This window comes from Rhipicephalus microplus, chromosome 5 (assembly GCF_043290135.1).
Source record: "Rhipicephalus microplus isolate Deutch F79 chromosome 5, USDA_Rmic, whole genome shotgun sequence".
Classification (NCBI taxonomy): Eukaryota; Metazoa; Arthropoda; class Arachnida; order Ixodida; family Ixodidae; genus Rhipicephalus; species Rhipicephalus microplus.
The window spans coordinates 161,734,212-161,878,390 of NC_134704.1; the positions used below are offsets into that span (position 1 = coordinate 161,734,212).

The window sequence follows — 144,179 nt, forward strand, 5'->3', positions numbered from 1 at the left end:
TTAGAGTAACCGTTCGCACACACGCGGTAGCATGTTTTGCTCGGCCTTCTGTCGATGAAGCACAGGTAAAGGGACAAGTCATTGCAGACAGAGAAATAAGTAGATAGACAGATAGATGAAAATACTAAAGAGAGAGTTTGACGCGGACGTGATTAGAACACGCAACCTTCTGATCTGGAGTCCGACGTGCTAAAGTTGCGCCACCGAGTCCGCTTAGTGTATCTGTTCGCCCGCACGTGGTAGAATGATTTGCACGGCCTTATGTCGATGAAGCACAGGTAAAGAGACAAGTCATTGTAGACAGACAAATAAGTAGATAGACAGATTAAAATAATAAGAAAGAGAATTTGACCCGGACGCGATACGAACACGCAATCTTCTGATCTGGAGTCGGACGCGCTACCGTGTCGCCACCGAGTCCACTTAGTGAAGCCGTTCGTACACAAGCGGTGGCATATTTCGCTCGGCCTTCTGTCGATGAAGCACAGGTAAAGAGACAAGTCATCGTAGACAGACAAATAAATAGTTAAACAGATGAAAATAATAAAAAAGAGAATTTGACCCGGACGTGATTCGAACACGCAACCTTCTGATCTGGAGTCAGACGTGCTATCGTGTCGCCATCGAATCCGCTTAGGGTAGCCGTTCGCACACACGCGGTAGCATGATTAGCTCGGCCTTCTGTCGATGAAGCACAGGTAAAGAGACAAGTCTTTGTAGAGGGACAAATAAGTAGATACAGAGATAGATAAAAATAATAAATAAGCGAGTTTGACCCGGACGTGATTCAAACTTGCAACCTTCTGATCTGGAGTCAGACGTGCTACCGTGTCGCCACCGCGTCCGTTTAGGGTAGCTGTTCGCACACACGTGGTAGCATGAATTGCTCGGCCTTCTGTCGATGAAGCACACATAAAGAGAAGAGTCATTGTAGACAGACAAATAAGTAGATATATAGATAGATGAAAATAATAAAGAGAGACTTTTACCCGGACGTGATTCGAACACGCAACCTTCTGATCTGGAGTCAGACGTGCTACCCTGTTGCCACCGAGTCCGTTAGGCAACCATTCGCACACACGTGGTAGCATGTTTTGCTCGGCGTTGTGTCGATGAAGCACAGGTGAAGAGACAAGTCATTGTAGACATACAGATAAGTAGATAGACAGATAGATGAAAATAATAAAAAAGAGGATTTGACCCGGACGTGATTCGAACACGCCACCTTGTGATCTGGAGTGAGACGTGCTACCGTATCGCCACCCAGTACACTTAGTGTAGCCGTTCCCACACACGCGGTAGCATGTTTTGCTCGGCCTTCTCTCGATGAAGCACAGGTAAAGAGACAAGTCATCGTAGACAGATAAATAAGTGAATAGACAGATGAAAATAATAATAAAAAAAGAATTTTACCAGGATTTGATTCGAACACGCAACCTTCTGATCTGGAGTCAGACGTGCTAAAGTTGCGCCACTGAGTCCGCTTAGAGTAACCGTTCGCACACACGCAGTAGCATGTTTTGCTCGGCCTTCTGTCGATGAAGCACAGGTAAAGGGACAAGTCATTGCAGACAGAGAAATAAGTAGATAGACAGATAGATGAAAATACTAAAGAGAGAGTTTGACGCGGACGGGATTAGAACACGCAACCTTCTGATCTGGAGTCAGACGTGCTAAAGTTGCGCCACCGAGTCCGCTTAGTGTATCTGTTCGCCCGCACGTGGTAGAATGATTTGCACGGCCTTATGTCGATGAAGCACAGGTAAAGGGACAAGTGATTTCAGACAGACAAATAAGTAGATAGACAGATAGATGAAAATAACAAAAGAGAGAACTTCACATCGACGTGATTCGAACACGCAACCTTCTGATCTGGAGTCAGACGTCCTACTGGGTCACCACCGAGTTGACTTAGTTTAGCCGTTCGCACACACGCAGTAGCATATATTGCTCGGCCTTCTGTCGATGAAGCATAAGAGAGAAGTCATTGTAGACAGACAAATAGGTAGACAGATAGTTGAAAACAATAAGAAAGAGAATTTGATCCCGACGTGATTAGAACACGCAACCTTCTGATCTGGAGTCAGACGCGCTACCATTGAGCCACCGAGTCCGCTTAGGGTAGCCATTCGCACACAAGTGGTAGCATGTTTTTTCGGCCTTCTGTCGATGAAGTACAGGTAAAGAGACAAGTCATTGTAGACAGACAAATAAGTAGATAGACAGAATGATGAAAATAAGAAAAAAGGAAATTTGATCCAGACGTGATTCAAGCTCGCAACCTTCTGATCTGTAGTCAGACATGCTAACATGTCGGTACCGAGTCCGTTTAGGGTGGCCGTTCGCACACACGTGGTAGCATGTTTTGCTCGGCCTTCTGTCGAGGAAGCACAGCTAAAGAGAAGAGTCATTGTAGACAGACAAATAAGTAGATATACAGATAGATGAAAATAATAAAGAGACTTTTACCCGGACGTGATTCTAACACGCAACCTTCTGATCTGGAGTCAGACGTGCTACCGTGTCGCCATCGAATCCGCTTAGGGTAGCCGTTCGCACAAACGCGGTAGCATGATTTGCTCGGTTTTTTGTCGATGAAGCACAGGCAAAGAGACATGTCATTGTAGACAGACAAATAGGTAGATAGACAGAAAAAATATTAAAAAGAGAGCTTGACCCGGACGTGATTCGAACACGCAACCTTTTGATCTGGAGTCAGACGTGCTACCGGGTTGCCACCGAGTCCACTTAGCGTAGCCGTACGCACACACGCGGTAGCATGTTTTGCTCGGCCTTCTGTCGATGCAGCACTGGTAAAGAGACAAGTCATTGTAGACAGACAAATAAGTAGATAGACAGATGAAAATAATAAAAAGAGAATTTAACCCGGACGCGATTCGAACACGCAACCTTCTGATCTGGAGTCGGACGTGCTAACAGTTCGCCACCGAGTCCATTTAGGGTAGCCGTTCACACACACGTGGTAGCATGTTTTGCTCAGCCCTCTATTGATGAAGCACAGGTAAAGAAACAAGTCGTTGTAGACAGACAAAGAGGTAGATAGACAGATGAAAATAACAAAAACAAGAACTTAACATGGACGTGATTCGAACACGCCACCCTCTGATCCGTAGTAAGACGCGCTACCGTGTCGCCACCGAATCCACTTAGCGTAGCCGTTCGCACACACGCGGTAGCTTGTTTTGCTCGGCCTTCTGTCGATGAAGCACAGGTAACGAGACAAGTCATTGTACACAGACAAATAAGTAGATACACAAATAGATGAAAATAAGAAAAAAGAGAATTTGACCCGGACGTGATTCGAACACGCAACCTTCTGATCTGGAGACAGACGTGCTATCGTGTCGCCACCGAGTCCACTTAGTGAAGCCGTTCGTACACACGCGGTAGCATGTTTCGCTCGGCCTTCTGTCGATGAAGCACAGGTAAAGAGACAAGTCATCGTAGACAGACAAATAAAAAATAAACAGATGAAAATAATAAAAAAGAGAATTTGACCCGGACGTGATTCAAGCTCGCAACCTTCTGATCTGGAGTCAGACGTCCTACCGGGTCGCCACTGAGTTGACTTAGTGTAGCCGTTCGCACACACGCAGTAGCATGTATTGCTCGGCCTTCTGTCGATGAAGCATACGTAAAGAAAGAAGTCATTGTAGACAGACAAATAAGCAGACAAATAGTTGAAAACAATAAGAAAGAGAATTTGACCCCGACGTGATTCGAACACGCAACCTTCTGATCTTGAATCAGACATGCTAACATGTCGCCACCGAGTCCGTTTAGGGTGGCCGTTCGCACACACGTGGTAGCATGTTTTGCTCGGCCTTCTGTCGATGAAGCACAGGTAAAGAGACAAGTCATTGTAGACATACAGATAAGTAGATAGACAGATAGATGAAAATAATAAAAAAGAGGATTTGACCCGGACGTGATTCGAACACGCAACCTTGTGATCTGGAGTGAGACGTGCTACCGTATTGCCACCCAGTACACTTAGTGTAGCCGTTCGCACACACGCGGTAGCATGTTTTGCTCGGCATTCTGTCGATGAAGCACAGGTAAAGGGACAAGTCATTGCAGATAGACAAATAAGTAGATAGAGAGATAGATGAAAATACTAAAAAGAGAATTTGACGCGGACGTGATTAGAACACGCAACCTTCTGATCTGGAGTCAGACGTGCTAAAGTTGCGCCACCGAGTCCGCTTAGGGTAGCCGTTCGCACACACGTGGTAGCATGTTTTGCACGGCCTTATGTCGATGAAGCTCAGGTAAAGGGACAAGCCATTTTAGAAAGACAAATAAGTAGATAGAAAGATAAATGAAAATAATAAAAAGAGAATTTGACCCGGACATGATTCGAACATTTAACCTACTGATCTTGAGTCAGACGCGCTACCGTTGCACCTCCGAGTCCGCTCAGGGCAGCCATTCGCACACACGTGGTAGCATGTTTTGCTCGGCCTTCTGTCGATGAAGCACAGGTAAAGAGACAAGTCATTGCAGACAGACAACTAAGTTGATAGACAGATAGATGAAAATAACAGAAGAGAGAACTTGACATCGACGTGATTCGAACACGCAACCTTCTGATCTGGAGTCAGACGTCCTACCGGGTCGCCACTGAGTTGACTTAGTGTAGCCGTTCGCACACACGCAGTAGCATGTATTGCTCGGCCTTCGATCGATGAAGCATACGTAAAGAAAGAAGTCATTGTAGACAGACAAATAAGCAGACAGATAGTTGAAAACAATAACAAAGAGAATTTGACCCCGACGTGATTCGAACACGCAACCTTCTGATCTGGAATTAGACGTGCTACCGTTGCGCCACCGAGTCCGCTTAGGGTAGCCGTTCGCACACACGTGGTAGCATGTTTTTTCGGCCTTCTGTCGATGAAGCACAGGTAAAGAGACAAGTCATTGTAGACAGACAAATAAGCAGATAGACAGAATGATTAAAATATGAAAAAAGGAAATTTGATCCAGATGTGATTCAAGCTCGCAACCTTCTGATCTGGAGTCAGACGTCCTACCGAATCGCCACTGAGTTGACTTAGTGTAGCCGTTCGCACACACGCAGTAGCATGTATTGCTCGGCCTTCTGTCGATGAAGCATACGTAAAGAAAGAAGTCTTGTAGACAGACAAATAAGCAGACAGATAGTTGAAAACAATAAGAAAGAGAATTTGACCCCGACGTGATTCGAACACGCAACCTTCTGATCTGGAATCAGACATGCTAACATGTCGCCACTGAGTCCGTTTAGGGTGGCCGTTCGCACACACGTGGTAGCATGTTTTGCTCGGCCTTCTGTCGAGGAAGCACAGCTAAAGAGAAGAGTCAATGTAGACAGACAAATAAGTAGATATACAGAAAGATGAAAATAATAAAGAGAGACTTCTACCCGGACGTGATTCGATCACGCAACCTTCTGATCTGGAGTCAGACGTGCTATCGTGTCGCCATCGAATCCGCTTAGGGTAGCCGTTCGCACACACGCGGTAGCATGATTTGCTCGGCCTTCTGTCGATGAAGCACACGTAAAGAGACAAGTCTTTGTAGACAGACAAATAAGTAGATACACAGATAAATGAAAATAATAAATGAGCGAATTTGACCCGGACGTGATTCAAACTCGCAACCTTCTGATCTGGAGTCAGACGTGCTACCGTGTCGCCACCGCGTCCGTTTAGGGTAGCCGTTCGCACATACGTGGTAGCATGATTTGCTCGGCCTTCTGTCGATGAAGCACACATAAAGAGAAGAGTCATTGTAGACAGACAAATAAGTAGATAGACAGATTGATGAAAATAGTAAAAAAGAGAACTTGACCCGAACGTGATTCGAACCCGCAACCTTCTGATCTGGAGTCAGACGTGCTACTGTGTCACCACCGAGTCCACTTTGTGTAGCCGTTCGCACACACGCGGTAGCATGTTTTGCTCGGCCTTCTGTCGATGCAGCACAGGTAAAGAGACAAGTCATTGTAGACAGACAAATAAGTAGATAGACAGATGAAAATAATAAGAAAGAGAATTTGACCCGGACGCGAATCGAACACGCAACCTTCTGATCTCGAGTCGGACGCGCTAACAGTTCGCCACCGAATCCACTTAGTGAAGCCGTTCGTAAACACGCGGTAGCATTTTTCGCTCGGCCTTCTGTCGATGAAGCACAGGTAAAGAGACAAGTCATCGTAGACAGACAAATAAAAAATAAACAGATGAAAATAATAAAAAAGAGAATTTGACTCGGACGTGATTCAAACACGCAACCTTCTGATCTGGAGTCAGACGTGCTAAAGTTGCGCCACTGAGTCCGCTTAGAGTAACCGTTCGCACACAGGCGGTAGCATGTTTTGCTCGGCCTTCTGTCGATGAAGCACAGGTAAAGGGACAAGTCATTGCAGACAGAGATATAAGTAGATAGACAGATAGATGAAAATACTAAAGAGAGAGTTTGACGCGGACGTGATTAGAACACGCAACGTTCTGATCTGGAGTCAGACGTGCTAAAGTTGCGCCACCGAGTCCGCTTAGTGTATCTGTTCGCCCGCACGTGGTAGAATGATTTGCACGGCCTTATGTCGATGAAGCACAGGTAAAGGGACAAGTGATTTTAGACAGACAAATAAGTAGATAGACAGATAGATGAAAATAACAAAAGAGAGAACTTCACATCGACGTGATTCGAACACGCAACCTTCTGATCTGGAGTCAGACGTCCTACTGGGTCGCCACCGAGTTGACTTAGTGTAGCCGTTCGCACACACGCAGTAGCATATATTGCTCGGCCTTCTGTCGATGAAGCATAAGAGAGAAGTCATTGTAGACAGACAAATAGGTAGACAGATAGTTGAAAACAATAAGAAAGAGAATTTGACCCCGACGTGATTCGAACACGCAACCTTCTGATCTGGAGTCAGACGCGCTACCATTGAGCCACCGAGTCCGCTTAGGGTAGCCATTCGCACACAAGTGGTAGCATGTTTTTTCGGCCTTCTGTCGATGAAGTACAGGTAAAGAGACAAGTCATTGTAGACAGACAAATAAGTAGATAGACAGAATAATGAAAATAAGAAAAAAGGAAATTTGATCCAGACGTGATTCAAGCTCGCAACCTTCTGATCTGTAGTCAGACATGCTAACATGTCGTTACCGAGTCCGTTTACGGTGGCCGTTCGCACACACGTGGTAGCATGTTTTGCTCGGCCTTCTGTCGAGGAAGCACAGCTAAAGAGAAGAGTCAATGTAGACAGACAAATAAGTAGACATACAGATAGATGAAAATAATAAAGAGACTTTTACCCGGACGTGATTCTAACACGCAACCTTCTGATCTGGAGTCAGACGTGCTACCGTGTCGCCATCGAATCCGCTTAGGGTAGCCGTTCGCACACACGCGGTAGCATGATTTGCTCGGTTTTCTGTCGATGAAGCACAGGTAAAGAGACATGTCATTGTAGACAGACAAGTAAGTAGATAGACAGAAAAAATATTAAAAAGAGAGCTTGACCCGGACGTGATTCGAACACGCAACCTTCCGATCTGGAGTCAGACGTGCTACCGGGTTGCCACCGAGTCCACTTAGTGTAGCCGTACGCACACACGCGGTAGCATGTTTTGCTCGGCCTTCTGTCGATGCAGCACTGGTAAAGAGACAAGTCATTGTAGACAGACAAATAAGTAGATAGACAGATGAAAATAATAAAAAGAGAATTTAACCCGGACGCGATTCGAACACGCAACCTTCTGATCTGGAGTCGGACGTGCTAACAGTTCGCCACCGAGTCCATTTAGGGTAGCCGTTCACACACACGTGGTAGCATGTTTTGCTCAGCCCTCTATTGATGAAGCACAGGTAAAGAAACAAGTCGTTGTAGACAGACAAAGAGGTAGATAGACGGATGAAAATAACAAAAACGAGAACTTAACATGGACGTGATTCGAACACGCCACCCTCCGATCCGTAGTAAGACGCGCTACCGTGTCGCCACCGAATCCACTTAGCGTAGCCGTTCGCACACACGCGGTAGCTTGTTTTGCTCGGCCTTCTGTCGATGAAGCACAGGTAACGAGACAAGTCATTGTGCACAGACAAATAAGTAGATACACAAATAGATGAAAATAAGAAAAAAGAGAATTTTACCCGGACGTGATTTGAACACGCAACCTTCTGATCTGGAGACAGACGTGCTACCGTGTCGCCACCGAGTCCACTTAGTGAAGCCGTTCGTACACACGCGGTAGCATGTTTCGCTCGGCCTTCTGTCGATGAAGCACAGGTAAAGAGACAAGTCATCGTAGACAGACAAATAAAAAATAAACAGATGAAAATAATAAAAAAGAGAATTTGACCCGGACGTGATTCGAACACGCAACCTTCTGATCTGGAGTCAGACGTGCTACCCTGTCGCCACCGAGTCCGTTAGGTAACCATTCGCACACACGTGGTAGCATGTTTTGCTCGGCCTTCTGTCGATGAAGCACAGGTAAAGAGACAAGTCATTGTAGACATACAGATAAGTAGATAGACAGATAGATGAAAATAATAAAAAAGAGGATTTGACCCGTACGTGATTCGAACACGCAACCTTGTGATCTGGAGTGAGACGTGCTACCGTATTGCCACCCAGTACACTTAGTGTAGCCGTTCGCACACACGCGGTAGCATGTTTTGCTCGGCCTTCTGTCGATGAACCACAGGTAAAGGGACAAGTCATTGCAGATAGACAAATAAGTAGATAGACAGATAGATGAAAATACTAAAAAGAGAATTTGACGCGGACGTGATTAGAACACGCAACCTTCTGATCTGGAGTCAGACGTGCTAAAGTTGCGCCACCGAGTCCGCTTAGGGTAGCCGTTCGCACACACGTGGTAGCATGTTTTGCACGGCCTTATGTCGATGAAGCTCAGGTAAAGGGACAAGCCATTTTAGAAAGACAAATAAGTAGATAGAAAGATAAATGAAAATAATAAAAAGAGAATTTGACCCGGACATGATTCGAACATTTAACCTACTGATCTTGAGTCAGACGCGCTACCGTTTCACCTCCGAGTTCGCTCAGGGCAGCCATTCGCACACACGTGGTAGCATGTTTTTCTCGGCCTTCTGTCGATGAAGCACAGGTAAAGAGACAAGTCATTGCAGACAGACAACTAAGTTGATAGACAGATAGATGAAAATAACAGAAGAGAGAACCTGACATCGACGTGATTCGAACACGCAACCTTCTGATCTGGAGTCAGACGTCCTACCGGGTCGCCACTGAGTTGACTTAGTGTAGCCGTTCGCACACACGCAGTAGCATGTATTGCTCGGCCTTCGGTCGATGAAGCATACGTAAAGAAAGAAGTCATTGTAGACAGACAAATAAGCAGACAGATAGTTGAAAACAATAAGAAAGAGAATTTGACCCCGACGTAATTCGAAAACGCAACCTTCTGATCTGGAATCAGACGTGCTACCGTTGCGCCACCGAGTCCGCTTAGGGTAGCCGTTCGCACACACGTGGTAGCATGTTTTTTCGGCCTTCTGTCGATGAAGCACAGGTAAAGAGACAAGTCATTGTAGACAGACAAATAAGCAGATAGACAGAATGATGAAAATATGAAAAAAGGAAATTTGATCCAGATGTGATTCAAGCTCGCAACCTTCTGATCTGGAGTCAGACGTCCTACCGGGTCGCCACTGAGTTGACTTAGTGTAGCCGTTCGCACACACGCAGTAGCATGTATTGCTCGGCCTTCTGTCGATGAAGCATACGTAAAGAAAGAAGTCATTGTAGACAGACAAATAAGCAGACAAATAGTTGAAAACAATAAGAAAGAGAATTTGACCCCGACGTGATTCGAACACGCAACCTTGTGACCTGGAGTCAGACGTGCTACCGTATCGCCACCGAGTACACTTAGTGTAGCCGTTCGCACACACGCGGTAGCATGTTTTGCTCGGCTTTCTGTCGATGAAGCACAGGTAAAGAGACAAGTCATTGTAGACAGACAAATAAGTGGATAGACAGATGAAAATAATAAAAGAAAGAATTTGATCCGGACTTGATCCGAACACGCAACCATCTGATCTGGAGTCAGACTTGCTAAAGTTGCGCCACTAAGTCCGTTTAGAGTAACCGTTCGCACACACGAGGTAGCATGTTTTGCTCTGCCTTCTGTCGATGAAGCACAGGTAAAAGGACAAGTCATTGCAGACAGACAAATAAGTAGATAGACAGATAGAAGAAAATACTAAAAAGAGAATTTGACGCGGACGTGATTAGAACACGCAATCTTCTGATCTTTAGTCAGACGTGCTAAAGTTGCGCCACCAAGTCCGCTTAGGGTAGCCGTTCGCACACACGTGGTAGCATGTTTTGCACGGCCTTATGTCGATGAAGCATAGGTAAAGGAACAAGTCATTTTAGACAGACAAATAAAGAGATAGACAGATAGATGAAAATAATAAAAAGAGAATTTGACCCGGACGTGATTTGAACATTTAACCTACTGATCTGGAGTCAGACGCGCTACCGTTGCACCTCCGAGTCCGCTCAGGGCAGCCGTTCGCACACATGTGGTAGCATGTTTTGCTCGGCCTTGTGTCAATGAAGCACAGGTAAAGAGACAAGTCATTGTAGACAGACAAATAAGTAGATAGACAGATAGATGAAAATAACAAAAGAGAGGACTTGACATCGACGTGATTCGAACACGCAATCTTCTGATCTGGAGTCAGACGTGCTAAAGTTGCGCCACTGAGTCCGCTTAGAGTAACCGTTCGCACACACGTGGTAGCATGTTTTGCTCGGCCTTCTGTCGATGAAGCACAGGTAAAGGGACAAGTCATTGCAGACAGACAAATAAGTAGATAGACAGATAGTTGAAAATACTAAAAAGAGAATTTGACGCGCACGTGATTAGAACACGCAACCTTCTGATCTGTAGTAAGACGCGCTACCGTGTCGCCACCGAATCCACTTAGCGTAGCCGTTCGCACACATGCGGTAGCTTGTTTTGCTCGGCCTTCTGTCGATGAAGCACAGGTAACGAGACAAGTCATTGTAGACAGACAAATAAGTAGATAGACAAATAGATGAAAATAATGAAAAAGAGAATTTGACCCGGACGTGATTAGAACACGCAACCTTCTGATCTGGAGTCAGACGTGCTACCGTGTCGCCACCGAGTACACTTATTGAAGCTGTTCGTACACACGCGGTAGCATGTTTCGCTCAGCCTTCTGTCGATGAAGACAGGTAAGGAGACAAGTCATCGTAGACAGACAAATAAAAAGATAAACAGATGAAAATAATAAAAAAGAGAATTTGACCCGGACGGGATTTGAACACGCAACCTTCTGATCTTGAGTCAGACGTGCTACTGTGTCGCCACCAAGTCCGTTAGGTAACCATTCGCACACACGTGGTAGCATGTTTTGCTCGGCCTTCTGTCGATGAAGCACAGGTAAAGAGACAAGTCAATGTAGACATACAGATAAGTAGATAGACAGATAGATGAAAATAATAAAAAAGAGGATTTGACCCGGACGTGACTCGAACACGCAACCTTGTGACCTGGAGTCAGACGTGCTACCGTATCGCCACCGAGTACACTTAGTGTAGCCGTTCGCACACACGCGGTAGCATGTTTTGCTCGGCCTTCTGTCGATGAAGCACAGGTAAAGAGACAAGTCATTGTAGACAGACAAATAAGTGGATAGACAGATGAAAATAATAAAAGAAAGAATTTGATCCGGACTTGATTCGAACACGCAACCTTCTGATCTGGAGTCAGACGTGCTAAAGTTGCGCCACTAAGTCCGCTTAGAGTAACCGTTCGCACACACGTGGTAGCATGTTTTGCTCTGCCTTATGTCGATGAAGCATAGGTAAAGGAACAAGTCATTTTAGACAGACAAATAAGTAGATAGACAGATAGATGAAAATAATAAAAAGAGAATTTGACCCGGACGTGATTTGAACATTTAACCTACTGATCTGGAGTCAGACGCGCTACCGTTGCACCTCCGAGTCCGCTCAGGGCAGCCGTTCGCACACATGTGGTAGCATGTTTTGCTCGGCCTTGTGTCAATGAAGCACAGGTAAAGAGACAAGTCATTGTAGACAGACAAATAAGTAGATAGACAGATAGATGAAAATAACAAAAGAGAGGACTTGACATCGACGTGATTCGAACACGCAACCTTCTGATCTGGAGTCAGATGTCCTACCGGGTCGCCACCGAGTTGACTTAGTGTAGCCGTTCGCACACACGCAGTAGCATGTATTTCGCGGCCTTCTGTCGATGAAGCATAGGTAAAGAGAGAAGTCATTGTAGACAGACAAATAAGTAGACAGATAGTTGAAAACAATAAAAAGAGAATTTGACCCGACGTGATTCGAACACGCAACCTTCTGATCTGGTGTCCGACGCGTTACCATTGCGCCATTGAGTCCGCTTAGGGTAGCCATTTGTACACATGTGGTAGCATATTTTCTCGGCCTTCTGTCGATGAAGCACAGGTAAAGAGACAAGTCATTGTAGACAGACAAATAGGTAGATAGACAGATTGATGAAAATAATAAAAAAGGAAATTTGATCCGGACGTGATTCAAACTCGCAACCATCTGATCTGGAGTCAGACGTGCTACCATGTCGCCACCGAGTCCTTTTAGGGTGGCCGTTCGCACACACGTGGTAGCATGTTTTTCTCGGCCTTCTGTTGAGGAAGCACAGCTAAAGAGAAGAGTCATTGTAGACAGACAAATAAGTAGATAGACAGATAGATGAAAATATTAAAAAGAGAATTTCACCCGGACGTGATTCGAACACGCAACCTTCTGATCTTGAGTCAGACGTGCTAAAGTTGCGCCACCGAGTCCGCTTAGGGTAGCCGTTCGCACACACGTGGTAGCATGTTTTGCACGGCCTTATGTCGATGAAGCACAGGTAAAGAGACAAGTCATTGTAGACAGACAAATAAGTAGATAGACAGATAGATGAAAATAACAAAAGAGAGAACTTGACCCGGACGTGATTCGAACACGCAACCTTCTGATCTGGAGTCAGACGTGCTACCGGGTCGCTAACGAGTCCACTTAGTGTAGCCGTACGCACACACGTGGTAGCATGGTTTGCTCGGCCTTCTGTCGATGTAGCACAGGTAAGGAGACATGTCATTGTAGACAGAAATAAATAGATAGACAGATGAAAATATTATAAAGAGAACTTGACCCGGACGTGATTCGAACACTCAACCTTCTGATCTGGAATCAGACGTGCTACTGTGTCGCCACCAAGTCCACTTTGTGTAGCCGTTCGCACACACGCGGTAGCATGTTTTGCTCGACCTTCTGTCGATGCAGCACAGGTAAAGAGACAAGTCATTGTAGACATACAGATAAGTAGATAGACAGATAGATGAAAATAACAACAGAGAAAACTTGACATCGACGTGATTCGAACACGCAACCTTCTGATCTGGAGTCAGACGTCCTACCGGGTCGCCACCGAGTTGACTTAGTGTAGCCGTTCGCACACACGCAGTAGCATGTATTGCTCGGCCTTCCGTCGATGAAGCACAGGTAAAGAGACATGTCATTGTAGACAGACAAATAAATAGATAGACAGATGAAAATAATAAAATGAGAACTTGACCCGGACGTGATTCGAACACGCAACCTTCTGATCTGGAGTCAGACGTGCTACTGTGTCGCCACCGAGTCCACTTTGTGTAGCCGTTCGCACACACGCAGTAGCATGTTTTGCTCGGCCTTCTGTCGATGCAGCACAGGTAAAGAGACAAGTCATTGTAGACAGACCAAATAAGTAGATTGACAGATGAAAATAATAAGAAAGAGAATTTGACCCGGACGCGATTCGAACACGCAACCTTGTGATCTGGAGTCAGACGTGCTACCGTATCGCCACCGAGTACACTTAGTGTAGCCGTTCGCACACACGCGGTAGCATGTTTTGCTCGGCCTTCTGTCGATGAAGCACAGATAAAGAGACAAGTCATTGCAGACAGACAAATAAGTGGATAGACAGGTGAAAATAATAAAAAAAAGAATTTGACCCGGACTTGATTCGAACACGCAACCTTCTGATCTGGAGTCAGACGTGCTAAAGTTGCGCCACTGAGTCCGCTTAGAGTAACCGTTCGCACACACGCGGTAGCATGTTTTGCTCGGCCTTCTGTCGATGAAGCACAGGTAAAGGGACAAGTCATTGCAGACAGACAAATAAGTAGATAGACAGATAGTTGAAAATACTAAAAAGAGAATTTGACGCGGACGTGATTAGAACACGCAACGTTCTGATCTGGAGTCAGACGTGCTAAAGTTGCGCCACCGAGTCCGCTTAGGGTAGCTTTTCGCACACACGTGGTAGCATGTTTTGCACGGCCTTATGTCGATGAAGCACAGGTAAAGAGACAAGTCATTGTAGACAGACAAATAAGTGGATAGACAGATGAAAATATTAAAAAAAGAATTTGACCCGGACTTGATTCGAACACGCAACCTTCTGATCTGGAGTCAGACGTGCTAAAGTTGCGCCACTGAGTCCGCTTAGAGTAACCGTTCGCACACACGTGGTAGCATGTTTTGCTCGGCCTTCTGTCGATGAGGCACAGGTAAAGGGACAAGTCATTGCAGACAGACAAATAAGTAGATAGACAGATAGTTGAAAATACTAAAAAGAGAATTTGACGCGGACGTGATTAGAACACGCAACCTTCTGATCTGTAGTAAGACGCGCTACCGTGTCGCCACCGAATCCACTTAGCGTAGCCGTTCGCACACATGCGGTAGCTTGTTTTGCTCGGCCTTCTGTCGATGAAGCACAGGTAACGAGACAAGTCATTGTAGACAGACAAATAAGTAGATAGACAAATAGATGAAAATAATAAAAAAGAGAATTTTACCCGGACGTGATTAGAACACGCAACCTTCTGATCTGGAGTCAGACGTGCTACCGTGTCGCCACCGAGTCCACTTAGTGAAGCCGTTCGTACACACGCGGTAGCATGTTTCGCTCGGCCTTCTGTCGATGAAGACAGGTAAGGAGACAAGTCATCGTAGACAGACAAATAAAAAGATAAACAGATGAAAATAATCAAAAAGAGAATTTGACCCGGACGGGATTCGAACACGCAACCTTCTGATCTGGAGTCAGACGTGCTACTGTGTCGCCACCGAGTCTGTTAGGTAACCATTCGCACACACGTGGTAGCATGTTTTGCTCGGCCTTCTGTCGATGAAGCACAGGTAAAGAGACAAGTCAATGTAGACATACAGATAAGTAGATAGACAGATAGATGAAAATAATAAAAAAAGAGGATTTGACCCGGACGTGACTCGAACACGCAACCGTGTAACCTGGAGTCAGACGTGCTACCGTATCGCCACCGAGTACACTTAGTGTAGCCGTTCGCACACACGCGGTAGCATGTTTTGCTCGGCCTTCTGTCGATGAAGCACAGGTAAAGAGACAAGTCATTGTAGACAGACAAATGAGTGGATAGACAGATGAAAATAATAAAAGAAAGAATTTGATCCGGACTTGATTCGAACACGCAACCTTCTGATCTGGAGTCAGACGTGCTAAAGTTGCGCCACTAAGTCCGTTTAGAGTAACCGTTCGCACACACGCGGTAGCATGTTTTGCTCTGCCTTCTGTCGATGAAGCACAGGTAAAGGGACAAGTCATTGCAGACAGACAAATAAGTAGATAGACAGATAGATCAAAATACTAAAAAGAGAATTTGACGCGGACGTGATTAGAACACGCAATCTTCTGATCTTTAGTCAGACGTGCTAAAGTTGCGCCACCAAGTCCGCTTAGGGTAGCCGTTCGCACACACGTGGTAGCATGTTTTGCACGGCCTTATGTCGATGAAGCATAGGTAAAGGAACAAGTCATTTTAGACAGACAAATAAAGAGATAGACAGATAGATGAAAATAATAAAAAGAGAATTTGACCCGGACGTGATTTGAACATTTAACCTACTGATCTGGAGTCAGACGCGCTACCGTTGCACCTCCGAGTCCGCTCAGGGCAGCCGTTCGCACACATGTGGTAGCATGTTTTGCTCGGCCTTGTGTCAATGAAGCACAGGTAAAGAGACAAGTCATTGTAGACAGACAAACAAGTAAATAGACAGATAGATGAAAATAACAAAAGAGAGGACTTGACATCGACGTGATTCGAACACGCAACCTTCTGATCTGGAGTCAGATGTCCTACCGGGTCGCCACCGAGTTGACTTAGTGTAGCCGTTCGCACACACGCAGTAGTATGTATTTCTCGGCCTTCTGTCGATGAAGCATAGGTAAAGAGGGAAGTCATTGTAGACAGACAAATAAGTAGACAGATAGTTGAAAACAATAAAAAGAGAATTTGACCCCGACGTGATTCGAACACGCAACCTTCTGATCTGGTGTCAGACGCGTTACCACTGCGCCACTGAGTCCGCTTAGGGTAGCCATTTGTACACATGTGGTAGCATGTTTTCTCGGCCTTCTGTCGATGAAGCACAGGTAAAGAGACAAGTCATTGTAGACAGACAAATAGGTAGATAGACAGATTGATGAAAATAATAAAAAAGGAAATTTGATCCGGACGTGATTCAAACTCGCAACCATCTGATCTGGAGTCAGACGTGCTGCCATGTCGCCACCGAGTCCTTTTAGGGTGGCCGTTCGCACACACGTGGTAGCATGTTTTTCTCGGCCTTCTGTTGAGGAAGCACAGCTAAAGAGAAGAGTCATTGTAGACAGACAAATAAGTAGATAGACAGATAGATGAAAATATTAAAAAGAGAATTTTACCCGGACGTGATTCGAACACGCAACCTTCTGATCTTGAGTCAGACGTGCTAAAGTTGCGCCACCGAGTCCGCTTAGGGTAGCCGTTCGCACACACGTGGTAGCATGTTTTGCACGGCCTTATGTCGATGAAGCACAGGTAAAGAGACAAGTCATTGTAGACAGACAAATAAGTAGATAGACAGATAGATGAAAATAACAAAGGAGAGAACTTGACATCGACGTGATTCGAACACGCAACCTTCTGATCTCGAGTCAGACGTCCTACCGGGTCGCCACCGAGTTGACTTAGTGTAGCCGTTCGCACACACGCAGTAGCATGTATTGCTCGGCCTTCTGTCGATGAAGCATAGGTAAAGAGAGAAGTCATTGTAGACAGACAAATAAGTAGATAGACAGATAGATGAAAATAAAAAAAAGGCGGATTTGACCCGGACGTGATTCAAACTCGCAACCTTCTGATCAGGAGTCAGACGTGCTACCGTGTCGCCACCGCGTCCATTTAGGGTAGCCGTTCGCACACACGTGGTAGCATGATTTGCTCGGCCTTCTGTCGATTAAGCATACCTAAACAGAAGAGTCATTGTAGACAGACAAATAGGTAGATAGACAGATAGATTAAAATAGTAAAAAAGAGAACTTGACCCGAACGTGATTCGAACCCGCAACCTTCTGATCTGGAGTCAGACGTGCTACTGTGTCGCCACCGAGTCCGTTAGGTAACCGTTCGCACACACGTGGTAGCATGTTTTGCTCGGCCTTCTGTCGATGAAGCACAGGTAAAGAGACAAGTCATTATAGACATACAGATAAGTAGATAGACAGATAGATGAAAATAATAAAAAAGAGGATTTGACCCGGACGTGATTCGAACACGCAACCTTCTGATGTGGAGTCAGACGTGCTAAAGTTGCGCCACTGAGTCCGCTTAGAGTAACCGTTCGCACACACGCGGTAGCATGTTTTGCTCGGCCTTCTGTCGATGAAGCACAGGTAAAGAAACAAGTCATTGCAGACAGACAAATAAGTAGATAGACAGATAGTTAAAAATAATAAAGAGAGAATTTGACCCGGACGTGATTCGAACATTTAACCTACTGATCTGGAGTCAGACGTGCTTTCGTTGCACCTCCGAGTCCGCACAGGGCAGCCGTTCGCACACACGTGGTAGCATGTTTTGCTCGGCCTTCTGTCGATGAAGCGCAGGTAAAAAGACAAGTTAATGTAGACAGAAAAATAAGTAGATAGACAGATGAAAATAATAAGAAAGAGAATTTGACCCGGACGCGATTTGAACACGCAACCTTCTGATCATGAGTCGGACGCGCTACCGTGTCGCCACCGAATCCACTTAGCGTAGCCGTTCGCACACACGCGGTAGCTTGTTTTGCTGGGCCTTCTGTCGATGTAGCACAGGTAACGAGACAAGTCATTGTAGACAGACAAATAAGTAGATAGACAAATAGATTAAAATAATAAAAAAGAGAATTTCACCCGGACGTGATTCGAACACGCAACCTTCTGATCTGGAGTCAGACGTGCTATCGTGTCGCCACCGAGTCCACTTAGTGAAGCCGTTCGTACACACGCGGTAGCATGTTTTGCTCGGCATTCTGTCGATGAAGACAGGTAAAGAGACAAGTCATCGTAGACAGACAAACAAAAAAATAAACAGATGAAAATAATAAAAAAGAGAATTTGACCCGGACGTGATTCGAACATGCAACCTTCAGATCTGGAGTCAGACGTGCTACTGTGTTGCCACAGAGTCCGTTAGGTAACCATTCGCACAAACGTGGTAGCATGTTTTGCTCGGCCTTCTGTCGATGAAACACAGGTAAAGAGACAAGTCATTGTAGACATACAGATAAGTAGATAGACAGATAGATGAAAATAATAAAAAATTGGATTTCACCCGGACGTGATTCGAACACGCAACCTTCTGATCTGGAGTCAGACGTGCTACTGTGTCGCCACCGAGTCCGTTAGTTAACCATTCGCACACACGTGGTAGCATGTTTTGCACGGCCTTATGTCGATGAAGCATAGGTAAAGGAACAAGTCATTTTAGACAGACAAATAAAGAGATAGACAGATAGATGAAAATAATAAAAAGAGAATTTGACCCGGACGTGATTTGAACATTTAACCTACTGATCTGGAGTCAGACGCGCTACCGTTGCACCTCCGAGTCCGCTCAGGGCAGCCGTTCGCACACATGTGGTAGCATGTTTTGCTCGGCCTTGTGTCAATGAAGCACAGGTAAAGAGACAAGTCATTGTAGACAGACAAATAAGTAAATAGACAGATAGATGAAAATAACAAAAGAGAGGACTTGACATCGACGTGATTCGAACACGCAACCTTCTGATCTGGAGTCAGATGTCCTACCGGGTCGCCACCGAGTTGACTTAGTGTAGCCGTTCGCACACACGCAGTAGTATGTATTTCTCGGCCTTCTGTCGATGAAGCATAGGTAAAGAGGGAAGTCATTGTAGACAGACAAATAAGTAGACAGATAGTTGAAAACAATAAAAAGAGAATTTGACCCCGACGTGATTCGAACACGCAACCTTCTGATCTGGTGTCAGACGCGTTACCACTGCGCCACTGAGTCCGCTTAGGGTAGCCATTTGTACACATGTGGTAGCATGTTTTCTCGGCCTTCTGTCGATGAAGCACAGGTAAAGAGACAAGTCATTGTAGACAGACAAATAGGTAGATAGACAGATTGATGAAAATAATAAAAAAGGAAATTTGATCCGGACGTGATTCAAACTCGCAACCATCTGATCTGGAGTCAGACGTGCTGCCATGTCGCCACCGAATCCTTTTAGGGTGGCCGTTCGCACACACGTGGTAGCATGTTTTTCTCGGCCTTCTGTTGAGGAAGCACAGCTAAAGAGAAGAGTCATTGTAGACAGACAAATAAGTAGATAGACAGATAGATGAAAATATTAAAAAGAGAATTTTACCCGGACGTGATTCGAACACGCAACCTTCTGATCTTGAGTCAGACGTGCTAAAGTTGCGCCACCGAGTCCGCTTAGGGTAGCCGTTCGCACACACGTGGTAGCATGTTTTGCACGGCCTTATGTCGATGAAGCACAGGTAAAGAGACAAGTCATTGTAGACAGACAAATAAGTAGATAGACAGATAGATGAAAATAACAAAGGAGAGAACTTGACATCGACGTGATTCGAACACGCAACCTTCTGATCTCGAGTCAGACGTCCTACCGGGTCGCCACCGAGTTGACTTAGTGTAGCCGTTCGCACACACGCAGTAGCATGTATTGCTCGGCCTTCTGTCGATGAAGCATAGGTAAAGAGAGAAGTCATTGTAGACAGACAAATAAGTAGATAGACAGATAGATGAAAATAAAAAAAAGGCGGATTTGACCCGGACGTGATTCAAACTCGCAACCTTCTGATCAGGAGTCAGACGTGCTACTGTGTCGCCACCGCGTCCATTTAGGGTAGCCGTTCGCACACACGTGGTAGCATGATTTGCTCGGCCTTCTGTCGATTAAGCATACCTAAACAGAAGAGTCATTGTAGACAGACAAATAGGTAGATAGACAGATAGATTAAAATAGTAAAAAAGAGAACTTGACCCGAACGTGATTCGAACCCGCAACCTTCTGATCTGGAGTCAGACGTGCTACTGTGTCGCCACCGAGTCCGTTAGGTAACCGTTCGCACACACGTGGTAGCATGTTTTGCTCGGCCTTCTGTCGATGAAGCACAGGTAAAGAGACAAGTCATTATAGACATACAGATAAGTAGATAGACAGATAGATGAAAATAATAAAAAAGAGGATTTGACCCGGACGTGATTCGAACACGCAACCTTCTGATGTGGAGTCAGACGTGCTAAAGTTGCGCCACTGAGTCCGCTTAGAGTAACCGTTCGCACACACGCGGTAGCATGTTTTGCTCGGCCTTCTGTCGATGAAGCACAGGTAAAGAAACAAGTCATTGCAGACAGACAAATAAGTAGATAGACAGATAGTTAAAAATAATAAAGAGAGAATTTGACCCGGACGTGATTCGAACATTTAACCTACTGATCTGGAGTCAGACGTGCTTTCGTTGCACCTCCGAGTCCGCACAGGGCAGCCGTTCGCACACACGTGGTAGCATGTTTTGCTCGGCCTTCTGTCGATGAAGCGCAGGTAAAAAGACAAGTTAATGTAGACAGAAAAATAAGTAGATAGACAGATGAAAATAATAAGAAAGAGAATTTGACCCGGACGCGATTTGAACACGCAACCTTCTGATCATGAGTCGGACGCGCTACCGTGACGCCACCGAATCCACTTAGCGTAGCCGTTCGGACACACGCGGTAGCTTGTTTTGCTGGGCCTTCTGTCGATGTAGCACAGGTAACGAGACAAGTCATTGTAGACAGACAAATAAGTAGATAGACAAATAGATTAAAATAATAAAAAAGAGAATTTCACCCGGACGTGATTCGAACACGCAACCTTCTGATCTGGAGTCAGACGTGCTATCGTGTCGCCACCGAGTCCACTTAGTGAAGCCGTTCGTACAGACGCGGTAGCATGTTTTGCTCGGCATTCTGTCGATGAAGACAGGTAAAGAGACAAGTCATCGTAGACAGACAAACAAAAAAATAAACAGATGAAAATAATAAAAAAGAGAATTTGACCCGGACGTGATTCGAACATGCAACCTTCAGATCTGGAGTCAGACGTGCTACTGTGTTGCCACAGAGTCCGTTAGGTAACCATTCGCACAAACGTGGTAGCATGTTTTGCTCGGCCTTCTGTCGATGAAACACAGGTAAAGAGACAAGTCATTGTAGACATACAGATAAGTAGATCGACAGATAGATGAAAATAATAAAAAATTGGATTTCACCCGGACGTGATTCGAACACGCAACCTTCTGATCTGGAGTCAGACGTGCTACTGTGTCGCCACCGAGTCCGTTAGTTAACTATTCGCACACACGTGGTAGCATGTTTTGCTCGGCCTTCTGTCGATGGAGCACAGGTAAAGATACAAGTCGTTGAAGACAGACAAAGAGGTAGATAGACGGATGAAAATAACAAAAACGAGAACTTAACATGGACGTGATTCGAACACGCAACCCTCTGATCTTTATTAAGACGCGCTACCGTTTCGCACCGAATCCACTTAGCGTAGTCGTTCGCACACACGCGGTAGCTTGTTTTGCTCGGCCTTCTGTCGATGAAGCACAGGTAACGAGACAAGTCATTGTACACCGACAAATAAGTAGATAGACAAATAGACGAAAATAATAAAGAAGAGAATTTGACCCGGACGTGATTCGAACACGCAACCTTCTGATCTGGAGTCAGACGTGCTACTGTGTCGCCACCGAGTCCGTTAGGTAACCGTTCGCACACACGTGGTAGCATGTTTTGCTCGGCCTTCTGTCGATGAAGCACAGGTAAAGAGACAAGTCATTGTAGACATACAGATAAGTAGATAGACAGATAGATGAAAATAATAAAAAAGAGGATTTGACCCGGACGTGATTCGAACACGCAACCTTGTGATCTGGAGTCAGACGTGCTACCGTATCGCCACCGAGTACACTTAGTGTAGCCGTTCGCACACACGCGGTAGCATGTTTTGCTCGGCCTTCTGTCGATGAAGCACAGGTAAAGAGACAAGTCATTGTAGGCACACAAATAAGTGGATAGACAGATGACAAGAATAAAAAAAAGAATTTGACCCGGACTTGATTCGAACACACAACCTTCTGATCTGGAGCCAGACGTGCTAAAGTTGCGCCACTGAGTCCGCTTAGAGTAACCGTTCGCACACACGTGGTAGCATGTTTTGCTCGGCCTTCTGTCGATAAAGCACAGGTAAAGGGACAAGTCATTGCAGACAGACAAATAAGTAGATAGACAGATAGATGAAAATACTAAAAAGAGAATTTGACGCGGACGTGATTAGAACACGCAACCTTCTGATCTGGAGTTAGACGTGCTAAAGTTGCGCCACCGAGTCCGCTTAGGGTGGCCGTTCGCATACACGTGGTAGCATGTTTTGCATGGCCTTATGTCGATGAAGCACAGGTAAAGGGACAAGTCATTTTAGACAGACAAATAAGTAAATAGACAGATAGATGAAAATAATAAAAAGAGAAACTGACCCGGACGTGATTCCAACATTGAACCTACTGATCTGGAGTCAGACGCGTACCGTTGCACCTCCGAGTCCGCTCAAGGCAGTCGTTCGCACACACGTGGTAGCATGTTTTGCTCGGCCTTGTGTCGATGAAGCACAAGTAAAGAGACAAGTCATTGTAGACAGACAAGTAAGTAGATAGAACGATAGATGAAAATAACAAAAGAGAAAACTTGACATCGACGTGATTCGAACACGCAACCTTCTGATCTGGAGTCAGACGTCCTACCGGGTCGCCACCGAGTTGACTTAGTGTAGCCGTTCGCACACACGCAGTAGCATGTATTGCTCGGCCTTCTGTCGATGAAGCACAGGTAAAGAGACATGTCATTGTAGACAGACAAATAAATAGATAGACAGATGAAAATAATAAAAAGAGAACTTGACCCGGACGTGATTCGAACACGCAACCTTCTGTTCTGGAGTCAGACGTGCTACCGGGTCGCTACCGAGTCCACTTAGTGTAGCCGTACGCACACACGTGGTAGCATGTTTTGCTCGGCCTTCCGTCGATGAATCACAGGTAATGAGACAAGTCTTTGTAGACAAATAAGTAGATAGACAGATACATGAAAATAATAGAAAAGCGAATTTGACCCGGACGTGATTCAAACTCGCAACCTTCTGATCTGGAGTCAGACGTGCTACCGTGTCGCCACTGCGTCCGTTTAGGGTAGCCGTTCGCACACACGTGGTAGCATGATTTGCTCGGCCTTCTGTTGATGAAGCACACCTAAAGAGAAGATTCATTGTAGACAGACAAATAAGTAGACAGATAGTTGATAACAATAAAAAAGAGAATTTGACCCCGACGTGATTCGAACACGCAACCTTCTGATCTGGAGTCAGACGCGCTACCATTGCGCCACCGAGTCCGCTTAGGGTAGCCGTTCGCACACACGTGGTAGCATGTTTTTTCGGCCTTCTGTCGATTAAGCACAGGTAAAGAGAAGGTCATCGTAGACAGACAAATAAGTGGATAGACAGATGAAAATAATAAAAAAAGAATTTGACCCGGAATTGATTCGAACACGCAACCTTCTGATCTGGAGTCAGACGTGCTAAAGTTGCGCCACTGAGTCCGCTTAGAGTAATTGTTCGCACACACGCGATAGCATGTTTTGCTCGGCCTTCAGTCAATGAAGCACAGGTAAAGGGACAAGTCATTGCAGATAGACAAATAAGTAGATAGACAGCTAGATGAAAATAATAAAAAAGAGAATTTGACCCGGACGTGTTTCGAACACGCAACCTTCTGATCTGGAGTCAGACGTGCTACCGTGTCACCACCGAGTCCGTTAGGTAACCATTCGCACACACGTGGTAGCATGTTTTGCTCGGCCTTCTGTCGATGAAGCACAAGTAAAGAGACAAGTCATTGTAGACATACAGATAAGTAGATAGACAGATAGATGAAAATAATAAAAAAGAGGGTTTGACCCGGACCTGATTCGAACACGCAACCTTGTGATCTGGAGTCAGACGTGCTACCGTATCGCCAACGAGTACACTTAGTGTAGCCGTTCGCACACACGTGTAGCATATTTTGCTCGGCCTTCTGTCGATGAAGCACAGGTAAAGAGAAGGTCATTGTAGACAGACAAATAAGTGGATAGACAGATTAAAATAATAAAAAAAATTTGACCCGGACTTGATTCGAACACGCAACCTTCTGATCTGGAGTCAGACGTGCTAAAGTTGCGCCACTGAGTCCGCTTAGAGTAATTGTTCGCACACACGCGGTAGCATGTTTTGCTCGGCCTTCTGTCGATGAAGCACAGGCAAAGGGACAAGTCATTGCAGATAGACAAATAAGTAGATAGACAGATAGATGAAAATACTAAAAAGAGAATTTGACGCGGAGGTGATTAGAACACGCAACTTCCTGATCTGGAGTCAGACGCGCTACCATTGCACCTCCGAGTCTGCTTAGGGTAGCCGTTCGCACACACGTGGTAGCATGTTTTTTCGGCCTTCTGTCGATGAAGCACAGGTAAAGAGACAAGTCATTGTAGACATACAGACAAGTATGTGGGCATGGAACTTCGGCAAAGATGTACACGCATCTGACACCCTTCTGTTATATTGTCCTGATCTGGACCGTCACTGCCTCATCTACCGGTCCTTTTCCCGGAGCCGCGTCTGCGCACCCGGTGGCGTTCCTGGACGCGCGCTTCAGCCAAGCCATGCGATCACCTGACTTTCCCGCTTGCCGGCCTTCCGGATTGCGCGTTCGTGAATGCCTGCCGGTGCTCGACCCCCCCCCCCCAGCTGTCAGCTTCGACGGACGCATCAACTGGCAGCTGTATAAGGAACTGGATCTTCGGCCGCCCCTTTGGTAGGCATGGGACTTCGGCAAAGATGTGCACGCATCTGGCACCCTTCTGTTATGTTGTGCTGATCTCGACCGTCATTGCCTCATCTACCATTCCTTTTCCCGGAGCCGCGTCTGCGCACCCGGTAGCGTTCCTGGACACGCGCTTCAATCAAACCATGCGATCACCTGACTTTCCCGCTTGCCAGCCTTCCGGTTTGCGCGTTCGTGAATGCCTGCTGGTGCTCGACCCCCCACAGTTATCAGCATCGACGGATGCATCAACTGGCAGCTATATGAGGAGCTGGATCTTCGGCCGCCCCTTTAGTGGGCATGGAACTTCGGCAAAGATGTACACGCATCTGACACCCTTCTGTTATATTGTGCAGGTTAGTTCACCGGTTTCCCTCTATGCTTAAAAAAGAAACAACGTTTGTTTGCTGATGCTTCCATGCCCACAAGTTTTGCTTATGTCCATTTGTGAGTGCGTTCATGTCGTTAGGCTTCTGGCTATGTCCGGCGATGTTGAGGAAAACCCGGGCCCGCCAAAAGAAGATACGGGGAAGCAATACAACGAGTTAATCTCGTTGATTAAGGGGCTGCACTCTAAGATAGACGCGAAACACGAAGAACTTATGGAATCCATTAACGAAGTTAGAGAAGCGCAAGTGTCTCTTGAACAAAAAGTGGCAGAATTAGACAACCGATTATGCGCAGTTGAGGAATGTGTCCGGGTCTCAGACAGCGAGCCGAATCGTCAACGGGTACCGGAGGTACTTTCGTTTAACAAGCGCCTTGACGAACTTGAAAATCGTTCTCGCCGAGAAAACTTGATTTTTTATGGAATAGAAGATTGCGATTCGGAAACGTGGGCGCAATCAGAAGAAAAAATTTGCCGAATCCTCAATGAAACTCTGAAGCTAAACTTGGGAAGTAGCGACGACCGCATATCCCGCGCGCACAGGCTAGGCAGATTCGTAGTTGGCAAATCTCGACCAGTGATCGTAAAATTTGCTTCTTTTAAGTTCCGAGAAAGCATACTGCAGTCTAGAAGTTTTTTCGCGAGTCTCATGTGTCAATCAGCGAGGATTTCTGCCGCGCAACAAGAAGCGCGCGCAAGAAGCTTTTTGAATTCGGCAGGGCAAGTGGCGAGAAGTATACCGTCAAGTATAATAAGCTTTACATCAACAAAAAGTGCTTTTTGTACTCTCCGGTGACCGACAGCGTTTGTGAGCCGCATACAAATGCGCAGAACTCATCAGAAACTTCGTCCTCCGCTACGCATGCCGACGAAGATACGCTCTTATCCTAACAAAGTTCACCCCTCGGCTACTTATCGTAACTACTCCGTTTTATATTCTAACGTACGAAGTGTTCTTAACAAACGGGATGCATTATCTTCAATTTTTGATGACTGCGCCGCCGATGTTGTAGTGTTAACGGAAACCTGGCTTACCCCTAACATTGCAAGTGTAGAGCTGTTCGATTGTGAAAATAATTATACCATTTACAGATGTGATAGAGAAGAATCGCCAGGAGGTGGTGTACTTATAGCCGTAGCTGATTATATAGTTTCTAGCCATATAGTAATAGCATCACCTTTAGAATTTGTCTGTGTTTCCCTCCATGTCAACTATCAAAATGTCATATTTTGTGGCTGTTACCGCCCTCCGAGTGCGACGCCAGTGTTTTGCGAGCAACTGCATGATGCTTTGAATGATATTGTCAAAAGGCACCCGCATACACCTGTTTTTATTCTAGGCGATTTTAACTACCCGAAAATAAACTGGTCACTTCCTTCCTGTTCATTAGGCTCACTTTCAGCCGACAGTTTACAATTCGTGGAACTGTGCGAAGACTTTAACCTTACCCAACTCGTAACGCAACCAACAAGAATGGGCCCCAATTCATCAAATGTTCTTGATCTGATTCTCACCACTGTACCTGACCTTGTCCATTCTATTTCATATATTCCAGGCATAAGTGACCAATGTTTCGTGCACTTCAATCTAACAGGTTCTTTAAGGCGTCGGTCAAACAATTGGAAAACAATAAGAGACTACTCACGTGGCGATTATGAATCAATCAACAGTGAACTCGAATCGAATTTTGAGAGCTTTGCTAATGGCTTCTTTGATCGCAGCGTTCAACAAAACTAGAACTTGTTCAAAATGAAAGTTGAATCTTTAATCACGCGATACATTCCCACATACGTTATCAAGGGTCACCAACGCCCCCCTTGGCTCTCAACTGACTTAAAAAAATTGCGGAATAAAAAGAAACGGTTGTTCCGTCAGGCAAAGCAGACTAATTCGTTAGCCCGTTGGCACGTGTACAAATCTGTCCTTTCCGAATACAGAGCAGCTATCAAGGAAGCCGAACGCGTTTTTCTTAATAATACCCTTCCCTCCATTCTTGTAACCAACCCTTCTAAGTTTTGGAAAACTGTTAAACCTAGGGAAAAGAAAAACATTTCGCTTACGAACTCAGACGGGCAGCCAGTTCGCTGTGAAGAGTGTTGCATTGCATTAAATGATTTTTTTGTTACTTCTTTTTCAAGTTGTTCTGTTTCTGCGTTGCCGCAAATGCCTAGTCGTGATTTTTTACCCATGTATCCTGTTACCGTTGATGCCGTTGGAGTTCAAAATTTAATTCACAAGCTTAAGTTATCCTCTTCTTGTGGCGTAGATGAAATCAACTCAAAGTTTCTAAAAACACTGCATTGTATTCATCAATTTACTTGTCCTTAATCTTTTCGCAATCTATTCAGACCTCCACTTTGCCGCTTGACTGGAAAGTGGGGAAGGTGGTCCCTCTGCACAAATCTGGTAACACACAGTCTCCTCTCAATTACAGACCAATTTCCCTAACCAGTGTTCCTTGTAAAATGTTAGAACATATAATTTACTCCAACCTTGTCTCATTCCTAGAATCAAATTCTTTTTTCACTCCCTACCAGCACGGATTCCTAAAAAGTTACTCATGTGAAACCCAACTTCTTTATTTTACTAATGACATAGCATCGGCTTTAGATCGCGGCTCACTTGTGCATTGCATTTTTCTTGACTTTCAAAAAGCTTTCGATAAAGTACCTCACCAAAACTCCTCCAGAAAATTAGTGCCTTAAACATTGACCCGAACATTCTTAAATGGATTGAATGCTTTCTGACTAATCGCACTCAGTTTGTAACAACTAATGGCTATAACTCACCTCTTTCTAAAGTAACATCCGGCGTACCCCAAGGTTCCGTATTAGGCCCTTTACTTTTTCTTATATATATTAATGATCTCCCAGACAGCATTAACTCCGCTATAAGGTTATTTGCAGATGATTGTGTAATTTACCGCGAAATAAACAATGAATATGATAACCAATTTCTACAGTCAGACCTTGACACTGTCTCAACCTGGTGCAATAAATGGCTTATGACTCTCAACTCTAACAAATCTAAATGCATGTCAATAACCCGGCGATCTATTTCTCCCCCCTGTACCTACAGAATCAACGCCGTTCCCCTCCAGCATGTCTCTTCATATAAGTACCTCGGCGTTTACATTACCAACAATCTATCTTGGCACACGCATGTTTCCTACATCTGTAATAACGCTAACCGAACGCTAGGATACTTACGCCGCAACTTTTCTCGCGCTCCGCTGTCCCTCAAAATTCTATTATACCGATCACTAATTCGCCCAAAGCTTGAGTACGCGTCCGCTATATGGGATCCCGTGCAGCAAAATTTAATTAACGCGTTAGAATCTGTTCAGAACCGCTCAGTTTGGTTCATTTGTTCTAATTATTCCCGTACTGCTAGCATATCAGAAATGAAATCTAACCTTGACCTACCCAATTTAACTGTCCGGAGGAAACTGGCGCGACTGGATTTTTTTCATAAGATATTTTTTCACAATCCATCAATGAAGCGAGACCTGATTTCACAACCGTCTTACCACTCATCGCGCATTGATCATCAGCATAAGGTTGCCATTCCGTTTTGCCGCACCAAATTCTTTTCAGCAGCCTTCTTACCGAAAACAGCCGCCGATTGGAACAACCTTCCCTCTTCCGTTGTATCAATAACAGACCCTTTGTTATTCAAGACTGCAATTTCTGAGCAATGCTTGTAACTATACGCAGTTTCCATTATCTATCTTTGTGTTGTATGTGCTTGAATTCTTATACATTTTTAGTTGACTTATGTTGCCTTCCTGATTTGCGCATCTGAAACTTGTTTCTTTATTTTGTCTTTTTTTCTTGTGTGTTATATATGTTGTACCCACCCCCTCTGTAATGCCCTTCGGGCCCTGAGGGTATTCTAATAAATAAATAAATAAATAAATAGGTAGACAGACAGATAGATGGAAATAATAAAAAAGAGGATTTGACCCGGACCTGATTCGAACACGCAACCTTGTGATCTGGAGTCAGACGTGCTACCGTATTGCCACCGAGTACACTTAGTGTAGCCGTTCGCACACACGCGGTAGCATGTTTTGCTCGGCCTTCTGTCGATGAAGCGCAGGTAAAGAGACAAGTCTTTGTAGACAGACAAATAAGTAGATGTACAGATAGATGAAAATACTAAAAAGAGAATTTGACGCGAACGTGATTAGAACACGCAACCTTCTGATCTGGAGTCAGACGTGCTAAAGTTGCGCCACCGAGTCCGCTTAGGGTAGCCGTTCGCACACACGTGGTAGCATGTTTTGCACGGCCTTATGTCAATGAAGCGCAGGTAAAGGGACAAGTCATTTTAGACAGACAAATAAGTAGATAGACAGATAAATGAAAATAATAAAAAGAGAATTAGACCCGGACGTGACTCGAACATTTAACCTACTGATCTGGAGTCAGACGCGCTACCGTTGCACCTCCGAGTCCGCTCAGGGCAGCCGTTCGCACACACGTGGTAGCATGTTTTGCTCGGCCTTCTGTCGATGAAGCACAGGTAAAGAGACAAGTCATTGTAGACAGACAAATAAGTAGATAGACAGATAGATGAAAATAACAGAAGAGAGAACTTGACATCGACGTGATTCGAACACGCAACCTTCTGATCTGGAGTCAGACGTCCTACCGGGTCGCCACTGAGTTGACATAGTGTAGCCGTTCGCACACACGCAGTAGCATGTATTGCTCGGCCTTCTGTCGATGAAGCATACGTAAAGAGAGAAGTAATTGTAGACAGACAAATAAGTAGACAGATAGTTGAAAACAATAAGAAAGAGAACTTGACCCGAACGTGATTCGAACCCGCAACCTTCTGATCTGGAGTCAGACATGCTACCGTTGCGCCACGAGTCCGCTTAGGGTAGCCGTTCGCACACACGTGGTAGCATGTTTTTCGGCCTTCTGTCGATGAAGCACAGGTAAAGAGACAAGTCATTGTAGACAGACAAATAAGTAGATAGACAGAATGATGAAAATAAGAAAAAAGGAAATTTGATCCAGACGTGATTCAAGCTCGCAACTTTCTGATCTGTAGTCAGACATGCTATCATGTCGCCACCGAGTCCGTTTAGGGTGGCCGTTCGCACACACGTGGTAGCATGTTTTGCTCGGCCTTCTGTCGAGGAAGCACAGCTAAAGAGAAGAGTCATTGTAGACAGACAAATAAGAATATATACAGATAGATGAAAATAATAAAGAGAGACTTTTACCCGGACGTGATTCGAACATGCAACCTTCTGATCTGGACTCAGACGTGCTACCGTGTCGCCATCGAATCCGCTTAGGGTAGCCGTTCGCACACACGCGGTAGCATGATTAGCTCGGCCTTCTGTCGATGAAGCACAGGTAAAGAGACATGTCCTGGTAGACAGACAAATAGGTAGATAGACAGATGAAAATAATGAAAAAAAGAATTTGACCCGGACTTGATTCTAACACGCAACCTTCTGATCTGGAGTCAGACGTGCTACCGTGTCGCCACCGAGTCCACTTGGTGAAGCCATTCGTACACACGTGGTAGCATGTTTCGCTCGGCCTTCTGTCGATGAAGCACAGGTAAAGAGACAAGTCATCGTAGACAGACAAATAAAAAGTTAAACAGATGAAAATACTAAAAAGAGAATTTGACGCGGACGTGATTAGAAAACGCAACCTTCTGATCTGGAGTCAGACGTGCTAAAGCTGCGCCAACGAGTCCGCTTAGGGTACCCGTTCGCACACACGTGGTAGCATGTTTTGCACGGCCTTATGTCGATGAAGCACAGGTAAAGGGACAAGTCATTTTAGACAGACAAATAAGTAGACAGACAGATAGATGAAAATAATAAAAAGAGGATTTGACCCGGACGTGATTCGAACATTTAGCCTACTGATCTGGACTCAGACGCGCTACCGTTGCACCTCCGAGTCCGCTCAGGGCAGCCGTTCGCACACACGTGGTAGCATGTTTTGCTCGGCCTTCTGTCGACGAAGCACAGGTAAAGAGACAAGTCATTGTAGACAGACAAATATGTAGATAGACAGATAGATGAAAATAACAGAAGAGAGAACTTGACATCGACGTGATTCGAACACGCAACCTTCTGATCTGGAGTCAGACGTCCTACCGGGTCGCCACCGAGTTGACTTAGTGTAGCCATTCGGACACACGCAGTAGCATGTATTGCTCGGCCTTCTTCGATGAAGCATAGGTAAAGAGAGAAGTCATTGTAGACACACAAATAAGTTGACAGATAGTTGAAAACAATAAAAAAGAGAATTTGACCCCGACGTGATTCGAACACGCAACCTTCTGATCTGGAGTCAGACGCGCTACCGTTGCGCCACCGAGTCTGCTTAGGGTAGCCGTTCGCACACACGTGGTAGCATGTTTTTTCGGCCTTCTGTCGATGAAGCACAGGTAAAGAGACAAGTCATTGTAGACATACAGACAAGTATGTGGGCATGGAACTTCGGCAAAGATGTACACGCATCTGACACCCTTCTGTTATATTGTGCTGATCTGGACCGTCACTGCCTCATCTACCGGTCCTTTTCCCGGAGCCGCGTCTGCGCACCCGGTGGCGTTCCTGGACGCGCGCTTCAGCCAAGCCATGCGATCACCTGACTTTCCCGCTTGCCGGCCTTCCGGATTGCGCGTTCGTGAATGCCTGCCGGTGCTCGACCCCCCCCCCCCCAGCTGTCAGCTTCGACGGACGCATCAACTGGCAGCTGTATAAGGAACTGGATCTTCGGCCGCCCCTTTGGTAGGCATGGGACTTCGGCAAAGATGTGCACGCATCTGGCACCCTTCTGTTATGTTGTGCTGATCTCGACCGTCATTGCCTCATCTACCATTCCTTTTCCCGGAGCCGCGTCTGCGCACCCGGTAGCGTTCCTGGACACGCGCTTCAATCAAACCATGCGATCACCTGACTTTCCCGCTTGCCAGCCTTCCGGTTTGCGCGTTCGTGAATGCCTGCTGGTGCTCGACCCCCCACAGTTATCAGCATCGACGGATGCATCAACTGGCAGCTATATGAGGAGCTGGATCTTCGGCCGCCCCTTTAGTGGGCATGGAACTTCGGCAAAGATGTACACGCATCTGACACCCTTCTGTTATATTGTGCAGGTTAGTTCACCGGTTTCCCTCTATGCTTAAAAAACAAACAACGTTTGTTTGCTGATGCTTCCATGCCCACAAGTTTTGCTTATGTCCATTTGTGAGTGCGTTCATGTCGTTAGGCTTCTGGCTATGTCCGGCGATGTTGAGGAAAACCCGGGCCCGCCAAAAGAAGATACGGGGAAGCAATACAACGAGTTAATCTCGTTGATTAAGGGGCTGCACTCTAAGATAGACGCAAAACACGAAGAACTTATGGAATCCATTAACGAAGTTAGAGAAGCGCAAGTGTCTCTTGAACAAAAAGTGGCAGAATTAGACAACCGATTATGCGCAGTTGAGGAATGTGTCCGGGTCTCAGACAGCGAGCCGAATCGTCAACGGGTACCGGAGGTACTTTCGTTTAACAAGCGCCTTGACGAACTTGAAAATCGTTCTCGCCGAGAAAACTTGATTTTTTATGGAATAGAAGATTGCGATTCGGAAACGTGGGCGCAATCAGAAGAAAAAATTTGCCGAATCCTCAATGAAACTCTGAAGCTAAACTTGGGAAGTAGCGACGACCGCATATCCCGCGCGCACAGGCTAGGCAGATTCGTAGTTGGCAAATCTCGACCAGTGATCGTAAAATTTGCTTCTTTTAAGTTCCGAGAAAGCATACTGCAGTCTAGAAGTTTTTTCGCGAGTCTCATGTGTCAATCAGCGAGGATTTCTGCCGCGCAACAAGAAGCGCGCGCAAGAAGCTTTTTGAATTCGGCAGGGCAAGTGGCGAGAAGTATACCGTCAAGTATAATAAGCTTTACATCAACAAAAAGTGCTTTTTGTACTCTCCGGTGACCGACAGCGTTTGTGAGCCGCATACAAATGCGCAGAACTCATCAGAAACTTCGTCCTCCGCTACGCATGCCGACGAAGATACGCTCTTATCCTAACAAAGTTCACCCCTCGGCTACTTATCGTAACTACTCCGTTTTATATTCTAACGTACGAAGTGTTCTTAACAAACGGGATGCATTATCTTCAATTTTTGATGACTGCGCCGCCGATGTTGTAGTGTTAACGGAAACCTGGCTTACCCCTAACATTGCAAGTGTAGAGCTGTTCGATTGTGAAAATTATTATACCATTTACAGATGTGATAGAGAAGAATCGCCAGGAGGTGGTGTACTTATAGCCGTAGCTGATTATATAGTTTCTAGCCATATAGTAATAGCATCACCTTTAGAATTTGTCTGTGTTTCCCTCCATGTCAACTATCAAAATGTCATATTTTGTGGCTGTTACCGCCCTCCGAGTGCGACGCCAGTGTTTTGCGAGCAACTGCATGATGCTTTGAATGATATTGTCAAAAGGCACCCGCATACACCTGTTTTTATTCTAGGCGATTTTAACTACCCGAAAATAAACTGGTCACTTCCTTCCTGTTCATTAGGCTCACTTTCAGCCGACAGTTTACAATTCGTGGAACTGTGCGAAGACTTTAACCTTACCCAACTCGTAACGCAACCAACAAGAATGGGCCCCAATTCATCAAATGTTCTTGATCTGATTCTCACCACTGTACCTGACCTTGTCCATTCTATTTCATATATTCCAGGCATAAGTGACCAATGTTTCGTGCACTTCAATCTAACAGGTTCTTTAAGGCGTCGGTCAAACAATTGGAAAACAATAAGAGACTACTCACGTGGCGATTATGAATCAATCAACAGTGAACTCGAATCGAATTTTGAGAGCTTTGCTAATGGCTTCTTTGATCGCAGCGTTCAACAAAACTAGAACTTGTTCAAAATGAAAGTTGAATCTTTAATCACGCGATACATTCCCACATACGTTATCAAGGGTCACCAACGCCCCCCTTGGTTCTCAACTGACTTAAAAAAATTGCGGAATAAAAAGAAACGGTTGTTCCGTCAGGCAAAGCAGACTAATTCGTTAGCCCGTTGGCACGTGTACAAATCTGTCCTTTCCGAATACAGAGCAGCTATCAAGGAAGCCAAGCGCGTTTTTCTTAATAATACCCTTCCCTCCATTCTTGTAACCAACCCTTCTAAGTTTTGGAAAACTGTTAAACCTAGGGAAAAGAAAAACATTTCGCTTACGAACTCAGACGGGCAGCCAGTTCGCTGTGAAGAGTGTTGCATTGCATTAAATGATTTTTTTGTTACTTCTTTTTCAAGTTGTTCTGTTTCTGCGTTGCCGCAAATGCCTAGTCGTGATTTTTTACCCATGTATCCTGTTACCGTTGATGCCGTTGGAGTTCAAAATTTAATTCACAAGCTTAAGTTATCCTCTTCTTGTGGCGTAGATGAAATCAACTCAAAGTTTCTAAAAACACTGCATTGTATTCATCAATTTACTTGTCCTTAATCTTTTCGCAATCTATTCAGACCTCCACTTTGCCGCTTGACTGGAAAGTGGGGAAGGTGGTCCCTCTGCACAAATCTGGTAACACACAGTCTCCTCTCAATTACAGACCAATTTCCCTAACCAGTGTTCCTTGTAAAATGTTAGAACATATAATTTACTCCAACCTTGTCTCATTCCTAGAATCAAATTCTTTTTTCACTCCCTACCAGCACGGATTCCTAAAAAGTTACTCATGTGAAACCCAACTTCTTTATTTTACTAATGACATAGCATCGGCTTTAGATCGCGGCTCACTTGTGCATTGCATTTTTCTTGACTTTCAAAAAGCTTTCGATAAAGTACCTCACCAAAACTCCTCCAGAAAATTAGTGCCTTAAACATTGACCCGAACATTCTTAAATGGATTGAATGCTTTCTGACTAATCGCACTCAGTTTGTAACAACTAATGGCTATAACTCACCTCTTTCTAAAGTAACATCCGGCGTACCCCAAGGTTCCGTATTAGGCCCTTTACTTTTTCTTATATATATTAATGATCTCCCAGACAGCATTAACTCCGCTATAAGGTTATTTGCAGATGATTGTGTAATTTACCGCGAAATAAACAATGAATATGATAACCAATTTCTACAGTCAGACCTTGACACTGTCTCAACCTGGTGCAATAAATGGCTTATGACTCTCAACTCTAACAAATCTAAATGCATGTCAATAACCCGGCGATCTATTTCTCCCCCCTGTACCTACAGAATTAACGCCGTTCCCCTCCAGCATGTCTCTTCATATAAGTACCTCGGCGTTTACATTACCAACAATCTATCTTGGCACACGCATGTTACCTACATCTGTAATAACGCTAACCGAACGCTAGGATACTTACGCCGCAACTTTTCTCGCGCTCCGCTGTCCCTCAAAATTCTATTATACCGATCACTAATTCGCCCAAAGCTTGAGTACGCGTCCGCTATATGGGATCCCGTGCAGCAAAATTTAATTAACGCGTTAGAATCTGTTCAGAACCGCTCAGTTTGGTTCATTTGTTCTAATTATTCCCGTACTGCTAGCATATCAGAAATGAAATCTAACCTTGACCTACCCAATTTAACTGTCCGGAGGAAACTGGCGCGACTGGATTTTTTTCATAAGATATTTTTTCACAATCCATCAATGAAGCGAGACCTGATTTCACAACCGTCTTACCACTCATCGCGCATTGATCATCAGCATAAGGTTGCCATTCCGTTTTGCCGCACCAAATTCTTTTCAGCAGCCTTCTTACCGAAAACAGCCGCCGATTGGAACAACCTTCCCTCTTCCGTTGTATCAATAACAGACCCTTTGTTATTCAAGACTGCAATTTCTGAGCAATGCTTGTAACTATACGCAGTTTCCATTATCTATCTTTGTGTTGTATGTGCTTGAATTCTTATACATTTTTAGTTGACTTATGTTGCCTTCCTGATTTGCGCATCTGAAACTTGTTTCTTTATTTTGTCTTTTTTTCTTGTGTGTTATATATGTTGTACCCACCCCCTCTGTAATGCCCTTCGGGCCCTGAGGGTATTCTAATAAATAAATAAATAAATAAATAAGTAGACAGACAGATAGATGGAAATAATAAAAAAGAGGATTTGACCCGGACCTGATTCGAACATGCAACCTTGTGATCTGGAGTCAGACGTGCTACCGTATTGCCACCGAGTACACTTAGTGTAGCCGTTCGCACACACGCGGTAGCATGTTTTGCTCGGCCTTCTGTCGATGAAGCGCAGGTAAAGAGACAAGTCTTTGTAGACAGACAAATAAGTAGATACACAGATAGATGAAAATACTAAATAGAGAATTTGACGCGAACGTGATTAGAACACGCAACCTTCTGATCTGGAGTCAGACGTGCTAAAGTTGCGCCACCGAGTCCGCTTAGGGTAGCCGTTCGCACACACGTGGTAGCATGTTTTGCACGGCCTTATGTCAATGAAGCGCAGGTAAAGGGACAAGTCATTTTAGACAGACAAATAAGTAGATAGACAGATAAATGAAAATAATAAAAAGAGAATTAGACCCGGACGTGACTCGAACATTTAACCTACTGATCTGGAGTCAGACGCGCTACCGTTGCACCTCCGAGTCCGCTCAGGGCAGCCGTTCGCACACACGTGGTAGCATGTTTTGCTCGGCCTTCTGTCGATGAAGCACAGGTAAAGAGACAAGTCATTGTAGACAGACAAATAAGTAGACAGATAGTTGAAAACAATAAGAAAGAGAACTTGACCCGAACGTGATTCGAACCCGCAACCTTCTGATCTGGAGTCAGACATGCTACCGTTGCGCCACGAGTCCGCTTAGGGTAGCCGTTCGCACACACGTGGTAGCATGTTTTTCGGCCTTCTGTCGATGAAGCACAGGTAAAGAGACAAGTCATTGTAGACAGACAAATAAGTAGATAGACAGAATGATGAAAATAAGAAAAAAGGAAATTTGATCCAGACGTGATTCAAGCTCGCAACTTTCTGATCTGTAGTCAGACATGCTATCATGTCGCCACCGAGTCCGTTTAGGGTGGCCGTTCGCACACACGTGGTAGCATGTTTTGCTCGGCCTTCTGTCGAGGAAGCACAGCTAAAGAGAAGAGTCATTGTAGACAGACAAATAAGAATATATACAGATAGATGAAAATAATAAAGAGAGACTTTTACCCGGACGTGATTCGAACATGCAACCTTCTGATCTGGACTCAGACGTGCTACCGTGTCGCCACCGAGTCCGCTTAGGGTAGCCGTTCGCACACACGTGGTAGCATGTTTTGCACGGCCTTATGTCGATGAAGCGCAGGTAAAGGGACAAGTCATTTTAGACAGACAAATAAGTAGATAGACAGATAAATGAAAATAATAAAAAGAGAATTAGACCCGGACGTGATTCGAACATTTAACCTACTGATCTGGAGTCAGACGCGCTACCGTTGCACCTCCGAGTCCGCTCAGGGCAGCCGTTCGCACACACGTGGTAGCATGTTTTGCTCGGCCTTCTGTCGATGAAGCACAGGTCAAGAGAAAAGTCATTGTAGACAGACAAATAAGTAGATAGACAGATAGATGAAAATAACAGAAGAGAGAACTTGACATCGACGTGATTCGAACACGCAACCTTCTGATCTGGAGTCAGACGTCCTACCGGGTCGCCACTGAGTTGACTTAGTGTAGCCGTTCGCACACACGCAGTAGCATGTATTGCTCGGCCTTCTGTCGATAAAGCATACGTAAAGAGAGAAGTAATTGTAGACAGACAAATAAGTAGACAGATAGTTGACAACAATAAGAAAGAGAATTTGACCCCGACGTGATTCGAACACGCAACCTTCTGATCTGGAGTCAGACGTGCTACCGTTGCGCCACCGAGTCCGCTTAGGGGTAGCCGTTCGCACACACGTGGTAGCATGTTTTTTCGGCCTTCTGTCGATGAAGCACAGGTAAAGAGACAAGTCATTGTAGACAGACAAATAAGTAGATAGACAGAATGATGAAAATATGAAAAAAAGAAATTTGATTAAGATGTGATTCAAGCTCGGAACCTTCTGATCTCTAGTCAGACATGCTAACATGTCGCCACCGAGTCCGTTTAGGGTGGCCGTTCGCACACACGTGGTAGCATATTTTGCTCGGCCTTCTGTCGAGGAAGCACAGCTAAAGAGAAGAGTCAGTGTAGACAGACAAATAAGTAGATATACAGATAGATGAAACTAATAAAGAGAGACTTTTACCCGGACGTGATTCGAACACGCAACTTTCTGATCTGTAGTCAGACGTGCTATCGTGTCGCCATCGAATCCGCTTAGGGTAGCCGTTCGCACACACGCGGTAGCATGATTTGCTCGGCCTTCTGTCGATGAAGCACAGGTAAAGAGACATGTCATTGTAGACAGACAAATAAGTAGATAGACAGATGAAAATAATAAAAAGAGAGCTTGACCCGGACGTGATTCAAACTCGCAACCTTCTGATCTGGAGTCAGACGTGCTACCGTGTCGCCACCGCGTCCGTTTAGGGTAGCCGTTCGCACACACGTGGTAGCATAGAAGAAGAAGAAGAATAAGAAGAATAAGATTTATTTGATCTTGACAACTTCAAGAAAGGTACAGGAGCTAAAGGCGAACAACGCCTGACAGGGGCCCCGGTACCCGTAACATGTTACAACATCATATTACATGGCATAATAGTAGTTCATTGGCAGTAAACAAAAATATAAAAAAAAAATCGTTACACATTTGATATACAATGCGTTAGGAATACAAAGTCTTTCGCATTCGTACGTCCACATAGTTACTGTGCTATTTTTTTTTTTTTTTTAAATAGACAGAGGCATAAGATAACAAAAGGAGTATTGATATCAGCACACAATCAAGCTCAATCAAACGGATGGAATGCAATAGTATACATAGATACATACACATACATCCATATATATATACATATATATATATACATACATATATACATACACATATATATACACATACACACATATATACATACACACATATATATACATACACACACACATACACACACATATATACACACATATATAAACCTACATACACATATATACACACATATATATACACACATATACATACACATATATACACATATATATACACAGAAGGCCGAGCATGAATTGCTCGGCCTTCTGTCGATGAAGCACACATAAAGAGAAGAGTCATTGTAGACAGACAAATAAGTAGATAGACAGATAGATTAAAATAGTAAAAAAGAGAACTTGACCCGAACGTGATTCGAACCCGCAACCTTCTGATCTGGAGTCAGACATGCTACCGTTGCGCCACCGAGTCCGCTTAGGGTAGCCGTTCGCACACACGTGGTAGCATGTTTTTCGGCCTTCTGTCGATGAAGCACAGGTAAAGAGACAAGTCATTGTACACAGACAAATAAGTGGATAGACAGAATGATGAAAATAAGAAAAAAGGAAATTTGATCCAGACGTGATTCAAGCTCGCAACTTTCTGATCTGTTGTCAGACATGCTATCATGTCGCCACCGAGTCCGTTTAGGGTGGCCGTTCGCACACACGTGGTAGCATGTTTTGCACGGCCTTCTGTCGAGGAAGCACAGCTAAAGAGAAGAGTCATTGTAGACAGACAAATAAGAATATATACAGATAGATGAAAATAATAAAGAGAGACTTTTACCCCGAAGTGATTCGAACACGCAACCTTCTGATCTGGACTCAGACGTGCTACCGTGTCGCCATCGAATCCGCTTAGGGTAGCCGTTCGCACACGCGCGGTAGCATGATTAGCTCGGCCTTCTGTCAATGAAGCACAGGTAAAGAGACATGTCATGGTAGACAGACAAATAAGTAGATAGACAGATGAAAATAATAAAAAGAGAGCTTGACCCGGACGTGATTCGAACACGCAACCTTCCGATCTGGAGACAGATGTGCTACCGGGTTACCACCGAGTCCAATTAGTGTAGCCGTACGCACACACGCGGTAGCATGTTTTGCTCGGCCTTCTGTCGATGCAGCACTGGTAAAAAGACAAGTCATTGTAGACAGACAAATAAGCAGATAGACAGATGAAAATAATAAAAAGAGAATTTGACCCGGACGCGATTCGAACACGCAACCTTCTGATCTGGAGTCGGACGTGCTAACAGTTCGCCACCGAGTCCATTTAGGGTAGCCGTTCACACACACGTGGTAGCATGTTTTGCTTGGCCTTGTATCGATGAAGCACAGGTAAAGAGACAAGTCGTTGTAGACAGACAAATAGGTAGATAGACAGATAGATGAAAATAATAAAAAGAGAACCTAACACGGACGTGATTCGAACACGCAACCCTCTGATCTGGAGTCAGACGTGCTACCGTGTCGCCACCGAGTCTACTTTGTGTAGCCGTTCGCACACACGCGGTAGCATGTTTTGCTCGGCCTTCTCTCGATGCAGCACAGGTAAAGAGACAAGTCATTGTAGACAGACAAATAAGTAGATAGACAGATGAAAATAATAAGAAAGAGAATTTGACCCGGACGCGATACGAACACGCAACCTTCTGATCTGGAGTCGGACGCGCTAACAGTTCGCCACCGAGTCCACTTAGGGTAGCCGTTCGTACACAAGCGGTGGCATATTTCGCTCGGCCTTCTGTCGATGAAGCACAGGTAAAGAGACAAGTCATCGTAGACAGACAAATAAATAGTTAAACAGATGAAAATAATAAAAAAGAGAATTTGACCCGGACGTGATTCGAACACGCAACCTTCTGATCTGGAGTCAGACGTGCTATCGTGTCGCCATCGAATCCGCTTAGGGTAGCCGTTCGCACACACGCGGTAGCATGATTTGCTCGGCCTTCTGTCGATGAAGCACAGGTAAAGAGACAAGTCTTTGTAGACAGACAAATAAGTAGATACAGAGATAGATAAAAATAATAAATAAGCGAGTTTGACCCGGACGTGATTCAAACTCGCAACCTTCTGATCTGGAGTCAGACGTGCTACCGTGTCGCCACCGCGTCCGTTTAGGGTAGCTGTTCGCACACACGTGGTAGCATGAATTGCTCGGCCTTCTGTCGATGAAGCACACATAAAGAGAAGAGTCATTGTAGACAGACAAATAAGTAGATATATAGATAGATGAAAATAATAAAGAGAGACTTTTACCCGGACGTGATTCGAACACGCAACCTTCTGATCTGGAGTCAGACGTGCTACCCTGTTGCCACCGAGTCCGTTAGGTAACCATTCGCACACACGTGGTAGCATGTTTTGCTCGGCGTTCTGTCGATGAAGCACAGGTGAAGAGACAAGTCATTGTAGACATACAGATAAGTAGATAGACAGATAGATGAAAATAATAAAAAAGAGGATTTGACCCGGACGTGATTCGAACACGCCACCTTGTGATCTGGAGTGAGACGTGCTACCGTATCGCCACCCAGTACACTTAGTGTAGCCGTTCCCACACACGCGGTAGCATGTTTTGCTTGGCCTTCTCTCGATGAAGCACAGGTAAAGAGACAAGTCATCGTAGACAGATAAATAAGTCAATAGACAGATGAAAATAATAATAAAAAAAGAATTTTACCAGGATTTGATTCGAACACGCAACCTTCTGATCTGGAGTCAGACGTGCTAAAGTTGCGCCACTGAGTCCGCTTAGAGTAACCGTTCGCACACACGCGGTAGCATGTTTTGCTCGGCCTTCTGTCGATGAAGCACAGGTAAAGGGACAAGTCATTGCAGACAGAGAAATAAGTAGATAGACAGATAGATGAAAATACTAAAGAGAGAGTTTGACGCGGACGGGATTAGAACACGCAACCTTCTGATCTGGAGTCAGACGTGCTAAAGTTGCGCCACCGAGTCCGCTTAGTGTATCTGTTCGCCCGCACGTGGTAGAATGATTTGCACGGCCTTATGTCGATGAAGCACAGGTAAAGGGACAAGTGATTTCAGACAGACAAATAAGTAGATAGACAGATAGATGAAAATAACAAAAGAGAGAACTTCACATCGACGTGATTCGAACCCGCAACCTTCTGATCTGGAGTCAGACGTCCTACTGGGTCGCCACCGTGTTGACTTAGTTTAGCCGTTCGCACACACGCAGTAGCATATATTGCTTGGCCTTCTGTCGATGAAGCATAAGAGAGAAGTCATTGTAGACAGACAAATAGGTAGAAAGATAGTTGAAAACAATAAGAAAGAGAATTTGACCCCGACGTGATTCGAACACGCAACCTTCTGATCTGGAGTCAGACGCGCTACCATTGAGCCACCGAGTCCGCTTAGGGTAGCCATTCGCACACAAGTGGTAGCATGTTTTTTCGGCCTTCTGTCGATGAAGTACAGGTAAAGAGACAAGTCATTGTAGACAGACAAATAAGTAGATAGACAGAATGATGAAAATAAGAAAAAAGGAAATTTGATCCAGACGTGATTCAAGCTCGCAACCTTCTGATCTGTAGTCAGACATGCTAACATGTCGTTACCGAGTCCGTTTAGGGTGGCCGTTCGCACACACGTGGTAGCATGTTTTGCTCGGCCTTCTGTCGAGGAAGCACAGCTAAAGAGAAGAGTCATTGTAGACAGACAAATAAGTAGATATACAGATAGATGAAAATAATAAAGAGACTTTTACCCGGACGTGATTCTAACACGCAACCTTCTGATCTGGAGTCAGACGTGCTACCGTGTCGCCATCGAATCCGCTTTGGGTTGCCGTTCGCACACACGCGGTAGCATGATTTGCTCGGTTTTCTGTCGATGAAGCACAGGCAAAAAGACATGTCAAGTAGACAGACAAATAAGTAGATAGACAGATGAAAATAATAAAAAGAGAATTTAACCCGGACGCGATTCGAACACGCAACCTTCTGATCTGGAGTCGGACGTGCTAACAGTTCGCCACCGAGTCCACTTAGCGTAGCCGTACGCACACACGCGGTAGCATGTTTTGCTCGGCCTTCTGTCGATGCAGCACTGGTAAAGAGACAAGTCATTGTAGACAGACAAATAAGTAGATAGACAGATGAAAATAATAAAAAGAGAATTTAACCCGGACGCGATTCGAACACGCAACCTTCTGATCTGGAGTCGGACGTGCTAACAGTTCGCCACCGAGTCCATTTAGGGTAGCCGTTCACACACACATGGTAGCATGTTTTGCTCAGCCCTCTATTGATGCAGCACAGGTAAAGAAACAAGTCGTTGTAGACAGACAAAGAGGTAGATAGACAGATGAAAATAACAAAAACAAGAACTTAACATGGACGTGATTCGAACACGCCACCCTCTGATCCGTAGTAAGACGCGCTACCGTGTCGCCACCGAATCCACTTAGCGTAGCCGTTCGCACACACGCGGTAGCTTGTTTTGCTCGGCCTTCTGTCGATGAAGCACAGGTAACGAGACAAGTCATTGTACACAGACAAATAAGTAGATACACAAATAGATGAAAATAAGAAAAAAGAGAATTTGACCCGGACGTGATTCGAACACGCAACCTTCTGATCTGGAGACAGACGTGCTACCGTGTCGCCACCGAGTCCACTTAGTGAAGCCGTTCGTACACACGCGGTAGCATGTTTCGCTCGGCCTTCTGTCGATGAAGCACAGGTAAAGAGACAAGTCATCGTAGACAGACAAATAAAAAATAAACAGATGAAAATAATAAAAAAGAGAATTTGACCCGGACGTGATTCGAACACGCAACCTTCTGATCTGGAGTCAGACGTGCTACCCTGTCGCCACCGAGTCCGTTAGGTAACCATTCGCACACACGTGGTAGCATGTTTTGCTCGGCCTTCTGTCGATGAAGCACAGGTAAAGAGACAAGTCATTGTAGACATACAGATAAGTAGATAGACAGATAGATGAAAATAATAAAAAAGAGGATTTGACCCGGACGTGATTCGAACACGCAACCTTGTGATCTGGAGTGAGACGTGCTACCGTATTGCCACCCAGTACACTTAGTGTAGCCGTTCGCACACACGCGGTAGCATGTTTTGCTCGGCCTTCTGTCGATGAAGCACAGGTAAAGGGACAAGTCATTGCAGATAGACAAATAAGTAGATAGACAGATAGATGAAAATACTAAAAAGAGAATTTGACGCGGACGTGATTAGAACACGCAACCTTCTGATCTGGAGTCAGACGTGCTAAAGTTGCGCCACCGAGTCCGCTTAGGGTAGCCGTTCGCACACACGTGGTAGCATGTTTTGCACGGCCTTATGTCGATGAAGCTCAGGTAAAGGGACAAGCCATTTTAGAAAGACAAATAGGTAGATAGAAAGATAAATGAAAATAATAAAAAGAGAATTTGACCCGGACATGATTCGAACATTTAACCTACTGATCTTGAGTCAGACGCGCTACCGTTGCACCTCCGAGTCCGCTCAGGGCAGCCATTCGCACACACGTGGTAGCATGTTTTGCTCGGCCTTCTGTCGATGAAGCACAGGTAAAGAGACAAGTCATTGCAGACAGACAACTAAGTTGATAGACAGATAGATGAAAATAACAGAAGAGAGAACTTGACATCGACGTGATTCGAACACGCAACCTTCTGATCTGGAGTCAGACGTCCTACCGGGTCGCCACTGAGTTGACTTAGTGTAGCCGTTCGCACACACGCAGTAGCATGTATTGCTCGGCCTTCGGTCGATGAAGCATACGTAAAGAAAGAAGTCATTGTAGACAGACAAATAAGCAGACAGATAGTTGAAAACAATAAGAAAGAGAATTTGACCCCGACGTGATTCGAAAACGCAACCTTCTGATCTGGAATCAGACGTGCTACCGTTGCGCCACCGAGTCCGCTTAGGGTAGCCGTTCGCACACACGTGGTAGCATGTTTTTTCGGCCTTCTGTCGATGAAGCACAGGTAAAGAGACAAGTCATTGTAGACAGACAAATAAGCAGATAGACAGAATGATGAAAATATGAAAAAAGGAAATTTGATCCAGATGTGATTCAAGCTCGCAACCTTCTGATCTGGAGTCAGACGTCCTACCGGGTCGCCACTGAGTTGACTTAGTGTAGCCGTTCGCACACACGTAGTAGCATGTATTGCTCGGCCTTCTGTCGATGAAGCATACGTAAAGAAAGAAGTCATTGTAGACAGACAAATAAGCAGACAAATAGTTGAAAACAATAAGAAAGAGAATTTGACCCCGACGTGATTCGAACACGCAACCTTCTGATCTGGAATCAGACATGCTAACATGTCGCCACCGAGTCCGTTTAGGGTGGCCGTTCGCACACACGTGGTAGCATGTTTTGCTCGGCCTTCTGTCGAGGAAGCACAGCTAAAGAGAAGAGTCATTGTAGACAGACAAATAAGTAGATATACAGATAGATGAAAATAATAAAGAGAGACTTCTACCCGGACGTGATTCGAACACGCAACCTTCTGATCTGGAGTCAGACGTGCTATCGTGTCGCCATCGAATCCGCTTAGGGTAGCCGTTCGCACACACGCGGTAGCATGATTTGCTCGGCCTTCTGTCGATGAAGCGCAGGTAAAGAAACAAGTCTTTGTAGACAGACAAATAAGTAGATACACAGATAAATGAAAATAATAAATGAGCGAATTTGACCCGGACGTGATTCAAACTCGCAACCTTCTGATCTGGAGTCAGACGTGCTACCGTGTCGCCACCGCGTCCGTTTAGGGTAGCCGTTCGCACACACGTGGTAGCATGATTTGCTCGGCCTTCTGTCGATGAAGCACACATAAAGAGAAGAGTCATTGTAGACAGACAAATAAGTAGATAGACAGATAGATGAAAATTGTAAAAAAGAGAACTTGACCCGAACGTGATTCGAACCCGCAACCTTCTGATCTGGAGTCAGACGTGCTACTGCGTCACCACCGAGTCCACTTTGTGTAGCCGTTCGCACACACGCGGTAGCATGTTTTGCTCGGCCTTCTGTCGATGCAGCACAGGTAAAGAGACAAGTCATTGTAGACAGACAAATAAGTAGATAGACAGATGAAAATAATAAGAAAGAGAATTTGACCCGGACGCGATTCGAACACGCAACCTTCTGATCTGGAGTCGGACGTGCCAACAGTTCGCCACCGAGTCCATTTAGGGTAGCCGTTCACACACACGTGGTAGCATGTTTTGCTTGGCCTTCTATCGATGAAGCACAGGTAAAGAGACAAGTCGTTGTAGACAGACAATTAAGTAGATAGACAGATAGATGAAAATAATAAAAAAGAGAATCTGACACGGACGTGATTCGAACACGCAACCCTCTGATCTGGAGTCAGACGTGCTACCGTGTCGCCACCGAGTCCACTTTGTGTAGCCGTTCGCTCACACGCGGTAGCATGTTTTGCTCGGCCTTCTGTCGATGCAGCACAGGTAAAGAGACAAGTCATTGTAGACAGACAAATAGGTAGATAGACAGATGAAAATAATAAGAAAGAAAATATGACCCGGACGCGATACGAACACGCAACCTTCTGATCTGGAGTCGGACGCGCTAACAGTTCACCACCGAGTCCACTTAGGGTAGCCGTTCGCACACACGTGGTAGCATGTTTTGCTCGGCCTTCTATCGATGAAGCACAGGTAAAGAAACAAGTCGTTGTAGACAGACAAATAAGTAGATAGAGAGACAGATGAAAATAACAAAAACAAGAACTTAACACGGACGTGATTTGAACACGCAACCCTTTGATCCGTAGTAAGACGCGCTACCGTGTCGCCACCGAATCCACTTAGCGAAGCGGTTCGCACACACGCGGTAGCTTGTTTTGCTCGGCCTTCTGTCGATGAAGCACAGGTAACGAGACAAGTCATTGTACACAGACAAATAAGTAGATAGACAAATAGATGAAAATAAGAAAAAAGAGAATTTGACCCGGACGTGATTCGAACACGCAACCTTCTGATCTGGAGTCAGACGTGCTACCGTGTCGCCACCGAACCCGTTAGGTAACCATTCGCACACACGTGGTAGCATGTTTTGCTCGGCCTTCTGTCGATGAAGCACAGGTAAAGAGACAAGTCATTGTACACATACAGATAAGTCGATAGACAGATAGATGAAAATAATAAAAAAGAGGATTTGACCACGACCTGATTCGAACACGCAACGTTGTGATATGGAGTCAGACGTGCTACCGTATCGCCACCGAGTACACTTAGTTTAGCCGTTCGTACACACGCGGTAGTATGTTTCGCTCGGCCTTCTGTCGATGAAGCACAGGTAAAGAGACAAGTCATCGTAGACAGACAAATAAATAGGTAAACAGATGAAAATAATAAAAAGAGAATTTGAACCGGACGTGATAATACGTGATAATATAATAAACTGGTGTAATATTTGGCTAATGACTCTCAACCCCACTAAATGCAAACTCTTGTCCTTCTCTCGTCGTCACAATCCCTCTCGCTTTCAGTATTCTATTTCTAAATCATGTATCGAATTAGTAGAATCGTATAAATATCTAGGAGTCACCCTTTGTTCTAATTTATCATGGCGCGCCCATATTACAAACATCATTTCAGCATCGAACAAAACACTGGGTTTTCTTAAACGCCACCTTCGCCTTTCCCCACCACATGTTAGATTACTCACGTATAAATCGCTTATAAGACCAAAATTAGAATACGCATCTGCCATCTGGAGCCCCCATCAAGCATACCTAATCACTGCCTTGGAAGGTGTTCAAAATCGGGCCACCCGTTTCATCCATTCCTCATATTCATATGACATCAGCATTTCACCATTGAAACATGAATCTGGCCTATCACTCCTTTCTTATCGTCGCCGCATTGCTAGCCTAACCCTTTATCATAAGTTTTTTTATTCTTCACTCAATCAAGCTCCTTATATAACAGCCGCCTCACGCATTTCCCACCGCACCAGTCATTCACTTCAAGTTGCCCGCCCGCCATCACGCACCACTACGTTTGCTGCTTCGTTTTTCCTCAGTGCAGCTTCAGACTGGAACGGCCTGCCCTACGACATTGTCACAATTGCCTCATCATCTACCTTCCTGGAACGCCTCACCGATCATCTGCCATGTTAATTCAATTTTAACTGTTTGTTTGCAATGTTAATTGAATCTCCGCTGTTTTGAATTGTAATCCCACCCCTTATGTAACACCCCCTGAATGGGGGCCTTTAAGGAAATAAAACTGAACTGAACTGAACTGATTCGAACACGCAACCTTCTGATCTGGAGTCAGACGTGCTACCGTGTCGCCACCGAGCCTGTTAGGTAACCATTCGCACACACGTGGTAGCATGTTTTGCTCGGCCTTCTGTCGATGAAGCACAGGTAAAGAGACAAGTCATTGTAGACAGACAAATAGGTGGATAGACAGATGAAAATAATAAAAAAAAGAATTTGACCCAGACTTGATTCGAACACGCAACCTTCTGATCTGGAGTCAGACGTGCTAAAGTTGCGCCACTGAGTCCGCTTAGAGTAATTGTTCGCACACACGCTGTAGCATGTTTTGCTCGGCCTTCTGTCGATGAAGCACAGGTAAAGGGACAAGTCATTGCAGATAGACAAATAAGTAGATAGACAGATAGATGAAAATACTGAAAAGACAATTTGACGCGGACTTCATTCGAACACGCAACCTTCCGATCTGGAGTCAGACGTGCTAAAGTAGCGCCACTGAGTCCGCTTAGAGTAACCGTTCGCACACACGCTGTAGCATGTTTTGCTCGGCCTTCTTTCGATGAAGCACAGGTAAAGAGACAAGTCATTGCAGACAGAGAAATAAGTAGATAGACAGATAGATGAAAATACTAAAGAGAGAGTTTGACGCGGACGTGATTAGAACACGCAACCTTCTGATCTGGAATCAGACGTGCTAAAGTTGCGCCACCGAGTCCGCTTAGGGTAGCCGTTCGCACACACGTGGTAGCATGTTTTGCACGGCCTTATGTCGATGAAGCACAGGTAAAGGGACAAGTCATTTTAGAGAGACAAATAAGTAGATAGACAGATAGATGAAAATAACAAAAGAGAGAACTTCACATCGACGTGATTCGAGCACGCAACTTTCTGATCTGGAGTCAGACGTCCTACCGGGTCGCCACCGAGTTGACTTAGTGTAGCCGTTCGCACACGCGCAGTAGCATGTATTGCTCGGCGTTCTGTCGCTGAAGCATAGGTAAAGAGACATGTCATTGTAGAGAGACAAATAAGTAGATAGACAGATGAAAATAATAAAAAGAGAACTTGACCCGGACGTGATTCGAACACGCAACCTTCTGATCTGGAGTCAGACGTGCTACCGGGTTGCCACCGAGTCCACTCAGTGTAGCCGTATGCACACACGCGGTAGCAGCATGTTTTGCTCGGCCTTCTGTCGATGAAGCACAGGTAAAGAGACAAGTCTTTGTAGACAGACAAATACGTAGATACACAGATAGATTAAAATAATAAATAAGCGAATTTGACCCGGACGTGATTCAAACTCGCAACCTTCTGATCTGGAGTCAGACGTGCTACCGTGTCGCCACCGCGTCCGTTTAGGGTAGCCGTTCGCACACACGTGGTAGCATGATTTGTTCGGCCTTCTGTCGATGAAGCACAGGTAAAAAGACAAGTCATTGTAGACAGACAAAAAGGTAGATAAACATATGAAAATAATAAAAAGAGATTTTTACCCGGACGTGATTCGAACACGCAACCTTTTATCTGGAGTCAGACGTGCTATTGTGTCGCCATCGAATCCGCTTAGGGTAGCCGTTCGCACACACGTGGTAGCATGATTTGCTCGGCCTTCTGTCGATGAAGCACAGGTAAAAAGACAAGTCTTTGTAGACAGACAAATAAGTAGATACACAGATAGATGAAAATAATAAATAAGGGAATTTGACCCGGACGTGATTCAAACTCGCAACCTTCTGATCTGGAGTCAGACATGCTACCGTGTCGCCACCGCGTCCGTTTAGGGTAGCCGTTCGCACACACGTGGTAGCATGATTTGCTCGGCCTTCTGTCGATGAAGCACACGTAAAGAGAAGAGTCATTGTAGACAGACAAATAAGTAGATAGACAGATAGATGAAAATAGTAAAAAAGAGAACTTGACCCGAACGTGATTCGAACACGCAACCCTCTGATCTGGAGTCAGACGTGCTACCGTGTCGCCAACGAGTCCACTTTGTGTAGCCGTTCGCTCACACGCGGTAGCATGTTTTGCTCGGCCTTCTGTCGATGCACCACAGGTAAAGAGACAAGTCATTGTAGACAGACAAATAGGTAGATAGACAGATGAAAATAATAAGAAAGAAAATATGACCCGGACGCGATACGAACACGCAACCTTCTGATCTGGAGTCGGACGCGCTAACAGTTCACCACCGAGTCCACTTAGGGTAGCCGTTCGCACACACGTGGTAGCATGTTTTGCTCGGCCTTCTATCGATGAAGCACAGGTAAAGAAACAAGTCGTTGCAGATAGACAAATAAGTAGATAGACAGATAGATGAAAATACTAAAAAGAGAATTTGACGCGGAGGTGATTAGAACACGCAACTTCCTGATCTGGAGTCAGACGCGCTACCATTGCACCTCCGAGTCCGCTCAGGGCAGCCGTTCGCACCCACGTGGTAGCATGTTTTGCTCGGCCTTCTTTCGATGAAGCATAGGTAAAGAGAGAAGTCATTGTAGACAGACAGATAAGTAGACAGATAGTTGAAAACAATAAAAAAGAGAATTTGACCCCGACGTGATTCGAACACGCAACCTTCTGATCTGGAGTCAGACTTCCTACCGGGTCGCCACTGAGTTGACTTAGTGTAGCCGTTCGCACACACGCAGTAGCATGTATTGCTCGGCCTTCTGTCGATGAAGCATAGCTAAAGAGAGAAGTCATTGTAGACAGACAAATAAGTAGACAGATAGTTGAAAACAATAAAAAAGAGAATTTGACCCCGACTTGATTCGAACACGCAACCTTCTGATCTGGAGTCAGACGCGCTACCAATGCGCCACCGAGTCCGCTTAGGGTAGCCGTGCGCACACACGTGGTAGCATGTTTTTTCGGCCTTCTGTCGATGAAGCACAGGTAAAGAGACAAGTCATTGTAGACATACAGATACGTAGATAGACAGATAGATGGAAATAATAAAAAAGAGGATTTGACCCGGACCTGATTCGAACACGCAACCTTGTGATCTGGAGTCAGACGGGCTACCATTTTGCCAACGAGTACACTTAGTGTAGCCGTTCGCACACACGCGGTAGCATGTTTGGCTCGGCCTTCTGTGGATGAAGCACAAGTAAAGAGACAAGTCATTGTAGACAGACAAATAAGTGGATAGACAGATGAAAATAATAAAAAAAAAGAATTTGACCCGGACTTGATTCGAACACGCAACCTTCTGACCTGGAGTTAGACGTGTTAAAGTTGCGCCACTGAGTCCGCTTAGTCTAGCCGTACGCACACTCGCGGTAGCATGTTTTGCTCGGCCTTCTGTCGATGAAGCACGGGTAAAGAGACAAGTCTTTGTAGACAAATAAGTAGATAGACAGATAGATGAAAATAATAAAAAAGCGAATTTGACCCGGACGTGATTCAAATACGCAACCTTCTGATCTGGAGTCAGACGTGCTACCGTGGCGCCACCGTGTCCGTTTAGGGTAGCCGTTCGCACACACGTGGTAGCATGATTTGCTCGGCCTTTTGTCCATGAAGCACACCTAAAGAGAAGAGTCATTGTAGACAGACAAGTAAGTAGATAGACAGATAGATGAAAATAGTAAAAAATAGAACTTGACCCGAACGTGATTCGAACCCGCAACCTTCTGATCAGGAGTCAGACGTGCTACTGTGTCGCCACCGAGTCCACTTTGTGTAGCCGTTCGCGCACACGCGGTAGCATGTTTTGCTCGGCCTTCTGTCGATGCAGCACAGGTAAAGAGACAAGTCATATTAGACAGACAAATAAGTAGATAGACAGATGAAAATAACAAAAACGAGAACTTAACACGGACGTGATTCGAACACGCAACCTTCTGATCTGGAGTCAGACGTGCTACCGTGTCGCCACCGAGTCCACTTGGTGAAGCCATTCGTACACACGTGGGAGCATGTTTCACTCGGCCTTCTGTCGATGAAGCACAGGTAAAGAGACAAGTCATCGTAGACAGACAAATAAAAAGTTAAACAGATGAAAATACTAAAAAGAGAATTTGACGCGGACGTGATTAGAAAACGCAACCTTCTGATCTGGAGTCAGACGTGCTAAAGCTGCGCCAACGAGTCCGCTTAGGGTACCCGTTCGCACACACGTGGTAGCATGTTTTGCACGGCCTTATGTCGATGAAGCACAGGTAAAGGGACAAGTCATTTTAGACAGACAAATAAGTAGACAGACAGATAGATGAAAATAATAAAAAGAGGATTTGACCCGGACGTGATTCGAACATTTAGCCTACTGATCTGGACTCAGACGCGCTACCGTTGCACCTCCGAGTCCGCTCAGGGCAGCCGTTCGCACACACGTGGTAGCATGTTTTGCTCGGCCTTCTGTCGACGAAGCACAGGTAAAGAGACAAGTCATTGTAGACAAACAAATATGTAGATAGACAGATAGATGAAAATAACAGAAGAGAGAACTTGACATCGACGTGATTCGAACACGCAACCTTCTGATCTGGAGTCAGACGTCCTACCGGGTCGCCACCGAGTTGACTTAGTGTAGCCATTCGCACACACGCAGTAGCATGTATTGCTCGGCCTTCTTCGATGAAGCATAGGTAAAGAGAGATGTCATTGTAGACACACAAATAAGTAGACAGATAGTTGAAAACAATAAAAAAGAGAATTTGACCCCGACGTGATTCGAACACGCAACCTTCTGATCTGGAGTCAGACGCGCTACCGTTGCGCCACCGAGTCTGCTTAGGGTAGCCGTTCGCACACACGTGGTAGCATGTTTTTTCGGCCTTCTGTCGATGAAGCACAGGTAAAGAGACAAGTCATTGTAGACATACAGACAAGTATGTGGGCATGGAACTTCGGCAAAGATGTACACGCATCTGACACCCTTCTGTTATATTGTGCTGATCTGGACCGTCACTGCCTCATCTACCGGTCCTTTTCCCGGAGCCGCGTCTGCGCACCCGGTGGCGTTCCTGGACGCGCGCTTCAGCCAAGCCATGCGATCACCTGACTTTCCCGCTTGCCGGCCTTCCGGATTGCGCGTTCGTGAATGCCTGCCGGTGCTCGACCCCCCACAGCTGTCAGCTTCGACGGACGCATCAACTGGCAGCTGTATAAGGAACTGGATCTTCGGCCGCCCCTTTGGTAGGCATGGGACTTCGGCAAAGATGTGCACGCATCTGGCACCCTTCTGTTATGTTGTGCTGATCTCGACCGTCATTGCATCATCTACCATTCCTTTTCCCGGAGCCGCGTCTGCGCACCCGGTAGCGTTCCTGGACACGCGCTTCAATCAAACCATGCGATCACCTGACTTTCCCGCTTGCCAGCCTTCCGGTTTGCGCGTTCGTGAATGCCTGCTGGTGCTCGACCCCCCACAGTTATCAGCATCGACGGATGCATCAACTGGCAGCTATATAAGGAGCTGGATCTTCGGCCGCCCCTTTAGTGGGCATGGAACTTCGGCAAAGATGTACACGCATCTGACACCCTTCTGTTATATTGTGCAGGTTAGTTCACCAGTTTCCCTCTATGCTAAAAAACAAACAACGTTTGTTTGCTGATGCTTCCATGCCCACAAGTTTTGCTTATGTCCATTTGTGAGTGCGTTCATGTCGTTAGGCTTCTGGCTATGTCCGGCGATGTTGAGGAAAACCCGGGCCCGCCAAAAGAAGATACGGGGAAGCAATACAACGAGTTAATCTCGTTGATTAAGGGGCTGCACTCTAAGATAGACGCAAAACACGAAGAACTTATGGAATCCACTAACGAAGTTAGAGAAGCGCAAGTGTCTCTTGAACAAAAAGTGGCAGAATTAGACAACCGATTATGCGCAGTTGAGGAATGTGTCCGGGTCTCAGACAGCGAGCCGAATCGTCAACGGGTACCGGAGGTACTTTCGTTTAACAAGCGCCTTGACGAACTTGAAAATCGTTCTCGCCGAGAAAACTTGATTTTTTATGGAATAGAAGATTTCGATTCGGAAACGTGGGCGCAATCAGAAGAAAAAATTTGCCAAATCCTCAATGAAACTCTGAAGCTAAACTTGGGAAGTAGCGACGACCGCATATCCCGCGTGCACAGGCTAGGCAGATTCGTAGTTGGCAAATCTCGACCAGTGATCGTAAAATTTGCTTCTTTTAAGTTCCGAGAAAGCATACTGCAGTCTAGAAGTAATTTTCGCGAGTCTCATGTGTCAATCAGCGAGGATTTCTGCCGCGCAACTAGAAGCGCGCGCAAGAAGCTTTTTGAATTCGGCAGGGCAAGTGGCGAGAAGTATACCGTCAAGTATAATAAGCTTTACATCAACAAAAAGTGCTTTTTGTACTCTCCGGTGACCGACAGCGTTTGTGAGCCGCATACAAATGCGCAGAACTCATCAGAAACTTCGTCCTCCGCTACGCATGCCGACGAAGATACGCTCTTATCCTAACAAAGTTCACCCCTCGGCTACTTATCGTAACTACTCCGTTTTATATTCTAACGTACGAAGTGTTCTTAACAAACGGGATGCATTATCTTCAATTTTTGATGACTGCGCCGCCGATGTTGTAGTGTTAACGGAAACCTGGCTTACCCCTAACATTGCAAGTGTAGAGCTGTTCGATTGTGAAAATAATTATACCATTTACAGATGTGATAGAGAAGAATCGCCAGGAGGTGGTGTACTTATAGCCGTAGCTGATTATATAGTTTCTAGCCATATAGTAATAGCATCACCTTTAGAATTTGTCTGTGTTTCCCTCCATGTCAACTATCAAAATGTCATATTTTGTGGCTGTTACCGCCCTCCGAGTGCGACGCCAGTGTTTTGCGAGCAACTGCATGATGCTTTGAATGATATTGTCAAAAGGCACCCGCATACACCTGTTTTTATTCTAGGCGATTTTAACTACCCGAAAATAAACTGGTCACTTCCTTCCTGTTCATTAAGCTCACTTTCAGCCGACAGTTTACAATTCGTGGAACTGTGCGAAGACTTTAACCTTACCCAACTCGTAACGCAACCAACAAGAATGGGCCCCAATTCATCAAATGTTCTTGATCTGATTCTCACCACTGTACCTGACCTTGTCCATTCTATTTCATATATTCCAGGCATAAGTGACCATTGTTTCGTGCACTTCAATCTAACAGGTTCTTTAAGGCGTCGGTCAAACAATTGGAAAACAATAAGAGACTACTCACGTGGCGATTATGAATCAATCAACAGTGAACTCGAATCGAATTTTGAGAGCTTTGCTAATGGCTTCTTTGATCGCAGCGTTCAACAAAACTGGAACTTGTTCAAAATGAAAGTTGAATCTTTAATCACGCGATACATTCCCACATACGTTATCAAGGGTCGCCAACGCCCCCCTTGGTTCTCAACTGACTTAAAAAAATTGCGGAATAAAAAGAAACGGTTGTTCCGTCAGGCAAAGCAGACTAATTCGTTAGCCCGTTGGCACGTGTACAAATCTGTCCTTTCCGAATACAGAGCAGCTATCAAGGAAGCCAAGCGCGTTTTTCTTAATAATACCCTTCCCTCAATTCTTGTAACCAACCCTTCTAAGTTTTGGAAAACTGTTAAACCTAGGGAAAAGAAAAACATTTCGCTTACGAACTCAGACGGGCAGCCAGTTCGCTGTGAAGAGTGTTGCATTGCATTAAATGATTTTTTTGTTACTTCTTTTTCAAGTTGTTCTGTTTCTGCGTTGCCGCAAATGCCTAGTCGTGATTTTTTACCCATGTATCCTGTTACCGTTGATGCCGTTGGAGTTCAAAATTTAATTCACAAGCTTAAGTTATCCTCTTCTTGTGGCGTAGATGAAATCAACTCAAAGTTTCTAAAAAACACTGCATTGTATTCATCAATTTACTTGTCCTTAATCTTTTCGCAATCTATTCAGACCTCCACTTTGCCGCTTGACTGGAAAGTGGGGAAGGTGGTCCCTCTGCACAAATCTGGTAACACACAGTCTCCTCTCAATTACAGACCAATTTCCCTAACCAGTGTTCCTTGTAAAATGTTAGAACATATAATTTACTCCAACCTTGTCTCATTCCTAGAATCAAATTCTTTTTTCACTCCCTACCAGCACGGATTCCTAAAAAGTTACTCATGTGAAACCCAACTTCTTTATTTTACTAATGACATAGCATCGGCTTTAGATCGCGGCTCACTTGTGCATTGCATTTTTCTTGACTTTCAAAAAGCTTTCGATAAAGTACCTCACCAAATCTCCTCCAGAAAATTAGTGCCTTAAACATTGACCCGAACATTCTTAAATGGATTGAATGCTTTCTGACTAATCGCACTCAGTTTGTAACAACTAATGGCTATAACTCACCTCTTTCTAAAGTAACATCCGGCGTACCCCAAGGTTCCGTATTAGGCCCTTTACTTTTTCTTATATATATTAATGATCTCCCAGACAGCATTAACTCCGCTATAAGGTTATTTGCAGATGATTGTGTAATTTACCGCGAAATAAACAATGAATATGATAACCAATTTCTACAGTCAGACCTTGACACTGTCTCAACCTGGTGCAATAAATGGCTTATGACTCTCAACTCTAACAAATCTAAATGCATGTCAATAACCCGGCGATCTATTTCTCCCCCCTGTACCTACAGAATTAACGCCGTTCCCCTCCAGCATGTCTCTTCATATAAGTACCTCGGCGTTTACATTACCAACAATCTATCTTGGCACACGCATGTTACCTACATCTGTAATAACGCTAACCGAACGCTAGGATACTTACGCCGCAACTTTTCTCGCGCTCCGCTGTCCCTCAAAATTCTATTATACCGATCACTAATTCGCCCAAAGCTTGAGTACGCGTCCGCTATATGGGATCCCGTGCAGCAAAATTTAATTAACGCGTTAGAATCTTTTCAGAACCGCTCAGTTTGGTTCATTTGTTCTAATTATTCCCGTACTGCTAGCATATCAGAAATGAAATCTAACCTTGACCTACCCAATTTAACTGTCCGGAGGAAACTGGCGCGACTGGATTTTTTTCATAAGATATTTTTTCACAATCCATCAATGAAGCGAGACCTCATTTCACAACCGTCTTACCACTCATCGCGCATTGATCATCAGCATAAGGTTGCCATTCCGTTTTGCCGCACCAAATTCTTTTCAGCAGCCTTCTTACCGAAAACAGCCGCCGATTGGAACAACCTTCCCTCTTCCGTTGTATCAATAACAGACCCTTTGTTATTCAAGACTGCAATTTCTCAGCTATGCTTGTAACTATACGCAGTTTCCATTATCTATCTTTGTGTTGTATGTGCTTGAATTCTTATACATATTTAGTTGACTTATGTTGCCTTCCTGATTTGCGCATCTGAAACTTGTTTCTTTATTTTGTCTTTTTTTCTTGCGTGTTATATATGTTGTACCCACCCCCTCTGTAATGCCCTACGGGCCCTGAGGGTATTCTAATAAATAAATAAATAAATAAATAAGTAGACAGACAGATAGATGGAAATAATAAAAAAGAGGATTTGACCCGGACCTGATTCGAACACGCAACCTTGTGATCTGGAGTCAGACGTGCTACCGTATTGCCACCGAGTACACTTAGTGTAGCCGTTCGCACACACGCGGTAGCATGATTTGCTCGGCCTTCTGTCGATGAAGCGCAGGTAAAGAGACAAGTCTTTGTAGACAGACAAATAAGTAGATACACAGATAGATGAAAATACTAAAAAGAGAATTTGACGCGAACGTGATTAGAACACGCAACCTTCTGATCTGGAGTCAGACGTGCTAAAGTTGCGCCACCGAGTCCGCTTAGGGTAGCCGTTCGCACACACGTGGTAGCATGTTTTGCACGGCCTTATGTCAATGAAGCGCAGGTAAAGGACAAGTCATTTTAGACAGACAAATAAGTAGATAGACAGATAAATGAAAATAATAAAAAGAGAATTAGACCCGGACGTGACTCGAACATTTAACCTACTGATCTGGAGTCAGACGCGCTACCGTTGCACCTCCGAGTCCGCTCAGGGCAGCCGTTCGCACACACGTGGTAGCATGTTTTGCTCGGCCTTCTGTCGATGAAGCACAGGTAAAGAGACAAGTCATTGTAGACAGACAAATAAGTAGATAGACAGATAGATTAAAATAGTAAAAAAGAGAACTTGACCCGAACGTGATTCGAACCCGCAACCTTCTGATCTGGAGTCAGACATGCTACCGTTGCGCCACCGAGTCCGCTTAGGGTAGCCGTTCGCACACACGTGGTAGCATGTTTTTCGGCCTTCTGTCGATGAAGCACAGGTAAAGAGACCAGTCATTGTACACAGACAAATAAGTGGATAGACAGACTGATGAAAATAAGAAAAAAGGAAATTTGATCCAGACGTGATTCAAGCTCGCAACTTTCTGATCTGTTGTCAGACATGCTATCATGTCGCCACCGAGTCCGCTTTGGGGTAGCCGTTCGCACACACGTGGTAGCATGTTTTTTCGGCCTTCTGTCGATGAAGTACAGGTAAAGAGACAAGTCATTGTAGACAGACAAATAAGTAGATAGACAGAATGATGAAAATATGAAAAAAGGAAATTTGATCAAGATGTGATTCAAGCTCGCAACCTTCTGATCTGTAGTCAGACATGCTAACATGTCGCCACCGAGTCCGTTCGCACACACGTGGTAGCATGTTTTGCTCGGCCTTCTGTCGAGGAAGCACAGCTAAAGAGAAGAGTCATTGTAGACAGACAAATAAGTAGATATACAGATAGATGAAAATAATAAAGAGAGACTTTTACCCGGACGTGATTCGAACACGCAACCTTCTGATCTGGAGTCAGACGTGCTACCGTGTCGCCATCGAATCCGCTTAGGGTAGCCGTTCGCACACACGCGGTAGCATGATTTGCTCGGGCTTCTGTCGATGAAGCACAGGTAAAGAGACATGTCATTGTAGACAGACAAATAAGTAGATAGACAGATGAAAATAATAAAAAGAGAGCTTGACGCGGACGTGATTCAAACTCGCAACCTTCTGATCTGGAGTCAGACGTGCTACCGTGTCGCCACCGCGTCCGTTTAGGGTAGCCGTTCGCACACACGTGGTAGCATAAATTGCTCGGCCTTCTGTCGATGAAGCACACATAAAGAGAAGAGTCATTGTAGACAGACAAATAAGTAGATAGACAGATAGATGAAAATAGTAAAAAAGAGAACTTGACCCGAACGTGATTCGAACCCGCAACCTTCTGATCTGGAGTCAGACATGCTACCGTTGCGCCACGAGTCCGCTTAGGGTAGCCGTTCGCACACACGTGGTAGCATGTTTTTCGGCCTTCTGTCGATGAAGCACAGGTAAAGAGACAAGTCATTGTAGACAGACAAATAAGTATATAGACAGAATGATGAAAATAAGAAAAAAGGAAATTTGATCCAGACGTGATTCAAGCTCGCAACTTTCTGATCTGTAGTCAGACATGCTATCATGTCGCCACCGAGTCCGTTTAGGGTGGCCGTTCGCACACACGTGGTAGCATGTTTTGCTCGGCCTTCTGTCGAGGAAGCACAGCTAAAGAGAAGAGTCATTGTAGACAGACAAATAAGAATATATACAGATAGATGAAAATAATAAAGAGAGACTTTTACCCGGACGTGATTCGAACATGCAACCTTCTGATCTGGACTCAGACGTGCTACCGTGTCGCCATCGAATCCGCTTAGGGTAGCCGTTCGCACACTCGCGGTAGCATGATTAGCTCGGCCTTCTGTCGATGAAGCACAGGTAAAGAGACATGTCATGGTAGACAGACAAATAGGTAGACAGACAGATGAAAATAATAAAAAGAGAGCTTGACCCGGACGTGATTCGAACACGCAACCTTCCGATCTGGAGACAGATGTGCTACCGGGTTACCACCGAGTCCACTTAGTGTAGCCGTACGCACACACGCGGTAGCATGTTTTGCTCGGCCTTCTGTCGATGAAGCGCAGGTAAAGAGACAAGTCATTGTAGACAGACAAATAAGTGGATAGACAGATGAAAATAATGAAAAAAAGAATTTGACCCGGACTTGATTCTAACACGCAACCTTCTGATCTGGAGTCAGACGTGCTAAAGTTGCGCCACTGAGTCCGCTTAGAGTAATTGTTCGCACACACGCGGTAGCATGTTTTGCTCGGCCTTCTGTCGATGAAGCACAGGTAAAGGAACAAGTCATTGCAGATAGACAAATAAGTAGATAGACAGATAGATGAAAATACTAAAAAGAGAATTTGACGCGAACGTGATTAGAACACGCAACCTTCTGATCTGGAGTCAGACGTGCTAAAGTTGCGCCACCGAGTCCGCTTAGGGTAGCCGTTCGCACACACGTGGTAGCATGTTTTGCACGGCCTTATGTCGATGAAGCGCAGGTAAAGGGACAAGTCATTTTAGACAGACAAATAAGTAGATAGACAGATAAATGAAAATAATAAAAAGAGAATTAGACCCGGACGTGATTCGAACATTTAACCTACTGATCTGGAGTCAGACGCGCTACCGTTGCACCTCCGAGTCCGCTCAGGGCAGCCGTTCGCACAAACGTGGTAGCATGTTTTGCTCGGCCTTCTGTCGATGAAGCACAGGTAAAGAGACAAGTCATTGTAGACAGACAAATAAGTAGATAGACAGATAGATGAAAATAACAGAAGAGAGAACTTGACATCGACGTGATTCGAACACGCAACCTTCTGATCTGGAGTCAGACGTCCTACCGGGTCGCCACTGAGTTGACTTAGTGTAGCCGTTCGCACACACGCAGTAGCATGTATTGCTCGGCCTTCTGTCGATAAAGCATACGTAAAGAGAGAAGTAATTGTAGACAGACAAATAAGTAGACAGATAGTTGACAACAATAAGAAAGAGAATTTGACCCCGACGTGATTCGAACACGCAACCTTCTGATCTGGAGTCAGACATGCTACCGTTGCGCCACCGAGTCCGCTTAGGGGTAGCCGTTCGCACACACGTGGTAGCATGTTTTTTCGGCCTTCTGTCGATGAAGCACAGGTAAAGAGACAAGTCATTGTAGACAGACAAATAAGTAGATAGACAGAATGATGAAAATATGAAAAAAGGAAATTTGATTAAGATGTGATTCAAGCTCGGAACCTTCTGATCTGTAGTCAGACATGCTAACATGTCGCCACCGAGTCCGTTTAGGGTGGCCGTTCGCACACACGTGGTAGCATGTTTTGCTCGGCCTTCTGTCGAGGAAGCACCGCTAAAGAGAAGAGTCATTGTAGACAGACAAATAAGTAGATATAAAGATAGATGAAGCTAATAAAGAGAGACTTTTACCCGGACGTGATTCGAACACGCAACCTTCTGATCTGTAGTTAGACGTGCTACCGTGTCGCCATCGAATCCGCTTAGGGTAGCCGTTCGCACACACGCGGTAGCATGATTTGCTCGGCCTTCTGTCGATGAAGCACAGGTAAAGAGACATGTCATTGTAGACAGACAAATAAGTAGATAGACAGATGAAAATAATAAAAAGAGAGCTTGACCCGGACGTGATTCAAACTCGCAACCTTCTGATCTGGAGTCAGACGTGCTACCGTGTCGCCACCGCGTCCGTTTAGGGTAGCCGTTCGCACACACGTGGTAGCATGAATTGCTCGGCCTTCTGTCGATGAAGCACACATAAAGAGAAGAGTCATTGTAGACAGACAAATAAGTAGATAGACAGATAGATTAAAATAGTAAAAAAGAGAACTTGACCCGAACGTGATTCGAACCCGCAACCTTCTGATCTGGAGTCAGACATGCTACCGTTGCGCCACCGAGTCCGCTTAGGGTAGCCGTTCGCACACACGTGGTAGCATGTTTTCCGGCCTTCTGTCGATGAAGCACAGGTAAAGAGACAAGTCATTGTACACAGACAAATAAGTGGATAGACAGAATGATGAAAATAAGAAAAAAGGAAATTTGATCCAGACGTGATTCAAGCTCGCAACTTTCTGATCTGTTGTCAGACATGCTATCATGTCGCCACCGAGTCCGTTTAGGGTGGCCGTTCGCACACACGTGGTAGCATGTTTTGCTCGGCCTTCTGTCGAGGAAGCACAGCTAAAGAGAAGAGTCATTGTAGACAGACAAATAAGAATATATACAGATAGATGAAAATAATAAAGAGAGACTTTTACCCCGACGTGATTCGAACACGCAACCTTCTGATCTGGACTCAGACGTGCTACCGTGTCGCCATCGAATCCGCTTAGGGTAGCCGTTCGCACACGCGCGGTAGCATGATTAGCTCGGCCTTCTGTCAATGAAGCACAGGTAAAGAGACATGTCATGGTAGACAGACAAATAAGTAGATAGACAGATGAAAATAATAAAAAGAGAGCTTGACCCGGACGTGATTCGAACACGCAACCTTCCGATCTGGAGACAGATGTGCTACCGGGTTACCACCGAGTCCACTTAGTGTAGCCGTACGCACACACGCGGTAGCATGTTTTGCTCGGCCTTCTGTCGATGCAGCACTGGTAAAAAGACAAGTCATTGTAGACAGACAAATAAGCAGATAGACAGATGAAAATAATAAAAAGAGAATTTGACCCGGACGCGATTCGAACACGCAACCTTCTGATCTGGAGTCGGACGTGCTAACAGTTCGCCACCGAGTCCATTTAGGGTAGCCGTTCAAACACACGTGGTAGCATGTTTTGCTTGGCCTTGTATCGATGAAGCACAGGTAAAGAGACAAGTCGTTGTAGACAGACAAATAGGTAGATAGACAGATAGATGAAAATAATAAAAAAGAGAACCTAACACGGACGTGATTCGAACACGCAACCCTCTGATCTGGAGTCAGACGTGCTACCGTGTCGCCACCGAGTCCACTTTGTGTAGCCGTTCGCACACACGCTGTAGCATGTTTTGCTCGGCCTTCTGTCGATGCAGCACAGGTAAAGAGACAAGTCATTGTAGACAGACAAATAGGTAGATAGACAGATGAAAATAATAAAAAAGAGAATTTGACCCGGACGTGATTCGAACACGCAACCTTCTGATCTGGAGTCGGACGCGCTAACAGTTCGCCACCGAGTCCACTTAGGGTAGCCGTTCGCACACACGCGGTAGCATGATTTGCTCGGCCTTCTGTTGATGAAGCACAGGTAAAGAGACAAGTCTTTGTAGACAGAAAAATAAGTAGATACAGAGATAGATAAAAATAATAAATAAGCGAGTTTGACCCGGACGTGATTCAAACTCGCAACCTTCTGATCTGGAGTCAGACGTGCTACCGTGTCGCCACCGCGTCCGTTTAGGGTAGCTGTTCGCACACACGTGGTAGCATGAATTGCTCGGCCTTCTGTCGATGAAGCACACATAAAGAGAAGAGTCATTGTAGACAGACAAATAAGTAGATATATAGATAGATGAAAATAATAAAGAGAGACTTTTACCCGGACGTGATTCGAACACGCAACCTTCTGATCTGGAGTCAGACGTGCTACCCTGTCGCCACCGAGTCCGTTAGGTAACCATTCGCACACACGTGGTAGCATGTTTTGCTCGGCGTTCTGTCGATGAAGCACAGGTAAAGAGACAAGTCATTGTAGACATACAGATAAGTAGATAGACAGATAGATGAAAATAATAAAAAAGAGGATTTGACCCGGACGTGATTCGAACACGCCACCTTGTGATCTGGAGTGATACGTGCTACCGTATCGCCACCCAGTACACTTAGTGTAGCCGTTCCCACACACGCGGTAGCATGTTTTGCTCGGCCTTCTCTCGATGAAGCACAGGTAAAGAGACAAGTCATCGTAGACAGATAAATAAGTGAATAGACAGATGAAAATATTAATAAAAAAAGAATTTTACCCGGATTTGATTCGAACACGCAACCTTCTGATCTGGAGTCAGACGTGCTAAAATTGCGCCACTGAGTCCGCTTAGAGTAACCGTTCGCGCACACGCGGTAGCATGTTTTGCTCGGCCTTCTGTCGATGAAGCACAGGTAAAGGGACAAGTCATTGCAGACAGAGAAATAAGTAGATAGACAGATAGATGAAAATACTAAAGAGAGAGTTTGACGCGGACGTGATTAGAACACGCAACCTTCTGATCTGGAGTCAGACGTGCTAAAGTTGCGCCACCGAGTCCGCTTAGTGTATCTGTTCGCCCGCACGTGGTAGAATGATTTGCACGGCCTTATAACGATGAAGCACAGGTAAAGAGACAAGTCATTGTAGACAGACAAATAAGTAGATAGACAGATTAAAATAATAAGAAAGAGAATTTGACCCGGACGCGATACGAACACGCAACCTTCTGATCTGAAGTCGGACGCGCTACCGTGTCGCCACCGAGTCCACTTAGTGAAGCCGTTCGTACACAAGCGGTGGCATATTTCGCTCGGCCTTCTGTCGATGATGCACAGGTAAAGAGACAAGTCATCGTAGACAGACAAATAAATAGTTAAACAGATGAAAATAATAAAAAAGAGAGCTTGACCCGGACGTGATTCAAACTCGCAACCTTCTGATCTGGAGTCAGACGTGCTACCGTGTCGCCACCGCGTCCGTTTAGGGTAGCCGTTCGCACACACGTGGTAGCATGAATTGCTCGGCCTTCTGTCGATGAAGCACACATAAAGAGAAGAGTCATTGTAGACAGACAAATAAGTAGATAGACAGATAGATTAAAATAGTAAAAAAGAGAACTTGACCCGAACGTGATTCGAACCCGCAACCTTCTGATCTGGAGTCAGACATGCTACCGTTGCGCCACCGAGTCCGCTTAGGGTAGCCGTTCACACACACGTGGTAGCATGTTTTCCGGCCTTCTGTCGATGAAGCACAGGTAAAGAGACAAGTCATTGTACACAGACAAATAAGTGGATAGACAGAATGATGAAAATAAGAAAAAAGGAAATTTGATCCAGACGTGATTCAAGCTCGCAACTTTCTGATCTGTTGTCAGACATGCTATCATGTCGCCACCGAGTCCGTTTAGGGTGGCCGTTCGCACACACGTGGTAGCATGTTTTGCTCGGCCTTCTGTCGAGGAAGCACAGCTAAAGAGAAGAGTCATTGTAGACAGACAAATAAGAATATATACAGATAGATGAAAATAATAAAGAGAGACTTTTACCCCGACGTGATTCGAACACGCAACCTTCTGATCTGGACTCAGACGTGCTACCGTGTCGCCATCGAATCCGCTTAGGGTAGCCGTTCGCACACGCGCGGTAGCATGATTAGCTCGGCCTTCTGTCAATGAAGCACAGGTAAAGAGACATGTCATGGTAGACAGACAAATAAGTAGATAGACAGATGAAAATAATAAAAAGAGAGCTTGACCCGGACGTGATTCGAACACGCAACCTTCCGATCTGGAGACAGATGTGCTACCGGGTTACCACCGAGTCCACTTAGTGTAGCCGTACGCACACACGCGGTAGCATGTTTTGCTCGGCCTTCTGTCGATGCAGCACTGGTAAAAAGACAAGTCATTGTAGACAGACAAATAAGCAGATAGACAGATGAAAATAATAAAAAGAGAATTTGACCCGGACGCGATTCGAACACGCAACCTTCTGATCTGGAGTCGGACGTGCTAACAGTTCGCCACCGAGTCCATTTAGGGTAGCCGTTCAAACACACGTGGTAGCATGTTTTGCTTGGCCTTGTATCGATGAAGCACAGGTAAAGAGACAAGTCGTTGTAGACAGACAAATAGGTAGATAGACAGATAGATGAAAATAATAAAAAAGAGAACCTAACACGGACGTGATTCGAACACGCAACCCTCTGATCTGGAGTCAGACGTGCTACCGTGTCGCCACCGAGTCCACTTTGTGTAGCCGTTCGCACACACGCTGTAGCATGTTTTGCTCGGCCTTCTGTCGATGCAGCACAGGTAAAGAGACAAGTCATTGTAGACAGACAAATAGGTAGATAGACAGATGAAAATAATAAAAAAGAGAATTTGACCCGGACGTGATTCGAACACGCAACCTTCTGATCTGGAGTCGGACGCGCTAACAGTTCGCCACCGAGTCCACTTAGGGTAGCCGTTCGCACACACGCGGTAGCATGATTTGCTCGGCCTTCTGTTGATGAAGCACAGGTAAAGAGACAAGTCTTTGTAGACAGAAAAATAAGTAGATACAGAGATAGATAAAAATAATAAATAAGCGAGTTTGACCCGGACGTGATTCAAACTCGCAACCTTCTGATCTGGAGTCAGACGTGCTACCGTGTCGCCACCGCGTCCGTTTAGGGTAGCTGTTCGCACACACGTGGTAGCATGAATTGCTCGGCCTTCTGTCGATGAAGCACACATAAAGAGAAGAGTCATTGTAGACAGACAAATAAGTAGATATATAGATAGATGAAAATAATAAAGAGAGACTTTTACCCGGACGTGATTCGAACACGCAACCTTCTGATCTGGAGTCAGACGTGCTACCCTGTCGCCACCGAGTCCGTTAGGTAACCATTCGCACACACGTGGTAGCATGTTTTGCTCGGCGTTCTGTCGATGAAGCACAGGTAAAGAGACAAGTCATTGTAGACATACAGATAAGTAGATAGACAGATAGATGAAAATAATAAAAAAGAGGATTTGACCCGGACGTGATTCGAACACGCCACCTTGTGATCTGGAGTGATACGTGCTACCGTATCGCCACCCAGTACACTTAGTGTAGCCGTTCCCACACACGCGGTAGCATGTTTTGCTCGGCCTTCTCTCGATGAAGCACAGGTAAAGAGACAAGTCATCGTAGACAGATAAATAAGTGAATAGACAGATGAAAATATTAATAAAAAAAGAATTTTACCCGGATTTGATTCGAACACGCAACCTTCTGATCTGGAGTCAGACGTGCTAAAATTGCGCCACTGAGTCCGCTTAGAGTAACCGTTCGCGCACACGCGGTAGCATGTTTTGCTCGGCCTTCTGTCGATGAAGCACAGGTAAAGGGACAAGTCATTGCAGACAGAGAAATAAGTAGATAGACAGATAGATGAAAATACTAAAGAGAGAGTTTGACGCGGACGTGATTAGAACACGCAACCTTCTGATCTGGAGTCAGACGTGCTAAAGTTGCGCCACCGAGTCCGCTTAGTGTATCTGTTCGCCCGCACGTGGTAGAATGATTTGCACGGCCTTATAACGATGAAGCACAGGTAAAGAGACAAGTCATTGTAGACAGACAAATAAGTAGATAGACAGATTAAAATAATAAGAAAGAGAATTTGACCCGGACGCGATACGAACACGCAACCTTCTGATCTGAAGTCGGACGCGCTACCGTGTCGCCACCGAGTCCACTTAGTGAAGCCGTTCGTACACAAGCGGTGGCATATTTCGCTCGGCCTTCTGTCGATGATGCACAGGTAAAGAGACAAGTCATCGTAGACAGACAAATAAATAGTTAAACAGATGAAAATAATAAAAAAGAGAATTTGACCCGGACGTGATTCGAACACGCAACCTTCTGATCTGGAGTCAGACGTGCTATCGTGTCGCCATCGAATCCGCTTAGGGTAGCCGTTCGCACACACGCGGTAGCATGATTTGCTCGGCCTTCTGTCAATGAAGCACAGGTAAAGAAACAAGTCTTTGTAGAGGGACAAATAAGTAGATACAGAGATAGATAAAAATAATAAATAAGCGAGTTTGACCCGGACGTGATTCAAACTTGCAACCTTCTGATCTGGAGTCAGACGCGCTACCGTGTCGCCACCGAATCCACTTAGCGTAGCCGTTCGCACACACGCGGTAGCTTGTTTTGCTCGGCCTTCTGTCGATGAAGCACAGGTAACGAGACAAGTCATTGTAGACAGACAAATAAGTAGATATATAGATAGATGAAAATAATAAAGAGAGACTTTTACCCGGACGTGATTCGAACACGCAACCTTCTGATCTGGAGTCAGACGTGCTACCCTGTCGCCACCGAGTCCGTTAGGTAACCATTCGCACACACGTGGTAGCATGTTTTGCTCGGCGTTCTGTCGATGAAGCACAGGTAAAGAGACAAGTCATTGTAGACATACAGATAAGTAGATAGACAGATAGATGAAAATAATAAAAAAGAGGATTTGACCCGGACGTGATTCGAACACGCCACCTTGTGATCTGGAGTGATACGTGCTACCGTATCGCCACCCAGTACACTTAGTGTAGCCGTTCCCACACACGCGGTAGCATGTTTTGCTCGGCCTTCTCTCGATGAAGCACAGGTAAAGAGACAAGTCATCGTAGACAGATAAATAAGTGAATAGACAGATGAAAATATTAATAAAAAAAGAATTTTACCCGGATTTGATTCGAACACGCAACCTTCTGATCTGGAGTCAGACGTGCTAAAATTGCGCCACTGAGTCCGCTTAGAGTAACCGTTCGCACACACGCGGTAGCATGTTTTGCTCGGCCTTCTGTCGATGAAGCACAGGTAAAGGGACAAGTCATTGCAGACAGAGAAATAAGTAGATAGACAGATAGATGAAAATACTAAAGAGAGAGTTTGACGCGGACGTGATTAGAACACGCAACCTTCTGATCTGGAGTCAGACGTGCTAAAGTTGCGCCACCGAGTCCGCTTAGTGTATCTGTTCGCCCGCACGTGGTAGAATGATTTGCACGGCCTTATAACGATGAAGCACAGGTAAAGAGACAAGTCATTGTAGACAGACAAATAAGTAGATAGACAGATTAAAATAATAAGAAAGAGAATTTGACCCGGACGCGATACGAACACGCAACCTTCTGATTTGGAGTCGGACGCGCTACCGTGTCGCCACCGAGTCCACTTAGTGAAGCCGTTCGTACACAAGCGGTGGCATATTTCGCTCGGCCTTCTGTCGATGATGCACAGGTAAAGAGACAAGTCATCGTAGACAGACAAATAAATAGTTAAACAGATGAAAATAATAAAAAAGAGAATTTGACCCGGACGTGATTCGAACACGCAACCTTATGATCTGGAGTCAGACGTGCTATCGTGTCGCCATCGAATCCGCTTAGGGTAGCCGTTCGCACACACGCGGTAGCATGATTTGCTCGGCCTTCTGTCGATGAAGCACAGGTAAAGAGACAAGTCATCGTAGACAGACAAATAAAAAATAAACAGATGAAAATAATAAAAAAGAGAATTTGACCCGGACGCGATTCGAACACGCAACCTTCTGATCTGGAGTCAGACGTGCTACCCTGTCGCCACCGAGTCCGTTAGGTAAGCATTCGCACACACGTGGTAGCATGTTTTGCTCGGCCTTCTGTCGATGAAGCACAGGTAAAGAGACAAGTCATTGTAGACATACAGATAAGTAGATAGACAGATAGATGAAAATAATAAAAAAGAGGATTTGACCCGGACGTGATTCGAACACGCAACCTTGTGATCTGGGGTGAGACGTGCTACCGTATTGCCACCCAGTACACTTAGTGTAGCTGTTCGCACACACGCGGTAGCATGTTTTGCTCGGCCTTCTGTCGATGAAGCACAGGTAAAGGGACAAGTCATTGCAGATAGACAAATAAGTAGATAGACAGATAGATGAAAATACTAAAAAGAGAATTTGACGCGGACGTGATTAGAACACGCAATTTTCTGATCTGGAGTCAGACGTGCTAAAGTTGCGCCACCGAGTCCGCTTAGGGTAGCCGTTCGCACACACGTGGTAGCATGTTTTGCACGGCCTTATGTCGATGAAGCTCAGGTAAAGGGACAAGCTATTTTAGAAAGACAAATAAGTAGATAGAAAGATAAATGAAAATAATAAAAAGAGAATTTGACCCGGACATGATTCGAACATTTAACCTACTGATCTTGAGTCAGACGCGCTACCGTTGCACCTCCGAGTCCGCTCAGGGCAGCCATTCGCACGCACGTGGTAGCATGTTTTGCTCGGCCTTCTGTCGATGAAGCACAGGTAAAGAGACAAGTCATTGCAGACAGACAACTAAGTTGATAGACAGATAGATGAAAATAACAGAAGAGAGAACTTGACATCGACGTGATTCGAACACGCAACCTTCTGATCTGGAGTCAGACGTCCTACCGGGTCGCCACTGAGTTGACTTAGTGTAGCCGTTCGCACACACGCAGTAGCATGTATTGCTCGGCCTTCGATCGATGAAGCATACGTAAAGAAAGAAGTCATTGTAGACAGACAAATAAGCAGACAGATTGTTGAAAACAATAAGAAAGAGAATTTGACCCCGACGTGATTCGAACACGCAACCGTCTGATCTGGAATTAGACGTGCTACCGTTGCGCCACCGAGTCCGCTTAGGGTAGCCGTTCGCACACCCGTGGTAGCATGTTTTTTCGGCCTTCTGTCGATGAAGCACAGGTAAAGAGACAAGTCATTGTAGACAGACAAATAAGCAGATAGACAGAATGATTAAAATATGAAAAAAGGAAATTTGATCCAGATGTGATTCAAGCTCGCAACCTTCTGATCTGGAGTCAGACGTCCTACCGAATCGCCACTGAGTTGACTTAGTGTAGCCGTTCGCACACACGCAGTAGCATGTATTGCTCGGCCTTCTGTCGATGAAGCACTGGTAAAAAGACAAGTCATTGTAGACAGACAAATAAGCAGATAGACAGATGAAAATAATAAAAAGAGAATTTGACCCGGACGCGATTCGAACACGCAACCTTCTGATCTGGAGTCGGACGTGCTAACAGTTCGCCACCGAGTCCATTTAGGGTAGCCGTTCACACACACGTGGTAGCATGTTTTGCTTGGCCTTGTATCGATGAAGCACAGGTAAAGAGACAAGTCGTTGTAGACAGACAAATAGGTAGATAGACAGATAGATGAAAATAATAAAAAAGAGAACCTAACACGGACGTGATTCGAACACGCAACCCTCTGATCTGGAGTCAGACGTGCTACCGTGTCGCCACCGAGTCCACTTTGTGTAGCCGTTCGCACACACGCTGTAGCATGTTTTGCTCGGCCTTCTGTCGATGCAGCACAGGTAAAGAGACAAGTCATTGTAGACAGACAAATAAGTAGATAGACAGATGAAAATAATAAAAAAGAGAATTTGACCCGGACGTGATTCGAACACGCAACCTTCTGATCTGGAGTCGGACGCGCTAACAGTTCGCCACCGAGTCCACTTAGGGTAGCCGTTCGCACACACGCGGTAGCATGATTTGCTCGGCCTTCTGTCGATGAAGCACAGGTAAAGAGACAAGTCTTTGTAGACAGACAAATAAGTAGATACAGAGATAGATAAAAATAATAAATAAGCGAGTTTGACCCGGACGTGATTCAAACTCGCAACCTTCTGATCTGGAGTCAGACGTGCTACCGTGTCGCCACCGCGTCCGTTTAGGGTAGCTGTTCGCACACACGTGGTAGCATGAATTGCTCGGCCTTCTGTCGATGAAGCACACATAAAGAGAAGAGTCATTGTAGACAGACAAATAAGCAGATATATAGATAGATGAAAATAATAAAGAGAGACTTTTACCCGGACGTGATTCGAACACGCAACCTTCTGATCTGGAGTCAGACGTGCTACCCTGTCGCCACCGAGTCTGTTAGGTAACCATTCGCACACACGTGGTAGCATGTTTTGCTCGGCGTTCTGTCGATGAAGCACAGGTAAAGAGACAAGTCATTGTAGACATACAGATAAGTAGATAGACAGATAGATGAAAATAATAAAAAAGAGGATTTGACCCGGACGTGATTCGAACACGCCACCTTGTGATCTGGAGTGATACGTGCTACCGTATCGCCACCCAGTACACTTAGTGTAGCCGTTCCCACACACGCGGTAGCATGTTTTGCTCGGCCTTCTCTCGATGAAGCACAGGTAAAGAGACAAGTCATCGTAGACAGATAAATAAGTGAATAGACAGATGAAAATATTAATAAAAAAAGAATTTTACCCGGATTTGATTCGAACACGCAACCTTCTGATCTGGAGTCAGACGTGCTAAAATTGCGCCACTGAGTCCGCTTAGAGTAACCGTTCGCACACACACGGTAGCATGTTTTGCTCGGCCTTCTGTCGATGAAGCACAGGTAAAGGGACAAGTCATTGCAGACAGAGAAATAAGTAGATAGACAGATAGATGAAAATACTAAAGAGAGAGTTTGACGCGGACGTGATTAGAACACGCAACCTTCTGATCTGGAGTCAGACGTGCTAAAGTTGCGCCACCGAGTCCGCTTAGTGTATCTGTTCGCCCGCACGTGGTAGAATGATTTGCACGGCCTTATAACGATGAAGCACAGGTAAAGAGACAAGTCATTGTAGACAGACAAATAAGTAGATAGACAGATTAAAATAATAAGAAAGAGAAGTTGACCCGGACACGATACGAACACGCAACCTTCTGATCTGAAGTCGGACGCGCTACCGTGTCGCCACCGAGTCCACTTAGTGAAGCCGTTCGTACACAAGCGGTGGCATATTTCGCTCGGCCTTCTGTCGATGATGCACAGGTAAAGAGACAAGTCATCGTAGACAGACAAATAAATAGTTAAACAGATGAAAATAATAAAAAAGAGAATTTGACCCGGACGTGATTCGAACACGCAACCTTTTGATCTGGAGTCAGACGTGCTATCGTGTCGCCATCGAATCCGCTTAGGGTAGCCGTTCGCACACACGCGGTAGCATGATTTGCTCGGCCTTCTGTCGATGAAGCACAGGTAAAGAGACAAGTCTTTGTAGAGGGACAAATAAGTAGATACAGAGATAGATAAAAATAATAAATAAGCGAGTTTGACCCGGACGTGATTCAAACTTGCAACCTTCTGATCTGGAGTCAGACGCGCTACCGTGTCGCCACCGAATCCACTTAGCGTAGCCGTTCGCACACACGCGGTAGCTTGTTTTGCTCGGCCTTCTGTCGATGAAGCACAGGTAACGAGACAAGTCATTGTAGACAGACAAATAAGTAGATATATAGATAGATGAAAATAATAAAGAGAGACTTTTACCCGGACGTGATTCGAACACGCAACCTTCTGATCTGGAGTCAGACGTGCTACCCTGTCGCCACCGAGTCCGTTAGGTAACCATTCGCACACACGTGGTAGCATGTTTTGCTCGGCGTTCTGTCGATGAAGCACAGGTAAAGAGACAAGTCATTGTAGACATACAGATAAGTAGATAGACAGATAGATGAAAATAATAAAAAAGAGGATTTGACCCGGACGTGATTCGAACACGCCACCTTGTGATCTGGAGTGATACGTGCTACCGTATCGCCACCCAGTACACTTAGTGTAGCCGTTCCCACACACGCGGTAGCATGTTTTGCTCGGCCTTCTCTCGATGAAGCACAGGTAAAGAGACAAGTCATCGTAGACAGATAAATAAGTGAATAGACAGATGAAAATATTAATAAAAAAAGAATTTTACCCGGATTTGATTCGAACACGCAACCTTCTGATCTGGAGTCAGACGTGCTAAAATTGCGCCACTGAGTCCGCTTAGAGTAACCGTTCGCACACACGCGGTAGCATGTTTTGCTCGGCCTTCTGTCGATGAAGCACAGGTAAAGGGACAAGTCATTGCAGACAGAGAAATAAGTAGATAGACAGATAGATGAAAATACTAAAGAGAGAGTTTGACGCGGACGTGATTAGAACACGCAACCTTCTGATCTGGAGTCAGACGTGCTAAAGTTGCGCCACCGAGTCCGCTTAGTGTATCTGTTCGCCCGCACGTGGTAGAATGATTTGCACGGCCTTATAACGATGAAGCACAGGTAAAGAGACAAGTCATTGTAGACAGACAAATAAGTAGATAGACAGATTAAAATAATAAGAAAGAGAATTTGACCCGGACGCGATACGAACACGCAACCTTCTGATTTGGAGTCGGACGCGCTACCGTGTCGCCACCGAGTCCACTTAGTGAAGCCGTTCGTACACAAGCGGTGGCATATTTCGCTCGGCCTTCTGTCGATGATGCACAGGTAAAGAGACAAGTCATCGTAGACAGACAAATAAATAGTTAAACAGATGAAAATAATAAAAAAGAGAATTTGACCCGGACGTGATTCGAACACGCAACCTTATGATCTGGAGTCAGACGTGCTATCGTGTCGCCATCGAATCCGCTTAGGGTAGCCGTTCGCACACACGCGGTAGCATGATTTGCTCGGCCTTCTGTCGATGAAGCACAGGTAAAGAGACAAGTCTTTGTAGAGGGACAAATAAGTAGATACAGAGATAGATAAAAATAATAAAGAAGCGAGTTTGACCCGGACGTGATTCAAACTTGCAACCTTCTGATCTGGAGTCAGACGTGCTACCGTGTCGCCACCGCGTCCGTTTAGGGTAGCTGTTCGCACACACGTGGTAGCATGAATTGCTCGGCCTTCTGTCGATGAAGCACACATAAAGAGAAGAGTCATTGTAGACAGACAAATAAGTAGATATATAGATAGATGAAAATAATAAAGAGAGACTTTTACCCGGACGTGATTCGAACACGCAACCTTCTGATCTGGAGTCAGACGTGCTACCCTGTTGCCACCGAGTCCGTTAGGTAACCATTCGCACACACGTGGTAGCATGTTTTGCTCGGCGTTCTGTCGATGAAGCACAGGTGAAGAGACAAGTCATTGTAGACATACAGATAAGTAGATAGACAGAATGATGAAAATAAGGAAAAAAGGAAATTTGATCCAGACGTGATTCAAGCTCGCAACCTTCTGATCTGTAATCAGACATGCTAACATGTCGTTACCGAGTCCGTTTACGGTGGCCGTTCGCACACACGTGGTAGCATGTTTTGCTCGGCCTTCTGTCGAGGAAGCACAGCTAAAGAGAAGAGTCAATGTAGAAGACAAATAAGTAGATATACAGATAGATGAAAATAATAAAGAGAGTTTTACCCGGACGTGATTCTAACACGCAACCTTCTGATCTGGAGTCAGACGTGCTACCGTGTCGCCATCGAATCCGCTTAGGGTAGCCGTTCGCACACACGCGGTAGCATGATTTGCTCGGTTTTCTGTCGATGAAGCACAGGTAAAGAGACATGTCATTGTAGACAGACAAGTAAGTAGATAGACAGAAAAAATATTAAAAAGAGAGCTTGACCCGGACGTGATTCGAACACGCAACCTTCCGATCTGGAGTCAGACGTGCTACCGGGTTGCCACCGAGTCCACTTAGTGTAGCCGTACGCACACACGCGGTAGCATGTTTTGCTCGGCCTTCTGTCGATGCAGCACTGGTAAAGAGACAAGTCATTGTAGACAGACAAATAAGTAGATAGACAGATGAAAATAATAAAAAGAGAATTTAACCCGGACGCGATTCGAACACGCAACCTTCTGATCTGGAGTCGGACGTGCTAACAGTTCGCCACCGAGTCCATTTAGGGTAGCCGTTCACACACACGTGGTAGCATGTTTTGCTCAGCCCTCTATTGATGAAGCACAGGTAAAGAAACAAGTCGTTGTAGACAGACAAAGAGGTAGATAGACGGATGAAAATAACAAAAACGAGAACTTAACATGGACGTGATTCGAACACGCCACCCTCCGATCCGTAGTAAGACGTGCTACCGTGTCGCCACCGAATCCACTTAGCGTAGCCGTTCGCACACACGCGGTAGCTTGTTTTGCTCGGCCTTCTGTCGATGAAGCACAGGTAACGAGACAAGTCATTGTGCACAGACAAATAAGTAGATACACAAATAGATGAAAATAAGAAAAAAGAGAATTTTACCCGGACGTGATTTGAACACGCAACCTTCTGATCTGGAGACAGACGTGCTACCGTGTCGCCACCGAGTCCACTTAGTGAAGCCGTTCGTACACACGCGGTAGCATGTTTCGCTCGGCCTTCTGTCGATGAAGCACAGGTAAAGAGACAAGTCATCGTAGACAGACAAATAAAAAATAAACAGATGAAAATAATAAAAAAGAGAATTTGACCCGGACGTGATTCGAACACACAACCTTCTGATCTGGAGTCAGACGTGCTACCCTGTCGCCACCAAGTCCGTTAGGTAACCATTCGCACACACGTGGTAGCATGTTTTGCTCGGCCTTCTGTCGATGAAGCACACGTAAAGAGACAAGTCATTGTAGAAATACAGATAAGTAGATAGACAGATAGATGAAAATAATAAAAAAGAGGATTTGACCCGTACGTGATTCGAACACGCAACCTTGTGATCTGGAGTGAGACGTGCTACCGTATTGCCACCCAGTACACTTAGTGTAGCCGTTCGCACACACGCGGTAGCATGTTTTGCTCGGCCTTCTGTCGATGAAGCACAGGTAAAGGGACAAGTCATTGCAGATAGACAAATAAGTAGATAGACAGATAATGAAAATACTAAAAAGAGAATTTGACGCGGACGTGATTAGAACACGCAACCTTATGATCTGGAGTCAGACGTGCTAAAGTTGCGCCACCGAGTCCGCTTAGTGTATCTGTTCGCCCGCACGTGGTAGAATGATTTGCACGGCCTTATGACGATGAAGCACAGGTAAAGAGACAAGTCATTGTAGACAGACAAATAAGTAGATAGACAGATTAAAATAATAAGAAAGAGAATTTGACCCGGACGCGATACGAACACGCAACCTTCTGATCTGAAGTCGGACGCGCTACCGTGTCGCCACCGAGTCCACTTAGTGAAGCCGTTCGTACACAAGCGGTGGCATATTTCGCTCGGCCTTCTGTCGATGATGCACAGGTAAAGAGACAAGTCATCGTAGACAGACAAATAAATAGTTAAACAGATGAAAATAATAAAAAAGAGAATTTGACCCGGACGTGATTCGAACACGCAACCTTCTGATCTGGAGTCAGACGTGCTATCGTGTCGCCATCGAATCCGCTTAGGGTAGCCGTTCGCACACACGCGGTAGCATGATTTGCTCGGCCTTCTGTCGATGAAGCACAGGTAAAGAGACAAGTCTTTGTAGAGGGACAAATAAGTAGATACAGAGATAGATAAAAATAATAAATAAGCGAGTTTGACCCGGACGTGATTCAAACTTGCAACCTTCTGATCTGGAGTCAGACGTGCTACCGTGTCGCCACCGCGTCCGTTTAGGGTAGCTGTTCGCACACACGTGGTAGCATGAATTGCTCGGCCTTCTGTCGATGAAGCACACATAAAGAGAAGAGTCATTGTAGACAGACAAATAAGTAGATATATAGATAGATGAAAATAATAAAGAGAGACTTTTACCCGGACGTGATTCGAACACGCAACCTTCTGATCTGGAGTCAGACGTGCTACCCTGTTGCCACCGAGTCCGTTAGGTAACCATTCGCACACACGTGGTAACATGTTTTGCTCGGCGTTCTGTCGATGAAGCACAGGTGAAGAGACAAGTCATTGTAGACATACAGATAAGTAGATAGACAGATAGATGAAAATAATAAAAAAGAGGATTTGACCCGGACGTGATTCGAACACGCCACCTTGTGATCTGGAGTGAGACGTGCTACCGTATCGCCACCCAGTACACTTAGTGTAGCCGTTCCCACACACGCGGTAGCATGTTTTGCTCGGCCTTCTCTCGATGAAGCACAGGTAAAGAGACAAGTCATCGTAGACAGATAAATAAGTGAATAGACAGATGAAAATAATAATAAAAAAAGAATTTTACCCGGATTTGATTCGAACACGCAACCTTCTGATCTGGAGTCAGACGTGCTAAAGTTGCGCCACTGAGTCCGCTTAGAGTAACCGTTCGCACACACGCGGTAGCATGTTTTGCTCGGCCTTCTGTCGATGAAGCACAGGTAAAGGGACAAGTCATTGCAGACAGAGAAATAAGTAGATAGACAGATAGATGAAAATACTAAAGAGAGAGTTTGACGCGGACGGGATTAGAACACGCAACCTTCTGGTCTGGAGTCAGACGTGCTAAAGTTGCGCCACCGAGTCCGCTTAGTGTATCTGTTCGCCCGCACGTGGTAGAATGATTTGCACGGCCTTATGTCGATGAAGCACAGGTAAAGGGACAAGTGATTTTAGACAGCCAAATAAGTAGATAGACAGATAGATGAAAATAACAAAAGAGAGAACTTCACATCGACGTGATTCGAACACGCAACCTTCTGATCTGGAGTCAGACGTCCTACTGGGTCGCCACCGAGTTGACTTAGTGTAGCCGTTCGCACACACGCAGTAGCATATATTGCTCGGCCTTCTGTCGATGAAGCATAAGAGAGAAGTCATTGTAGACAGACAAATAGGTAGACAGATAGTTGAAAACAATAAGAAAGAGAATTTGACCCCGACGTGATTCGAACACGCCACCTTCTGATCTGGAGTCAGACGCGCTACCATTGAGCCACCGAGTCCGCTTAGGGTAGCCATTCGCACACAAGTGGTAGCATGTTTTTTCGGCCTTCTGTCGATGAAGTACAGGTAAAGAGACAAGTCATTGTAGACAGACAAATAAGTAGATAGACAGAATGATGAAAATAAGGAAAAAAGGAAATTTGATCCAGACGTGATTCAAGCTCGCAACCTTCTGATCTGTAATCAGACATGCTAACATGTCGTTACCGAGTCCGTTTACGGTGGCCGTTCGCACACACGTGGTAGCATGTTTTGCTCGGCCTTCTGTCGAGGAAGCACAGCTAAAGAGAAGAGTCAATGTAGAAGACAAATAAGTAGATATACAGATAGATGAAAATAATAAAGAGACTTTTACCCGGACGTGATTCTAACACGCAACCTTCTGATCTGGAGTCAGACGTGCTACCGTGTCGCCATCGAATCCGCTTAGGGTAGCCGTTCGCACACACGCGGTAGCATGATTTGCTCGGTTTTCTGTCGATGAAGCACAGGTAAAGAGACATGTCATTGTAGACAGACAAGTAAGTAGATAGACAGAAAAAATATTAAAAAGAGAGCTTGACCCGGACGTGATTCGAACACGCAACCTTCCGATCTGGAGTCAGACGTGCTACCGGGTTGCCACCGAGTCCACTTAGTGTAGCCGTACGCACACACGCGGTAGCATGTTTTGCTCGGCCTTCTGTCGATGCAGCACTGGTAAAGAGACAAGTCATTGTAGACAGACAAATAAGTAGATAGACAGATGAAAATAATAAAAAGAGAATTTAACCCGGACGCGATTCGAACACGCAACCTTCTGATCTGGAGTCGGACGTGCTAACAGTTCGCCACCGAGTCCATTTAGGGTAGCCGTTCACACACACGTGGTAGCATGTTTTGCTCAGCCCTCTATTGATGAAGCACAGGTAAAGAAACAAGTCGTTGTAGACAGACAAAGAGGTAGATAGACGGATGAAAATAACAAAAACGAGAACTTAACATGGACGTGATTCGAACACGCCACCCTCCGATCTGTAGTAAGACGCGCTACCGTGTCGCCACCGAATCCACTTAGCGTAGCCGTTCGCACACACGCGGTAGCTTGTTTTGCTCGGCCTTCTGTCGATGAAGCACAGGTAACGAGACAAGTCATTGTGCACAGACAAATAAGTAGATACACAAATAGATGAAAATAAGAAAAAAGAGAATTTTACCCGGACGTGATTTAAACACGCAACCTTCTGATCTGGAGACAGACGTGCTACCGTGTCGCCACCGAGTCCACTTAGTGAAGCCGTTCGTACACACGCGGTAGCATGTTTCGCTCGGCCTTCTGTCGATGAAGCACAGGTAAAGAGACAAGTCATCGTAGACAGACAAATAAAAAATAAACAGATGAAAATAATAAAAAAGAGAATTTGACCCGGACGTGATTCGAACACACAACCTTCTGATCTGGAGTCAGACGTGCTACCCTGTCGCCACCAAGTCCGTTAGGTAACCATTCGCACACACGTGGTAGCATGTTTTGCTCGGCCTTCTGTCGATGAAGCACACGTAAAGAGACAAGTCATTGTAGAAATACAGATAAGTAGATAGACAGATAGATGAAAATAATAAAAAAGAGGATTTGACCCGTACGTGATTCGAACACGCAACCTTGTGATCTGGAGTGAGACGTGCTACCGTATTGCCACCCAGTACACTTAGTGTAGCCGTTCGCACACACGCGGTAGCATGTTTTGCTCGGCCTTCTGTCGATGAAGCACAGGTAAAGGGACAAGTCATTGCAGATAGACAAATAAGTAGATAGACAGATAGATGAAAATACTAAAAAGAGAATTTGACGCGGACGTGATTAGAACACGCAACCTGATGATCTGGAGTCAGACGTGCTAAAGTTGCGCCACCGAGTCCGCTTAGGGTAGCCGTTCGCACACACGTGGTAGCATGTTTTGCACACCCTTATGTCGATGAAGCTCAGGTAAAGGGACAAGCCATTTTAGAAAGACAAATAAGTAGATAGAAAGATAAATGAAAATAATAAAAAGAGAATTTGACCCGGACATGATTCGAACATTTAACCTACTGATCTTGAGTCAGACGCGCTACCGTTTCACCTCCGAGTTCGCTCAGGACAGCCATTCGCACACACGTGGTAGCATGTTTTGCTCGGCCTTCTGTCGATGAAGCACAGGTAAAGAGACAAGTCATTGCAGACAGACAACTAAGTTGATAGACAGATAGATGAGAATAACAGAAGAGAGAACTTGACATCGACGTGATTCGAACACGCAACCTTCTGATCTGGAGTCAGACGTCCTACCGGGTCGCCACTGAGTTGACTTAGTGTAGCCGTTCGCACACACGCAGTAGCATGTATTGCTCGGCCTTCGGTCGATGAAGCATACGTAAAGAAAGAAGTCATTGTAGACAGACAAATAAGCAGACAGATAGTTGAAAACAATAAGAAAGAGAATTTGACCCCGACGTGATTCGAAAACGCAACCTTCTGATCTGGAATCAGACGTGCTACCGTTGCGCCACCGAGTCCGCTTAGGGTAGCCGTTCGCACACACGTGGTAGCATGTTTTTTCGGCCTTCTGTCGATGAAGCACAGGTAAAGAGACAAGTCATTGTAGACAGACAAATAAGCAGATAGACAGAATGATGAAAATATGAAAAAAGGAAATTTGATCCAGATGTGATTCAAGCTCGCAACCTTCTGATCTGGAGTCAGACGTCCTACCGGGTCGCCACTGAGTTGACTTAGTGTAGCCGTTCGCACACACGCAGTAGCATGTATTGCTCGGCCTTCTGTCGATGAAGCATACGTAAAGAAAGAAGTCATTGTAGACAGACAAATAAGCAGACAAATAGTTGAAAACAATAAGAAAGAGAATTTGACCCCGACGTGATTCGAACACGCAACCTTCTGATCTGGAATCAGACATGCTAACATGTCGCCACCGAGTCCGTTTAGGGTGGCCGTTCGCACACACGTGGTAGCATGTTTTGCTCGGCCTTCTGTCGAGGAAGCACAGCTAAAGAGAAGAGTCATTGTAGACAGACAAATAAGTAGATATACAGATAGATGAAAATAATAAAGAGAGACTTCTACCCGGACGTGATTCGAACACGCAACCTTCTGATCTGGAGTCAGACGTGCTATCGTGTCGCCATCGAATCCGCTTAGGGTAGCCGTTCGCACACACGCGGTAGCATGATTTGCTCGGCCTACTGTCGATGAAGCACAGGTAAAGAAACAAGTCTTTGTAGACAGACAAATAAGTAGATACACAGATAAATGAAAATAATAAATGAGCGAATTTGACCCGCACGTGATTCAAACTCGCAACCTTCTGATCTGGAGTCAGACGTGCTACCGTGTCGCCACCGCGTCCGTTTAGGGTAGCCGTTCGCACACACGTGGTAGCATGATTTGCTCGGCCTTCTGTCGATGAAGCACATATAAAGAGAAGAGTCATTGTAGACAGACAAATAAGTAGATAGACAGATAGATGAAAATTGTAAAAAAGAGAACTTGACCCGAACGTGATTCGAACCCGCAACCTTCTGATCTGGAGTCAGACGTGCTACTGCGTCACCACCGAGTCCACTTTGTGTAGCCGTTCGCACACACGCGGTAGCATGTTTTGCTCGGCCTTCTGTCGATGCAGCACAGGTAAAGAGACAAGTCATTGTAGACAGACAAATAAGTAGATAGACAGATGAAAATAATAAAAAAGAGAATTTGACCCGGACGCGATTCGAACACGCAAACTTCTGATCTGGAGTCGGACGTGCCAACAGTTCGCCACCGAGTCCATTTAGGGTAGCCGTTCACACACACGTGGTAGCATGTTTTGCTTGGCCTTCTATCGATGAAGCACAGGTAAAGAGACAAGTCGTTGTAGACAGACAAATAAGTAGATAGACAGATAGATGAAAATAATAAAAAAAAAACCTGACACGGACGTGATTCGAACACGCAACCCTCTGATCTGGAGTCAGACGTGCTACCGTGTCGCCACCGAGTCCACTTTGTGTAGCCGCTCGCTCACACGCGGTAGCATGTTTTGCTCGGCCTTCTGTCGATGCAGCACAGGTAAAGAGACAAGTCATTGTAGACAGACAAATAGGTAGATAGACAGATGAAAATAATAAGAAAGAAAATATGACCCGGACGCGATACGAACACGCAACCTTCTGATCTGGAGTCGGACGCGCTAACAGTTCACCACCGAGTCCACTTAGGGTAGCCGTTCGCACACACGTGGTAGCATGTTTTGCTCGGCCTTCTATCGATGAAGCACAGGTAAAGAAACAAGTCGTTGTAGACAGACAAATAAGTAGATAGATAGACAGATGAAAATAACAAAAACAAGAACTTAACACGGACGTGATTTGAACACGCAACCCTTTGATCCGTAGTAAGACGCGCTACCGTGTCGCCACCGAATCCACTTAGCGAAGCCGTTCGCACACACGCGGTAGCTTGTTTTGCTCGGCCTTCTGTCGATGAAGCACAGGTAACGAGACAAGTCATTGTACACAGACAAATAAGTAGATAGACAAATAGATGAAAATAAGAAAAAAGAGAATTTGACCCGGACGTGATTCGAACACGCAACCTTCTGATCTGGAGTCAGACGTGCTACCGTGTCGCCACCGAGCCCGTTAGGTAACCATTCGCACACACGTGGTAGCATGTTTTGCTCGGCCTTCTGTCGATGAAGCACAGGTAAAGAGACAAGGCATTGTACACATACAGATAAGTCGATAGACAGATAGATGAAAATAATAAAAAAGAGGATTTGACCCGGACCTGATTCGAACACGCAACCTTGTGATCTGGAGTCAGACGTGCTACCGTATCGCCACCGAGTACACTTAGTGTAGCCGTTCGTACACACGCGGTAGCATGTTTCGCTCGGCCTTCTGTCGATGAAGCACAGGTAAAGAGACAAGTCATCGTAGACAGACAAATAAATAGGTAAACAGATGAAAATAATAAAAAGAGAATTTGAACCGGACGTGATTCGAACACGCAACCTTCTGATCTGGAGTCAGACGTGCTACCGTGTCGCCACCGAGCCTGTTAGGTAACCATTCGCACACACGTGGTAGCATGTTTTGCTCGGCCTTCTGTCGATGAAGCACAGGTAAAGAGACAAGTCATTGTAGACAGACAAATAGGTGGATAGACAGATGAAAATAATAAAAAAAAGAATTTGACCCAGACTTGATTCGAACACGCAACCTTCTGATCTGGAGTCAGACGTGCTAAAGTTGCGCCACTGAGTCCGCTTAGAGTAATTGTTCGCACACACGCTGTAGCATGTTTTTCTCGGCCTTCTGTCGATGAAGCACAGGTAAAGGGGCAAGTCATTGCAGATAGACAAATAAGTAGATAGACAGATAGATGAAAATACTGAAAAGACAATTTGACGCGGACTTGATTCGAACACGCAACCTTCCGATCTGGAGTCAGACGTGCTAAAGTTGCGCCACTGAGTCCGCTTAGAGTAACCGTTCGCACACACGCTGTAGCATGTTTTGCTCGGCCTTCTTTCGATGAAGCACAGGTAAAGGGACAAGCCATTTTAGAAAGACAAATAAGTAGATAGAAAGATAAATGAAAATAATAAAAAGAGAATTTGACCCGGACATGATTCGAACATTTAACCTACTGATCTTGAGTCAGACGCGCTACCGTTTCACCTCCGAGTTCGCTCAGGGCAGCCATTCGCACACACGTGGTAGCATGTTTTGCTCGGCCTTCTGTCGATGAAGCACAGGTAAAGAGACAAGTCATTGCAGACAGACAACTAAGTTGATAGACAGATAGATGAAAATAACAGAAGAGAGAACTTGACATCGACGTGATTCGAACACGCAACCTTCTGATCTGGAGTCAGACGTCCTACCGGGTCGCCACTGAGTTGACTTAGTGTAGCCGTTCGCACACACTCAGTAGCATGTATTGCTCGGCCTTCGGTCGATGAAGCATACGTAAAGAAAGAAGTCATTGTAGACAGACAAATAAGCAGACAGATAGTTGAAAACAATAAGAAAGAGAATTTGAACCCGACGTGATTCGAAAACGCAACCTTCTGATCTGGAATCAGACGTGCTACCGTTGCGCCACCGAGTCCGCTTAAGGTAGCCGTTCGCACACACGTGGTAGCATGTTTTTTCGGCCTTCTGTCGATGAAGCACAGGTAAAGAGACAAGTCATTGTAGACAGACAAATAAGCAGATAGACAGAATGATGAAAATATGAAAAAAGAAAATTTGATCCAGATGTGATTCAAGCTCGCAACCTTCTGATCTGGAGTCAGACGTCCTACCGGGTCGCCACTGAGTTGACTTAGTGTAGCCGTTCGCACACACGCAGTAGCATGTATTGCTCGGCCTTCTGTCGATGAAGCATACGTAAAGAAAGAAGTCATTGTAGACAGACAAATAAGCAGACAAATAGTTGAAAACAATAAGAAAGAGAATTTGACCCCGACGTGATTCGAACACGCAACCTTCTGATCTGGAATCAGACATGCTAACATGTCGCCACCGAGTCCGTTTAGGGTGGCCGTTCGCACACACGTGGTAGCATGTTTTGCTCGGCCTTCTGTCGAGGAAGCACAGCTAAAGAGAAGAGTCATTGTAGACAGACAAATAAGTAGATATACAGATAGATGAAAATAATAAAGAGAGACTTCTACCCGGACGTGATTCGAACACGCAACCTTCTGATCTGGAGTCAGACGTGCTATCGTGTCGCCATCGAATCCGCTTAGGGTAGCCGTTCGCACACACGCGGTAGCATGATTTGCTCGGCCTACTGTCGATGAAGCACAGGTAAAGAAACAAGTCTTTGTAGACAGACAAATAAGTAGATACACAGATAAATGAAAATAATAAATGAGCGAATTTGACCCGGACGTGATTCAAACTCGCAACCTTCTGATCTGGAGTCAGACGTGCTACCGTGTCGCCACCGCGTCCGTTTAGGGTAGCCGTTCGCACACACGTGGTAGCATGATTTGCTCGGCCTTCTGTCGATGAAGCACACATAAAGAGAAGAGTCATTGTAGACAGACAAATAAGTAGATAGACAGATAGATGAAAATTGTAAAAAAGAGAACTTTACCCGAACGTGATTCGAACCCGCAACCTTCTGATCTGGAGTCAGACGTGCTACTGCGTCACCACCGAGTCCACTTTGTGTAGCCGTTCGCACACACGCGGTAGCATGTTTTGCTCGGCCTTCTGTCGATGCAGCACAGGTAAAGAGACAAGTCATTGTAGACAGACAAATAAGTAGATAGACAGATGAAAATAATAAGAAAGAGAATTTGACCCGGACGCGATTCGAACACGCAACCTTCTGATCTGGAGTCGGACGTGCCAACAGTTCGCCACCGAGTCCATTTAGGGTAGCCGTTCACACACACGTGGTAGCATGTTTTGCTTGGCCTTCTATCGATGAAGCACAGGTAAAGAGACAAGTCGTTGTAGACAGACAAATAAGTAGATAGACAGATAGACGAAAATAATAAAAAAGAGAACCTGACACGGACGTGATTCGAACACGCAACCCTCTGATCTGGAGTCAGACGTGCTACCGTGTCGCCACCGAGTCCACTTTGTGTCGCCGTTCGCTCACACGCGGTAGCATGTTTTGCTCGGCCTTCTGTCGATGCAGCACAGGTAAAGAGACAAGTCATTGTAGACAGACAAATAGGTAGATAGACAGATGAAAATAATAAGAAAGAAAATATGACCCGGACGCGATACGAACACGCAACCTTCTGATCTGGAGTCGGACGCGCTAACAGTTCACCACCGAGTCCACTTAGGGTAGCCGTTCGCACACACGTGGTAGCATGTTTTGCTCGGCCTTCTATCGATGAAGCACAGGTAAAGAAACAAGTCGTTGTAGACAGACAAATAAGTAGATAGATAGACAGATGAAAATAACAAAAACAAGAACTTAACACGGACGTGATTTGAACACGCAACCCTTTGATCCGTAGTAAGACGCGCTACCGTGTCGCCACCGAATCCACTTAGCGAAGCCGTTCGCACACACGCGGTAGCTTGTTTTGCTCGGCCTTCTGTCGATGAAGCACAGGTAACGAGACAAGTCATTGTACACAGACAAATAAGTAGATAGACAAATAGATGAAAATAAGAAAAAAGAGAATTTGACCCGGACGTGATTCGAACACGCAACCTTCTGATCTGGAGTCAGACGTGCTACCGTGTCGCCACCGGGCCCGTTAGGTAACCATTCGCACACACGTGGTAGCATGTTTTGCTCGGCCTTCTGTCGATGAAGCACAGGTAAAGAGACAAGTCATTGTACACATACAGATAAGTCGATAGACAGATAGATGAAAATAATAAAAAAGAGGATTTGACCCGGACCTGATTCGAACACGCAACCTTGTGATCTGGAGTCAGACGTGCTACCGTATCGCCACCGAGTACACTTAGTGTAGCCGTTCGTACACACGCGGTAGCATGTTTCGCTCGGCCTTCTGTCGATGAAGCACAGGTAAAGAGACAAGTCATCGTGGACAGACAAATAAATAGGTAAACAGATGAAAATAATAAAAAGAGAATTTGAACCAGACGTGATTCGAACACGCAACCTTCTGATCTGGAGTCAGACGTGCTACCGTGTCGCCACCGAGCCTGTTAGGTAACCATTCGCACACACGTGGTAGCATGTTTTGCTCGGCCTTCTGTCGATGAAGCACAGGTAAAGAGACAAGTCATTGTAGACAGACAAATAGGTGGATAGACAGATGAAAATAATAAAAAAAAGAATTTGACCCAGACTTGATTCGAACACGCAACCTTCTGATCTGGAGTCAGACGTGCTAAAGTTGCGCCACTGAGTCCGCTTAGAGTAATTGTTCGCACACACGCTGTAGCATGTTTTGCTCGGCCTTCTGTCGATGAAGCACAGGTAAAGGGACAAGTCATTGCAGATAGACAAATAAGTAGATAGACAGATAGATGAAAATACTGAAAAGACAATTTGACGCGGACTTGATTCGAACACGCAACCTTCCGATCTGGAGTCAGACGTGCTAAAGTTGCGCCACTGAGTCCGCTTAGAGTAACCGTTCGCACACACGCTGTAGCATGTTTTGCTCGGCCTTCTTTCGATGAAGCACAGGTAAAGAGACAAGTCATTGCAGACAGAGAAATAAGTAGATAGACAGATAGATGAAAATACTAAAGAGAGAGTTTGACGCGGACGTGATTAGAACACGCAACCTTCTGATCTGGAATCAGACGTGCTAAAGTCGCCACCGAGTCCGCTTAGGGTAGCCGTTCGCACACACGTGGTAGCATGTTTTGCACGGCCTTATGTCGATGAAGCACAGGTAAAGGGACAAGTCATTTTAGAGAGACAAATAAGTAGATAGACAGATAGATGAAAATAACAAAAGAGAGAACTTCAAATCGACGTGATTCGAACACGCAACTTTCTGATCTGGAGTCAGACGTCCTACCGGGTCGCCACCGAGTTGACTTAGTGTAGCCGTTCGCACACGCGCAGTAGCATGTATTGCTCGGCCTTCTGTCGATGAAGCATAGGTAAAGAGACATGTCATTGTAGAGAGACAAATAAGTAGATAGACAGATGAAAATAATAAAAAGAGAACTTGACCCGGACGTGATTCGAACACGCAACCTTCTGATCTGGAGTCAGACGTGCTACCGGGTTGCCACCGAGTCCACTCAGTGTAGCCGTATGCACACACGCGGTAGCAGCATGTTTTGCTCGGCCTTCTGTCGATGAAGCACAGGTAAAGAGACAAGTCTTTGTAGACAGACAAATACGTAGATACACAGGTAGATTAAAATAATAAATAAGCGAATTTGACCCGGACGTGATTCAAACTCGCAACCTTCTGATCTGGAGTCAGACGTGCTACCGTGTCGCCACCGCGTCCGTTTAGGGTAGCCGTTCGCACACACGTGGTAGCATGATTTGTTCGGCCTTCTGTCGATGAAGCACAGGTAAAAAGACAAGTCATTGTAGACAGACAAAAAGGTAGATAAACAGATGAAAATAATAAAAAGAGATTTTTACCCGGACGTGATTCGAACACGCAACCTTTTATCTGGAGTCAGACGTGCTATTGTGTCGCCATCGAATACGCTTAGGGTAGCCGTTCGCACACACGCGGTACCATGATTTGCTCGGCCTTCTGTCGATGAAGCACAGGTAAAAAGACAAGTCTTTGTAGACAGACAAATAAGTAGATACACAGATAGATGAAAATAATAAATAAGCGAATTTGACCCGGACGTGATTCAAACTCGCAACCTTCTGATCTGGAGTCAGACATGCTACCGTGTCGCCACCGCGTCCGTTTAGGGTAGCCGTTCGCACACACGTGGTAGCATGATTTGCTCGGCCTTCTGTCGATGAAGCACACATAAAGAGAAGAGTCATTGTAGACAGACAAATAAGTAGATAGACAGATAGATGAAAATAGTAAAAAAGAGAACTTGACCCGAACGTGATTCGAACCCGCAACCTTCTGATCTGGAGTCAGACGTCCTACCGCGCCGCCACCGAGTTGACTTAGTGTAGCCGCTCGCACACACGCAGTAGCATGTATTGCTCGGCCTTCTGTCGATGAAGCATACGTAAAGAGAGAAGTCATTGTAGACAGACAAATAAGTAGACAGATCGTTGAAAACAATAACAAAGAGAATTTGACCCCGCTGTGATTCGAACACGCAATCTTCTCATCTGGAGTCAGACGCGCTACCGTTGCGCCACCGAGCCCGCTGAGGGTAGCCGTTCGCACACACGTGGTAGCATGTTTTTTCGGCCTTCTGTCGATGAAGTACAGGTAAAGAGACAAGTCATTGTAGACAGACAAATAAGTAGATAGACAGAATGATGAAAATAAGAAAAAAGAAAATTTGATCCAGACGTGATTCAAGCTCGCAACCTTCTGATCTGTTGTCAGACATGCTGACATGTCGCCACCGAGTCCGTTTAGGGTGGCCGTTCGCACAAACGTGGTAGCATGTTTTGCTCGGCCTTCTGTCGAGGAAGCACAGCTAAAGAGAAGAGTCATTGTAGACAGACAAATAAGTAGATATACAGATAGATGAAAATAATAAAGAGAGACTTTTACCCGGACGTGATTCCAACACGCAACCTTCTGATCTGGAGTCAGACGTGCTACCGTGTCACCATCGAATCCGCTTAGGGCAGCCGTTCGCACACACGCGGTAGCATGATTTGCTCGGCCTTCTGTCGATGCAGCACTGGTAAAGAGACAAGTCATTGTAGCAAGACAAATAAGTAGATAGACAGATGAAAAGATCAAAAAGAAAATTTGACCCGGACGCGATTCGAACACGCAACCTTCTGATCTTGAGTCGGACGTGCCAACAGTTCGCCACCGAGTCCATTTAGGGTAGCCGTTCACACACACGTGGTAGCATGTTTTGCTTGGCCTTCTATCGATGAAGCACAGGTAAAGAGACAAGTCGTTGTAGACAGACAAATAAGTAGATAGACAGATAGATGAAAATAATAAAAAAGAGAACCTGACACGGACGTGATTCGAACACGCAACCCTCTGATCTTGAGTCAGACGTGCTACCATGTCGCCAACGAGTCCACTTTGTGTAGCCGTTCGCTCACACGCGGTAGCATGTTTTGCTCGGCCTTCTGTCGATGCAGCACAGGTAAAGAGACAAGTCATTGTAGACAGACAAATAGGTAGATAGACAGATGAAAATAATAAGAAAGAAAATATGACCCGGACGCGATACGAACACGCAACCTTCTGATCTGGAGTCGGACGCGCTAACAGTTCACCACCGAGTCCACTTAGGGTAGCCGTTCGCACACACGTGGTAGCATGTTTTGCTCGGCCTTCTATCGATGAAGCACAGGTAAAGAAACAAGTCGTTGTAGACAGACAAATAAGTAGATAGATAGACAGATGAAAATAACAAAAACAAGAACTTAACACGGACGTGATTTGAACACGCAACCCTTTGATCCGTAGTAAGACGCGCTACCGTGTCGCCACCGAATCCACTTAGCGTAGCCGTTCGCACACACGCGGTAGCTTGTTTTGCTCGGCCTTCTGTCGACGAAGCACAGGTAACGAGACAAGTCATTTTTCACAGACAAATAAGTAGATAGACAAATAGATGAAAATAAGAAAAAAGAGAATTTGACCCGGACGTGATTCGAACACGCAACCTTCTGATCTGGAGTCAGACGTGCTACCGTGTCGCCACCGAGCCCGTTAGGTAACCATTCGCACACACGTGGTAGCATGTTTTGCTCGGCCTTCTGTCGATGAAGCACAGGTAAAGAGACAAGTCATTGTACACATACAGATAAGTCGATAGACAGATAGATGAAAATAATAAAAAAAGAGGATTTGACCCGGACCTGATTCGAACACGCAACCTTGTGATCTGGAGTCAGACGTGCTACCGTATCGCCACCGAGTACACTTAGTGTAGCCGTTCGTACACACGCGGTAGCATGTTTCGCTCGGCCTTCTGTCGATGAAGCACAGGTAAAGAGACAAGTCATCGTAGACAGACAAATAAATAGGTAAACAGATGAAAATAATAAAAAGAGAATTTGAACCGGACGTGATTCGAACACGCAACCTTCTGAGCTGGAGTAAGACGTGCTACCGTGTCGCCACCGAGCCCGTTAGGTAACCATTCGCACACACGTGGTAGCATGTTTTGCTCGGCCTTCTGTCGATGAAGCACAGGTAAAGAGACAAGTCATTGTAGACATACAGATAAGTCGATAGACGGATAGATGAAACTAATAAAAAAGAGGATTTGACCCGGACCTGATTCAAACACGCAACCTTGTGATCTGGAGTCACACGTGCTACCGTATCGCCACCGAGTACACATAGTGTAGCCGTTCGCACTTACGCGGTAGCATGTTTTGCTCGGCCTTCTGTCGATGAAGCACAGGTAAAGAGACAAGTCATTGTAGACAGACAAATAGGTGGATAGACACATGAAAATAATAAAAAAAAGAATTTGACCCAGACTTGATTCGAACACGCAACCTTCTGATCTGGAGTCAGACGTGCTAAAGTTGCGCCACTGAGTCCGCTTAGAGTAACCATTCGCACACACGTGGTAGCATGTTTTGCTCGGCCTTCTGTCGATGAAGCACAGGTAAAGAGACAAGTCATTGTAGACATACAGATAAGTAGATAGACAGATAGATGAAAATAATAAAAAAGAGGATTTGACCCGTACGTGATTCGAACACGCAACCTTGTGATCTGGAGTGAGACGTGCTACCGTATTGCCACCCAGTACACTTAGTGTAGCCGTTCGCACACACGCGGTAGCATGTCTTGCTCGGCCTTCTGTCGATGAAGCACAGGTAAAGGGACAAGTCATTGCAGATAGACAAATAAGTAGATAGACAGATAGATGAAAATACTAAAAAGAGAATTTGACGCGGACGTGATTAGAACACGCAACCTTCTGATCTGGAGTCAGACGTGCTAAAGTTGCGCCACCGAGTTCGCTCAGTGCAGCCATTCGCACACACGTGGTAGCATGTTTTGCTCGGCCTTCTGTCGATGAAGCACAGGTAAAGAGACAAGTCATTGCAGACAGACAATTAAGTTGACAGACAGATAGATGAAAATAACAGAAGAGAGAACTTGACATCGACGTGATTCGAACACGCAACCTTCTGATCTGGAGTCAGACGTCCTACCGGGTCGCCACTGAGTTGACTTAGTGTAGCCGTTCGCACACACGCAGTAGCATGTATTGCTCGGCCTTCGGTCGATGTAGCATACGTAAAGAAAGAAGTCATTGTAGACAGACAAATAAGCAGACAGATAGTTGAAAACAATAAGAAAGAGAATTTGACCCCGACGTGATTCGAAAACGCAACCTTCTGATCTGGAATCAGACGTGCTACCGTTGCGCCACCGAGTCCGCTTAGGGTAGCCGTTCGCACACACGTGGTAGCATGTTTTTTCGGCCTTCTGTCGATGAAGCACAGGTAAAGAGACAAGTCATTGTAGACAGACAAATAAGCAGATAGACAGAATGATGAAAATATGAAAAAAGGAAATTTGATCCAGATGTGATTCAAGCTCGCAACCTTCTCATCTGGAGTCAGACGTCCTACCGGGTCGCCACTGAGTTGACTTAGTGTAGCCGTTCGCACACACGCAGTAGCATGTATTGCTCGGCCTTCTGTCGATGAAGCATACGTAAAGAAAGAAGTCATTGTAGACAGACAAATAAGCAGACAAATAGTTGAAAACAATAAGAAAGAGAATTTGACCCCGACGTGATTCGAACACGCAACCTTCTGATCTGGAATCAGACATGCTAACATGTCGCCACCGAGTCCGTTTAGGGTGGCCGTTCGCACACACGTGGTAGCATGTTTTGCTCGGCCTTCTGTCGAGGAAGCACAGCTAAAGAGAAGAGTCATTGTAGACAGACAAATAAGTAGATATACAGATAGATGAAAATAATAAAGAGAGACTTCTACCCGGACGTGATTCGAACACGCAACCTTCTGATCTGGAGTCAGACGTGCTATCGTGTCGCCATCGAATCCGCTTAGGGTAGCCGTTCGCACACACGCGGTAGCATGATTTGCTCGGCCTTCTGTCGATGAAGCACAGGTAAAGAGACAAGTCTTTGTAGAGGGACAAATAAGTAGATACAGAGATAGATAAAAATAATAAAGAAGCGAGTTTGACCCGGACGTGATTCAAACTTGCAACCTTCTGATCTGGAGTCAGACGTGCTACCGTGTCGCCACCGCGTCCGTTTAGGGTAGCTGTTCGCACACACGTGGTAGCATGAATTGCTCGGCCTTCTGTCGATGAAGCACACATAAAGAGAAGAGTCATTGTAGACAGACAAATAAGTAGATATATAGATAGATGAAAATAATAAAGAGAGACTTTTACCCGGACGTGATTCGAACACGCAACCTTCTGATCTGGAGTCAGACGTGCTACCCTGTTGCCACCGAGTCCGTTAGGTAACCATTCGCACACACGTGGTAGCATGTTTTGCTCGGCGTTCTGTCGATGAAGCACAGGTGAAGAGACAAGTCATTGTAGACATACAGATAAGTAGATAGACAGATAGATGAAAATAATAAAAAAGAGGATTTGACCCGGACGTGATTCGAACATGCCACCTTGTGATCTGGAGTGAGACGTGCTACCGTATCGCCACCCAGTACACTTAGTGTAGCCGTTCCCACACACGCGGTAGCATGTTTTTCTCGGCCTTCTCTCGATGAAGCACAGGTAAAGAGACAAGTCATCGTAGACAGATAAATAAGTGAATAGACAGATGAAAATAATAATAAAAAAAGAATTTTACCCGGATTTGATTCGAACACGCAACCTTCTGATCTGGAGTCAGACGTGCTAAAGTTGCGCCACTGAGTCCGCTTAGAGTAACCGTTCGCACACACGCGGTAGCATGTTTTGCTCGGCCTTCTGTCGATGAAGCACAGGTAAAGGGACAAGTCATTGCAGACAGAGAAATAAGTAGATAGACAGATAGATGAAAATACTAAAGAGAGAGTTTGACGCGGACGGGATTAGAACACGCAACCTTCTGATCTGGAGTCAGACGTGCTAAAGTTGCGCCACTGAGTCCGCTTAGTGTATCTGTTCGCCCGCACGTGGTAGAATGATTTGCACGGCCTTATGTCGATGAAGCACAGGTAAAGGGACAAGTGATTTTAGACAGCCAAATAAGTAGATAGACAGATAGATGAAAATAACAAAAGAGAGAACTTCACATCGACGTGATTCGAACACGCAACCTTCTGATCTGGAGTCAGACGTCCTACTGGGTCGCCACCGAGTTGACTTAGTGTAGCCGTTCGCACACACGCAGTAGCATATATTGCTCGGCCTTCTGTCGATGAAGCATAAGAGAGAAGTCATTGTAGACAGACAAATAGGTAGACAGATAGTTGAAAACAATAAGAAAGAGAATTTGACCCCGACGTGATTCGAACACGCCACCTTCTGATCTGGAGTCAGACGCGCTACCATTGAGCCACCGAGTCCGCTTAGGGTAGCCATTCGCACACAAGTGGTAGCATGTTTTTTCGGCCTTCTGTCGATGAAGTACAGGTAAAGAGACAAGTCATTGTAGACAGACAAATAAGTAGATAGACAGAATGATGAAAATAAGGAAAAAAGGAAATTTGATCCAGACGTGATTCAAGCTCGCAACCTTCTGATCTGTAATCAGACATGCTAACATGTCGTTACCGAGTCCGTTTACGGTGGCCGTTCGCACACACGTGGTAGCATGTTTTGCTCGGCCTTCTGTCGAGGAAGCACAGCTAAAGAGAAGAGTCAATGTAGAAGACAAATAAGTAGATATACAGATAGATGAAAATAATAAAGAGACTTTTACCCGGACGTGATTCTAACACGCAACCTTCTGATCTGGAGTCAGACGTGCTACCGTGTCGCCATCGAATCCGCTTAGGGTAGCCGTTCGCACACACGCGGTAGCATGATTTGCTCGGTTTTCTGTCGATGAAGCACAGGTAAAGAGACATGTCATTGTAGACAGACAAGTAAGTAGATAGACAGAAAAAATATTAAAAAGAGAGCTTGACCCGGACGTGATTCGAACACGCAACCTTCCGATCTGGAGTCAGACGTGCTACCGGGTTGCCACCGAGTCCACTTAGTGTAGCCGTACGCACACACGCGGTAGCATGTTTTGCTCGGCCTTCTGTCGATGCAGCACTGGTAAAGAGACAAGTCATTGTAGACAGACAAATAAGTAGATAGACAGATGAAAATAATAAAAAGAGAATTTAACCCGGACGCGATTCGAACACGCAACCTTCTGATCTGGAGTCGGACGTGCTAACAGTTCGCCACCGAGTCCATTTAGGGTAGCCGTTCACACACACGTGGTAGCATGTTTTGCTCAGCCCTCTATTGATGAAGCACAGGTAAAGAAACAAGTCGTTGTAGACAGACAAAGAGGTAGATAGACGGATGAAAATAACAAAAACGAGAACTTAACATGGACGTGATTCGAACACGCCACCCTCCGATCCGTAGTAAGACGTGCTACCGTGTCGCCACCGAATCCACTTAGCGTAGCCGTTCGCACACACGCGGTAGCTTGTTTTGCTCGGCCTTCTGTCGATGAAGCACAGGTAACGAGACAAGTCATTGTGCACAGACAAATAAGTAGATACACAAATAGATGAAAATAAGAAAAAAGAGAATTTTACCCGGACGTGATTTGAACACGCAACCTTCTGATCTGGAGACAGACGTGCTACCGTGTCGCCACCGAGTCCACTTAGTGAAGCCGTTCGTACACACGCGGTAGCATGTTTCGCTCGGCCTTCTGTCGATGAAGCACAGGTAAAGAGACAAGTCATCGTAGACAGACAAATAAAAAATAAACAGATGAAAATAATAAAAAAGAGAATTTGACCCGGACGTGATTCGAACACACAACCTTCTGATCTGGAGTCAGACGTGCTACCCTGTCGCCACCAAGTCCGTTAGGTAACCATTCGCACACACGTGGTAGCATGTTTTGCTCGGCCTTCTGTCGATGAAGCACACGTAAAGAGACAAGTCATTGTAGAAATACAGATAAGTAGATAGACAGATAGATGAAAATAATAAAAAAGAGGATTTGACCCGTACGTGATTCGAACACGCAACCTTGTGATCTGGAGTGAGACGTGCTACCGTATTGCCACCCAGTACACTTAGTGTAGCCGTTCGCACACACGCGGTAGCATGTTTTGCTCGGCCTTCTGTCGATGAAGCACAGGTAAAGGGACAAGTCATTGCAGATAGACAAATAAGTAGATAGACAGATAGATGAAAATACTAAAAAGAGAATTTGACGCGGACGTGATTAGAACACGCAACCTTATGATCTGGAGTCAGACGTGCTAAAGTTGCGCCACCGAGTCCGCTTAGTGTATCTGTTCGCCCGCACGTGGTAGAATGATTTGCACGGCCTTATAACGATGAAGCACAGGTAAAGAGACAAGTCATTGTAGACAGACAAATAAGTAGATAGACAGATTAAAATAATAAGAAAGAGAATTTGACCCGGACGCGATACGAACACGCAACCTTCTGATCTGAAGTCGGACGCGCTACCGTGTCGCCACCGAGTCCACTTAGTGAAGCCGTTCGTACACAAGCGGTGGCATATTTCGCTCGGCCTTCTGTCGATGATGCACAGGTAAAGAGACAAGTCATCGTAGACAGACAAATAAATAGTTAAACAGATGAAAATAATAAAAAAGAGAATTTGACCCGGACGTGATTCGAACACGCAACCTTCTGATCTGGAGTCAGACGTGCTATCGTGTCGCCATCGAATCCGCTTAGGGTAGCCGTTCACACACACGCGGTAGCATGATTTGCTCGGCCTTCTGTCGATGAAGCACAGGTAAAGAGACAAGTCTTTGTAGAGGGACAAATAAGTAGATACAGAGATAGATAAAAATAATAAATAAGCGAGTTTGACCCGGACGTGATTCAAACTTGCAACCTTCTGATCTGGAGTCAGACGCGCTACCGTGTCGCCACCGAATCCACTTAGCGTAGCCGTTCGCACACACGCGGTAGCTTGTTTTGCTCGGCCTTCTGTCGATGAAGCACAGGTAACGAGACAAGTCATTGTAGACAGACAAATAAGTAGATATATAGATAGATGAAAATAATAAGGAGAGACTTTTACCCGGACGTGATTCGAACACGCAACCTTCTGATCTGGAGTCAGACGTGCTACCCTGTCGCCACCGAGTCCGTTAGGTAACCATTCGCACACACGTGGTAGCATGTTTTGCTCGGCGTTCTGTCGATGAAGCACAGGTAAAGAGACAAGTCATTGTAGACATACAGATAAGTAGATAGACAGATAGATGAAAATAATAAAAAAGAGGATTTGACCCGGACGTGATTCGAACACGCCACCTTGTGATCTGGAGTGATACGTGCTACCGTATCGCCACCCAGTACACTTAGTGTAGCCGTTCCCACACACGCGGTAGCATGTTTTGCTCGGCCTTCTCTCGATGAAGCACAGGTAAAGAGACAAGTCATCGTAGACAGATAAATAAGTGAATAGACAGATGAAAATATTAATAAAAAAAGAATTTTACCCGGATTTGATTCGAACACGCAACCTTCTGATCTGGAGTCAGACGTGCTAAAATTGCGCCACTGAGTCCGCTTAGAGTAACCGTTCGCACACACGCGGTAGCATGTTTTGCTCGGCCTTCTGTCGATGAAGCACAGGTAAAGGGACAAGTCATTGCAGACAGAGAAATAAGTAGATAGACAGATAGATGAAAATACTAAAGAGAGAGTTTGACGCGGACGTGATTAGAACACGCAACCTTCTGATCTGGAGTCAGACGTGCTAAAGTTGCGCCACCGAGTCCGCTTAGTGTATCTGTTCGCCCGCACGTGGTAGAATGATTTGCACGGCCTTATAACGATGAAGCACAGGTAAAGAGACAAGTCATTGTAGACAGACAAATAAGTAGATAGACAGATTAAAATAATAAGAAAGAGAATTTGACCCGGACGCGATACGAACACGCAACCATCTGATCTGGAGTTGGACGCGCTACCGTGTCGCCACCGAGTCCACTTAGTGAAGCCGTTCGTACACAAGCGGTGGCATATTTCGCTCGGCCTTCTGTCGATGATGCACAGGTAAAGAGACAAGTCATCGTAGACAGACAAATAAATAGTTAAACAGATGAAAATAATAAAAAAGAGAATTTGACCCGGACGTGATTCGAACACGCAACCTTATGATCTGGAGTCAGACGTGCTATCGTGTCGCCATCGAATCCGCTTAGGGTAGCCGTTCGCACACACGCGGTAGCATGATTTGCTCGGCCTTCTGTCGATGAAGCACAGGTAAAGAGACAAGTCTTTGTAGAGGGACAAATAAGTAGATACAGAGATAGATAAAAATAATAAATAAGCGAGTTTGACCCGGACGTGATTCAAACTTGCAACCTTCTGATCTGGAGTCAGACGTGCTACCGTGTCGCCACCGCGTCCGTTTAGGGTAGCTGTTCGCACACACGTGGTAGCATGAATTGCTCGGCCTTCTGTCGATGAAGCACACATAAAGAGAAGAGTCATTGTAGACAGACAAATAAGTAGATATATAGATAGATGAAAATAATAAAGAGAGACTTTTACCTGGACGTGATTCGAACACGCAACCTTCTGATCTGGAGTCAGACGTGCTACCCTGTTGCCACCGAGTCCGTTAGGTAACCATTCGCACACACGTGGTAGCATGTTTTGCTCGGCGTTCTGTCGATGAAGCACAGGTGAAGAGACAAGTCATTGTAGACATACAGATAAGTAGATAGACAGATAGATGAAAATAATAAAAAGAGGATTTGACCCGGACGTGATTCGAACACGCCACCTTGTGATCTGGAGTGAGACGTGCTACCGTATCGCCACCCAGTACACTTAGTGTAGCCGTTCCCACACACGCGGTAGCATGTTTTGCTCGGCCTTCTCTCGATGAAGCACAGGTAAAGAGACAAGTCATCGTAGACAGATAAATAAGTGAATAGACAGATGAAAATAATAATAAAAAAAGAATTTTACCCGGATTTGATTCGAACACGCAACCTTCTGATCTGGAGTCAGACGTGCTAAAGTTGCGCCACTGAGTCCGCTTAGAGTAACCGTTCGCACACACGCGGTAGCATGTTTTGCTCGGCCTTCTGTCGATGAAGCACAGGTAAAGGGACAAGTCATTGCAGACAGAGAAATAAGTAGATAGACAGATAGATGAAAATACTAAAGAGAGAGTTTGACGCGGACGGGATTAGAACACGCAACCTTCTGGTCTGGAGTCAGACGTGCTAAAGTTGCGCCACCGAGTCCGCTTAGTGTATCTGTTCGCCCGCACGTGGTAGAATGATTTGCACGGCCTTATGTCGATGAAGCACAGGTAAAGGGACAAGTGATTTTAGACAGCCAAATAAGTAGATAGACAGATAGATGAAAATAACAAAAGAGAGAACTTCACATCGACGTGATTCGAACACGCAACCTTCTGATCTGGAGTCAGACGTCCTACTGGGTCGCCACCGAGTTGACTTAGTGTAGCCGTTCGCACACACGCAGTAGCATATATTGCTCGGCCTTCTGTCGATGAAGCATAAGAGAGAAGTCATTGTAGACAGACAAATAGGTAGACAGATAGTTGAAAACAATAAGAAAGAGAATTTGACCCCGACGTGATTCGAACACGCCACCTTCTGATCTGGAGTCAGACGCGCTACCATTGAGCCACCGAGTCCGCTTAGGGTAGCCATTCGCACACAAGTGGTAGCATGTTTTTTCGGCCTTCTGTCGATGAAGTACAGGTAAAGAGACAAGTCATTGTAGACAGACAAATAAGTAGATAGACAGAATGATGAAAATAAGGAAAAAAGGAAATTTGATCCAGACGTGATTCAAGCTCGCAACCTTCTGATCTGTAATCAGACATGCTAACATGTCGTTACCGAGTCCGTTTACGGTGGCCGTTCGCACACACGTGGTAGCATGTTTTGCTCGGCCTTCTGTCGAGGAAGCACAGCTAAAGAGAAGAGTCAATGTAGAAGACAAATAAGTAGATATACAGATAGATGAAAATAATAAAGAGACTTTTACCCGGACGTGATTCTAACACGCAACCTTCTGATCTGGAGTCAGACGTGCTACCGTGTCGCCATCGAATCCGCTTAGGGTAGCCGTTCGCACACACGCGGTAGCTTGTTTTGCTCGGCCTTCTGTCGATGAAGCACAGGTAACGAGACAAGTCATTTTTCACAGACAAATAAGTAGATAGACAAATAGATGAAAATAAGAAAAAAGAGAATTTGACCCGGACGTGATTCGAACACGCAACCTTCTGATCTGGAGTCAGACGTGCTACCGTGTCGCCACCGAGCCCGTTAGGTAACCATTCGCACACACGTGGTAGCATGTTTTGCTCGGCCTTCTGTCGATGAAGCACAGGTAAAGAGACAAGTCATTGTACACATACAGATAAGTCGATAGACAGATAGATGAAAATAATAAAAAAAGAGGATTTGACCCGGACCTGATTCGAACACGCAACCTTGTGATCTGGAGTCAGACGTGCTACCGTATCGCCACCGAGTACACTTAGTGTAGCCGTTCGTACACACGCGGTAGCATGTTTCGCTCGGCCTTCTGTCGATGAAGCACAGGTAAAGAGACAAGTCATCGTAGACAGACAAATAAATAGGTAAACAGATGAAAATAATAAAAAGAGAATTTGAACCGGACGTGATTCGAACACGCAACCTTCTGAGCTGGAGTAAGACGTGCTACCGTGTCGCCACCGAGCCCGTTAGGTAACCATTCGCACACACGTGGTAGCATGTTTTGCTCGGCCTTCTGTCGATGAAGCACAGGTAAAGAGACAAGTCATTGTAGACATACAGATAAGTCGATAGACGGATAGATGAAACTAATAAAAAAGAGGATTTGACCCGGACCTGATTCAAACACGCAACCTTGTGATCTGGAGTCACACGTGCTACCGTATCGCCACCGAGTACACATAGTGTAGCCGTTCGCACTTACGCGGTAGCATGTTTTGCTCGGCCTTCTGTCGATGAAGCACAGGTAAAGAGACAAGTCATTGTAGACAGACAAATAGGTGGATAGACACATGAAAATAATAAAAAAAAGAATTTGACCCAGACTTGAATCGAACACGCAACCTTCTGATCTGGAGTCAGACGTGCTAAAGTTGCGCCACTGAGTCCGCTTAGAGTAACCATTCGCACACACGTGGTAGCATGTTTTGCTCGGCCTTCTGTCGATGAAGCACAGGTAAAGAGACAAGTCATTGTAGACATACAGATAAGTAGATAGACAGATAGATGAAAATAATAAAAAAGAGGATTTGACCCGTACGTGATTCGAACACGCAACCTTGTGATCTGGAGTGAGACGTGCTACCGTATTGCCACCCAGTACACTTAGTGTAGCCGTTCGCACACACGCGGTAGCATGTCTTGCTCGGCCTTCTGTCGATGAAGCACAGGTAAAGGGACAAGTCATTGCAGATAGACAAATAAGTAGATAGACAGATAGATGAAAATACTAAAAAGAGAATTTGACGCGGACGTGATTAGAACACGCAACCTTCTGATCTGGAGTCAGACGTGCTAAAGTTGCGCCACCGAGTTCGCTCAGTGCAGCCATTCGCACACACGTGGTAGCATGTTTTGCTCGGCCTTCTGTCGATGAAGCACAGGTAAAGAGACAAGTCATTGCAGACAGACAATTAAGTTGATAGACAGATAGATGAAAATAACAGAAGAGAGAACTTGACATCGACGTGATTCGAACACGCAACCTTCTGATCTGGAGTCAGACGTCCTACCGGGTCGCCACTGAGTTGACTTAGTGTAGCCGTTCGCACACACGCAGTAGCATGTATTGCTCGGCCTTCGGTCGATGTAGCATACGTAAAGAAAGAAGTCATTGTAGACAGACAAATAAGCAGACAGATAGTTGAAAACAATAAGAAAGAGAATTTGACCCCGACGTGATTCGAAAACGCAACCTTCTGATCTGGAATCAGACGTGCTACCGTTGCGCCACCGAGTCCGCTTAGGGTAGCCGTTCGCACACACGTGGTAGCATGTTTTTTCGGCCTTCTGTCGATGAAGCACAGGTAAAGAGACAAGTCATTGTAGACAGACAAATAAGCAGATAGACAGAATGATGAAAATATGAAAAAAGGAAATTTGATCCAGATGTGATTCAAGCTCGCAACGTTCTCATCTGGAGTCAGACGTCCTACCGGGTCGCCACTGAGTTGACTTAGTGTAGCCGTTCGCACACACGCAGTAGCATGTATTGCTCGGCCTTCTGTCGATGAAGCATACGTAAAGAAAGAAGTCATTGTAGACAGACAAATAAGCAGACAAATAGTTGAAAACAATAAGAAAGAGAATTTGACCCCGACGTGATTCGAACACGCAACCTTCTGATCTGGAATCAGACATGCTAACATGTCGCCACCGAGTCCGTTTAGGGTGGCCGTTCGCACACACGTGGTAGCATGTTTTGCTCGGCCTTCTGTCGAGGAAGCACAGCTAAAGAGAAGAGTCATTGTAGACAGACAAATAAGTAGATATACAGATAGATGAAAATAATAAAGAGAGACTTCTACCCGGACGTGATTCGAACACGCAACCTTCTGATCTGGAGTCAGACGTGCTATCGTGTCGCCATCGAATCCGCTTAGGGTAGCCGTTCGCACACACGCGGTAGCATGATTTGCTCGGCCTTCTGTCGATGAAGCACAGGTAAAGAGACAAGTCTTTGTAGAGGGACAAATAAGTAGATACAGAGATAGATAAAAATAATAAAGAAGCGAGTTTGACCCGGACGTGATTCAAACTTGCAACCTTCTGATCTGGAGTCAGACGTGCTACCGTGTCGCCACCGCGTCCGTTTAGGGTAGCTGTTCGCACACACGTGGTAGCATGAATTGCTCGGCCTTCTGTCGATGAAGCACACATAAAGAGAAGAGTCATTGTAGACAGACAAATAAGTAGATATATAGATAGATGAAAATAATAAAGAGAGACTTTTACCCGGACGTGATTCGAACACGCAACCTTCTGATCTGGAGTCAGACGTGCTACCCTGTTGCCACCGAGTCCGTTAGGTAACCATTCGCACACACGTGGTAGCATGTTTTGCTCGGCGTTCTGTCGATGAAGCACAGGTGAAGAGACAAGTCATTGTAGACATACAGATAAGTAGATAGACAGATAGATGAAAATAATAAAAAAGAGGATTTGACCCGGACGTGATTCGAACATGCCACCTTGTGATCTGGAGTGAGACGTGCTACCGTATCGCCACCCAGTACACTTAGTGTAGCCGTTCCCACACACGCGGTAGCATGTTTTTCTCGGCCTTCTCTCGATGAAGCACAGGTAAAGAGACAAGTCATCGTAGACAGATAAATAAGTGAATAGACAGATGAAAATAATAATAAAAAAAGAATTTTACCCGGATTTGATTCGAACACGCAACCTTCTGATCTGGAGTCAGACGTGCTAAAGTTGCGCCACTGAGTCCGCTTAGAGTAACCGTTCGCACACACGCGGTAGCATGTTTTGCTCGGCCTTCTGTCGATGAAGCACAGGTAAAGGGACAAGTCATTGCAGACAGAGAAATAAGTAGATAGACAGATAGATGAAAATACTAAAGAGAGAGTTTGACGCGGACGGGATTAGAACACGCAACCTTCTGATCTGGAGTCAGACGTGCTAAAGTTGCGCCACCGAGTCCGCTTAGTGTATCTGTTCGCCCGCACGTGGTAGAATGATTTGCACGGCCTTATGTCGATGAAGCACAGGTAAAGGGACAAGTGATTTTAGACAGCCAAATAAGTAGATAGACAGATAGATGAAAATAACAAAAGAGAGAACTTCACATCGACGTGATTCGAACACGCAACCTTCTGATCTGGAGTCAGACGTCCTACTGGGTCGCCACCGAGTTGACTTAGTGTAGCCGTTCGCACACACGCAGTAGCATATATTGCTCGGCCTTCTGTCGATGAAGCATAAGAGAGAAGTCATTGTAGACAGACAAATAGGTAGACAGATAGTTGAAAACAATAAGAAAGAGAATTTGACCCCGACGTGATTCGAACACGCCACCTTCTGATCTGGAGTCAGACGCGCTACCATTGAGCCACCGAGTCCGCTTAGGGTAGCCATTCGCACACAAGTGGTAGCATGTTTTTTCGGCCTTCTGTCGATGAAGTACAGGTAAAGAGACAAGTCATTGTAGACAGACAAATAAGTAGATAGACAGAATGATGAAAATAAGGAAAAAAGGAAATTTGATCCAGACGTGATTCAAGCTCGCAACCTTCTGATCTGTAAACAGACATGCTAACATGTCGTTACCGAGTCCGTTTACGGTGGCCGTTCGCACACACGTGGTAGCATGTTTTGCTCGGCCTTCTGTCGAGGAAGCACAGCTAAAGAGAAGAGTCAATGTAGAAGACAAATAAGTAGATATACAGATAGATGAAAATAATAAAGAGACTTTTACCCGGACGTGATTCTAACACGCAACCTTCTGATCTGGAGTCAGACGTGCTACCGTGTCGCCATCGAATCCGCTTAGGGTAGCCGTTCGCACACACGCGGTAGCATGATTTGCTCGGTTTTCTGTCGATGAAGCACAGGTAAAGAGACATGTCATTGTAGACAGACAAGTAAGTAGATAGACAGAAAAAATATTAAAAAGAGAGCTTGACCCGGACGTGATTCGAACACGCAACCTTCCGATCTGGAGTCAGACGTGCTACCGGGTTGCCACCGAGTCCACTTAGTGTAGCCGTACGCACACACGCGGTAGCATGTTTTGCTCGGCCTTCTGTCGATGCAGCACTGGTAAAGAGACAAGTCATTGTAGACAGACAAATAAGTAGATAGACAGATGAAAATAATAAAAAGAGAATTTAACCCGGACGCGATTCGAACACGCAACCTTCTGATCTGGAGTCGGACGTGCTAACAGTTCGCCACCGAGTCCATTTAGGGTAGCCGTTCACACACACGTGGTAGCATGTTTTGCTCAGCCCTCTATTGATGAAGCACAGGTAAAGAAACAAGTCGTTGTAGACAGACAAAGAGGTAGATAGACGGATGAAAATAACAAAAACGAGAACTTAACATGGACGTGATTCGAACACGCCACCCTCCGATCCGTAGTAAGACGTGCTACCGTGTCGCCACCGAATCCACTTAGCGTAGCCGTTCGCACACACGCGGTAGCTTGTTTTGCTCGGCCTTCTGTCGATGAAGCACAGGTAACGAGACAAGTCATTGTGCACAGACAAATAAGTAGATACACAAATAGATGAAAATAAGAAAAAAGAGAATTTTACCCGGACGTGATTTGAACACGCAACCTTCTGATCTGGAGACAGACGTGCTACCGTGTCGCCACCGAGTCCACTTAGTGAAGCCGTTCGTACACACGCGGTAGCATGTTTCGCTCGGCCTTCTGTCGATGAAGCACAGGTAAAGAGACAAGTCATCGTAGACAGACAAATAAAAAATAAACAGATGAAAATAATAAAAAAGAGAATTTGACCCGGACGTGATTCGAACACACAACCTTCTGATCTGGAGTCAGACGTGCTACCCTGTCGCCACCAAGTCCGTTAGGTAACCATTCGCACACACGTGGTAGCATGTTTTGCTCGGCCTTCTGTCGATGAAGCACACGTAAAGAGACAAGTCATTGTAGAAATACAGATAAGTAGATAGACAGATAGATGAAAATAATAAAAAAGAGGATTTGACCCGTACGTGATTCGAACACGCAACCTTGTGATCTGGAGTGAGACGTGCTACCGTATTGCCACCCAGTACACTTAGTGTAGCCGTTCGCACACACGCGGTAGCATGTTTTGCTCGGCCTTCTGTCGATGAAGCACAGGTAAAGGGACAAGTCATTGCAGATAGACAAATAAGTAGATAGACAGATAGATGAAAATACTAAAAAGAGAATTTGACGCGGACGTGATTAGAACACGCAACCTTATGATCTGGAGTCAGACGTGCTAAAGTTGCGCCACCGAGTCCGCTTAGTGTATCTGTTCGCCCGCACGTGGTAGAATGATTTGCACGGCCTTATAACGATGAAGCACAGGTAAAGAGACAAGTCATTGTAGACAGACAAATAAGTAGATAGACAGATTAAAATAATAAGAAAGAGAATTTGACCCGGACGCGATACGAACACGCAACCTTCTGATCTGAAGTCGGACGCGCTACCGTGTCGCCACCGAGTCCACTTAGTGAAGCCGTTCGTACACAAGCGGTGGCATATTTCGCTCGGCCTTCTGTCGATGATGCACAGGTAAAGAGACAAGTCATCGTAGACAGACAAATAAATAGTTAAACAGATGAAAATAATAAAAAAGAGAATTTGACCCGGACGTGATTCGAACACGCCACCTTCTGATCTGGAGTCAGACGTGCTATCGTGTCGCCATCGAATCCGCTTAGGGTAGCCGTTCACACACACGCGGTAGCATGATTTGCTCGGCCTTCTGTCGATGAAGCACAGGTAAAGAGACAAGTCTTTGTAGAGGGACAAATAAGTAGATACAGAGATAGATAAAAATAATAAATAAGCGAGTTTGACCCGGACGTGATTCAAACTTGCAACCTTCTGATCTGGAGTCAGACGCGCTACCGTGTCGCCACCGAATCCACTTAGCGTAGCCGTTCGCACACACGCGGTAGCTTGTTTTGCTCGGCCTTCTGTCGATGAAGCACAGGTAACGAGACAAGTCATTGTAGACAGACAAATAAGTAGATATATAGATAGATGAAAATAATAAGGAGAGACTTTTACCCGGACGTGATTCGAACACGCAACCTTCTGATCTGGAGTCAGACGTGCTACCCTGTCGCCACCGAGTCCGTTAGGTAACCATTCGCACACACGTGGTAGCATGTTTTGCTCGGCGTTCTGTCGATGAAGCACAGGTAAAGAGACAAGTCATTGTAGACATACAGATAAGTAGATAGACAGATAGATGAAAATAATAAAAAAGAGGATTTGACCCGGACGTGATTCGAACACGCCACCTTGTGATCTGGAGTGATACGTGCTACCGTATCGCCACCCAGTACACTTAGTGTAGCCGTTCCCACACACGCGGTAGCATGTTTTGCTCGGCCTTCTCTCGATGAAGCACAGGTAAAGAGACAAGTCATCGTAGACAGATAAATAAGTGAATAGACAGATGAAAATATTAATAAAAAAAGAATTTTACCCGGATTTGATTCGAACACGCAACCTTCTGATCTGGAGTCAGACGTGCTAAAATTGCGCCACTGAGTCCGCTTAGAGTAACCGTTCGCACACACGCGGTAGCATGTTTTGCTCGGCCTTCTGTCGATGAAGCACAGGTAAAGGGACAAGTCATTGCAGACAGAGAAATAAGTAGATAGACAGATAGATGAAAATACTAAAGAGAGAGTTTGACGCGGACGTGATTAGAACACGCAACCTTCTGATCTGGAGTCAGACGTGCTAAAGTTGCGCCACCGAGTCCGCTTAGTGTATCTGTTCGCCCGCACGTGGTAGAATGATTTGCACGGCCTTATAACGATGAAGCACAGGTAAAGAGACAAGTCATTGTAGACAGACAAATAAGTAGATAGACAGATTAAAATAATAAGAAAGAGAATTTGACCCGGACGCGATACGAACACGCAACCATCTGATCTGGAGTCGGACGCGCTACCGTGTCGCCACCGAGTCCACTTAGTGAAGCCGTTCGTACACAAGCGGTGGCATATTTCGCTCGGCCTTCTGTCGATGATGCACAGGTAAAGAGACAAGTCATCGTAGACAGACAAATAAATAGTTAAACAGATGAAAATAATAAAAAAGAGAATTTGACCCGGACGTGATTCGAACACGCAACCTTATGATCTGGAGTCAGACGTGCTATCGTGTCGCCATCGAATCCGCTTAGGGTAGCCGTTCGCACACACGCGGTAGCATGATTTGCTCGGCCTTCTGTCGATGAAGCACAGGTAAAGAGACAAGTCTTTGTAGAGGGACAAATAAGTAGATACAGAGATAGATAAAAATAATAAATAAGCGAGTTTGACCCGGACGTGATTCAAACTTGCAACCTTCTGATCTGGAGTCAGACGTGCTACCGTGTCGCCACCGCGTCCGTTTAGGGTAGCTGTTCGCACACACGTGGTAGCATGAATTGCTCGGCCTTCTGTCGATGAAGCACACATAAAGAGAAGAGTCATTGTAGACAGACAAATAAGTAGATATATAGATAGATGAAAATAATAAAGAGAGACTTTTACCCGGACGTGATTCGAACACGCAACCTTCTGATCTGGAGTCAGACGTGCTACCCTGTTGCCACCGAGTCCGTTAGGTAACCATTCGCACACACGTGGTAGCATGTTTTGCTCGGCGTTCTGTCGATGAAGCACAGGTGAAGAGACAAGTCATTGTAGACATACAGATAAGTAGATAGACAGATAGATGAAAATAATAAAAAGAGGATTTGACCCGGACGTGATTCGAACACGCCACCTTGTGATCTGGAGTGAGACGTGCTACCGTATCGCCACCCAGTACACTTAGTGTAGCCGTTCCCACACACGCGGTAGCATGTTTTGCTCGGCCTTCTCTCGATGAAGCACAGGTAAAGAGACAAGTCATCGTAGACAGATAAATAAGTGAATAGACAGATGAAAATAATAATAAAAAAAGAATTTTACCCGGATTTGATTCGAACACGCAACCTTCTGATCTGGAGTCAGACGTGCTAAAGTTGCGCCACTGAGTCCGCTTAGAGTAACCGTTCGCACACACGCGGTAGCATGTTTTGCTCGGCCTTCTGTCGATGAAGCACAGGTAAAGGGACAAGTCATTGCAGACAGAGAAATAAGTAGATAGACAGATAGATGAAAATACTAAAGAGAGAGTTTGACGCGGACGGGATTAGAACACGCAACCTTCTGGTCTGGAGTCAGACGTGCTAAAGTTGCGCCACCGAGTCCGCTTAGTGTATCTGTTCGCCCGCACGTGGTAGAATGATTTGCACGGCCTTATGTCGATGAAGCACAGGTAAAGGGACAAGTGATTTTAGACAGCCAAATAAGTAGATAGACAGATAGATGAAAATAACAAAAGAGAGAACTTCACATCGACGTGATTCGAACACGCAACCTTCTGATCTGGAGTCAGACGTCCTACTGGGTCGCCACCGAGTTGACTTAGTGTAGCCGTTCGCACACACGCAGTAGCATATATTGCTCGGCCTTCTGTCGATGAAGCATAAGAGAGAAGTCATTGTAGACAGACAAATAGGTAGACAGATAGTTGAAAACAATAAGAAAGAGAATTTGACCCCGACGTGATTCGAACACGCCACCTTCTGATCTGGAGTCAGACGCGCTACCATTGAGCCACCGAGTCCGCTTAGGGTAGCCATTCGCACACAAGTGGTAGCATGTTTTTTCGGCCTTCTGTCGATGAAGTACAGGTAAAGAGACAAGTCATTGTAGACAGACAAATAAGTAGATAGACAGAATGATGAAAATAAGGAAAAAAGGAAATTTGATCCAGACGTGATTCAAGCTCGCAACCTTCTGATCTGTAATCAGACATGCTAACATGTCGTTACCGAGTCCGTTTACGGTGGCCGTTCGCACACACGTGGTAGCATGTTTTGCTCGGCCTTCTGTCGAGGAAGCACAGCTAAAGAGAAGAGTCAATGTAGAAGACAAATAAGTAGATATACAGATAGATGAAAATAATAAAGAGACTTTTACCCGGACGTGATTCTAACACGCAACCTTCTGATCTGGAGTCAGACGTGCTACCGTGTCGCCATCGAATCCGCTTAGGGTAGCCGTTCGCACACACGCGGTAGCATGATTTGCTCGGTTTTCTGTCGATGAAGCACAGGTAAAGAGACATGTCATTGTAGACAGACAAGTAAGTAGATAGACAGAAAAAATATTAAAAAGAGAGCTTGACCCGGACGTGATTCGAACACGCAACCTTCCGATCTGGAGTCAGACGTGCTACCGGGTTGCCACCGAGTCCACTTAGTGTAGCCGTACGCACACACGCGGTAGCATGTTTTGCTCGGCCTTCTGTCGATGCAGCACTGGTAAAGAGACAAGTCATTGTAGACAGACAAATAAGTAGATAGACAGATGAAAATAATAAAAAGAGAATTTAACCCGGACGCGATTCGAACACGCAACCTTCTGATCTGGAGTCGGACGTGCTAACAGTTCGCCACCGAGTCCATTTAGGGTAGCCGTTCACACACACGTGGTAGCATGTTTTGCTCAGCCCTCTATTGATGAAGCACAGGTAAAGAAACAAGTCGTTGTAGACAGACAAAGAGGTAGATAGACGGATGAAAATAACAAAAACGAGAACTTAACATGGACGTGATTCGAACACGCCACCCTCCGATCCGTAGTAAGACGCGCTACCGTGTCGCCACCGAATCCACTTAGCGTAGCCGTTCGCACACACGCGGTAGCTTGTTTTGCTCGGCCTTCTGTCGATGAAGCACAGGTAACGAGACAAGTCATTGTGCACAGACAAATAAGTAGATACACAAATAGATGAAAATAAGAAAAAAGAGAATTTTACCCGGACGTGATTTGAACACGCAACCTTCTGATCTGGAGACAGACGTGCTACCGTGTCGCCACCGAGTCCACTTAGTGAAGCCGTTCGTACACACGCGGTAGCATGTTTCGCTCGGCCTTCTGTCGATGAAGCACAGGTAAAGAGACAAGTCATCGTAGACAGACAAATAAAAAATAAACAGATGAAAATAATAAAAAAGAGAATTTGACCCGGACGTGATTCGAACACACAACCTTCTGATCTGGAGTCAGACGTGCTACCCTGTCGCCACCAAGTCCGTTAGGTAACCATTCGCACACACGTGGTAGCATGTTTTGCTCGGCCTTCTGTCGATGAAGCACAGGTAAAGAGACAAGTCATTGTAGACAGACAAATAGGTGGATAGACAGATGAAAATAATAAAAAAAAGAATTTGACCCAGACTTGATTCGAACACGCAACCTTCTGATCTGGAGTCAGACGTGCTAAAGTTGCGCCACTGAGTCCGCTTAGAGTAATTGTTCGCACACACGCTGTAGCATGTTTTTCTCGGCCTTCTGTCGATGAAGCACAGGTAAAGGGACAAGTCATTGCAGATAGACAAATAAGTAGATAGACAGATAGATGAAAATACTGAAAAGACAATTTGACGCGGACTTGATTCGAACACGCAACCTTCCGATCTGGAGTCAGACGTGCTAAAGTTGCGCCACTGAGTCCGCTTAGAGTAACCGTTCGCACACACGCTGTAGCATGTTTTGCTCGGCCTTCTTTCGATGAAGCACAGGTAAAGGGACAAGCCATTTTAGAAAGACAAATAAGTAGATAGAAAGATAAATGAAAATAATAAAAAGAGAATTTGACCCGGACATGATTCGAACATTTAACCTACTGATCTTGAGTCAGACGCGCTACCGTTTCACCTCCGAGTTCGCTCAGGGCAGCCATTCGCACACACGTGGTAGCATGTTTTGCTCGGCCTTCTGTCGATGAAGCACAGGTAAAGAGACAAGTCATTTTAGAGAGACAAATAAGTAGATAGACAGATAGATGAAAATAACAAAAGAGAGAACTTCAAATCGACGTGATTCGAACACGCAACTTTCTGATCTGGAGTCAGACGTCCTACCGGGTCGCCACTGAGTTGACTTAGTGTAGCCGTTCGCACACACTCAGTAGCATGTATTGCTCGGCCTTCGGTCGATGAAGCATACGTAAAGAAAGAAGTCATTGTAGACAGACAAATAAGCAGACAGATAGTTGAAAACAATAAGAAAGAGAATTTGACCCCGACGTGATTCGAAAACGCAACCTTCTGATCTGGAATCAGACGTGCTACCGTTGCGCCACCGAGTCCGCTTAAGGTAGCCGTTCGCACACACGTGGTAGCATGTTTTTTCGGCCTTCTGTCGATGAAGCACAGGTAAAGAGACAAGTCATTGTAGACAGACAAATAAGTAGATACACAGATAAATGAAAATAATAAATGAGCGAATTTGACCCGGACGTGATTCAAACTCGCAACCTTCTGATCTGGAGTCAGACGTGCTACCGTGTCGCCACCGCGTCCGTTTAGGGTAGCCGTTCGCACACACGTGGTAGCATGATTTGCTCGGCCTTCTGTCGATGAAGCACACATAAAGAGAAGAGTCATTGTAGACAGACAAATAAGTAGATAGACAGATAGATGAAAATTGTAAAAAAGAGAACTTGACCCGAACGTGATTCGAACCCGCAACCTTCTGATCTGGAGTCAGACGTGCTACTGCGTCACCACCGAGTCCACTTTGTGTAGCCGTTCGCACACACGCGGTAGCATGTTTTGCTCGGCCTTCTGTCGATGCAGCACAGGTAAAGAGACAAGTCATTGTAGACAGACAAATAAGTAGATAGACAGATGAAAATAATAAGAAAGAGAATTTGACCCGGACGCGATTCGAACACGCAACCTTCTGATCTGGAGTCGGACGTGCCAACAGTTCGCCACCGAGTCCATTTAGGGTAGCCGTTCACACACACGTGGTAGCATGTTTTGCTTGGCCTTCTATCGATGAAGCACAGGTAAAGAGACAAGTCGTTGTAGACAGACAAATAAGTAGATAGACAGATAGACGAAAATAATAAAAAAGAGAACCTGACACGGACGTGATTCGAACACGCAACCCTCTGATCTGGAGTCAGACGTGCTACCGTGTCGCCACCGAGTCCACTTTGTGTAGCCGTTCGCTCACACGCGGTAGCATGTTTTGCTCGGCCTTCTGTCGATGCAGCACAGGTAAAGAGACAAGTCATTGTAGACAGACAAATAGGTAGATAGACAGATGAAAATAATAAGAAAGAAAATATGACCCGGACGCGATACGAACACGCAACCTTCTGATCTGGAGTCGGACGCGCTAACAGTTCACCACCGAGTCCACTTAGGGTAGCCGTTCGCACACACGTGGTAGCATGTTTTGCTCGGCCTTCTATCGATGAAGCACAGGTAAAGAAACAAGTCGTTGTAGACAGACAAATAAGTAGATAGATAGACAGATGAAAATAACAAAAACAAGAACTTAACACGGACGTGATTTGAACACGCAACCCTTTGATCCGTAGTAAGACGCGCTACCGTGTCGCCACCGAATCCACTTAGCGAAGCCGTTCGCACACACGCGGTAGCTTGTTTTGCTCGGCCTTCTGTCGATGAAGCACAGGTAACGAGACAAGTCATTGTACACAGACAAATAAGTAGATAGACAAATAGATGAAAATAAGAAAAAAGAGAATTTGACCCGGACGTGATTCGAACACGCAACCTTCTGATCTGGAGTCAGACGTGCTACCGTGTCGCCACCGAGCCCGTTAGGTAACCATTCGCACACACGTGGTAGCATGTTTTGCTCGGCCTTCTGTCGATGAAGCACAGGTAAAGAGACAAGTCATTGTACACATACAGATAAGTCGATAGACAGATAGATGAAAATAATAAAAAAGAGGATTTGACCCGGACCTGATTCGAACACGCAACCTTGTGATCTGGAGTCAGACGTGCTACCGTATCGCCACCGAGTACACTTAGTGTAGCCGTTCGTACACACGCGGTAGCATGTTTCGCTCGGCCTTCTGTCGATGAAGCACAGGTAAAGAGACAAGTCATCGTGGACAGACAAATAAATAGGTAAACAGATGAAAATAATAAAAAGAGAATTTGAACCAGACGTGATTCGAACACGCAACCTTCTGATCTGGAGTCAGACGTGCTACCGTGTCGCCACCGAGCCTGTTAGGTAACCATTCGCACACACGTGGTAGCATGTTTTGCTCGGCCTTCTGTCGATGAAGCACAGGTAAAGAGACAAGTCATTGTAGACAGACAAATAGGTGGATAGACAGATGAAAATAATAAAAAAAAGAATTTGACCCAGACTTGATTCGAACACGCAACCTTCTGATCTGGAGTCAGACGTGCTAAAGTTGCGCCACTGAGTCCGCTTAGAGTAATTGTTCGCACACACGCTGTAGCATGTTTTGCTCGGCCTTCTCTCGATGAAGCACAGGTAAAGGGACAAGTCATTGCAGATAGACAAATAAGTAGATAGACAGATAGATGAAAATACTGAAAAGACAATTTGACGCGGACTTGATTCGAACACGCAACCTTCCGATCTGGAGTCAGACGTGCTAAAGTTGCGCCACTGAGTCCGCTTAGAGTAGCCGTTCGCACACACGCTGTAGCATGTTTTGCTCGGCCTTCTTTCGATGAAGCACAGGTAAAGAGACAAGTCATTGCAGACAGAGAAATAAGTAGATAGACAGATAGATGAAAATACTAAAGAGAGAGTTTGACGCGGACGTGATTAGAACACGCAACCTTCTGATCTGGAATCAGACGTGCTAAAGTCGCCACCGAGTCCGCTTAGGGTAGCCGTTCGCACACACGTGGTAGCATGTTTTGCACGGCCTTATGTCGATGAAGCACAGGTAAAGGGACAAGTCATTTTAGAGAGACAAATAAGTAGATAGACAGATAGATGAAAATAACAAAAGAGAGAACTTCAAATCGACGTGATTCGAACACGCAACTTTCTGATCTGGAGTCAGACGTCCTACCGGGTCGCCACCGAGTTGACTTAGTGTAGCCGTTCGCACACGCGCAGTAGCATGTATTGCTCGGCCTTCTGTCGATGAAGCATAGGTAAAGAGACATGTCATTGTAGAGAGACAAATAAGTAGATAGACAGATGAAAATAATAAAAAGAGAACTTGACCCGGACGTGATTCGAACACGCAACCTTCTGATCTGGAGTCAGACGTGCTACCGGGTTGCCACCGAGTCCACTCAGTGTAGCCGTATGCACACACGCGGTAGCAGCAAGTTTTGCTCGGCCTTCTGTCGATGAAGCACAGGTAAAGAGACAAGTCTTTGTAGACAGACAAATACGTAGATACACAGGTAGATTAAAATAATAAATAAGCGAATTTGACCCGGACGTGATTCAAACTCGCAACCTTCTGATCTGGAGTCAGACGTGCTACCGTGTCGCCACCGCGTCCGTTTAGGGTAGCCGTTCGCACACACGTGGTAGCATGATTTGTTCGGCCTTCTGTCGATGAAGCACAGGTAAAAAGACAAGTCATTGTAGACAGACAAAAAGGTAGATAAACAGATGAAAATAATAAAAAGAGATTTTTACCCGGACGTGATTCGAACACGCAACCTTTTATCTGGAGTCAGACGTGCTATTGTGTCGCCATCGAATACGCTCAGGGTAGCCGTTCGCACACACGCGGTACCATGATTTGCTCGGCCTTCTGTCGATGAAGCACAGGTAAAAAGACAAGTCTTTGTAGACAGACAAATAAGTAGATACACAGATAGATGAAAATAATAAATAAGCGAATTTGACCCGGACGTGATTCAAACTCGCAACCTTCTGATCTGGAGTCAGACATGCTACCGTGTCGCCACCGCGTCCGTTTAGGGTAGCCGTTCGCACACACGTGGTAGCATGATTTGCTCGGCCTTCTGTCGATGAAGCACACGTAAAGAGAAGAGTCATTGTAGACAGACAAATAAGTAGATAGACAGATAGATGAAAATAGTAAAAAAGAGAACTTGACCCGAACGTGATTCGAACCCGCAACCTTCTGATCTGGAGTCAGACGTCCTACCGCGCCGCCACCGAGTTGACTTAGTGTGGCCGCTCGCACACACGCAGTAGCATGTATTGCTCGGCCTTCTGTCGATGAAGCATACGTAAAGAGAGAAGTCATTGTAGACAGACAAATAAGTAGACAGATCGTTGAAAACAATAACAAAGAGAATTTGACCCCGCTGTGATTCGAACACGCAATCTTCTCATCTGGAGTCAGACGCGCTACCGTTGCGCCACCGAGCCCGCTGAGGGTAGCCGTTCGCACACACGTGGTAGCATGTTTTTTCGGCCTTCTGTCGATGAAGTACAGGTAAAGAGACAAGTCATTGTAGACAGACAAATAAGTAGATAGACAGAATGATGAAAATAAGAAAAAAGAAAATTTGATCCAGACGTGATTCAAGCTCGCAACCTTCTGATCTGTTGTCAGACATGCTGACATGTCGCCACCGAGTCCGTTTAGGGTGGCCGTTCGCACAAACGTGGTAGCATGTTTTGCTCGGCCTTCTGTCGAGGAAGCACAGCTAAAGAGAAGAGTCATTGTAGACAGACAAATAAGTAGATATACAGATAGATGAAAATAATAAAGAGAGACTTTTACCCGGACGTGATTCCAACACGCAACCTTCTGATCTGGAGTCAGACGTGCTACCGTGTCACCATCGAATCCGCTTAGGGCAGCCGTTCGCACACACGCGGTAGCATGATTTGCTCGGCCTTCTGTCGATGCAGCACTGGTAAAGAGACAAGTCATTGTAGACAGACAAATAAGTAGATAGACAGATGAAAAGATCAAAAAGAGAATTTGACCCGGACGCGATTCGAACACGCAACCTTCTGATCTTGAGTCGGACGTGCCAACAGTTCGCCACCGAGTCCATTTAGGGTAGCCGTTCACACACACGTGGTAGCATGTTTTGCTTGGCCTTCTATCGATGAAGCACAGGTAAAGAGACAAGTCGTTGTAGACAGACAAATAAGTAGATAGACAGATAGATGAAAATAATAAAAAAGAGAACCTGACACGGACGTGATTCGAACACGCAACCCTCTGATCTTGAGTCAGACGTGCTACCGTGTCGCCAACGAGTCCACTTTGTGTAGCCGTTCGCTCACACGCGGTAGCATGTTTTGCTCGGCCTTCTGTCGATGCAGCACAGGTAAAGAGACAAGTCATTGTAGACAGACAAATAGGTAGATAGACAGATGAAAATAATAAGAAAGAAAATATGACCCGGACGCGATACGAACACGCAACCTTCTGATCTGGAGTCGGACGCGCTAACAGTTCACCACCGAGTCCACTTAGGGTAGCCGTTCGCACACACGTGGTAGCATGTTTTGCTCGGCCTTCTATCGATGAAGCACAGGTAAAGAAACAAGTCGTTGTAGACAGACAAATAAGTAGATAGATAGACAGATGAAAATAACAAAAACAAGAACTTAACACGGACGTGATTTGAACACGCAACCCTTTGATCCGTAGTAAGACGCGCTACCGTGTCGCCACCGAATCCACTTAGCGTAGCCGTTCGCACACACGCGGTAGCTTGTTTTGCTCGGCCTTCTGTCGATGAAGCACAGGTAACGAGACAAGTCATTTTTCACAGACAAATAAGTAGATAGACAAATAGATGAAAATAAGAAAAAAGAGAATTTGACCCGTACGTGATTCGAACACGCAACCTTCTGATCTGGAGTCAGACGTGCTACCGTGTCGCCACCGAGCCCGTTAGGTAACCATTCGCACACACGTGGTAGCATGTTTTGCTCGGCCTTCTGTCGATGAAGCACAGGTAAAGAGACAAGTCATTGTACACATACAGATAAGTCGATAGACAGATAGATGAAAATAATAAAAAAAGAGGATTTGACCCGGACCTGATTCGAACACGCAACCTTGTGATCTGGAGTCAGACGTGCTACCGTATCGCCACCGAGTACACTTAGTGTAGCCGTTCGTACACACGCGGTAGCATGTTTCGCTCGGCCTTCTGTCGATGAAGCACAGGTAAAGAGACAAGTCATCGTAGACAGACAAATAAATAGGTAAACAGATGAAAATAATAAAAAGAGAATTTGAACCGGACGTGATTCGAACACGCAACCTTCTGAGCTGGAGTAAGACGTGCTACCGTGTCGCCACCGAGCCCGTTAGGTAACCATTCGCACACACGTGGTAGCATGTTTTGCTCGGCCTTCTGTCGATGAAGCACAGGTAAAGAGACAAGCCATTGTAGACATACAGATAAGTCGATAGACGGATAGATGAAACTAATAAAAAAGAGGATTTGACCCGGACCTGATTCAAACACGCAACCTTGTGATCTGGAGTCACACGTGCTACCGTATCGCCACCGAGTACACATAGTGTAGCCGTTCGCACTTACGCGGTAGCATGTTTTGCTCGGCCTTCTGTCGATGAAGCACAGGTAAAGAGACAAGTCATTGTAGACAGACAAATAGGTGGATAGACACATGAAAATAATAAAAAAAAGAATTTGACCCAGACTTGATTCGAACACGCAACCTTCTGATCTGGAGTCAGACGTGCTAAAGTTGCGCCACTGAGTCCGCTTAGAGTAACCATTCGCACACACGTGGTAGCATGTTTTGCTCGGCCTTCTGTCGATGAAGCACAGGTAAAGAGACAAGTCATTGTAGACATACAGATAAGTAGATAGACAGATAGATGAAAATAATAAAAAAGAGGATTTGACCCGTACGTGATTCGAACACGCAACCTTGTGATCTGGAGTGAGACGTGCTACCGTATTGCCACCCAGTACACTTAGTGTAGCCGTTCGCACACACGCGGTAGCATGTCTTGCTCGGCCTTCTGTCGATGAAGCACAGGTAAAGGGACAAGTCATTGCAGATAGACAAATAAGTAGATAGACAGATAGATGAAAATACTAAAAAGAGAATTTGACGCGGACGTGATTAGAACACGCAACCTTCTGATCTGGAGTCAGACGTGCTAAAGTTGCGCCACCGAGTTCGCTCAGTGCAGCCATTCGCACACACGTGGTAGCATGTTTTGCTCGGCCTTCTGTCGATGAAGCACAGGTAAAGAGACAAGTCATTGCAGACAGACAACTAAGTTGATAGACAGATAGATGAAAATAACAGAAGAGAGAACTTGACATCGACGTGATTCGAACACGCAACCTTCTGATCTGGAGTCAGACGTCCTACCGGGTCGCCACTGAGTTGACTTAGTGTAGCCGTTCGCACACACGCAGTAGCATGTATTGCTCGGCCTTCGGTCGATGTAGCATACGTAAAGAAAGAAGTCATTGTAGACAGACAAATAAGCAGACAGATAGTTGAAAACAATAAGAAAGAGAATTTGACCCCGACGTGATTCGAAAACGCAACCTTCTGATCTGGAATCAGACGTGCTACCGTTGCGCCACCGAGTCCGCTTAGGGTAGCCGTTCGCACACACGTGGTAGCATGTTTTTTCGGCCTTCTGTCGATGAAGCACAGGTAAAGAGACAAGTCATTGTAGACAGACAAATAAGGAGATAGACAGAATGATGAAAATATGAAAAAAGGAAATTTGATCCAGATGTGATTCAAGCTCGCAACCTTCTGATCTGGAGTCAGACGTCCTACCGGGTCGCCACTGAGTTGACTTAGTGTAGCCGTTCGCACACACGCAGTAGCATGTATTGCTCGGCCTTCTGTCGATGAAGCATACGTAAAGAAAGAAGTCATTGTAGACAGACAAATAAGCAGACAAATAGTTGAAAACAATAAGAAAGAGAATTTGACCCCGACGTGATTCGAACACGCAACCTTCTGATCTGGAATCAGACATGCTAACATGTCGCCACCGAGTCCGTTTAGGGTGGCCGTTCGCACACACGTGGTAGCATGTTTTGCTCGGCCTTCTGTCGAGGAAGCACAGCTAAAGAGAAGAGTCATTGTAGACAGACAAATAAGTAGATATACAGATAGATGAAAATAATAAAGAGAGACTTCTACCCGGACGTGATTCGAACACGCAACCTTCTGATCTGGAGTCAGACGTGCTATCGTGTCGCCATCGAATCCGCTTAGGGTAGCCGTTCGCACACACGCGGTAGCATGATTTGCTCGGCCTTCTGTCGATGAAGCACAGGTAAAGAAACAAGTCTTTGTAGACAGACAAATAAGTAGATACACAGATAAATGAAAATAATAAATGAGCGAATTTGACCCGGACGTGATTCAAACTCGCAACCTTCTGATCTAGAGTCAGACGTGCTACCGTGTCGCCACCGCGTCCGTTTAGGGTAGCCGTTCGCACACACGTGGTAGCATGATTTGCTCGGCCTTCTGTCGATGAAGCACACATAAAGAGAAGAGTCATTGTAGACAGACAAATAAGTAGATAGACAGATAGATGAAAATTGTAAAAAAGAGAACTTGACCCGAACGTGATTCGAACCCGCAACCTTCTGATCTGGAGTCAGACGTGCTACTGCGTCACCACCGAGTCCACTTTGTGTAGCCGTTCGCACACACGCGGTAGCATGTTTTGCTCGGCCTTCTGTCGATGCGGCACAGGTAAAGAGACAAGTCATTGTAGACAGACAAATAAGTAGATAGACAGATGAAAATAATAAGAAAGAGAATTTGACCCGGACGCGATTCGAACACGCAACCTTCTGATCTGGAGTCGGACGTGCCAACAGTTCGCCACCGAGTCCATTTAGGGTAGCCGTTCACACACACGTGGTAGCATGTTTTGCTTGGCCTTCTATCGATGAAGCACAGGTAAAGAGACAAGTCGTTGTAGACAGACAAATAAGTAGATAGACAGATAGATGAAAATAATAAAAAAGAAAACCTGACACGGACGTGATTCGAACACGCAACCCTCTGATCTGGAGTCAGACGTGCTACCGTGTCGCCACCGAGTCCACTTTGTGTAGCCGTTCGCTCACACGCAGTAGCATGTTTTGCTCGGCCTTCTGTCGATGCAGCACAGGTAAAGAGACAAGTCATTGTAGACAGACAAATAGGTAGATAGACAGATGAAAATAATAAGAAAGAAAATATGACCCGGACGCGATACGAACACGCAACCTTCTGATCTGGAGTCGGACGCGCTAACAGTTCACCACCGAGTCCACTTAGGGTAGCCGTTCGCACACACGTGGTAGCATGTTTTGCTCGGCCTTCTATCGATGAAGCACAGGTAAAGAAACAAGTCGTTGTACACAGACAAATAAGTAGATAGATAGACAGATGAAAATAACAAAAACAAGAACTTAACACGGACGTGATTTGAACACGCAACCCTTTGATCCGTAGTAAGACGCGCTACCGTGTCGCCACCGAATCCACTTAGCGAAGCCGTTCGCACACACGCGGTAGCTTGTTTTGCTCGGCCTTCTGTCGATGAAGCAAGAGTAACGAGACAAGTCATTGTACACAGACAAATAAGTAGATAGACAAATAGATGAAAATAAGAAAAAAGAGAATTTGACCCGGACGTGATTCGAACACGCAACCTTCTGATCTGGAGTCAGACGTGCTACCGTGTCGCCACCGAGCCCGTTAGGTAACCATTCGCACACACGTGGTAGCATGTTTTGCTCGGCCTTCTGTCGATGAAGCACAGGTAAACAGACAAGTCATTGTACACATACAGATAAGTCGATAGACAGATAGATGAAAATAATAAAAAAGAGGATTTGACCCGGACCTGATTCGAACACGCAACCTTGTGATCTGGAGTCAGACGTGCTACCGTATCGCCACCGAGTACACTTAGTGTAGCCGTTCGTACACACGCGGTAGCATGTTTCGCTCGGCCTTCTGTCGATGAAGCACAGGTAAAGAGACAAGTCATCGTAGACAGACAAATAAATAGGTAAACAGATGAAAATAATAAAAAGAGAATTTGAAGTGGACGTGATTCGAACACGCAACCTTCTGATCTGGAGTCAGACGTGCTACCGTGTCACCACCGAGCCTGTTAGGTAACCATTCGCACACACGTGGTAGCATGTTTTGCTCGGCCTTCTGTCGATGAAGCACAGGTAAAGAGACAAGTCATTGTAGACAGACAAATAGGTGGATAGACAGATGAAAATAATAAAAAAAAGAAATTGACCCAGACTTGATTCGAACACGCAACCTTCTGATCTGGAGTCAGACGTGCTAAAGTTGCGCCACTGAGTCCGCTTAGAGTAATTGTTCGCACACACGCTGTAGCATGTTTTGCTCGGCCTTCTGTCGATGAAGCACAGGTAAAGGGACAAGTCATTGCAGATAGACAAATAAGTAGATAGACAGATAGATGAAAATACTGAAAAGACAATTTGACGTGGACTTGATTCGAACACGCAACCTTCCGATCTGGAGTCAGACGTGCTAAAGTTGCGCCACTGAGTCCGCTTAGAGTAACCGTTCGCACACACGCTGTAGCATGTTTTGCTCGGGCTTCTTTCGATGAAGCACAGGTAAAGAGACAAGTCATTGCAGACAGAGAAATAAGTAGATAGACAGATAGATGAAAATACTAAAGAGAGAGTTTGACGCGGACGTGATTAGAACACGCAACCTTCTGATCTGGAATCAGACGTGCTAAAGTTGCGCCACCGAGTCCGCTTAGGGTAGCCGTTCGCACACACGTGGTAGCATGTTTTGCACGGCCTTATGTCGATGAAGCACAGGTAAAGGGACAAGTCATTTTAGAGAGACAAATAAGTAGATAGACAGATAGATGAAAATAACAAAAGAGAGAACTTCACATCGACGTGATTCGAACACGCAACTTTCTGATCTGGAGTCAGACGTCCTACCGGGTCGCCACCGAGTTGACTTAGTGTAGCCGTTCGCACACGCGCAGTAGCATGTATTGCTCGGCCTTCTGTCGATGAAGCATAGGTAAAGAGACATGTCATTGTAGAGAGACAAATGAGTAGATAGACAGATGAAAATAATAAAAGGAGAACTTGACCCGGACGTGATTCGAACACGCAACCTTCTGATCTGGAGTCAGACGTGCTACCGGGTTGCCACCGAGTCCACTCAGTGTAGCCGTATGCTCACACGCGGTAGCAGCATGTTTTGCTCGGCCTTCTGTCGATGAAGCACAGGTAAAGAGACAAGTCTTTGTAGACAGACAAATACGTAGATACACAGATAGATTAAAATAATAAATAAGTGAATTTGACCGGGACGTGATTCAAACTCGCAACCTTCTGATCTGGAGTCAGACGTGCTACCGTGTCGCCACCGCGTCCGTTTAGGGTAGCCGTTCGCACACACGTGGTAGCATGATTTGTTCGGCCTTCTGTCGATGAAGCACAGGTAAAAAGACAAGTCATTGTAGACAGACAAAAAGGTAGATAGACAGATGAAAATAATAAAAATAGATTTTTACCCGGACGTGATTCGAACACGCAACCTTTTATCTGGAGTCAGACGTGCTATTGTGTCGCCATCGAATCCGCTTAGGGTAGCCGTTCGCACACACGCGGTAGCATGATTTGCTCGGCCTTCTGTCGATGAAGCACAGGTAAAAAGACAAGTCTTTGTAGACAGACAAATAAGTAGATACACAGATAGATGAAAATAATAAATAAGCGAATTTGACCCGGACGTGATTCAAACTCGCAACCTTTTGATCTGGAGTCAGACATGCTACCGTGTCGCCACCGCGTCCGTTTAGGGTAGCCGTTCGCACACACGTGGTAGCATGATTTGCTCGGCCTTCTGTCGATGAAGCACACGTAAAGAGAAGAGTCATTGTAGACAGACAAATAAGTAGATAGACAGATAGATGAAAATAGTAAAAAAGAGAACTTGACCCGAACGTGATTCGAACCCGCAACCTTCTGATCTGGAGTCAGACGTCCTACCGCGCCGCCACCGAGTTGACTTAGTGTAGCCGTTCGCACACACGCAGTAGCATGTATTGCTCGGCCTTCTGTCGATGAAGCATACGTAAAGAGAGAAGTCATTGTAGACAGACAAATAAGTAGACAGATCGTTGAAAACAATAACAAAGAGAATTTGACCCCGCTGTGATTCGAACACGCAATCTTCTCATCTGGAGTCAGACGCGCTACCGTTGCGCCACCGAGCCCGCTGAGGGTAGCCGTTCGCACACACGTGGTAGCATGTTTTTTCGGCCTTCTGTCGATGAAGTACAGGTAAAGAGACAAGTCATTGTAGACAGACAAATAAGTAGATAGACAGAATGATGAAAATAAGAAAAAAGAAAATTTGATCCAGACGTGATTCAAGCTCGCAACCTTCTGATCTGTTGTCAGACATGCTGACATGTCGCCACCGAGTCCGTTTAGGGTGGCCGTTCGCACAAACGTGGTAGCATGTTTTGCTCGGCCTTCTGTCGATGAAGCACAGGTAACGAGACAAGTCATTGTACACAGACAAATAAGTAGATAGACAAATAGATGAAAATAAGAAAAAAGAGAATTTGACCCGGACGTGATTCGAACACGCAACCTTCTGATCTGGAGTCAGACGTGCTACCGTGTCGCCACCGAGCCCGTTAGGTAACCATTCGCACACACGTGGTAGCATGTTTTGCTCGGCCTTCTGTCGATGAAGCACAGGTAAAGAGACAAGTCATTGTACACATACAGATAAGTCGATAGACAGATAGATGAAAATAATAAAAAAAGAGGATTTGCCCCGGACCTGATTCGAACACGCAACCTTGTGATCTGGAGTCAGACGTGCTACCGTATCGCCACCGAGTACACTTAGTGTAGCCGTTCGTACACACGCGGTAGCATGTTTCGCTCGGCCTTCTGTCGATGAAGCACAGGTAAAGAGACAAGTCATCGTAGACAGACAAATAAATAGGTAAACAGATGAAAATAATAAAAAGAGAATTTGAACCGGACGTGATTCGAACACGCAACCTTCTGAGCTGGAGTCAGACGTGCTACCGTGTCGCCACCGAGCCCGTTATGTAACCATTCGCACACACGTGGTAGCATGTTTTGCTCGGCCTTCTGTCGATGAAGCACAGGTAAAGAGACAAGTCATTGTAGACATACAGATAAGTCGATAGACGGATAGATGAAACTAATAAAAAAGAGGATTTGACCCGGACCTGATTCAAACACGCAACCTTGTGATCTGGAGTCAGACGTGCTACCGTATCGCCACCGAGTACACTTAGTGTAGCCGTTCGCGCTTACGCGGTAGCATGTTTTGCTCGGCCTTCTGTCGATGAAGCACAGGTAAAGAGACAAGTCATTGTAGACAGACAAATAGGTGGATAGACACATGAAAATAATAAAAAAAAGAATTTGACCCAGACTTGATTCGAACACGCAACCTTCTGATCTGGAGTCAGACGTGCTAAAGTTGCGCCACTGAGTCCGCTTAGAGTAATTGTTCGCACACACGCTGTAGCATGTTTTGCTCGGCCTTCTGTCGATGAAGCACAGGTAAAGGGACAAGTCATTGCAGATAGACAAATAAGTAGATAGACAGATAGATGAAAATACTGAAAAGACAATTTGACGCGGACTTGATTCGAACACGCAACCTTCCGATCTGGAGTCAGACGTGCTAAAGTTGCGCCACTGAGTCCGCTTAGAGTAACCGTTCGCACACACGCTGTAGCATGTTTTGCTCGGCCTTCTTTCGATGAAGCACAGGTAAAGAGACAAGTCATTGCAGACAGAGAAATAAGTAGATAGACAGATAGATGAAAATACTAAAGAGAGAGTTTGACGCGGACGTGATTAGAACACGCAACCTTCTGATCTGGAATCAGACGTGCTAAAGTTGCGCCACCGAGTCCGCTTAGGGTAGCCGTTCGCACACACGTGGTAGCATGTTTTGCACGGCCTTATGTCGATGAAGCACAGGTAAAGGGACAAGTCATTTTAGAGAGACAAATAAGTAGATATTCAGATAGTTGAAAATAACAAAAGAGAGAACTTCACATCGACGTGATTCGGACACGCAACTTTCTGATCTGGAGTCAGACGTCCTACCGGGTCGCCACCGAGTTGACTTAGTGTAGCCGTTCGCACACGCGCAGTAGCATGTATTGCTCGGCCTTCTGTCGATGAAGCATAGGTTAAGAGAGAAGTCATTGTAGACAGACAAATAAGTAGACAGATAGTTGAAAACAATAAAAAAGAGAATTTGACCCCGACGTGATTCGAACACGCAACCTTCTGATCTGGAGTCAGACGCACTACCGTTGCGCCACCGATGCCGCATAGGGTAGCCGTTCGCACACACGTGGTAGCATGTTTTCTCGGCCTTCTGTCGATGAAGCACAGGTAAACAGACAAGTCATTGTAGACAGACAAATAAGTAGATAGACAGATTGATGAAAATAGGAAAAAAGGAAATTTGATCCAGACGTGATTCATACTCGCAACCTTCTGATCTGGAGTCAGACATGCTAACATGTCGCGACCGAGTCCGTTTAGGGTGGCCGTTCGCACACACGTGGTAGCATGCTTTGCTCGGCCTTCTGTCGAGAAAGCACAGTTAAAGAGAAGGGTCATTGTAGACAGACAAATAAGTAGCTAGACAGATAATGAAAATATTAAAAAGAGACTTTTACCCGGATGTGATTCGAACACGCAACCTTCTGATCCGGAGTCAGACGTGCTAAAGTTGCGCCACTGAGTCCGCTTAGAGTAACCGTTCGCACACACGCTGTAGCATGTTTTGCTCGGCCTTCTTTCGATGAAGCACAGGTAAAGAGACAAGTCATTGCAGACAGAGAAATAAGTAGATAGACAGATAGATGAAAATACTAAAGAGAGAGTTTGACGCGGACGTGATTAGAACACGCAACCTTCTGATCTGGAATCAGACGTGCTAAAGTTGCGCCACCGAGTCCGCTTAGGGTAGCCGTTCGCACACACGTGGTAGCATGTTTTGCACGGCCTTATGTCGATGAAGCACAGGTAAAGGGACAAGTCATTTTAGAGAGACAAATAAGTAGATAGACAGATAGATGAAAATAACAAAAGAGAGAACTTCACATCGACGTGATTCGAACACGCAACTTTCTGATCTGGAGTCAGACGTCCTACCGGGTCGCCATCGAATCCACTTAGGGTAGCCGTTCGCACACACGCGGTAGCATGATTTGCTCGCCCTTCTGTCGATGACGCACAAGTAAAGAGACATGTCATAGTAGACAGACAAATAAGTAGATAGACAGATAGATGAAAATAATAAAAAAGCGAATTTGACCCGGACGTGATTCAAACTCGCAACCTTCTGATCTGGAGTCAGACGTGCTACCGTGTCGCCACCGCGTCCGTTTAGGGTAGCCGTTCGGACACACGTGGTAGCATGATTTGTTCGGCCTTCTGTCGATGAAGCACAGGTAAAAAGACAAGTCATTGTAGACAGACAAAAAGGTAGATAAACAGATGAAGATAATAAAAAAGAGAATTTGACCCGGACGTGATTCGAACACGCAACCTTCTGATCAGGAGTCAGACGTGCTACTGTGTCGCCACCGAGTCCACTTAGTGTAGCTGTTCGCACACACGTGGCAGCATGTTTTGCTTGGCCTTCTATCGATGAAGCAAAGGTAAAGAGACAAGTAGTTGTAAACAGACAAATAAGTAGATAGACAGATAGATGAAAATAATAAAAGAGAACCTAACACAGACGTGATTCGAACACGCAACCCTCTGATCTGGAGTCAGACGTGCTACCGTGTCGCCACCGAATCCACTTAGCGTAGCTGTTCGCACACACGCGGTACCTTGTTTTGCTCGGCCTTCTGTCGATCAAGCACAGGTAAAGAGACAATTCATTGTAGACAGACAAATAAGTAGATAGACAGATAGATGAAAATAATAAAAAAGCGAATTTGACCCGGACGTGATTCAAACTCGCAACCTTCTGATCTGGAGTCAGACGTGCTACAGTGTCACCACCCAGTCCAGTTTGTGTAGCCGTTCGCACACACGCGGTAGCATGTTTTGCTCGGCCTTCTGTCGATGCAGCACCGGTAAAGAGACAAGTCATTGTAGACAGACAAATAAGTAGATAGACAGATGAAAATAATAAGAAAGAGAATTTGACCCGGACGCGATTCGAACACGCAACCTTCTGATCTGTAGTCGGACGCGCTAACAGTTCGCCACCGAGTCCACTTAAAGTAGCCGTTCGCACACACGGGGTAGCATGTTTTGCTCGGCCTTCTATCGATGAAGCACAGGTTTAGAAACAAGTCGTTGTACACAGACAAAGAGGTAGATAGACAGATGAAAATAACAAAAACGAGAACTTAACACGGACGTGATTGGAACACGCAACCCTCTGATCTGGTGTAATACGCGCTACCGTGTCGCCACCGAATCCACTTAACGTAGCCGTTCGCACACACGCGGTAGCTTGTTTTGCTTGGCCTTCTGTCGATGAAGCACAGGTAACGAGACAAGTCATTGTAGACAGACAAATAAGTGGATAGACAGATGAAAATAATAAAAAAAAAATTTGACCCGGACTTGATTCGAACACGCAACCTTCTGATCAGGAGTCAGACGTGCTAAAGTTGCGCCACCAAGTCTGCTTAGGGTAGCCGTTCGCACACACGTGGTAGCATGTTTTGCACGGCCTTATGTCGATGAAGCACAGGTAAAGGGACAAGTCATTTTAGACAGACAAATAAGTAGATAGACAGATAGATGAAAATAATAAAAATAGAATTTGACCCGGACGTGATTCGAACATTTAAGCTACTCATCTGGAGTCAAACGCGCTGCCGTTGCACCTCCGAGTCCGCTCAGGGCAGCCGTTCGCACACACGTGGTAGCATGTTTTGCTTGGCCTTCTGTCGATGAAGCACAGGTAAAGAGACAAGGCATTGTAGACAGACAAATAAGTAGATAGACAGATAGATGAAAATAACAAAAGAGAGAACTTCACATCGACGTGATTCGAACACGCAACCTTCTGATCTGGAGTCAGACGTCCTACCGGGTCGCCACCGAGTTGACTTAGTGTAGCCGTTCGCACACACGCAGTAGCATGTATTGCTCGGCCTTCTGTCGATGAAGCATAGGTTAAGAGAGAAGTCATTGTAGAAAGACAAATAAGTAGATAGAACGATTGATGAAAATAAGAAAAAAGGAAATTTGATCCAGACGTGATTCATACTCGCAACCTTCTGATCTGGAGTCAGACATGCTGACATGTCGCCACCGAGTCCGTTTGGGGTGGCCGTTCGCACACACGTGGTAGCATGCTTTGCTCGGCCTTCTGTCGAGGAAGCACAGCTAAAGAGAAGAGTCATTGTAGACAGACAAATAAGTAGATAGACAGATAGATGAAAATGATAAAGAGAGACTTTTACCCGGACGTGATTCGAAGACGCAACCTTCTGATCTGGAGTCAGACGTGCTATCGTGTCACCATCGAATCCGCTTAGGGTAGCCGTTCGCACACACGCGGTAGCATGATTTGCTCGGCCTTCTGTCGATGAAGCACAGGTAAAGAGACAAGTCTTTGTAGACAGACAAAAAAGTAGATACACAGATAGATGAAAATAATAAATAAGCGAATTTGACCCGGACGTGATTCAAACTCGCAACCTTCTGATCTGAAGTCAGACGTGCTACCGTGTCGCCACCGCGTCCGTTTAGGGTAGCCGTTTGCACACCGTTGGTAGCATGATTTGCTCGGCCTTCAGTCGATGAAGCACAGGTAAAGAGACAAGTCATTGTAGACAGACAAATAAGTAGATAGACAGATTGATGAAAATAAGAAAAAAGGAAATTTGATCCAGACGTGATTCATACTCGCAACCTTCTGATCTGGAGTCAGACATGCTAACATGTCGCCACCGAGTCCGTTTAGGGTGGCCGTTCGCACACACGAGGTAGCATGTTTTGCTTGGCCTCCTGTCGAGGAAGCACAGCTAAAGAGAAGAGTCATTGTAGACAGACAAATAAGTAGATAGACAGATAGATGAAAATAATAAAAAGAGACTTTTACCCGGACGTGATCCGAACACGCAACCTTCTGATCTGGAGTAAGACGTGCTATCGTGTCACCATCGAATCCGCTTAGGGTAGCCGTTCGCACACACGCGGTAGCATGATTTGCTCGGCCTTCTGTCGATGAAGCACAGGTAAAAAGACAAGTCTTTGTAGACTGACAAATAAGTAGATACACAGATAGATGAAAATAATAAATAAGCGAATTTGACCCGGACGTGATGCAAACTCGCAACCTTCTGATCTGGAGTCAGACGTCCTACCGTGTCGCCACCGCGTCCGTTTAGGGTAGCCGTTTGCACACACGTGGTAGCATGATTTGCTCGGCCTTCTGTCGATGAAGCACACATAAAGAGAAGAGTCATTGTAGACAGACAAATCAGTAGATAGACAGATAGATGAAAATAGTAAAAAAGAGAACTTGACCCGCACGTGATTCGAACCCGCAACTTTCTGATGTGGAGTCAGACGTGCTACTGTGTCACCACCGAGTCCACATTGTGTAGCCGTTCGCACACACGCGGTACCATGTTTTGCTCGGCCTTCTGTCGATGCAGCACAGGTAAAGAGACAATTCATTGTAGACAGACAAATAAGTAGATAGACAGATGAAAATAATAAGAAAGAGAATTTGACCCGGACGCGATTCGAACACGCAACCTTCTGATCTCGAGTCGGACGCGCTAACAGTTCGCCACCGAGTCCACTGAGGTAACCGTTCGCACACACGTGGTAGCATGTTTTGCTCGGCCTTCTATCGATGAAGCACAGGTAAAGAAACAAGTCGTTGTAGACAGACAAAGAGGTAGATAGACAGATGAAAATAACAAAAACGAGAACCTAACACGGACGTGATTCGAACACGCAACCCTCCGATCTGGAGTAAGACGCGCTACCGTGTCGCCACCGAATCCACTTAGCGTAGCGGTTCGCACACACGCGGTAGCTTGTTTTGCTCGGCCTTCTGTCGATGAAGCACAGGTAACGAGACAAGTCATTGTAGACAGACAAATAAGTAGATAGACAAATATATGAAAATAATAAAAAAGAAAATTTGACCCGGACGTGATTCGAACACGCCACATTCTGTTCTGAAGTCAGACGTGCTACCGTTGCGCCACCGATGCCGCATAGGGTAGCCGTTCGCACACACGTGGTAGCATGTTTTCTCGGCCTTCTGTCGATGAAGCACAGGTAAACAGACAAGTCATTGTAGACAGACAAATAAGTAGATAGACAGATTGATGAAAATAGGAAAAAAGGAAATTTGATCCAGACGTGATTCATACTCGCAACCTTCTGATCTGGAGTCAGACATGCTAACATGTCGCGACCGAGTCCGTTTAGGGTGGCCGTTCGCACACACGTGGTAGCATGCTTTGCTCGGCCTTCTGTCGAGAAAGCACAGTTAAAGAGAAGGGTCATTGTAGACAGACAAATAAGTAGCTAGACAGATAATGAAAATATTAAAAAGAGACTTTTACCCGGATGTGATTCGAACACGCAACCTTCTGATCCGGAGTCAGACGTGCTAAAGTTGCGCCACTGAGTCCGCTTAGAGTAACCGTTCGCACACACGCTGTAGCATGTTTTGCTCGGCCTTCTTTCGATGAAGCACAGGTAAAGAGACAAGTCATTGCAGACAGAGAAATAAGTAGATAGACAGATAGATGAAAATACTAAAGAGAGAGTTTGACGCGGACGTGATTAGAACACGCAACCTTCTGATCTGGAATCAGACGTGCTAAAGTTGCGCCACCGAGTCCGCTTAGGGTAGCCGTTCGCACACACGTGGTAGCATGTTTTGCACGGCCTTATGTCGATGAAGCACAGGTAAAGGGACAAGTCATTTTAGAGAGACAAATAAGTAGATAGACAGATAGATGAAAATAACAAAAGAGAGAACTTCACATCGACGTGATTCGAACACGCAACTTTCTGATCTGGAGTCAGACGTCCTACCGGGTCGCCATCGAATCCACTTAGGGTAGCCGTTCGCACACACGCGGTAGCATGATTTGCTCGCCCTTCTGTCGATGACGCACAAGTAAAGAGACATGTCATAGTAGACAGACAAATAAGTAGATAGACAGATAGATGAAAATAATAAAAAAGCGAATTTGACCCGGACGTGATTCAAACTCGCAACCTTCTGATCTGGAGTCAGACGTGCTACCGTGTCGCCACCGCGTCCGTTTAGGGTAGCCGTTCGGACACACGTGGTAGCATGATTTGTTCGGCCTTCTGTCGATGAAGCACAGGTAAAAAGACAAGTCATTGTAGACAGACAAAAAGGTAGATAAACAGATGAAGATAATAAAAAAGAGAATTTGACCCGGACGTGATTCGAACACGCAACCTTCTGATCAGGAGTCAGACGTGCTACTGTGTCGCCACCGAGTCCACTTAGTGTAGCTGTTCGCACACACGTGGCAGCATGTTTTGCTTGGCCTTCTATCGATGAAGCAAAGGTAAAGAGACAAGTAGTTGTAAACAGACAAATAAGTAGATAGACAGATAGATGAAAATAATAAAAGAGAACCTAACACAGACGTGATTCGAACACGCAACCCTCTGATCTGGAGTCAGACGTGCTACCGTGTCGCCACCGAATCCACTTAGCGTAGCTGTTCGCACACACGCGGTACCTTGTTTTGCTCGGCCTTCTGTCGATCAAGCACAGGTAAAGAGACAATTCATTGTAGACAGACAAATAAGTAGATAGACAGATAGATGAAAATAATAAAAAAGCGAATTTGACCCGGACGTGATTCAAACTCGCAACCTTCTGATCTGGAGTCAGACGTGCTACAGTGTCACCACCCAGTCCAGTTTGTGTAGCCGTTCGCACACACGCGGTAGCATGTTTTGCTCGGCCTTCTGTCGATGCAGGACCGGTAAAGAGACAAGTCATTGTAGACAGACAAATAAGTAGATAGACAGATGAAAATAATAAGAAAGAGAATTTGACCCGGACGCGATTCGAACACGCAACCTTCTGATCTGTAGTCGGACGCGCTAACAGTTCGCCACCGAGTCCACTTAAAGTAGCCGTTCGCACACACGGGGTAGCATGTTTTGCTCGGCCTTCTATCGATGAAGCACAGGTTTAGAAACAAGTCGTTGTACACAGACAAAGAGGTAGATAGACAGATGAAAATAACAAAAACGAGAACTTAACACGGACGTGACTGGAACACGCAACCCTCTGATCTGGTGTAATACGCGCTACCGTGTCGCCACCGAATCCACTTAACGTAGCCGTTCGCACACACGCGGTAGCTTGTTTTGCTTGGCCTTCTGTCGATGAAGCACAGGTAACGAGACAAGTCATTGTAGACAGACAAATAAGTGGATAGACAGATGAAAATAATAAAAAAAAATTTGACCCGGACTTGATTCGAACACGCAACCTTCTGATCAGGAGTCAGACGTGCTAAAGTTGCGCCACCAAGTCTGCTTAGGGTAGCCGTTCGCACACACGTGGTAGCATGTTTTGCACGGCCTTATGTCGATGAAGCACAGGTAAAGGGACAAGTCATTTTAGACAGACAAATAAGTAGATAGACAGATAGATGAAAATAATAAAAATAGAATTTGACCCGGACGTGATTCGAACATTTAAGCTACTCATCTGGAGTCAAACGCGCTGCCGTTGCACCTCCGAGTCCGCTCAGGGCAGCCGTTCGCACACACGTGGTAGCATGTTTTGCTTGGCCTTCTGTCGATGAAGCACAGGTAAAGAGACAAGGCATTGTAGACAGACAAATAAGTAGATAGACAGATAGATGAAAATAACAAAAGAGAGAACTTCACATCGACGTGATTCGAACACGCAACCTTCTGATCTGGAGTCAGACGTCCTACCGGGTCGCCACCGAGTTGACTTAGTGTAGCCGTTCGCACACACGCAGTAGCATGTATTGCTCGGCCTTCTGTCGATGAAGCATAGGTTAAGAGAGAAGTCATTGTAGAAAGACAAATAAGTAGATAGAACGATTGATGAAAATAAGAAAAAAGGAAATTTGATCCAGACGTGATTCATACTCGCAACCTTCTGATCTGGAGTCAGACATGCTGACATGTCGCCACCGAGTCCGTTTGGGGTGGCCGTTCGCACACACGTGGTAGCATGCTTTGCTCGGCCTTCTGTCGAGGAAGCACAGCTAAAGAGAAGAGTCATTGTAGACAGACAAATAAGTAGATAGACAGATAGATGAAAATGATAAAGAGAGACTTTTACCCGGACGTGATTCGAAGACGCAACCTTCTGATCTGGAGTCAGACGTGCTATCGTGTCACCATCGAATCCGCTTAGGGTAGCCGTTCGCACACACGCGGTAGCATGATTTGCTCGGCCTTCTGTCGATGAAGCACAGGTAAAGAGACAAGTCTTTGTAGACAGACAAAAAAGTAGATACACAGATAGATGAAAATAATAAATAAGCGAATTTGACCCGGACGTGATTCAAACTCGCAACCTTCTGATCTGAAGTCAGACGTGCTACCGTGTCGCCACCGCGTCCGTTTAGGGTAGCCGTTTGCACACCGTTGGTAGCATGATTTGCTCGGCCTTCAGTCGATGAAGCACAGGTAAAGAGACAAGTCATTGTAGACAGACAAATAAGTAGATAGACAGATTGATGAAAATAAGAAAAAAGGAAATTTGATCCAGACGTGATTCATACTCGCAACCTTCTGATCTGGAGTCAGACATGCTAACATGTCGCCACCGAGTCCGTTTAGGGTGGCCGTTCGCACACACGAGGTAGCATGTTTTGCTTGGCCTCCTGTCGAAGAAGCACAGCTAAAGAGAAGAGTCATTGTAGACAGACAAATAAGTAGATAGACAGATAGATGAAAATAATAAAAAGAGACTTTTACCCGGACGTGATCCGAACACGCAACCTTCTGATCTGGAGTAAGACGTGCTATCGTGTCACCATCGAATCCGCTTAGGGTAGCCGTTCGCACACACGCGGTAGCATGATTTGCTCGGCCTTCTGTCGATGAAGCACAGGTAAAAAGACAAGTCTTTGTAGACTGACAAATAAGTAGATACACAGATAGATGAAAATAATAAATAAGCGAATTTGACCCGGACGTGATGCAAACTCGCAACCTTCTGATCTGGAGTCAGACGTCCTACCGTGTCGCCACCGCGTCCGTTTAGGGTAGCCGTTTGCACACACGTGGTAGCATGATTTGCTCGGCCTTCTGTCGATGAAGCACACATAAAGAGAAGAGTCATTGTAGACAGACAAATCAGTAGATAGACAGATAGATGAAAATAGTAAAAAAGAGAACTTGACCCGCACGTGATTCGAACCCGCAACTTTCTGATGTGGAGTCAGACGTGCTACTGTGTCACCACCGAGTCCACATTGTGTAGCCGTTCGCACACACGCGGTACCATGTTTTGCTCGGCCTTCTGTCGATGCAGCACAGGTAAAGAGACAATTCATTGTAGACAGACAAATAAGTAGATAGACAGATGAAAATAATAAGAAAGAGAATTTGACCCGGACGCGATTCGAACACGCAACCTTCTGATCTCGAGTCGGACGCGCTAACAGTTCGCCACCGAGTCCACTGAGGTAGCCGTTCGCACACACGTGGTAGCATGTTTTGCTCGGCCTTCTATCGATGAAGCACAGGTAAAGAAACAAGTCGTTGTAGACAGACAAAGAGGTAGATAGACAGATGAAAATAACAAAAACGAGAACCTAACACGGACGTGATTCGAACACGCAACCCTCCGATCTGGAGTAAGACGCGCTACCGTGTCGCCACCGAATCCACTTAGCGTAGCGGTTCGCACACACGCGGTAGCTTGTTTTGCTCGGCCTTCTGTCGATGAAGCACAGGTAACGAGACAAGTCATTGTAGACAGACAAATAAGTAGATAGACAAATATATGAAAATAATAAAAAAGAAAATTTGACCCGGACGTGATTCGAACACGCCACATTCTGTTCTGAAGTCAGACGTGCTACCGTGTCGCCACCGAGTCCGTTAGGTAACCATTCGCACACACGTGGTAGCATGTTTTGCTCGGCCTTCTGTCGATGAAGCACAGGTATAGAGACAAGTCATTGTAGACATACAGATAAGTAGATAGACAGATAGATGAAAATAATAAAGAGAGGATTTTACCCGAACGTGATTCGAACACGCAACCTTGTGATCTGGAGTGAGACGTGTTACCGTATCGCCACCCAGTACAGTTAGTGTAGCCGTTCGCACACACGCGGTAGGATGTTTTGCTCGGCCTTCTGTCGATGAAGCACAGGTAAAGAGACAAGTAATTGTAGACAGACAAATAAGTGAATAGACAGATGAAAATAATAAAAAAAAAGAATTTGACCCGGACTTGATTCAAACACGCAACCTTCTGATCTGGAGTCAGACGTGCTATAGTTGCGCCACTGAGTCCGTTTAGGGTGGCCGTTCGCACACACGTGGTAGCATGCTTTGCTCGGCCTTCTGTCGATGCAGCACAGGTAAAGAGACAATTCATTGTAGACAGACAAATAAGTAGATAGACAGATGAAAATAATAAGAAAGAGAATTTGACCCGGACGCGATTCGAACACGCAACCTTCTGATCTCGAGTCGGACGCGCTAACAGTTCGCCACCGAGTCCACTGAGGTAGCCGTTCGCACACACGTGGTAGCATGTTTTGCTCGGCCTTCTATCGATGAAGCACAGGTAAAGAAACAAGTCGTTGTAGACAGACAAAGAGGTAGATAGACAGATGAAAATAACAAAAACGAGAACTTAACACGGACGTGATTCGAACACGCAACCCTCTGATCTGGAGTAAGACGCGCTACCGTGTCGCCACCGAATCCACTTAGCGTAGCCGTTCGCACACACGCGGTAGCTTGTTTGCTCGGCCTTCTGTCGATGAAGCACAGGTAACGAGACAAGTCATTGTAGACAGACAAATAAGTAGATAGACAAATGGATGAAAATAATAAAAAAGAGAATTTGACCCGGACGTGATTCGAACACGCAACCTTCTGATCTGGATTCAGACGTGCTACCGTGTCGCCACCGAGTCCGTTAGGTAACCATTCGCACACACGTGGTAGCATGTTTTGCTCGGCCTTCTGTCGATGAAGCACAGGTATAGAGACAAGTCATTGTAGACATACAGATAAGTAGATAGACAGATAGACGAAAATAATAAAAAGAGGATTTTACCCGAACGTGATTCGAACACGCAACCTTGTGATCTGGAGTGAGACGTGCTACCGTATCGCCACCCAGTACACTTAGTGTAGCCGTTCGCACGCACGCGGTAGCATGTTTTGCTCGGCCTCCTGTCGATGAAGCACAGGTAAAGAGACAAGTAATTGTAGACAGACAAATAAGTGAATAGACAGATGAAAATAATAAAAAAAAGAATTTGACCCGGACTTGATTCGAACACGCAACCTTCTGATCTGGAGTCAGACGTGCTAAAGTTGCGCCACTGAGTCCGCTTAGAGTAACCTTTCGCACACACGCGGTAGCATGTTTTGCTCGGCCTTCTGTCGATGAAGCACAGGTAAAGAGACAAGTCATTGCAGACAGAGAAATAAGTAGATAGAGAGATAGATGAAAATACTAAAGAGAGAGTTTGACGCGGACGTGATTAGAACACGCAACCTTCTGATCTGGAATCAGACGTGCTAAAGTTGCGCCACCGAGTCCGCTTAGGGTAGCCGTTCGCACACACGTGGTAGCATGTTTTGCACGGCCTTATGTCGATGAAGCACAGGTAAAGGGACAAGTCATTTTAGACAGACAAATAAGTAGATAGACGGATAGATGAAAATAACAAAAGAGAGAACTTCACATCGACGTGATTCGAACACGCACCCTTCTGATCTGGAGTCAGACGCTCTACCGGGTCGCCACCGAGTTGACTTAGTGTAGCCGTTCGCACACACGCAGTAGCATGTATTGCTCGGCCTTCTGTCGATGAAGCATAGGTTAAGAGAGAAGTCATTGTAGACAGACAAATAAGTAGACAGATAGTTGAAAACAATAAAAAAGAGAATTTGACCCCGACGTGATTCGAACACGCAACCTTCTGATCTGGAGTCAGACGCACTACCGTTGCGCCACCGAGTCCGCATAGGGTAGCCGTTCGCACACACGTGGTAGCATGTTTTCTCGGCCTTCTGTCGATGAAGCACAGGTAAAGAGACAAGTCATTTTAGACAGACAAATAAGTAGATAGACAGATTGATGAAAATAAGAAAAAAGGAAATTTGATCCAGACGTGATTCATACTCGCAACCTTCTGATCTGGAGTCAGACATGCTAACATGTCGCGACCGAGTCCGTTTAGGCTGACCGTTCGCACACACGTGGTAGCATGCTTTGCTCGGCCTTCTGTCGAGAAAGCACAGCTAAAGAGAAGAGTCATTGTAGACAGACAAATAAGTAGATAGACAGATAGATGAAAATACTAAAGAGAGAGTTTGACGCGGACGTGATTAGAACACGCAACCTTCTGATCTGGAATCAGACGTGCTAAATTTGCGCCACCGAGTCCGCTTAGGGTAGCCGTTCGCACACACGCGGTAGCATGATTTGCTCGGCCTTCTGTCGATGACGCACAGGTAAAGAGACCTGTCATTGTAGACAGACAAATAAGTAGATAGACAGATGAAAATAATAAAAAGAGAACTTGACCTGGACGTGATTCAAACATGCAACCTTCTGATCTGGAGTCAGACGTGCTACCGTGTCACCACGGAGTCCACTTTGTGTAGCCGTTCGCACACACGCGGTAGCATGTTTTGCTCGGCCTTCTGTCGATGCAGCACAGGTGAAAGAGACAAGTCATTGTAGACAGACAAATAAGTAGATAGACAGATGAAAATAATAAGAAAGAGAATTTGACCCGGACGCGATTCGAACACGCAACCTTCTGATCTTGAGTCGGACGCGCTAACAGTTCGCCACCGAGTCCACTTAGAGTAGCCGTTCGCACACACGTGGTAGCATGTTTTGCTCGGCCTTCTATCGATGAAGCACAGGTAAAGAAACAAGTCGTTGTACACAAACAAAGAGGTAGATAGACAGATGAAAATAACAAAAACGAGAACTTAACGCGGACGTGATTCGAACATTTAACCTACTGATCTGGAGTCAGACGCGCTACCATTGCACCTCCGAGTCCGCTCAGGGCAGCCGTTCGCACACACGTGGTAGCATGATTTGCTCGGCCTTCTGTCGATGAAGCACACCTAAAGAGAAGAGTCATTGTAGACAGACAAGTAAGTAGATAGACAGATAGATGAAAATAGTAAAAAAGATAACTTGACCCGAACATGATTCGAACCCGCAACCTTCTGATCTGGAGTCGGACGTGCTACCGTGTCGCCACCGAGTCCACTTAGTGAAGCCGTTCGTACACACGCGGTAGCATGTTTCGCTCGGCCTTCTGTCGATGAAGCACAGGTAAAGAAACAAGTCATCGTAGACAGACAAATAAAAAGATAAACAGATGAAAATAATAAAAAAGAGAATTTGACCCGGACGTGATTCGAACACGCAACCTTCTGATCTGGAGTAAGACGTGCTACCGTGTCGCCACCGAGTCCTTTGGGTAAGCATTCGCACACCCATGGTAGCATGTTTTGCTCGGCCTTCTGTCGATGAAGTACAGGTAAAGAGACAAGTCATTGTAGACATACAGATAAGTAGATAGACAGATAGATGAAAATAATAAAAAAGAGGATTTGACCCGGACGTGATTCGAACACGCAATCTTGTGATCTGGAGTCAGATGTGCTACCATATCGCCACCGAGTACACTTAGTGTAGCCATTCGCACACACGCGGTAGCATGTTTTGCTCGGCCTTCTGTCGATGAAGCACAGGTAAGGAGACAAGTCATTGTAGACAGACAAATAAGTGGATAGACAGATGAAAATAATAAAAAAAAGAATTTGACCCGGACTTGATTCGAACACGCAACCTTCTGATCTGGAGTCAGACGTGCTAAAGTTGCGCCACCAAGTCCGCTCAGGGCAGCCGTTCGCACACACGTGGTAGCATGTTTTCTCGGCCTTCTGTCGATGAAGCACAGGTAAAGAGACAAGTCATTGTAGACAGAAAATAAGTAGATAGAACGATTGATGAAAATAAGACAAAAGGAAATTTGATCCAGACGTGATTCATACTCGCAACCTTCTGATCTGGAGTCAGACATGCTAACATGTCGCCACCGAGTCCGTTTAGGGTGGCCGTTCGCACACACGTGGTAGCATGCTTTGCTCGGCCTTCTGTCGATGCAGCACAGGTAAAGAGACAATTCATTGTAGACAGACAAATAAGTAGATAGACAGATGAAAATAATAAGAAAGAGAATTTGACCCGGACGCGATTCGAACACGCAACCTTCTGATCTCGAGTCGGACGCGCTAACAGTTCGCCACCGAGTCCACTGAGGTAGCCGTTCGCACACACGTGGTAGCATGTTTTGCTCGGCCTTCTATCGATGAAGCACAGGTAAAGAAACAAGTCGTTGTAGACAGACAAAGAGGTAGATAGACAGATGAAAATAACAAAAACGAGAACTTAACACGGACGTGATTCGAACACGCAACCCTCTGATCTGGAGTAAGACGCGCTACCGTGTCGCCACCGAATCCACTTAGCGTAGCCGTTCGCACACACGCGGTAGCTTGTTTGCTCGGCCTTCTGTCGATGAAGCACAGGTAACGAGACAAGTCATTGTAGACAGACAAATAAGTAGATAGACAAATGGATGAAAATAATAAAAAAGAGAATTTGACCCGGACGTGATTCGAACACGCAACCTTCTGATCTGGAGTCAGACATGCTACCGTGTCGCCACCGAGTCCTCTTAGTGAAGCCGTTCGTACACACGCGGTAGCATTTTTCGCTCGGCCTTCTGTCGATGTAGCACAGGTAAAGAGACAAGTAATCGTAGACAGACAAATAAAAAATAAACAGATGAAAATAATAAAAAAGAGAATTTGACCCGGACGTGATTCGAACACGCAACATTCTGTTCTGAAGTCAGACGTGCTACCGTGTCGCCACCGAGTCCGTTAGGTAACCATTCGCACACACGTGGTAGCATGTTTTGCTCGGCCTTCTGTCGATGAAGCACAGGTATAGAGACAAGTCATTGTAGACATACAGATAAGTAGATAGACAGATAGACGAAAATAATAAAAAGAGGATTTTACCCGAACGTGATTCGAACACGCAACCTTGTGATCTGGAGTGAGACGTGCTACCGTATCGCCACCCAGTACACTTAGTGTAGCCGTTCGCACGCACGCGGTAGCATGTTTTGCTCGGCCTCCTGTCGATGAAGCACAGGTAAAGAGACAAGTAATTGTAGACAGACAAATAAGTGAATAGACAGATGAAAATAATAAAAAAAAGAATTTGACCCGGACTTGATTCGAACACGCAACCTTCTGATCTGGAGTCAGACGTGCTAAAGTTGCGCCACTGAGTCCGCTTAGAGTAACCTTTCGCACACACGCGGTAGCATGTTTTGCTCGGCCTTCTGTCGATGAAGCACAGGTAAAGAGACAAGTCATTGCAGACAGAGAAATAAGTAGATAGAGAGATAGATGAAAATACTAAAGAGAGAGTTTGACGCGGACGTGATTAGAACACGCAACCTTCTGATCTGGAATCAGACGTGCTAAAGTTGCGCCACCGAGTCCGCTTAGGGTAGCCGTTCGCACACACGTGGTAGCAAGTTTTGCACGGCCTTATGTCGATGAAGCACAGGTAAAGGGACAAGTCATTTTAGACAGACAAATAAGTAGATAGACGGATAGATGAAAATAACAAAAGAGAGAACTTCACATCGACGTGATTCGAACACGCACCCTTCTGATCTGGAGTCAGACGCTCTACCGGGTCGCCACCGAGTTGACTTAGTGTAGCCGTTCGCACACACGCAGTAGCATGTATTGCTCGGCCTTCTGTCGATGAAGCATAGGTTAAGAGAGAAGTCATTGTAGACAGACAAATAAGTAGACAGATAGTTGAAAACAATAAAAAAGAGAATTTGACCCCGACGTGATTCGAACACGCAACCTTCTGATCTGGAGTCAGACGCACTACCGTTGCGCCACCGAGTCCGCATAGGGTAGCCGTTCGCACACACGTGGTAGCATGTTTTCTCGGCCTTCTGTCGATGAAGCACAGGTAAAGAGACAAGTCATTTTAGACAGACAAATAAGTAGATAGACAGATTGATGAAAATAAGAAAAAAGGAAATTTGATCCAGACGTGATTCATACTCGCAACCTTCTGATCTGGAGTCAGACATGCTAACATGTCGCGACCGAGTCCGTTTAGGCTGACCGTTCGCACACACGTGGTAGCATGCTTTGCTCGGCCTTCTGTCGAGAAAGCACAGCTAAAGAGAAGAGTCATTGTAGACAGACAAATAAGTAGATAGACAGATAGATGAAAATACTAAAGAGAGAGTTTGACGCGGACGTGATTAGAACACGCAACCTTCTGATCTGGAATCAGACGTGCTAAAGTTGCGCCACCGAGTCCGCTTAGGGTAGCCGTTCGCACACACGCGGTAGCATGATTTGCTCGGCCTTCTGTCGATGACGCACAGGTAAAGAGACCTGTCATTGTAGACAGACAAATAAGTAGATAGACAGATGAAAATAATAAAAAGAGAACTTGACCTGGACGTGATTCAAACATGCAACCTTCTGATCTGGAGTCAGACGTGCTACCGTGTCACCACGGAGTCCACTTTGTGTAGCCGTTCGCACACACGCGGTAGCATGTTTTGCTCGGCCTTCTGTCGATGCAGCACAGGTGAAAGAGACAAGTCATTGTAGACAGACAAATAAGTAGATAGACAGATGAAAATAATAAGAAAGAGAATTTGACCCGGACGCGATTCGAACACGCAACCTTCTGATCTTGAGTCGGACGCGCTAACAGTTCGCCACCGAGTCCACTTAGAGTAGCCGTTCGCACACACGTGGTAGCATGTTTTGCTCGGCCTTCTATCGATGAAGCACAGGTAAAGAAACAAGTCGTTGTACACAAACAAAGAGGTAGATAGACAGATAAAAATAACAAAAACGAGAACTTAACGCGGACGTGATTCGAACATTTAACCTACTGATCTGGAGTCAGACGCGCTACCATTGCACCTCCGAGTCCGCTCAGGGCAGCCGTTCGCACACACGTGGTAGTATGATTTGCTCGGCCTTCTGTCGATGAAGCACACCTAAAGAGAAGAGTCATTGTAGACAGACAAGTAAGTAGATAGACAGATAGATGAAAATAGTAAAAAAGATAACTTGACCCGAACATGATTCGAACCCGCAACCTTCTGATCTGGAGTCGGACGTGCTACCGTGTCGCCACCGAGTCCACTTAGTGAAGCCGTTCGTACACACGCGGTAGCATGTTTCGCTCGGCCTTCTGTCGATGAAGCACA

At 45.5% G+C, this 144,179-nt stretch overlaps 22 non-coding genes across 22 annotated transcripts; all 22 read right to left on the reverse strand.

The window, feature by feature from the left end:
- Positions 1–6,903: 6,903 nt before the first annotated feature.
- On the reverse strand, positions 6,904–6,975 carry TRNAW-CCA (transfer RNA tryptophan (anticodon CCA)). The gene has a single exon. It is a non-coding gene; the product is annotated as a tRNA-Trp (tRNA).
- Positions 6,976–16,426: 9,451 nt separating this feature from the next.
- TRNAW-CCA (transfer RNA tryptophan (anticodon CCA)) lies at positions 16,427–16,498 on the reverse strand. The gene has a single exon. It is a non-coding gene; the product is annotated as a tRNA-Trp (tRNA).
- A 2,900-nt stretch (positions 16,499–19,398) lies between these two features.
- Positions 19,399–19,470, reverse strand: TRNAW-CCA (transfer RNA tryptophan (anticodon CCA)). Its single transcript has one exon. It is a non-coding gene; the product is annotated as a tRNA-Trp (tRNA).
- A 4,377-nt stretch (positions 19,471–23,847) lies between these two features.
- On the reverse strand, positions 23,848–23,919 carry TRNAW-CCA (transfer RNA tryptophan (anticodon CCA)). Its single transcript has one exon. It is a non-coding gene; the product is annotated as a tRNA-Trp (tRNA).
- An 8,151-nt stretch (positions 23,920–32,070) lies between these two features.
- Positions 32,071–32,142, reverse strand: TRNAW-CCA (transfer RNA tryptophan (anticodon CCA)). Its single transcript has one exon. It is a non-coding gene; the product is annotated as a tRNA-Trp (tRNA).
- Positions 32,143–38,611: 6,469 nt separating this feature from the next.
- On the reverse strand, positions 38,612–38,683 carry TRNAW-CCA (transfer RNA tryptophan (anticodon CCA)). The gene has a single exon. It is a non-coding gene; the product is annotated as a tRNA-Trp (tRNA).
- A 1,379-nt stretch (positions 38,684–40,062) lies between these two features.
- Positions 40,063–40,134, reverse strand: TRNAW-CCA (transfer RNA tryptophan (anticodon CCA)). Its single transcript has one exon. It is a non-coding gene; the product is annotated as a tRNA-Trp (tRNA).
- A 2,887-nt stretch (positions 40,135–43,021) lies between these two features.
- TRNAW-CCA (transfer RNA tryptophan (anticodon CCA)) lies at positions 43,022–43,093 on the reverse strand. Its single transcript has one exon. It is a non-coding gene; the product is annotated as a tRNA-Trp (tRNA).
- Positions 43,094–51,728: 8,635 nt separating this feature from the next.
- Positions 51,729–51,800, reverse strand: TRNAW-CCA (transfer RNA tryptophan (anticodon CCA)). The gene has a single exon. It is a non-coding gene; the product is annotated as a tRNA-Trp (tRNA).
- A 1,831-nt stretch (positions 51,801–53,631) lies between these two features.
- TRNAW-CCA (transfer RNA tryptophan (anticodon CCA)) lies at positions 53,632–53,703 on the reverse strand. Its single transcript has one exon. It is a non-coding gene; the product is annotated as a tRNA-Trp (tRNA).
- A 5,407-nt stretch (positions 53,704–59,110) lies between these two features.
- TRNAW-CCA (transfer RNA tryptophan (anticodon CCA)) lies at positions 59,111–59,182 on the reverse strand. The gene has a single exon. It is a non-coding gene; the product is annotated as a tRNA-Trp (tRNA).
- A 2,670-nt stretch (positions 59,183–61,852) lies between these two features.
- On the reverse strand, positions 61,853–61,924 carry TRNAW-CCA (transfer RNA tryptophan (anticodon CCA)). Its single transcript has one exon. It is a non-coding gene; the product is annotated as a tRNA-Trp (tRNA).
- A 778-nt stretch (positions 61,925–62,702) lies between these two features.
- Positions 62,703–62,774, reverse strand: TRNAW-CCA (transfer RNA tryptophan (anticodon CCA)). Its single transcript has one exon. It is a non-coding gene; the product is annotated as a tRNA-Trp (tRNA).
- A 2,893-nt stretch (positions 62,775–65,667) lies between these two features.
- On the reverse strand, positions 65,668–65,739 carry TRNAW-CCA (transfer RNA tryptophan (anticodon CCA)). The gene has a single exon. It is a non-coding gene; the product is annotated as a tRNA-Trp (tRNA).
- Positions 65,740–79,214: 13,475 nt separating this feature from the next.
- Positions 79,215–79,286, reverse strand: TRNAW-CCA (transfer RNA tryptophan (anticodon CCA)). Its single transcript has one exon. It is a non-coding gene; the product is annotated as a tRNA-Trp (tRNA).
- Positions 79,287–95,320: 16,034 nt separating this feature from the next.
- TRNAW-CCA (transfer RNA tryptophan (anticodon CCA)) lies at positions 95,321–95,392 on the reverse strand. The gene has a single exon. It is a non-coding gene; the product is annotated as a tRNA-Trp (tRNA).
- Positions 95,393–100,605: 5,213 nt separating this feature from the next.
- Positions 100,606–100,677, reverse strand: TRNAW-CCA (transfer RNA tryptophan (anticodon CCA)). The gene has a single exon. It is a non-coding gene; the product is annotated as a tRNA-Trp (tRNA).
- A 4,380-nt stretch (positions 100,678–105,057) lies between these two features.
- TRNAW-CCA (transfer RNA tryptophan (anticodon CCA)) lies at positions 105,058–105,129 on the reverse strand. The gene has a single exon. It is a non-coding gene; the product is annotated as a tRNA-Trp (tRNA).
- Positions 105,130–110,342: 5,213 nt separating this feature from the next.
- Positions 110,343–110,414, reverse strand: TRNAW-CCA (transfer RNA tryptophan (anticodon CCA)). Its single transcript has one exon. It is a non-coding gene; the product is annotated as a tRNA-Trp (tRNA).
- Positions 110,415–126,872: 16,458 nt separating this feature from the next.
- On the reverse strand, positions 126,873–126,945 carry TRNAW-CCA (transfer RNA tryptophan (anticodon CCA)). The gene has a single exon. It is a non-coding gene; the product is annotated as a tRNA-Trp (tRNA).
- Positions 126,946–138,757: 11,812 nt separating this feature from the next.
- Positions 138,758–138,829, reverse strand: TRNAW-CCA (transfer RNA tryptophan (anticodon CCA)). The gene has a single exon. It is a non-coding gene; the product is annotated as a tRNA-Trp (tRNA).
- A 3,941-nt stretch (positions 138,830–142,770) lies between these two features.
- TRNAW-CCA (transfer RNA tryptophan (anticodon CCA)) lies at positions 142,771–142,842 on the reverse strand. Its single transcript has one exon. It is a non-coding gene; the product is annotated as a tRNA-Trp (tRNA).
- Between the last annotated feature and the right edge of the window lie 1,337 nt (positions 142,843–144,179).